Source organism: Micromys minutus (genome assembly GCF_963924665.1).
Source record: "Micromys minutus genome assembly, chromosome: 22".
NCBI lineage: Eukaryota > Metazoa > Chordata > Mammalia > Rodentia > Muridae > Micromys > Micromys minutus.
Genome location: NC_137957.1, coordinates 24,790,425 through 24,915,624, shown reverse-complemented (window position 1 = coordinate 24,915,624; position 125,200 = coordinate 24,790,425). Strand labels below are relative to the sequence as shown.

At 43.7% G+C, this 125,200-nt stretch overlaps 1 protein-coding gene and 1 long non-coding RNA gene across 2 annotated transcripts; one reads left to right on the top strand and one right to left on the bottom strand.

The window, feature by feature from the left end:
- Nucleotides 1-30,116: 30,116 nt before the first annotated feature.
- On the top strand, nt 30,117-107,119 carry PAWR (pro-apoptotic WT1 regulator). The gene is made up of 7 exons (XM_080935651.1): nt 30,117-30,236; nt 30,667-31,284; nt 78,139-78,270; nt 86,716-86,750; nt 102,319-102,466; nt 104,466-104,570; nt 106,001-107,119. The coding sequence occupies exons 2-7, from the start codon at nt 30,793-30,795 to the stop codon at nt 106,085-106,087; spliced, it is 999 nt and encodes a 332-aa protein (XP_080791777.1). The 5' UTR covers nt 30,117-30,236; nt 30,667-30,792; the 3' UTR covers nt 106,088-107,119.
- A 10,383-nt stretch (nt 107,120-117,502) lies between these two features.
- On the bottom strand, nt 117,503-120,702 carry LOC308434694. The gene is made up of 3 exons (XR_013975490.1): nt 120,488-120,702; nt 119,763-119,874; nt 117,503-118,067 (listed from the first exon to the last, which is right to left on the bottom strand). It is a non-coding gene; the product is annotated as an uncharacterized lncRNA (long non-coding RNA).
- Nucleotides 120,703-125,200: the final 4,498 nt, after the last annotated feature.

Genomic DNA, 125,200 nt, shown 5'->3' with positions numbered 1-125,200 from the left:
TCAGAAGAAAACATAGCAGGAGGAAGGGAAATGGGGCTGGATCCTGGAAGAACAGGAAACATACACACAGACAAAAACAGAGCCAGCAAGTTGGATTTGTGTGTGTGTGTGTGTGTGTATTTATGTATACATATATATGTAACATTCATTAAAAGAACCCACCAACATGGGAGGGGTTGGAGGGAGAAAAAGAGGGAAGTCTTATAATTATATTTTAGTTTAAAATATATATATTTTTAAAAATTAGGTACTATAGAGATGGCTCGGCAGCTAAGAGCACTGGCTGCTCCTTCAAGGACCCACAAGATTAGTGGCTCACAATCATCTGTTAACACCAGTTCCAAAAAATCTAATGCCCTCTTCTTCTGGTTCCTATCAACAATGGGCACACGTACGTTACACAGACATACATGTATGCTGAACCCTCATACACACAAACACACACAGAACATTTTTAATTAAAATAAATAAATATTAAAATAAAACAGGAAGGAAAAAATTGGTGCTCACTGAAAGTATCTGGAAAATATATTTCAAATATGAAACAAAGAGCAAATTACAACCATATCAATAATAATAGTAATTTAGAGACCAGTGAAACAGAAGCTCACTGAAAGTTCCTGGAGTCCTTCATGTTTGAGTCTGTGGCACTGTCTTAGGGCTTAAGCCCTTTCCGACTTTTCTTGAGCAATTCCAGGACACAGTGACTAGTATATTTCTATAAACCACGTAGACATGGGCCAGAACCCAGACCCTCTGGGCGATTTTGATTTTGTAGTTAAACTTTTTATTTTCAAAAATGTCTACAGTCACATGTTAGACAGAGAGAGAGAGAGAGACAGAGACAAAGACAGAGACAGTGGAGGGGGGCAGAGGCAGAGACAGACAGACAGAGACAGAGGGAGACAGAAACAGAGACAGACAGACAGAGAGACAGAGGGAGACAGAAAGGAACACAGTGGAATCCCAAGTGCCGTGCACAGAGTTTGCCGCAGAGGTAGCATGCAGCCCAGGCAGGATGACTACAATGGAGACACAGACATCCCCACCCCCGCCCCTTTCCACTCCATGCTTTCTGCATTCGCTTCTCCACTCCCCACTCCCGGGCTCCCTCATTTGCTACATTTCAGGAATGTCATCTCAGGAATGTGATATAAAGGGAATCATACAATATGTGCTCTTAGGATTTTTTTTTTTCCTGTGTATAGGCTGAGGATCAAACCCAGGACTTCAGGCTGACTGCCAGGCAAGCAGCATGCTACCGAGCCAACTGATATGGATTTACATTTTATACATATACACATACACGTATACATCATATATATATATACATCACACACATTTTGATGATATATATATATATATCATGATATATATACATCACACACATATATTACACATGCATATACATACAACTTTCAGGAATTGGTTCTCTGCTCCCACTATGTGCTTTCTGGGGTACACAGGTTTGCTGATTTACTGAACTAGCAATATTTGAGTCTTTCCTGTTTATTGTCTGCTGTTCATTCTTCTAGTGAGGCTTATTGTGTAATTTGTTTGTTTGTTTGTTGAGACAGGCCTCACTGTGTATGTAGCCATGGCAGGCCTGAAACTGAAACTCCCTATGTAGACCAGGTTGGCCTCCAACTCCTAGAGCTCCTCCTGCCTCTGCTTCCCAGTGCTGAGATTAAAGGCTCACACTGCCACATCTGGCTCTTTGGGTTTTCTCTGTTCTTGTGTTTGAGTCATGTACATATTTTTAGCTCTACCACATGAAGTTTTAAATATCTTCATCTTCATGAATAGTTATTTTCTTTCTGGGCTTAAAATCCATGACTCCATGCCATCCTGTGTCCTTGCAGTGATGTTATTTCTGTTATGGTAAGGCCCTTGTAAGTAACCAGGTACCTCTCTGGTGCAGCCAGCTTCAGCTCGGCACTCCGGGCATCATATGGTGGGTGGAGGTGATTTCTCTGGTCACGTCTGTCCTGTGCTCTAACTGCCTCTCGCCACTTGACTGTCCTTTAGTTTTTCTTTAGAGCTGAGAAATTAGGAACTGTAACTGTATTGAGTATATTTTCCAGGCTTATAGTCTGTATGTGAGTTTCCTTTTCGGGAACAGGAATTTGCATTTGTAGGTTTGGTCTCTTAAGTGCGGTCCTGAATGTTATGAGCATAATTTTTTGAACCTTGTCTTCATTCTTCCACGTTATTTCTTCTACCAGTTGAAGTTTCTGTTTATTGAACTTTCCATTTCAAGTGTGTGTGGGGGGGAGAGGGGGGCTCTTCTATCTGTTTTTCTGCTAAATTTCTCGTCCAAGTCTTGAATTGATCTCTTTATTTGATTCAACAGTTTCTCTGAATCATCTTTAGTAAGGTCAAGGTCAGCAATCATTTTAAAACTTGGCTCTTGGGCTGGAGAGATGGCTCAGTGGTTAAGAGCACTAACTGACTGCTCTTCCAGAGGTCCTGAGTTCAAATCCCAGCAACCACATTGTGGCTCACAACCATCTGTAATGAGATCTGATGCCCTCTTCTGGTGTGTCTGAAGACAGAAACAGTGTGTGTACATTATATATATATATATATATATATATATATATATATATATATATATATATATAGATAGATAGATAAAGATATATATATAATATATATTTATAAAATAAAGATATATATATATATATTTTAAAAACCTTGGCTCTTAAAAGTCTTGTGTCTATAATTTGATAGTTCTTGGATGAACAATTGAAAGGTTATGTTGATTTAACGTTTCCTATTTGTTATCCCTACGTTGTGATTTGTGCTTCTGTTGTTATAGATGCCTTTCTTAGATGTATGCAGGTATCTTCCGAATGACTTGATTTTTCTTGAAGTCGTAATTCCAGTTCTACCAAAGAGGCACTAGTACCAAGACAAAATCATATCTGGAGAAGGAAAAAAAAAAATAAGTAGAAATAAAAATAAAACCAACGGGTTGTTAAGAGCATGGCACACAACACAAAAATAAGTAAAATAGAACACAAAGTGAAGAAGAAAACAGCAAGTCAGGACCTGAGTTGAGGAAGGGGTGGAACAGCCATGTCTGCCTTCTGTCGCCGGGTGTCTCTCATTGGTTGCTGCTGTGTGCTGTGTGGCCAATTGCACATTGCCAGGACCCAGACTGGAACCGCGTTCACTTTAGAAGCGTCTGTTCTTTGAGTACTAACACTGACCGTTCAAGTCAGGTCTGTAGCCTGGGACTTAGGCATGTTCACTTTTACTAGAGAGACCCCAGCGTGTGTACCTAAGGAAATCACACAACCAACTGGAAAAGAATGGCGTGCCCTCCGATTGTGCGTCCAAGGATAGGGCTGTCAGCACCAAAGAGTACTGCTGGGGTAGACCCACAGGGCTTGGCTCTGCACCAATGAGATTCGCTGCTTTCAGACCCTTCCGGGCAGTAAAGCCTGCTGTGGAACAGAAAGTTAGATATCTGTCAACCCTGGTCGCTATGTTCATGGTCCTGGAACACGTCCAGGAAACTGCTCTGAAACCCGAGGAATAGTTCAGCGCTCAGTCTCCACATTAGCCCGCAGATGGGTCCCTAGCATCCTTCAGTCCTCCTCTCCGGTGCTTACATTTCTCACTAGTCCACTCTAACCCTTGCTCTCTCCAGGGCTGTGTCTTGTGACTGTCTTCCAGGGGCTTCGATCACCATCCCATCCCACTGGGGAATGACGCTCAGCCTGTGTGCTCTTCTGTCCTGCACTGCCTTTCTGCTTCTCTGCTTTTTATGTGCTGGGTTGGGTTGGGTTGGGTTGGGTTGGGTTGGGCTGGGTTGGGTTTTAGGTTTGGGTTTTGAAAACAGGTTTTTGTTTTTTGTTGTTGTTTGCTTTTTGTCTTGGGGTTTGTTTGTTGATTTGTTTGTTTTTTTACCTTGCTTACCCTGAAATTAGCTCTGTAGACCAGGCTGACCAGTTACTCACAGAAATCTATCTTCCTGCCTCTGCCTTCAAAAGCCTAGGACGCCCAACCACCACCAGGCTCTCTCTCCTTCCCTCCCTCCCTCTTCCCTCCCCCCCTTCCCCTCCCTCCCTCCCTCCCCCCCGCACCTGTCCTGCTACCTTCCATTTTTAATTGCCAAAATGATGCTCTTCCTGTCTCTCCCCGGCTCCCCAGACTTTTCTCTTGTAGCCCAGGTTTGCCTTTACTCTAAGAATTCTACTGTCAACCTGATCTCTTGACGCTCTCCTTCCAATTCTGTAGGTACGTGTTTGTTTGTTTATTTGTTTTTAACCACCATAGCCAGGAATAGATGTGCTATGCCATTTGGTTTTGAGATTCTTTTTCACTGTATTCCATTTTTAGAAATTTAGTTTACTATGCTATATCCTGTTGGCTCCTTACATTATATTAATTCTTAGAATCTTTAGGTTTCTGACTTTTATAACATTTAGGAATGTTATAACTTAGTTTTCTTTCTTTCTTGCCTTTCACCTCTCTTTCTTCCCAGATATACGGGATTCTTTTATTTTTAAGTTTTTTGTTTTGTTTTGTTTTGCTTATATGCGTACACGGTCGCTGTCTTCAGACACACCAGAAGAGGGCATCGGATCCCATTACAGATGGTTGTGAGCCACCGTGTGGTTGCTGGGAATTGAACTCAGGAAGAGAGTCAGTGCTGAGCCACCTCTCCAGCCTGGATACGGGATTCTGCTTCCTCCCAATTCTCGTGTTTTCTCCTCTGTCACTGTACGCTCCCTGTAGCTTTGGTCACACCTTCGGGTTTACCGTCCCACCTCTGTATCCTTGGGGCGAGTGTGAGGTCCGGCTGCCTCGGCATCGCGCAAGCTCCTCGGCTCTGTCTGGGCTTTAGTCAGTCCTGCGACCGTGATTCCAGGCTGGTGGATTTCGTCCTACAGCAGAGTTTTGAACAGAACATAGAGAACTTAGATGTTTTGTAGAGGGCTTGGCCTCTCTCCTCACCGCCCCACCTCCTCGCCCTCCATCCTCCCAGCCCCCACCCACCCCCCGCTTAGTTTGTCCACAATCCTCCATTTTCCGACTGAAGCATTTACTTCATCTAACTTTGACATTTTAAAATCTAGTTTAGATTTCTCTTTTCCAGATAGTATCTCCTACCGGTAGGATCACCTCATGGAAAACCCAGTGAAATTTCCAGAAATACCCGGGGTTTTCTTTGAGTGTTTGTCTTTGCACATCTCCACAGGAGAGGGCACTAGCTGCTTCACTCTGGTTTCTTGGGGTCGCCTTTAACCCTCTAGCTGCAAGAGAGGCACTTGTGCAGAAAACTTTTAGCTTAGCTTTTGGTTGTTTGTTCGTTTTTAATGTTCTTCTTCTGGAAATCAGAAGGTATCAATGTTGAATCTTTTGCTTTAGTTGCTTGGGTTACTAAGGCCATGTCCATATTTCTTTGGGGTGCTTTTCCTGCTGTTTAGATTGGACAATTTCTATTGATCTAATTTCCAGTTCCGTCTTCTACATTCAACTGTTAGGAAATGAGTTTGTTTAAGTTACTCTATTTGACATTGCTCAAAAATTTTCATTTAATTCTTTTTCATGTCTTCTCATTTTTTTTCATCAAAACGCTTAGCATTTTGTTGTTTCTGTCTTTTGAATATGTTTGTAATGGCTCATTGAGGTGGTTGGCACAACCCATCTTTCCTTTCGAGTGTAGTGCCGATGGAACTAGCTAGAACAAAACTCCAGATGCAGAGCCCTGTAACCCAAATAGTCCTCGTTCCAACAACAACAATTATCAGTCACACTAAGAACCAGGAAAACCTGAATCCCAATTAAAAAGAGAAAGAGTCAACAGCTGCCAACTGACAAACATTTTAAAGCAGTTACTTCTCATAGGCTTTGGTGCTCTTGACACTAAAGAACATCTTGCTCGGCCCTACTAGGTCTCCTCAGATGCCACCATAGTGGGGAGGGGCAGACGGCTCTGTGCTCTGTCTTTTCGCAGGTAGACAAAGCCCAGATCCTCGTGGAGCCTTGGGGCTACGGAGCTCATTGCTGCCTAATGGGGGCACGAGTCCTAACCCCAGCCTAGATCTATCTTACTTACTCTATGCAACTGAGAGCTGCGAGGTGCTCAGCTTCCGCCTGAAGAAGATGGAATTCCCGTCTTCCCGGCTGTCTTTTCCTTGTTTGGATAAGAGTGGGGCCATTTTTACCCTGTGGTGTCTGCACAGTCTCCAATGGGTCTTCCTTTCCAGGCTGTTTGTCTCCTGGTCTTTCAGTTAGACAGAGCAGTCTTCTTGAGATAGCCTTGTATTTTGGTCTGTGCCAATGGAGTTAGTGTGTACTGGGCTTCTCTACAATTTGAAATGAATGAAGCAGAAAGAGAACGTATGGGCTTGGCCGCTATTATGATAATCCTTGACGCCCACAGTCTGTCTTTCCTCTTTCTCAGTCCAGTTAGATTTATTTATAAATGGCACTGGTTTTTGGTAAGAAGTTAGTAGGATGGGTGAAGAAATATGCCTTGCTTATGTTCTTTGTAATCCCTTCTTTGAGATAATAGCCTCTTCCTACCAAAGAGGACAAACTGAAGCGATCAGTTAAGATCAGCTTGAGAAGCGATCTTTCCTTGTGGCCTCATCCCAAGTCATCAATGTTATCCCTCCAGCCTGAAACTCCACAACCATTGTTAAATATGGTTTTGTCTTTTACCACATGGCAGTCGCTTTCTGGGGAACAGATGTGGTAAGTGGTTAAATATTATGCTTATTTTACAAGGGAGACTTGACGTACGATAAAGTGGGTTCTCTATAAGACCAAATAATGAAAGTATAACTCTCCCGCGGGGCTGCATTCCTTTGTCACGGAAGCCAATGCTTGTAGAAGGGGACCTCCGGGTACCAGGCACTTGCCTCCGTGTTCCTCCTCGTCTCTGATGTATGGAAACAGGCCCTGTTCTTTAATTGCCTGTGATGTAAACTGTGCCAGCACTCGGAATCACAAGACAATGAAATGTTTCATGTGGCTTCGGAGCCTCAGAGCTCTTGAGCCTCAGGGCAAATGCATTCCTGCCCAGTGAGGTGTTACAAGGTGGTGTATCGATTTCTACCATTTCAAGTGATATAAAGGCCCTTTTCCATTAATCAAACGGACAGCCTTGATATCATCCTTCAATGCGTTCTTCTTCCTTCTGACCACACAGATCTCTAGCAGTGTCTTTCTAGATAAACACTTCTCGTATGTTGAAAGACATGCAGGTCTGGTCTTTTGTAGTTCACAGTCTGTTTATATGTCTTCTCAAATTTCCAGGCGTATCTTAGCAAATATGCTGGGTCTTTCCTTACTATTTAAAAGACATCCCATAAGAGCATCTTGGTTGAAAGCTGATCAGGTTAGAGTTGGAATGTAAGTCAAGCTGGAGTGGTGCATGCCTTTAATCTCAGCACTTAAAAGGCAGAGGTAGGTTGTGAGTTCAAGGCCAACCTGGTTGACAAAATGAGTCCAGGATTGCCAGGGCTACACAGGGAAACCCTGTCTCAAATAAAATAAAATAAAGAAAATAAAAACTTTAATGTACATTTTTTTCAGCAATTTTAAATTAGTGTATACTAAGTACCCACAAGATGCTGGCCCTCTATGAGATGCTAGGGTACAGTAATATGAAAAATGAAGAAAAAGAAGATCTATGTTGGATCAGAAGAATTAAAAGAACAAGTAACTGATCCCTCCTTGCACTAGAGCCTTGCACTATTAAACTTTACACTGTGGACTATGGAACATAAGAGAGACCAAGGCTATCCTTTGGCCGGGACTTGTTCTTCCAAGTTTAAGTGATGTACATTTCCTAACCTTTCTATCTCTTATATTTATTAAGGGTGGTTCTTTCTCATATCCCCATGACTTGCTTATATGCTCGGCAAACATTTGCTAAGGGCCTTCTTGTGTATAAAGTCCTTATTTAGTGCTGTGCAGTGCTGTATAGTTACGGGGAATGGCAGTGTGTAGAATCTATTGGGCTGGAGTGGTTCCCGGTGCAGACATGTTGGCAGTTATAAACCATGATGAAGGCCAAGTACAGAGGGACACAAGGTCCCTGGACATGAGGAGCATCAGAGAAAAGTCGTATTTGGAGAAGCAATATCTGAGTTGTGTCTGAAAGTTAATGTGGTGTATTCAGGGCCCCAAAGGGAGAAGGGGGAGCCACTACTGAAAGCTCTTTTGTCATTGTCACCCAACACTAGATGAAAAGGAAATGAAGACGAGGTTGCAAAATAAGGTTAAATGATGAAGAGGAGATTAGAGTTTATTCGGAAGCAAACCAGGGAAAACATTTTACTTCTAGTGGTATGATCATCAGATGGATATTTTGTAATATGATTTTTGTTAGTTTTTGATAATGTCACATGCTCATTCCCTACCCTCTCCCATTGCCCCGCTCCCCCTACCCCCTCCCTTCTTCCCTAGAAATCTCTGTCTCACAGAGTTTAACCAGGGCCACCCCTATGAACGTGGGTTGAGAGTTACATATGGCAGACTAAGAATCAGTAGAGGGGACATAACTGGAGAGAAAGAGCACCCGTCTCTCAGAAACTGTCACTAGTCAATATTTTAGTAGTTATGGGAATGGCCCTCTGTCTTAGTTACGGTATCCATTGCTGTAAAGAGACACCATGACAAAGGTCACTCTTGTAAAGAACAACCTTTAATTGGGGCTGGCTTACACTTTCAGAGGTTCAGTCCATTCTCTCTGTGGAGAGAAGCAGAGCAGCATCCAGGCAGGCATGGCGCTAGAGGAACTGAGAGTTCTACATCTCATTCCAAAGGCCAAGAGGAGAAGACTGAATCTCTCAGGCAGTGAGGAGGAGGGTCTCAAAGTCCACCCCCACAGTGACAGACGGCCATACCCACTGCAACAAGGCCACACCTCCTCCAACAAGGCCACACCTCCTCCAACAAGGCCACACCTCCTCCACCAAGGCCACACCTCCTCCACCAAGGCCACACCTCCTCCAACAAGGCCACACCTCCTCCACCAAGGCCACACCTCCTCCACCAAGGCCACACCTCCTAATAGCGCCACTCTCCCAGCCAAGCACATTCAAACCACCACACCCTCCAAGCCCAACCCCTTCCATGACTGTTGGCAGGGCCTGTCCTGTGCAGGTCCATTGCAAGTAACCAGCTATCAGTTCATGATTGCAATGGTTTTATGAAGACCAGAAGATAGTGTTTCATCTTGCTTTTGGCTAAGTATTGGGCTATCTCTGATTCTTAGAACCCTGCACATCCCCGAGTCTGTAACTAAAGTCTTCTCCGCAGGAAGCTGGGAATACCGTTTGTCTCTGGGTATGAACGTACATATTTTGACAGTACTTGACACTGTACACATTTACAAAACAGTTTGATGTTGTATCTATTTAGTTACTCCATTTGGGTCTCTAACCTCCTCAGTGTTGGGCATGGGTTCCCTTCCATTGGCCTCACACCCAATCAGAGGGACTTATTTTCCATTAACAGTTATGTCACGATTATATACATTTATTATTCCAGTAGTTTGCCTTTTCTTTTTATTGTGGTTCACAGAGTACACAGATAGGTAAGACCCATGACATCTTTTACCCTCCAGACGTCTCTATGGCACCCTCTTTGGCTTTGGCAGCTAGCCAACAGGAAGCTTCCAGCTCAGTTCCAGGTTGCTTTCTCTGCATCCTGCAAACCTGCATGCTGTCTTCAGTCAGAGGATATTTTCTCTCATTCTGGTGGACAGCTAAGAGCCTGTATTGTTTTGGGGGCTATCTGGGGCTACCCTAACCAACTCCTGCAGAGATATCCCACACCAAGGTCTTTATTAACACACTTGGTTTTAAAAAAACAAGGGTTTTATTAACACACTGTTTCTGGGATCTACACTATATGGCTACATAGGATTACTCTGTTCAACCCCTCTTTTGTAATACAGCACTCACAGACACCAGGAAATTAGAAAGGGCCATTGCAGAGAGAGTGAATAGTGGAACATAGAAAAAAGAAAAATAAAGAAGAAATGTACTGTACAGGAAAAGGTTTAAATGGGGGAAGAACAAGAAGAGTGTAGAGATGAGGGTATGTGGGACTACTAAAGACTCAACCCTGATTTTTTTATTTTTGTGTGGAAGGTCACTTACTCATCAATGGAGTTACCCTGGCTAAAACAGATAAGAATTTTCAAAATGGGGACCCCATGAAGGTGCTATAAAAGAAGGACCGAAAGAGCTGAAAGGGCCAACCTCCTGGGAAGAACAATATTATCAACTAACCCAAACCTCCACAACTCCCATGGACTAAAACACCAACTATTGAGCACACATTGAGAGACCTATGGCTTCAGTTGCATATGTAGCTGAAGATAGCAGTGTCTGGTATCAATGAGAGAAGAGGCCTTTGGTCCAGGGAGGGCACATTTTCCCAATGTAGGGAAATGCCAAGGCACTGAGGTGGAGAGGGTGATCAAGAGGAAATGCACCTTCATAAAGACAAGTGGAGGGGGAGGGGGATGAAAGTAGGGTGGGGGAAGTGAATAACATTTCAAGTGTAAGTAAGAGTATCGAATTAAAAAAAAAAAAAAGAATTTTCAAAATGAAAGATAAGGCTCCAGTAGGTAAGATGTGAGAGTTTCAAGGTGTTGGGGAGAGCAGCCTATTGTTACCTCTGGGATTCTAACAAGATACACAGAGATCTCAATACACACTTCATGGATTTTTTTCATGGTCTGAATACATGCCTAAACTTGAGTGCATGGTGTGTTTGATGGCTTGTATCCTTCATTGCCAGTATTAATTTTCCTTTCTCTGTAGGTACAACATTCACATGAAATACCTCTCATACAGCATAATTTTGGAGAGATGAACAATTTTCAGAGAAGGTAATCAGATTTGGACAAGATGGAGAAAGTCATCAACTGGGAGAGACAGGGAGGGGTAGAGGTTTCATTGTTGCTGTTTGTTTTATGTTGGGGATTGAAGGCAAGGCCTTGTGTTTGTTCAACTCTGCTTTACCTGGGAGATGCTTCAGCCTAGACTTTGCATATTAAACAAGATCTCGAGGGTATTTGCAATCATATTAAAGCCTGGGAGATACCATCGAGTGTTTCACAATTCAGAGAGTTAGCAAATCCATTTGGCACGTTGCTGCTGTCAATTTTGTAAATGTGTATGGTGGAACGGGAGAGGATCAGATTGATTAGTAACAGTAATATTATAATATCATAATATAACAGTAAATATTATAGTACACAGGGTAAGCATGATCTAAATTGGTGTTAAATAAAATAACTTATTTATTAACTGCATATTATGGTCAAGATTTGTGACACCTCTGACCCATAGAGTAGCTGGAACTGGAGTTAAGGGTCACCCTCTGGAGGAAAATGATACTGAATTGTGACTGTGAAGCCAGTCAGATCCTTCTTCTGACATTTTAGTGCAATGCAGACCATGGGACATGAACCTGGAAGAAGAGAGAGAGAGAGAGAAGGAAGGAGGTGGTAAGTCTGAACCGGCCGGTCACTGAATCCTTGGATGTGGGCCTTTAAGCTGAGCCTTGTAATCACTGCTGTGGCTTCCTTTCTCCCTTGCGTTCCCGTTTCCTTTTACTAAATCTTCACCACTGACAGATGCTGAGTATAAAGTTCTCCCTGGCAACCAGCAAGAACCCAGAACACTGGCCATTGCCTTATAAAATGGTAGAAAGCGGCCTCAGATGGCTTCTAGATGGCTAGAGGCACACACACACACACACACACACACACACACATTTACACACACACATGCACACACAAACAGACACTCACATAGAGACACACACACTCAACCAAACACATACAGACACACATGAATACACACTCGAATAAACACACACATATATGCACACATGCACACATACTCACACAAATACACACAAACACTCACATAGAGACACACACACTCAGCCAAACATATACACACATGCATCCACACTCACACACAGACACACACACATGCACGAACACACAATATATATATGAGACCTGTTGCAAGATGTAGACTGGAAGTCATATTTCTTTAAGCACCGTGGGCCTTATCACTGGACTAGAATTTATTTCTAAAATGACTGTAGGAATCAAGTCTGTAGGGGAAAGTATTTGCAGCAGCTGGGTGAAAAACCTAGCAGATAAAAGAGTTTAGGGACCGACCTATAGAACTATCAATTGCTTGATCCCTGAGAAGGACTCAGACTGTTAATGCAAAGCAGAGCCAGAAGTCTGGGTTCAGGGGATGATGGCTCGGCTGGTAAAGTACTTGCCACACAAGTATGAGGACCTGTCAGAACCTATGCACTCAAGCAAAAGCTAGATGTAGTGACACACACTTGGAATCTCAGCATTGGGAAAACAAAAACTGCAGGCTCCCTGGGGACCGGTGACCAGTCTAGTCAAATTAGCCAGCTCCTGGTTTCCCTATTACAGTGAGCAGCAGGAAGACAGCAGAAGTTGGTTCTGGCCTTTGTATATATACATTCATATGCACACACTCACACGTTGACATAGACAAACATCCTCCAGGTGTGTATTGTGTGTACATACACACACACCTACACACCAAAATAATAACACCAATATGCCAGTCAAGATAAAGCTTGAAACTTGTTTGCCATTGATTATGTAAGTCCTGTGTTAGGTAAGTCCTGTGTTCCTTCAGTCTTTTCCACCTAAGGGAGAAGTTAGGCGTTTTCCTTAAGTGACTGTTAATGACCAGCCATCACCAATGTGATGCGTCACTCATAAAACTCTATTGTGTTTTGTCATCTTATTTCTGGATGGTGTTGGGAATCCCCTAAATCACTGAAGATGTTAAGAAAGCAAATATGAAAGCTTTCTTGTTTTAAGGGGACATGTCAGGTGTTGAGAAATAGTTCTTTTTAGTCAGGTGTTACCAACAGTTGAAACCTACAAGTTCAGCTTCATAGGTAGTGGTGGGTAAGGCAGAACTCTAAACCGGGGTGTTCCCTCTGCTTATCCATTTACGGTCAATTATTAAGTGTTGGCCAGTTGAATTGAGGACTCACTATTTACTGTTTGTGTTTGTAGAATAAAGCTTGAACCCCTTTTCTTTGGGATGGGTCAGATACCATGAACAGCCAACGTGTTGGAGACTCAAACTAAAGGGACTGTTTTGAACAATCGTTCCTAGCCCATTAAGCTTTTCTATGTTTTCTGTTTGTCACGTGTAAAGCATATAATGTCACATGCTTTCGGTTCTTTACCCCTCCACTGAAACTTCAAAGAAGAGTCAAACAGAGACCCAAACATCCAAAAGTCAGCAATTTGGGGCATTAGAAATGTCCTTAGTTCAGCATGTCTGCTGTTAATAAATAACAGATTTAGAGACTTGCATTGCCTTTGCGATGTTTTAAAAGGGGAAAAAAAACTGCAGAGGCTAGAATAAATTTTAACCACAGTGGTTGATAGGGTTTCAGTATAAATCCAATTTTTTTAGCAATTTATAAACATGATATTTCGGTAGTAATAGGGTATTTTGAAACTGTCCACATTCATAAAGTTAAAAAAAAAAAAAGAAAAAAAGAAAAAAGATGTGCGTGCCAGACTGACGAAAACCTATCATTACTCTGCAGACGTTGCGACATTTCACTGATAGAAAACCACACCGGGCATGCTAATTACCTAACAATCACTCACTCAACAGATTGTCTTAACATCTATTATTTTTAAGGCACTGGTGGGGAGAAAAATGAAAGTCTTTGCACAATTTCAGGGCCATTTTTCTCTACAGTCTGAGCCCGTTAAGGGCTGATAAGTTAGTGTGCTACTGGGTAACATGGTACCAAATCCCACCCATGCTTGGTGGTTGACAACTATATTATGGATGTGAGTGTCGGCCATTAATCAATGGGCTCTTTTGGAGCAATAAAGTGAAATCTTTTTCAGTGAAATTCCCCTGACACCGTATACTTGTCTACGTATTTCATGGGTTATCCATTGTCTTCTTTGCACCCCTCTCCTGGAACGTAAGCTTGGTGCAAGCGGACATTTTGTGGATTTTATCCAACACTCCATCCGTAGTGCCTGTCAGTATCTGGTGTGTGGTTGCACTACACCGGGACGTATCAAATGAGTGTGAAATGAATCTAGATGAAAGAGCACCAAAAATCTCCATTACAGTGAAGAGAGCAAGGTTCAGTGGTAATCTATTTGTGTATAAACGCATGTGCAAAGTGCATACGCACACACATGAAGTCTGGATGTGTGCACATGGGGCCATCCAGAGACTCTCCGAGAGGACACTCAGGAAAGTTGTCCAAGGGTTATCTCACGTGAAGCAACGCAACAGTATACCTGGCCATCAGGAGTGAAAGTCCCTTGCCCCCACTCTCTCCCTGTAGCTTTGAGTATTAGACTGTATAAGACACTAAAAGAAATGAAACACATTGAAAGCTAACTGTAAAAACCTGTTTTAAGGGGCCAGAGGGAGGGCTCAGCAGTTAGGAACACTGGCTCTTTTTCTAGAGGACCTGAGTTCAATTCCCAGCAACCATGTGGCACACACTATTCTTTGTCTCTCCAGCACCAGGGTATCTGGCATTATTACACAGACACACAAGGAGGCAAAACCCCAATGCACTTAAAAGAAAAATAAATCACTTTTTAAAACTTTGTGATTTAGTATGGCACGGTGGCATACATCTTTAATCCCCATACATGGGGTGGGGCAGAGGCAAGCAGATCTCTGTGAGTTCAAGGTCAGCCTGGTCTACAGAGTGAGTCCAAAACAACCAGGGCTACACAGAGAAACCCTGTCTCAAAAAACAAAAACAAAACAGCAAGAACAAACTAACAAAACAAAACAAAACTCCCCCTGGATCAGAGACTGAATCGGAGAATATAGAAGCTTCAGAGGCAGAATTAATGGGCACCAAAGGCCCAAGAGGTAAACCTTCAGAATCAAGTGTTTCAGGGAGGGGAGAAAAGTCTCCCACGACTTGTGCTGGACCCTGATTGCTTGTGGTCTCACCCCGTCCTCAGTGCCAGCTTTCAGAGGGCACCACTGTCCCCTCTCTCTGTAGACACTGGGCTACTCTGTGTCGGTGTAGGTCTACTTGAAGTTTCTTCATTCCTGGTGAATAGTCTCTTTCCTTGTTCTGAGTCCCCCCACCCCCACCCCCCCGCAGTGAGTTTTTACCTCTGTATAGAGTTGGCTACTACCCTGTCTTCTTCTTCTTCTTCTTCTTCTTCTTCTTCTTCTTATTATTATTATTATTATTATTATTATTATTATTATTATTATTATTATTATTGGATACTCTGTATTTACATTTCAAACGTTATCCCCTTTCCCTGTCTTTCAACTCAGATTGTTTTAGACACCTGCTTTTGGTCACCCATTCATTTCCACAACTGCAGTCCTCCAAAGGTGGGGCTGTCGCTTCTGTGTCTACTTGCTTATAGCAACTTGGCTTGACTGAAAATGCTGAGGACAGTGTTTTGAGCAGAGGTCCTGCTATGGGTTTTAACAGATCACACCAAATCAAAGTGACATCATTCACTGTAACTGCCTCCAAAAAATCGCACCAAGACTTTGAGGAAGCAGATCCCAAGACAGACCAGTTTTTCCTGAAGTCTCCCTGAAGAGACAGAGTGGCCTGAGTCAGTGACAGGTCCTTGCCTTAATCCTTACAGAACAGCAGCTGATGGTAACTGTCATTTCTCTATTGTTCTGGTTCCCTGTCCCCACCTCAGGGAACCCAGGCGCTGTGTTACTTAGTGGAAACGCCATTCTATTGTGTCTGACTAACTAGTCCGATTTATAACTAAGTTTGCAGCAATATTTTGACAATTTGTAAAAAAAAAAAAAACCACTTCTTTGCTTTATGTGGCCTACATATTATCTTAAAAGTAGGTGTGATTTCTGTTAGAAGATGAAGGAGTCAGACCTCTTTCTAGGGACACTGAAAATACTAGTTTCTAATACTCTGACGTCATAGTAGAGTGGTCACTGATAAAAACATCCTGGAAGGGAGCTGAGGCGGTGGCTTAGCGGGTGAGGTACTTTCTGTGCAAACAAGAAGACCTGAGTTCAAATCCCCAATACTCAAGTAAAACCCAAAAATGGCAATGTATACCCATAACCACACACTCAGGGCCTGTGGCTTGCTGAGCAGATCAGCTGAAGCAGCTAGCTCCAGGTGCAGTAAGGGAACCTGTGTCAAAAACAAAGACAAGGTAGAGAAAGGCACCAAATATCAATTTCTGGTGTTTAGTTAGGTGTAAGTGCACATAGACACACACAAACTCACACACACACACACACACACACACACACACACACGTAAATTAAAACTTAAAAACCGTTCAATCTCTTCCCTCTAGGTTCAGGGATCTCTGTTGAATTTAAGGCAGAATTTAAGATAAGAGCCAGAGCCAGGGAAACTTTTCCAGACACGAACAACAAGAACTAATGGACATGTGAACACAACAGAGACTGGGGCGGCATGCACAGACCCTGCGCAGGTCCAACCCAAAGTCCCAGCACCAAGAAAGGAAGTGGACATAAAGTCCTGCCCCAACCATGAAGCTATTTCCGACTAATACCTGCATCAGCTTTATCCAATGGAGTGTCTCTAGTTATGCCGACCACACTGCAGGCCCAGCATTAAGTAGTTGGCCAACCGAAAATGGGCTCTGTATTTGTGCGCTCTATATATTGTGTATGTGTGTCTTTTGTTTTGTTTTGTCTTGTTCGTTTTCTTCTCTATCTTATTTTGTTCTGATTGTGATTTTTTTGTTGGTTTCCTTTTTTTTTCCCTTTTTTTTAGGGAGAGAGAGAGAGAGAGAGAGAGAGAGAGAGAGAGAGAGAGAGAGCAAGAGCATGAAGTTGGGCAGACCGGGAAGTAAGGTTCTGGGAGGGGGTTGGTGGAAAGAAAGGAATCTGCTCAAGATTTATTGTATAAAAAAATGTAAATAAAAAAATTAAAGTTCAAAACATTTGACCTTTTTAGAAATGAGAAAACATCACCTGAAGGATCTCCGATCCAAAATAACCAGACTATGTGTGAAGGATGAATATGTCCATGAATAGCAAGGGCCTTGTTAGCTTAGTGGCCGTACAATCACAGAATAGTCTCCAAAGCGGGTCTGTTCTCATTTCCCAAGGAAAGTCCCAGAAAACAGTGAGCTTCTGCCTGACAAATATTGTCTCATATAACACCTGCTAGATGTCACATGGTCGAGCAATGACAGAGTCTTAGATGAGCCAAAATAATGTGGTTTGACTTAATCAAAAGAATAGTGATGCTTCTTTCCTGAGACTCCTTAAAGAGTGAAATTAGGCACTGTATGTAAAATGAATACCAAGGTGCTCAACTTGTAGTAAACAATTAATTCCTGCTCAGTTTTAAGTGGCTGGCCACCAGGTGTTTGGCCATGCTCCACAGAGTATATGGGCAACATGAATTGAATGCTTCTTCCTCTTCCTTCTCCTCCTCCTCCTTTTCTTCTTCTCCTTCTCCTTTCCTCCTTCTCTTCTTCCTCCTCCTCTTCCTCCTCCCTTATTCTTTTTTGAGGGAGCTCCTAAGGGTGAACCTGGGAGGACTGAGCAATGAGTGTTCGTGATCTATAAAATAATCTATAAAATATTATGAAAAATACTACCCTTAGCAACTTTAGTCCAAGCATATTAAAAAGTAAAAGCCAACTTTAAATTTTGCTCAGAGGTCCATCAACAGTGGTGACAGATGCATCTGCCCACATGTGTTATGTTTTTAGTGCTATCTAGTTGACATCAGAACATGGTAAAAAACTTTGATTTGTGTAAGTCAATAAATACAGTGTCCACACAATTTGAAATGACTTCATAGCTGCTTCACTCTTGTGAGTGTGCCTTGGTGAAGTATATAGCTTTGAAGTATTTTGTTTTTTGTTTATTTAGGTTTTTTTTTTGTTTTTGTTTTTTTTTTTTTTTTGGTTAAAGATGATGAATCGATTCTTTAATTTTAAATTGAGCTGGGTAGAAGAAACACTGGACTGAAATCAATGGTGTTTTGGTTTTTTGTTTGTTTGTTTTTGTTTTAGGTGGTGAAAATTTCTGCTAGTGAGAATCCCCCTTGGATTGGGCCAGAGAAGGTACTTCCTGAAAGGAAGTTTTATATGTCTCCTATGCTTTTGAAGTGTTGATTGATCCACAGAAACACTATGGAGTCCTTCAGTAGCATCCTTAATACTCTGAATAGGACCCAGGATGAGAAGATTTACACTAGTTATCAGGAGCAAAATTGATTCACAGTCTAGCAAACAGGGATGTGTCCCAAACTGTCCTGAACAGGTTTTCCTGATACTGAGGGTCTATCAAAGATTTGAGGTTCTATCCATGGAAAGGCTGGCTGGACACTGTACGTTTTTCTATTCTGACATTTTCCCCCTAGGCAAAATTTCTCTTAAAAGCTGAATTCGGGACTGGGCTCTTATGAAGCTCATGACTCCTCAGTAGCAGAACTTGGAGATGGGACCCGGAGGTGCTGCACAGTCCAACCTCTGTCTGTGGAACAGGAGAAAGAGCCACAGTGCCATGAGCTGCACCCTCAGCTCATCCAGTTTCTAGCAGCTCCATCTGTGTGGACAACATCTGCACAGTTTTGCCTGATGGAGACGGTCATGTACAAAGGGAAACATCGTGACCCAAAGGCATCAGAACACCAATAAAGGAAGGGGGTTCGTCTGCTAAAACGACACAGGAAGTGGCGTCTAACTCTGCCTGTCCAGGCACAGGCCCAAGAAGCAGTTCCGAGATCTGTTTCTAGATATTAGTAGCAAGATCAGTCACATTGGCGGGGGGGTGGGGGGGGGGTCAGTGATGCTAAAGGGGACAAGGGACTTTGAACTGGCCTGGCTTCTGTTTCCTTGTTTTGCTCCAAGCCACAAACCATTTTAAACATTTCCAGGGCACATGGTTTCACTCCGTTCCTTCCAACTCTGCAGAGATTTTACTTGTGAAGGATAGGGGGGTGGCGTGGGGGTAAAGCCACCTCATGACAACTTGGGGCATATCCAAGTTGGTTAAAGTTGTAGTCATTTTGAAATCAAGCTTTACTTATAGGAAGATATTTTCCTTCAAACTTTATTGTAGATTCTAGGCTATTTCTAACACACACACATACACACACAGACACACACACACACACCACAAAAAGTTATCACACAAACCAAAGTTATCACACAAATCAAAGTAATGATTTCTTTTACCGAAAATCCAACTTGGATAACCAGTGAGGTTTTTATTGGAGCTGAGGATGGAGCCATGACAGAGCCTTTGCTCAGCCTGTGCAAGGCCCAACGTTTGCTCCCCAGCATAGCACTCAGGAAGAACTCACATCAGGAACTGTGTGACACTTATTCTCCTCCCCCCTCCATCGCTTCTGAGAAGTAATTGATACATTTACCAGAGTGCATGTTGGCCAACAGTCTATGTTATTGTTTGGGGTGTTTTCGGTAGGCGAATACTTCAGATCTCCATCAGTTTTCATTGTGTGTCTGTGTGGGAATAAGTGAATTGAATACAGGTGCCCTCAGGGAGCAGAAGCAGATGTCAGGTGCTCTAGAATTAGAGTTGTAGGTAGTTGTGAGCCTACTGTGAGATGTGAGCCTACTGTGAGATGTAGACAGTAGGAACCAAAGGACAGCTCTCTGCAAGAGCTGTGTCTTACCTGCTGAGCCATCACTCCAGCATGTAAAAACTGTTTTGTTTGGGTTTTCCGGGCAGAGTCTTACTGTCTAGCTCTAGCTGTGTGTAGACCAGGTTGGTCTTGAACTTTAGATATCTATTTGCTGCTGTCTATAGAATGGTGAGATCAGGACCCCTACTCCCAGCCTGGGAATGGTTTTGTTTGTTTGTTGTTTGTTTTTGTTAACTTTGAGGTTCTATAAAATACCCTATTATGTTAAAGAGAAACTATAACTTCTTATACTTGTAATTTGCAATTTTGAGACAGGATATTGCTATGTGATCATGGTTCACCCTCAAACTTACCACCCCCCTGTCTTAGTCTGCTGAGGCTGGGAGAAAAAAAATACTGTCAACTAGAAGTCTACTTGACTATGAATTTGAGATGGTTTCCCCACAATTTCAGTTACTGTTAGTATTAGAAAGCACACCTAGGAGTCGGGATGTCTCTAGGATAGATGCCTAGAAACAAATACAGTGGTGTGGGAAGTCACATCTTCACTAGATATGGCCAAACTTCCTCAAAACTATTGGGTCAGGTACAACTCTGCACTAACTATTCCTCTCTGACTTCACAGCACCTTTTGCGTTTTCAGATCTGAACTGTACCATTCTGCTGGATTTGGCCATTTCTTTTTGGTCATCTTTTCCTGTTGATTTGAATGCTTTGAATGAAATATTCATATTTATGGTTATCTTTTTTCTTACTATGTTGTTATAATTCTGGTATTCTGGATAATTTTCTTTATACAATATGCCACTGAATTCTTAGCTGCTTCTCAGCTATCTTTTCATGTTATCATGATTGACTTCTTTGGCTGAAGTATGTCTTAGGATACTGAATCTTTTTTCAGCTGTCTCTTAGTCACCTATATTTTCTTATTTAGGCTGAACAGTTACAAGGTGGAAGGTACTCTTTTATCTTTATTGAAATTTGTTTTTTACTGGTAAGAATACACACACACACACACACACACACACGTGTGTGTGTGTTCAGTGGCTACTTCAATAACACAATCTAGAGGCTGAATCTCATTTAATATTTTCAATGATCCCTTGGGGTAAATGACTTGACCAAGAACTTAAGCACACTCTCCAAGGACTTGATGTGAAGGAATATGTTTAAGTTCTTTTTCTTGACTACAACCCTACTTGCCTCACAGTTCCCTCTTATCTTTAACATTATGTGGAGATAGGGTACTTTCTATTATCATAACAGCTGTTTGTGTTCAATATCTAACAATATGTGGATAACACAATATAAAAATTGTATGCTACTTAAAATCCATTGTAAAAGTAGAGAATTTTCTGTGCCTGCCTTTGTTCCCTGATAACTACTCGGAGGCTTTTACATTTGTTTAGAAGCTTTGGGCACTATAGCTGGACAGGTTCTGAACTATGCTAATGCCACAATGCTGCCCTTAGACTATTTCCCAACCTACTTCCCAGCCACATGACCTGTAATCTGTCATCCTAGTCTCACTTTGGCATGTCCTTTTTCATTCTTGTCCTGATGGTGACACACCTGCTCTCCAACTCAGACCCTCTCTCATCCTTTCTGGGCCAGGAAGTCCTGCCTTTTCCTCTCCTGCCAAGCTATAGGCTATTTGGCTCTTTATTGCGCCAATCAGCGGTGATGGAGAACAGTATTCTATAAAATACTGAGTCAGGAGACGCTTCATAGTAATGAAAATACCAAAATTCAGACTGCAACCTGATCTCTGGGTACAGAAATCAGCACTGGAATACACAGAACACAAATACATCCTCCATCACCCCATAACACCATAACTGGACATTTTAAATAATTTTCTTTGCATGTATACAAATTCTTTGCTAACCAGTGGGGTATATTTTGTTCAGTTTGTAGAGCTTTCCAAATCTCCCAGAGAACTTAGATTTGATATCTAATATTTACTCTCTAGTGAATAATTAGTATTTTTTAGAAATTGCTGTTGTTTGGGAATAAAAAGTTGACATCAACAGGCAAGATGTCTGTTTCAGATATTTATATTGGAATAGAAGAGACACAATAAACACATATGGATGATCCCCAATAGTGGTAACATAACGAACTATAAAACAATATTGGTTTATGTTTATGATGTAGCATTTGGCTTATTTCAGACTGAGCGATCAGGGAAAGCCTTTGTAGAGGAAATGAGAGTTGAGCTGAGATCTCGATGACCAGAAAAATGTAGCCATATCTAGGTAATGAGACAGGAATGAGGTTAGGATAGTTTAAGAATAGTTCTAAAAGGTGAATTTAATGCAAATGGGAGTCACCTGAAGCAAAGGCACCAGTGGTGAAGGCAGGAAGTAAATGAACTGGGGTCTGTATTTGTGAGGTTTTCATTACTAGAGTGAAATACCCGAGGCAAGGTAACTTTATAAAGATTTATTTTGCTTAAAATTGTGGAAATTCAAGTGCACTGCACTGGCACTAGTTTAGCTGAGGGGGATCTCATTGTACACAGTTGGAGCGTGTAGAAAACAGAGAGATAATCATTGTCTTAATTCGGGTTTGATTGCTGTGAAGAGACACCATGATCAAGGAAACTCTTATAAAAGAAAACATTTCTCTGTGGCTAGTCGCCCTGGTGCTGTTGGTATTCTGATATTAATTCTGCTTCCTCAAGAGGAGTTGCCCTGATAGAGTTGAGCACTCAGGTGATTTCATGTGAACCCTTTCCCCATTCTAACTGGTCAAATAAAGGCTAGAGCCTGTGATTGGACAGTGGAAGGGGAAAGTGGGATTGGAGGTCTTAGAGAGGAGAGGAAGAGAAGGGGGAAGATGGAGGAATCAGAGGGGGAGGAAGATGGACCAAAACCACATGGCCTGGAGAAGCTACAAGTAGCAAGGGATCTCATAGCCGGGAGATTAGTGTAGTGGTCGGTCTGCCCAATCTAGACGTGCAGCTTATAAATATTATAATTGGATTGTGTGTGTGTGTGTGTGTGTGTGTGTGTGTGTGTGTTTAACATGGGCTTATTGGGGTTGGAGATTTACTGCAACAGCTTACAGTTTCAGAAGTTGGTCTGTTATCATCATAGGAGGTAATATGCAGAATGCAGGTAGACGTGGTGCTGGAGAAGGTACTAAGAGTTCTACATCTTGATCCAAAGGCAGGCAGGAGGATACTGCCTTCCCACAGGCAGGCAGGAGAGACTTTCTTCCGAATTAGGTGGGGCTTGAGCCTAGAAGCCCTCAAAGCTCACCTACTTTGTAGGACACTTACTCTAACAAAGCCACACCTATTCCAACAAGTCCACACCTCTTAATAGTTCCAGTTCCCATGGGCCAAGCATATTCAAACCACCACAATCTTCAAGCCAAACAGGAAGCCAAAGAGTCTGCAGTCTCACAGTCATGTGCAAGGGTATGCCTTCAATGTCTTAATGATCTCTCATTAAAACAGAAGTTTGAATGAGAATGGCCTCCTTCAGGTCATATATTGAACACTTAGTCATGAATTGGTGGAACTGTTTGGGATCAGGGGATGTAAATCAGCCTGGGCATCAGGATGTAAAGCCCTTATCCACTGCTCTAGCTCCATGCCTGACTAAACCACGACAGCTGTAAGCAAGCCTCCAATGAAAGAGTTTATAAGAGTTTCCTTGGTCATGGCATCTCTTCACAGCAATAGAACAGTAACTATAACAATAACACCAAAACCCAGCGAGGCAGACAACACATACTCGTAGCTCAATCCTGTGCACAGTACATGTAAATGGTAGCTCCAAACATTGCAGGCTTTGATCCTGTGGCTCTGCTAGTTGATGTCCACATGACTGCTCTCTCACACTGATGTGGGCAGCTCTCCATAACAGCCTACCATTTGGGGTCCCCTTTATATCGCAGTTTCCCAAGGCATTCATCGCCCATCAGGTGCTGTCTGCTGGGGTTCCGGCTCAGCAGCACATTTCTGCCTTGCCTCCTAGGCTCTGACGTCTCAGTGGAAGCTTCCATGGCTCCATTGCTTTGCTTTCTGCATGTCTGCAGAACAAGTACCCCATAGATGCTGACGAGGGATGTTACAGGCATGAGCCACAACTGACAACATAAGGTGTTTGTGGGAGTAAATACGAGGGAAGAAATCTTGAGGGGCGCATCCATCTGGTTATATTTGGAGATCATTCTGGTTGCTCTAAGGATTGAATTTTGAAATGGTGGCCGAAAGGATGATGTAATGGATTTAGGTGGTAAGGGAAACACAAGAAGCAAGGAAGCCTTTGGGGCTTTTGGCTGAACCACTGGATTGACAACAACTCTATTTATCAAAACTGGGAAAGAAAGGGAGAGGACCGGAGTTGGATCAGATAGAGACGTGGATGGAGAGTTTTGCCGAGCCAAAGTTTCACTTTGGGAGGATGCTTAGACAGCTACTTGAAAATGTCACCCAGGGAAATAGATCACAAAAGTCTAGAATTTAGGGAGGAAAAGGTTACTTTAAGGCATCAATTTGGCAGTGATTTCTAAAACCACGAGATTCCATGGAATCGTCTAGGGAGAATATTGCCGGAGGAAAATAGGAACAAGAATAATAACTATGTTCTGGGTTGACCGGGGCTTCCTGAGGCTAAGCAGAAGAGGACTGGGTAGAAAAGATGAAGAAGATGCCTTGGTGAAGTTGGTGGAGAAAACAAACATTCCTCTGGTGACTAAATTCCAAAAGGGAAAAGTGAAAGAACGAAAGAGTCATTATTGCCAAACAATGAAGGGAGGCTCGGTAGGGATTTTTAAACGATGGAAGTGCTGGGTTTGTCAACATGAAGCTTGCTGATAACTCTGACAACTGGTGAGTCCATAAGTGGAGTAGGAGGAAGCAACTACCATTGGGAAATTATGAGAAAAATGTCAAGAGTGGATGTAACCATAGTGACAGCAGTGACAGGGGACAATCCTTTCAGGGCTGCTGACGGTGAACGTGGGAACTCAGAAACACAACCCTGACAAGATTGGATCTTGGAGTCTAGGGAACTTTATTCTTTAAAAAGGTAGGGTAGGGTATAGTACGCAAAGATTTTCTGCCTCTTATTCATGGAGCTTGTGGTCATATGAAATAGCACGGAAAAGGGAGATTAACATTGATAGTCAACTGATGCTAAGATGGACAGAGTTGTGGAAGGCAGAGTTTCTGGGACTGTTGAGCTACCAAATGCTATGCAGAAAGTTCCAGGGACACAACTTTTGTGAGTCTCCACTCACATTTGGATGAGCTTTTTGGTGATGTAGCCCCGTTTCCGAGTTATCTCTGCCCCTGTAACTATCCTGGCTCATATTCCAGCTGTCCATCTCCCCCAAAAATTCATTGGCTATTCAAGTTGGACATTGTATAAAATCATTACTTTTGTCTATGTGATAACATTCTGTGGTGAGTAGGTGTGTGTGCGTGTATGTGTGTGTAAGGAACTAAAACATTTGTAAAGATCTTTGTTTTAGTGTTAATTATCACTAGTCAGTATGGGCTTTTGATGTAGTTCAATGAGTAAGAAAACAGATTGAGCTAGACTCAATACAGAGATTTCTAAGTATCTGGAAATCTGTGAAGTAGATGAACCAGATTTCCTATTCAACATAGCAGATTAAACACACACATTCACCTTTACTTCCTCAAATCTCATCTATCAAACCAAAGTAAAATGCTGGAACAGTCAAGGCAAACAGGGTGGACTTAAGAACAAAGTGTTGGCCAATGAGAGATGGAAACAGACAGGCAGGCTGAGAACGGTGAATCCTAACGCTGGGCAGGAGACAAGGGCAACAGGATTGATGCTCGTTGTGTTGTCTTGCTGTTCACTGAAGAGAGGTTCAGAAATTGAGAACACGGGTTGGAAAAATGGCTCAGTGGGTAATACACCAAAGAGACATGAGAGTCTACGTTGGAAAACCCTGTGAACACATATAAAGCCAGATGCAGTAGCTGTAAAATCAGTACTCCTGCATCAAGGTGGGTGACAGAGAAATGAGGCTCCCTGAAAGATCGAGGGCTAGTGAGAGAGGGTCCAAGCGACTGGAGGGCGGTTCTGTGCACTGTATATTTAGATTCTGATTTCTATGCCCAGACATCTGGTTGCAGTTGGAGTGATGGTGTGGTCGGTTGACCACCTCTGGTCTCTATGTTACGGAAAAATTGTTTTCTATCAACTCTGGTTGGTTAATAAGAGAGTTGATCAGCCAACTAGCTGGGCAGAAGAGAAGGGAATAGGATGGGATTCCTGGTGGTGGTGATCCCAAAGGAGATCAGAGAGTAGAGACGCACCACAAGGAGAGGAAAATGTGGAGAGACCATGAGGACTTGTCACAAGCAGGTTGTCAACGAAGTCTCCATGAGAACACACGGGGACCAGAGGGAGCCAGAGAAGACTCAGATTGAAGGTAAATGACCATGTGGCTGGGAAATCAGCAGCCTTAGAGGGTCAGAATAGCTCAGAACAGGCCCAGCCTAGGCTTATGATAATATACGTGGTCTGTGTCTTTATTCAGGAGCAAATATATGGGCTAAAACAAGTGTGGAAATGTCCAGCAGTTATCTGATAGAACAAGGCAGTTGCAGAAAACCCACCCCAAGACATAGTTTTACACCGAGTGGTAAATAATGAAGAGACCCTGTCTAAAACAAGGTGTGAGGTAGGCCCAGAAACCCAAGGATCTTTTCTGACTTCCGCATGTGAGCTACACAAGGGCCCACATTCAAACACGTGAATGCATGTGTGAGAATACACACATACATACAGAGATAAAATTAGAAACAATGTAAGTCTCTGTGAGGAACCCTGGGTTAGTTGAGAATCAAATGGTGGTGTATGCCTATAATCCCTGCACATAGGAGGCAGATCTCTGAGTTCAAGGCCAGCTACCTCTATCAAGTGAGTTCCAGGACAACCAGAGCCACACAGAGAAACCGTCTGAAAAATTACAAAAATAAAAACAAAAACAACAACAACAAAACCCAATAACAAACAAAAAAGAAAAAGAAAGTAAAACCAAGAGACTTCTATAGGGCTTGTCTCAAGGAGGCTGTCTTCCCAGACTCTCTGAGTCTTCTGAAGATGCCTAGTCCACAGAAGTTGAATCATGAGTGTCCCGGACTTCAGGACTAGAGCCACACTGAGACCGAGGAGTCACATCTCCCAGGAGAAAGCAAAACACAGCCACTGTTCTAAACTATATGGGGAAGAGGAGAATTTGGGCGTCAACTTATAAGCAGCATATGAAAAAATACACCAGTAATTGAGAAAGAAAATGAAATTGAGCTCTCACTGCAAGGGAATTGCTTTATAACAAGGAAGTGAAGTTGTAAAAAAGAAAGAAATGATATTCCAGCACAGCCCAGTGTGGCACAGCCCAGTGGCACAGCATGTGGTCATAACTCTACAAACACTGGATAGGTATTCAGTAAGACTCATGATCTAAATACAGTTGCTGGTTTAAGAGTGAGAAAAGAATGTATACATGGGCAGCCTGAGAGAACTCAATTCCCTCAAAAAACAAAACAAAACAAAACAACCCCCCCCAAAAAAAAACAGGGGAAAACCAAAAAGTAGAAGACAAGGTAAGCATACTTAAACAAAGGGCACAAAGCTTACATTGTCAGAAACAATGAGGAGTTTACTGTCCTTTCAGTATGTGTGGTGGGGAAGGTGAGGGGACTTGCTGTTACTTGTTACAATCCTTGTGGAACTGAAGGATTCAGCTTTTACACTTTATCTATTATTTTGATTAGGGGATGGACTATATGCTCTAGAGATGTTTGCACTGAAGTAAAAAAAAAAAGTATCATTTTCTCAATATACTATTCATTATTTTGACACATACAAATAGGCTAGTTCACAATAAGGTTAGTCTGCTGTCTGCAAAATATAAGTGAGGGTTAGTATTTGTAATTTTGTTTTTCACTTTGACACTTTCAAGTAAAGATGTTGCTTCTTTGGTTAGCATCAACATATATAACCTCCTCTCTTACAAGAAGGAGTGGCTCATTAGAATGAGTTATGTTAGGGCCAACTCAGAGGGTTTTACTGTTGACTGCGAGCATTTGGTGATGCCCCAGAGGGGGTGGTGGATGCTTCTGGCATCTGGAAGGCCAAAGTCCAAGCTGATGCTAAGCCTACTACAAAGAATGAAGCAAACCGCAGAACAAAGATCCACCCAGCCCCAAATGTCAATAGTGTGGAGGCTGAAAAAGCGCTCCCAGCCTCTGAGGATTATTTCACCGGGAGTCTATACATAAAGATGATATGCAAACATCTTGCAGTTGAGGCTTGACTCAGCTAAATACCTTGCTCTAATGTTGGAAGAAGGCTGGTTGTGCAATGTAACTCTGGGAACACTGCGAATGCTAAGGTCGAGACAAAGGGTATAATAAGCGATAACAATGAGAAAATGAAGTGCTTTGTACCTTAATAATCTCTTTCATCCACGATTCCCTGGGCACTTTATAGACTAGCAACTGCTCTGGTTCCCACATATTACCTTTTATCTAGGGACCTGAGGCACTTTCACAATGCCCTGACGATGGAGGAAGTATCATTATCCCATTTTATATGCAGGTAAACAGAGGCACAGCAGTTAAGCAACTTACCCAAAGCCAAGCAAGCCAGCACTCGTGACTCAGAGACGATTAATTCAGAGATAAATTTGTATTTATAAGTGTCGCACCTTGTTCATTCAAGGTATATTGTTTTCAAGTCAATATATATTCCTTACCTTGTCTTTTTCTCCTTTCTTTTACTTCCCAGACAGAAACCCAGGATTGTTTGAAATCTGATTATCAGAAGTAGTCCTTGAATCAAGCAGGCCACAGTCAGAGTCAACTCGTAAAACAGCTTTCAAATATGTGCTACTATTTTTCATAGGGAAGAAAGCTACTGAATTCAGAGAATTGAAACATACCCTAAAGATCTGTGTGGTAATTTACATATTGTATCCAGGCTGAGTCTGTCCTCTCTCCAGCTGGGAAGAGGATTCTCAGGTTAGTAACAGGAATGTGAACATTCATAGTCAGGCACCACCTTGCCTCAGAAAACAAAACAAGGCAGAGAAACCTACACAACTTACCTAAGTTGATACCAGCTAGGCTGGTAGTCGGTCTGTTTTTGTCTGTCTGCCTATGTATGCATGTATGTATGTATGTATGTATGCATGCATGCATGCATGTATCTATCTATCTATCTATCTATCTATCTATCTATCTATCTATCTATCTATCTATCTATCTATCTATCTATCTATCTATCTAGGATAGATCTTCTCTCAGGATGCCTTTTACCAAGCAACTTTCCAAGTTAACTGTCTGTCCAGTCCAACAGGCAGACAGACTGAAGACCAGAATTGCTTCTGAGAAATCAAGACCTTGAGTCATTATAGTCTGTGCCCATTGCTGTGGCATGTTACCTGCTGCCTCCTTACCTAAACTGTGCGACCTGAGCAAAACGATGTCGATGATGATGATGATGATGATGATTTGTTAGGTCAGCCCGTGTGCCTCCGGACTCTTGCTGCTTGGGAAATGAAGGCATGGTTTCATAGCCCCTGAAAATGATGCACTCTATTGTTACATGGATATGACAGATAAGTCCCCTCTGCCCTGATCGCGGTGAGAGGGAACTCATCCTTGGACCTAGTCAAGATAGTAAAAATAGAGACTATCCACCTTTACGACGTTGGTGGGGAGCTTTGCTGTTAAATCCGTCTATACGCTTTGGAGAGAGCATGAAGAAGCGATGAATCGCCAATAAGAGCCTGAAAGACTAACAACCTCTTGATAATTCATCGATCACTTCCGCCTCTCCTTTTAGCTAACTCCTTTTTTACCAGGACACTCCGCTGTTTTTGAAGGGGCTTGCTAGGCTTCTCAGTCTCCTACCTGCCACCCCGTTGCATCTGAAAAGGGGGAGAGGCGGCGAGGGGAAGGAACGGTGAGGGTATTTCCCCACCCTGGCGAGCCAGGTCCTGAATCATCCCTAGCTGGTAGCACTTTTCCCTCGGCGGCAAGTCACAACTTTCCCTAGAATAAGACGGTCTTGTACTTAAAAGGAAGAGTGGTGGGAGACAAGAGAGGCGGGGAAGAGGAGTGAGGAGAGGGGCGTGGATCGTCCGTTCCCGCCCCAGGAGCGGACGAGTTGGGAGGCCGCCCACCGCGAGGTTGCGAGCCTAGGAAGGCGGTGTCCCGGCGGCGGGCGCCCCAGCCGCGCCCCGAGAGGGAGGAGGCAGGGCGGCTGGAGGGGCGGGGCGTCGCGCACCTGAGCGCGGGGGGCGGAGCTTCGCCGGCCCTCCCTCCCTCCCCCTCCCTCTTTCTGGCCGCAGAGACTCGGCCCTTTCCGCCCCGCTTCGGCCCCGCTCGGCTCCCGCCCCCCTCCGCCTCTCGCTCGCTCCCTCCCTCCAGCCAGCCAGGGACAGCCCCCGAACTCCGGCCGGCGAGCCTGCGGCTGCTGGTCGAGCGCGTCCCGGGCTCTGAGGCTCACCTGGACAACCCCGATCCCCGCCCCGCGCCTCTTCCCACCCAGAACTTCTCGGAGGTAAGGGGCTCCCCGGGCCGCCCGCGCCGGACTTGCGAACGGGTTCCCCTCTCCGCTGGACACGCGTCCCCTCCGGTTCCAGCCGGCTGGGGGCTCCACGTCCCGTCTCGGAATGGAGGAGTCCGCGGCGCGGAGCTCAGGCCCACGCGAGCCGAGTGGGAGTCGCGCGGACCCGTGCACACAGGTGGCAGCGGCGCGGGTGTCCCGGTGCCGGGTCGCGGACCTGGGTGGGACGGGGAGGGCGGCGAGGGTGGGGCCCGCCTCTCTCTTCCTCCCCCGGGGTCGGAGTTCTCTGGGGTGCACCGCGGAGGTGCGCCGGGCGAACTTTGCGGCTGGGACGCGCCGGCACGCCGAAGGCGCGGCGATCGCTGTCCCGCGGCCGCCCCAGGACCTGACGCCGCCCCCCTGCCCCCCGTGTGCTTCTTTGCAGAGCGTCTCTCGGGCAGCGCGCTCGCCCCGCGCGGTCCCCATCACAATCCCGCTTCCCCGGCAGGCGGCGGCGGCGGGAGTCGGGAGTCGCGGCGTGAGGGGCGCCCCCGCCGGCCCCTCTGGGAACATGGCGACCGGCGGCTATCGGAGCGGCGGCAGCACCACGGACTTCCTGGAGGAGTGGAAGGCGAAGCGCGAGAAGATGCGCGCCAAGCAGAACCCCGGCGGCCCGGGTTCGAGCGGCGGGGATCCAGCCGCCAAGTCCCCGGCCGGACCGCTGGCCCCGACCACGGCCGCCGGGACCTCGGAGCTCAACCACGGCTCGGCCGGCGCGGCCGCACCTGCCGGCCCCGGGCCCGGCGCCCTGAACTGCGCTCACGGCTCGTCCGCGCTGCCCCGCGCGGCTCCCGGCTCCCGGCGGCCGGAGGACGAGTGTCCCAGCGCCGCTGCGGCCGCGGGAGCGCCTGCGTCCCGGGGCGACGAGGAGGAGCCGGATAGCGCCCCGGAGAAGGGCCGCAGCTCCGGGCCCAGCGCCAGGAAAGGCAAGGGGCAGATCGAGAAGAGGAAGCTGCGGGAGAAGCGCCGCTCCACCGGCGTGGTCAACATCCCCGCGGCGGAGGTGAGCCGGGCGGGGCGGGCCGGTGCGGGGCTCGGGGCCGCCTCCTGTGTCTTCCACCAGGGAGCTCCCTCGGTCCGGAGCCCGGAGTTTCCTTCCTCTCTTTGCGGCGGGGATGAAGTTTTACTTGGAGCAAATGATTGTTGGGAAGTTCCCCCGACCCACATTAGGTGGACACGTGCTCTTTTTCCGCCCCCGGACCCGGTTTATTGCTTTAGAGTGATAGGCAGTTGGTATTCCTGGTGATTTGGCAGCCTAGACTTTGTCTCTGTGTGTCTGTGTGTCTGTGTGTCTGTCTGTCTGTCTCTCTCTCTCTCTCTCTCTCTCTCTCTCTCTCTCTCTCTCTCTCTCTCTCTGTGTGTGTGTGTGTGTGTGTGTGTGTGTGTATGTGGGGGGGGGGGGGGAGAAGGGAAATCGATTCGTGGAGCTGATGACGTCTTCTGGTTTCCCACGTGTCCATCTCCTGCTATCAGGTTGTTTTATCTCCAGGGAAAGCACTGGTAAAGAAAGCGTAGCCTTAGCAATATCCAAGACAGTGTTGTCTCGCATGAAACCCAAGTAAAAGTCTGTACTGGAGCATTATACATCACCCCTCCCCAGTGATATTTTGGACAGTAGAGATGCTGTAGCAACTACGTTCTTGAGGTTCTGGAGCTAATTTGCGGTCTTGAACAATGGCAGGAGGACATTTGTGGGAGGTGTGTGCTCTTTTGTTTGGGGGGCGGTATTTTTGTTATGTCACCAGACATTTCTTCAGGCAACAGGAGCGTTCTATTAGAGATTTTAAACCAAGTGTATCATCACACCTCCATCTACCTGAAAGGAAGCAATCCCAAAACCGGGGGAAGTGGTTTAACCGCTGTGTTTCACCCGAGGAAGCCACATCTTTTACTCCGCCCACAACTTTTTTATTCTTGGCCTTGTTATCCATTAAAGGACTGTTAAAATATTTACTAACTTTGGGCTGGGACTGTAGCTCAATGCTATAGAGCATGTGCTTAGCATGAATTGGGGCCCAGTGTTTGATCCCAAGCACTGCTTAAACAAAACAAAACATAAAAGCACATAAAAAGCCAGGTATCGAGGCCCACACCTGTAATTGCAGTCCTTTGAGGCTGAGACAGGAAGACAGGGAGTTGACACCAGTCCGGGCTATGTGTTGGGGAGTCTGTCTCCATCCCTACCCCCCACCAACTTACTCACTTTAATTGTAGTTTAGGTGATTTGTGGTAATGAGTATATTACAATCATAATTTAAAGTATTAATATGCTTTTCATACCTAGGGAAGCAGTGCGTCTCTGTGGGATATATTTTTGTACTTTTATGTGAATGTCTCCAAGATTTTTATCAGCCAGAACAACTATCCTGGTGGCTTACCATTTAATCAAGATATCTGTTACTCATTAAAGCTGCTTTCAAAGGAATTCATAAGAATGGTAATCAAATTTCCAGGTTTCTTCTCCTTTTTTTTTTTTAATGTAAAATATGAAGATTAGGGGGGATTGAAGACAAAGCTTTGGAAAGACTGCATTCCTCAGCTGTATTTTTAAAAGCAGCTTATGGTCCAAATAAAAGAACTTGTCATTTCCACTCTTCTTTCTTTCAGGGTTCATCTGACAGGGGTCTTATTTTGGGAAATATGTTGGCAGATGTTAAACTTCTTTTTTTTTTTTTATGTCTGGCTGCTTGTGCTAAAATTATATATTTTTAATTACTTTGGGGAAAAAAAACAGGAAAAATAAGTAGGGTGTATCTTGTGGGATTGTAAGAAACATCTTTTGTTAATGGGTCCTCCTCCGCGTGAAGGAGCCTAGTTCTGGGAATGCAGATGGCTCCCCACTGTAATTGAGCCTAATACTCTGGAATGTTTTTCGTTTGGGTGTTGGCAACTCCTAAATTTAATCTTCCTTAAAAACAAACAACCCAGGGTACCTTTTTTTTTTTTTTTTTTTTTGTCTGTGGAATTTGAACCTTTTTTATTGAATAGGGAATTGGGGATTGCTTTCTTTGACTGGTAACCATGGCTCCAGTTCAAGTTGTAGGACCCAACAAAACAAAGTCATATTTTAGCACAGTATCTAATTAGCAGGCATACTTCTCCACTGTTTCCTTCCCTTAGTTTTAGAACTTTAGAAGTTTTTACCCCCCCCCCAAATTGTTTTAAAAGTTGCAGGATATATATTGCAGATCTTGGAAACCGAACCATTTTTTCTGTCTTTCAGGTCATTGCTGACTTACAATTGTAGGTCATTTCTTCTAGTTGGACAGTGAAATCCACTTGCTGAAGTATTTCTGTGGGCTGTATGGTTTAGCACTCCTGTTCTAGTAAGCTGGATTTTAGAAACTTTTTAGGCCCCACCAACCTGTCAATTGTGAAACAAAGCTATATCTTGTCTACTGTTGAGTGACACTTACATCCATTCACAAAATATTCCCAGCCAAGTTTATCCCATATTCCCCTGGAGCGTGAGTGGAGGACCTTTTTCACTGGTTGCAAAGCATTGTTTCTTTAAGAAGCCCATATTTGGCTGTGGTGGTCTATGTCTTCAATCTCAACACAGAGGCAGACACAGGCAGATCTCTCTGTGGTTGGGGTCCAGCCTGGAATACTAAGTGAACCCAGGCTGGCTGCTCCCCATCTTCCAACCTGTGTTCATCATGTATCCTCGTGATGAGTGCAGTCGGGCTTCTGCCGGCTCACTTCATTATTATAGCAAAGATGACAGCCAAACATCCCAGCGTCACCTAGGAGACAGTTCAGTGAGGAAACCAGTTAACAGCCAAAACCACCCGATGAGGGATAGACCACAGGGCAGGTACAGTGTGAGTGGAGTGTAAGTCCAAACTTCCAGATAACCTTAATAGTTTTCATTAGTTTGAAATTTCCTCCGACTCTCACCGTTCACTCCCTTTCCAGTGTGTGGTAGTAACTGGCTGCAAGTTGGATAATCAGGACATGGTCTGTTACTAGTGTTACTAAGTCACACAGATGATGATAACGGGCCCGTGTTCATTGCGTTGTCTAAGGACACTGGGCACAACAAGAACACAGTGGTGCAGATTTGGAGCGAGTAAGGCTGGAATCTAGGAAGGAGGATAAGACTCAATACTGGCTTACCAGTATGAAAGCATAGGAACACAGCCCGCTGTTGGCGTTTATTGGCATGCTGTACGTCTAGAGGGAAGAGATGATTGAGCTGGGACCAATGTGAGGACGAGGCTCTCTTGGGTTGAGTCACGCTTACTGCCGTGCGTCCGTATCTATCCACACACTCCCATGGACGTTTGCACACACATGCAGCATTTTAAGTGCCCAAGAGTTGTGGGTTCTTAACTTTGGCAGCCTGTTGCTATCAAGTGCGGAACTTAAAAATAAAATGCTCCCCCTGCTGATTCTTGGCCCTTCCTGCCCTCCTCCCACTCCCATGTGATTTAATGGGTTTGGGAATGGAGCCCAGGCCTTAATATTTTTGTAAACTCCCCATGTAGTTCTAATGTGAGTCAGGGTTAAGAACCATCGGGTCGCAGTCTGGGGGTACAGAAGTAGCCAGAACACAGGCATTGTCCACTGATAATCCCAAGTATAATAAGGAAACATGGGAAGAAAGATAAACGTCGCTTCACCCCTAAGCGGTATTCGTACTTCTGAAGACACAGCAGGACCGAGGGCTTCTCAGACAGTTGTCTATCTGCTCTGTTTACAGAGGTACTCCCTGAAGACAGTTACCACAGGAAACAGGATTCTTTCCTAGGTAGGGAGAGCGCAGAAGGCTTTATGTGAAAAGCCAGCAGTCTATTTGAACCTTTTACCTGCATAGTGCCGGGCTGAAGTGCTTTACAGGTCAGGGCAGCATTGTTAGGTCGCTATTCCCTACCCCACTGCCAGAGTAGATGGGAGAGGCTCAGACTTTAAGTGACTCAAGATTATATGGATATAAATGTGACAGTTATGATTAAAAAGGGATGCACACTGTAAGTGATAGGGCAGTAGTTTAATATGTGTCCTTGTGGGGAAGAAAAATGGATTTTTAAGGAATTAGCCTTGCATAATTTAGCATATTTCCTTATCTTTTTCTCGTTGGTGTTGGTGTTTCATTAAAGTTACCGTTGATAGTTAGGCATTTTAAAGAGAGAGAGCCTGTGAAGTTTGGAGTTGAATAGGAAGTAAGCCAGAACTGTAGGTTCAGAGATGGCTTTCGGAGCCTCTCTGGTTTGCTTCAGAAGGTGTTTAACACCAGGGCACTATCAAAATGAAAAGATGCAGAATTGTTTTTTTTTTGTTTTGTTTGTTTGTTTGTTAGCAATTAAAATGTATACTTTAATACTACACAAGTGATTTTTCCCCTGACAGGATTGTGTTGCTGCAGCAGCATTTGAACTCAGGCCTTGGGAGGTGAGGCTGAGGATCATCTAATGGAGACAGTGCACTTTCGCAGGAGAACTCAGTATATCTGCTGAGCCCTGCATGGGGCATGTTCTACCCAGTAAACCTTATAAATCCCGGTAGATTAGGAAATGTTCTTAGTTCACAGTAAGCCCAGCGTCCTACATGGCTTCAGTGTTGGTTCTGTCCCCTTCACATGTCAGATTTTCTCCATCTGAGTCACTGGTATGTCTGATTCATCTCACAGAAAGGTAGACAGTCTGGGACACGATGGTCCCAAAAGGCTTTTCTTAATCTTCCTGGAGGCTTTGGTAAGAATACTGACACAGGCTGGAGTGATGGCTCAGTGGCTAAGCACTCTGACTGCTCTTCCAGAGGACCCAGGTTCAATTTGCAGCACCCACATGGCAGCTCACAAGTGTCCGTCACGGCAGGATTCAACACCCTTACACAGACATTAGTGCAGGCAAAACACCGATGCACAGAAAATGAAAATAAAGAAACTGAAACAAAAGAAAATACAAAATACGGATACAAAATGCTTTGGAAGTTCAAAATCATTGGTAAATGAGGGTCCCTTTTTTCCTCCTTTAAAAACGGAGAGATCCCCATACCATAAAATCCATCCTTTGAGCAGTGTATACTGTAGGGCTGGGGACCTATTGTTCATTGCTCGGGCTCTTGTTAACATGCCCTCGATGTGACTCCCAGCAAGCAAGAAATTAACGGGTACTTCTGTTCCTTCACTGTATGCACAGGCTAGGCTCTATAAACACGCTCATATTTTTGTCTGGAGTTTTCTTTATGTTCTGGAACCTGTAGTTGCCTAGGCTTTAGTCTTCCATTCAGTAAAGTACAATAGTATTCAAATGGCTGGTAATAATTTTAAGTAATTTAATAGCAATCTTTCCCGCCTTTCTCAGAAAAGAACTTCTGATGGCGTTCCTTCCTTCATTTTTACATTGTTTTAAAACTTGGGCACCTGCCGCCGACAGTTTCTACTGGGAATTGGCGCTAGGGGTACTTAAGGGGATGTAAACTTATGCATGTGTTTAGGGTTTTTCATGGAGGCCTGAAAACCTTCGGGTGTTGGTGCATAGGGAGGAAACAGGGGAGCTTTACGTTTCGTGAAAGTTGAACCGTGTTGGCTAAAAGCAGTATCTTTTGTGACTTGGGTGGGGGACAAGCCACCTGTGTGACACCTGTTATTTTTAGCAGGTTTCCCAGACCCACCTGGGTAAAGGGAGACTGTGTTTTGACATCTTCTTGAAGGGTGTGTGTGTGTGTGTGTGTGTGTGTGTGTGTGTGTGTGTGTCTGTACTCTAAGTTTGAGAAGACCCAACTTGAATAGCCTTTAGTTCACTGGTTTATCCAGTGAAACGAATCCTACTTACTTAGCAGAATTGTTATGTGATACTAACAAACTGGTGTGGGTAAGACAGACAGACAGACACATTTAGGGAGACATAGGCAGGAAGATGAGGATCTGGGACCTGCCTGACTTCTACAGGGAGACTTTGTTTATGTAAAAAAAGAGGGTTGTAAAAATGTTCAAATGGTAGTTATATGCATTACATTGATAACTGCTTGTTGTGTAGTGAACTTGATACAAGGATGCAATCTTTTTTTTTTTACTTACAAAATGTTAAACTTATAGTTTAACAGAAATAACTGGTTATCTTTGGAAGTTTATATCACTTTAAGTACTTATATAATGTCATGTATTTAATGCAAAATGCTTCTTGTCCCGAGTTTGTCAACAGCCCAAACCGTGGAGAAATATATGTAATGTTTATATGTAACTGGAACTTAACTGTCACCATGTTTTACATAGGAAAAGGGGAGAGGACACGATACATTCACGGATACCTTTGATAGCCAACACTACTAACTCTGGAACGGTTTTCTGGCCTTCTTATCTAAGCGTGTATTAGATGCAGATGTATTAGATTAGATTAGTTTGTCTTTGCTTCCTACTGTAACTTGTCAGACTGTTGACTTCCTGGACTAGCAGTTGATTCTTTACCGACTTGGGGAAGAGGGAACTTCCTGTTTGTTTTAGCCAACTGTACTAGAGCCTGGACACCGACACCGGCTGTTAGAGGATCAGCCTTAGCTATACGCTGGCACCTCAGCACACGTGATCTATAAGAACACTAAGATTCTAAACGTGGCAGAACAGCACGTTTCAAAGGTAGAAATAAGATTTGCTGCTAGTTGATCAGGCTTTGATGTTGTCAGAAATACTCATCTAATTCTCCCACCCCCTTTCCCCTTCCTACTCTTCACCTTCTTCTTCCCCTCCCTTCTTCCCTCCCTTCCTTTCTTCTCCCCTCCTCTCCTCCCTCCCTTCCTTTTTTTTTTTTAAGATTTATTTATTTTAGTTATATGAATACACTGCAGCTGTCTTCAGACACACCAGAAGAGGGCAGCAGATCCCACTACAGATGGTTGTGAGCCACCATATGGTTGCTGGGAATTGAACTCAGGACCTCTGGAAGATCAGTCAGTGCTCTTAACCACTGAGACATCTCTCCAGTCCTCCCTCCTCCTTCCTTTCCCTACTTTGCTCCCTCCCTCCCTTGCTTCTTCCTTTCCTCCCTTTTCCTGAAACAACAAGGTCTCATTGTAGACCATGTTGGACTTGAAGTCACAGATATCCTCCTGCCTCTGCCTACAAAAGGGCAAGGATCATAGGCGAGCACTATAAGCCCATATGTTTGTATGAAACAAATGCTTGAAACATGTTTCAGTCAGCATTGTTTTGTGTTGAATATTAAGAAAGATGGACAGTTGGGTCTTGAAAGCCATTATTTAGTTAGGGTTCTGTTGTAATGGTTGGATATGAAAGTCTATGCTGCAGATCAGTTTGTTTATAGATCTGTAATCAACACGTTGGCTGATTATATAGGGTTGCCAAAGATAGAATAAAGTTAAAGCCAATCTAATTCAAGACTAAGCTGATCTATCGGCATGCAAACTAGTATTTCTCTGAGAAATTGCTGTATGATGACTGACTTTTTTATTATTGTTTTTGGAGTTGCAGAGTAGTTTTAGTATTAGAAAAGATGGTAAATCTTCTTTGTGAAGGACAGAATTGTTCAGAAGATGATGCTCGAGATGTAAAAGACTCATACAGTTTATCCCTTTAGGGTGCACAGTTGGGGGCTGGACAGATGACCCTGCGGGTTAGAAGGCATAACTCTCTTCCAGAGGACCCTAGCTCAAAACCACTACTGTAACTCTAGTTCCAAGGAATACTACACTCATGGGTGTGCATGTACATATGTGTGTGTGTGCAATTGAAAATAAAAATAGATCGTTTAAGATAGTGGTTGAAAGTGTAGCTCAGTGGTAGAACCCTGAGTTTCTGGGTTTGGTCTCTGAGCAGAAAGAAAGAGCGAGCCAGGGTGGTTCAGTCATTTTAATAGATGTAGTGGGGTTGTGTTCACCAAAACAGGTACAGAAGCTGTTTTGAGGATTTAAGTTCTTAACAAACTTCTTCATATTCTACAACATCCAGTCAGACCCTGACCAACGTTGAAGCAGGAGTATAGATCGGAACTAGGAGATAATTGATTTTGCATATGTAAATTATTGTCTGTGCATTTCAGAGCAGGGGGTTCCTCAAATTGTGTCTTCATATTTATTCACAAGGTGGGGTTCTTTTCCATCCTTGTACAAGAGAAAGAATTTGAGCCTCAAAGAATCCGTGTCTTGCCCAAAGGCTGTTGTGGCAGAACATGGCCTTGACTTCCAGGGCTCACACACTGGGTTGTCATTGTTGGAAACACCTTGAGTCTCTTCCATCAGAAGTAACATTGATGTACAGAGAATCTAAGTCAGGGAGGGAGTAGAGAACAATTAATGAGGAATGTTCAGCTTGGTTTGGGATGGATCTCAGTGGCAAGCCATGGGATCTAATTGATTCTGTTGCTCTTTGAGTATTTTGTCAGGGCTCTTCCTTCCTTCCTCTGTCCACACCTGTTTATATAATAACTCTCATTAGTTTCTGGAAAGGAAAAGGTTACCTGCCTAATGTGAAATCCTCGCTAAGAGGACTTTTTGTTCTGGAACAAATAAATTTCCTGAAGAGGAATGAACTGTGTAAAATGATGTCTAACAACAGATGCATAGTAAAAGAAAGAGCTTCAAATTCCTGAGTTAGAAAGTAACCTGTGGCTGGCTGGCGGTGGTATTGTATGCTTTTAATCCCAGCACTGGAGAGGCAGAGGCAGGCAGATCTCTTGAGTTCAAGGCCAACCTGGTTTACCCAGTGAGTTCTAGGAACATTAGGGCTACACAAAGAAACTCAGTCTCAAAGGAAAGAAAAGTAAGTAAGTAAGTCAGTGATAGAATGTAACTTTATTACAGATACATTGTGCATGACTTGGTTGGTGGACAGAAGGAAATGAGGTGATAGGGAAATCCCACTGATAGCAAACATCCTGAATCTGGGCCAGAGAGAGGGATCAGCCGGTAAAGACCCTTCAGCCAAGTCTGAAAACCTGAGTTTGCTCCCTAGGACCATGTGATAAGGGAGAGAACAGATTCTTGCAGCTTGTCTTTTGACACCCATGTATACATCATGGCAGACCCTCTACTCTCCCACCCACAAATAACTGAATAAATGAAAACATGCAATACTTTTTGTTTTTAATTGCCAGACTATGACCTGGGTGTAGGTCTCTCAGAATTTTACAGCTTGCTATTGTTTCTTGAGTTTGGACGGTGAAAGGCAGGTAATCTGTTGCCTTCTTAGTTGCTTCTCATCCTTTGAATATGACTCCTTAGAGGATAGGACAGGCATGATCTTGGAAACAGTCTCACTCCTCCTGCAGCTTCTCCCTGTGTTCCTTTGTTTCCCACTTGTGATGTTTGAGGAACTCGGTGATTTTCCCAGTCATGGTTTTAGGGATGATACTTGTTTTGTCTCATGTGTGCAAGTGCGTGTTGTATAAGTGATTGTGTGTATAGCGTGCATGCACTGAGACCAGAGAGGATATCAGATATCCTGCTCTATACTGTCCTACCCCATTTCTGAAGACACAGTCTCTCACTGAACCTGGAGCTCCCAGGGTTTTGGCTAGGCTAGCTGGCCAGCCAGACCCCAGGATCTGCCTGTTTCTTCTGCCCCAACACTGAGGTGTATGTGGCCATGTTGTTTGCTGTGCAGGTGCTAGTGATTCAAACTCACGTCCTGTGTGTCTTTGGGTTTTATTGCGGTAAAGGGACACCATGGCCAACAGTTCATATAAAGGCAAACATATAATGAGGGCTGGCTTACAGTTTGAGAGGCTCAGTCTATTACCATCAGGGCAGGAAGCATGGAAGCATGCAGGCAGACTTGGTTCTACATCTTGGTCCAAAGACATCCAGGAGGAGGCTCTTCCACCACTGGGCAGAGCTTGAGTACTAGAGGACCTCAGAGCCCACCCCCACAATGACACACTTCCTCCAACAAGGCCACACCTCCTAATAGTGCCACTCCCTACAGCGTAAGCATTTTCAAGCCTCCACATTCTGCTTGCTTACCAAGCACTCTTTTATTTCCTGAGCCATCTCCCATCTTCTCCGTTTCTTTTATCTTTTAAAATAATCTCTCACTGACCTGGGGGGGGGGGCAAAGGCTATGAGGAACTGAGGAGGCTTAGCTGGCGCTCAAGCTTTTAAATCTGCTTTCTTCCCACGCCCAGTGCTAGGGTCACAGATTTGCATTAGCAAACCCAGTTTTTAGTTGGTTACTGCGGATCTAAACTCAGCCCCCCCGCATGCATAGCAAGTACTTGTGTCTATAACAAGTTTTATGCATATAGTTAATAAGCTTCCTCTAAGTTTGACGTTATATTGTGAATTTTTACCATATTTTAACATTTAAAAATGTTTTAGATTTACATATTTTGTCTGTATGCGTGTTTAGCCCTCATGTATGCATGTGTGTCATGTGTGCGTGCCTAAGATGATTCTGAAACACTAGAAGGTGTGCACAGACCAGGCGTGGTATTCCATATCTTTAATATGGCAGAGGCAGGCCGACTTCTGAGATCAAGGGCATCCTGATCTACAGAGTGAGTTCCCGGACAGCTGGGGTTACACTTAAGACCCTGTCTCAACAAAAGGAAACAAAAGATAAAGGATGTATGTAATAAATGTAAACTGTCAGGCTTTGTTGCTAATACAGAAACATAGCGTAGGAGACCCTTCAGGACTGGCTATCCCAGGAAGTTCTGTGGTGGGAACATGTAATTTGACACATTTCTTTTTTTTTCTCTTTCTTTTTTTTTCTTAAGGTTTTATATTTTAGTATTGAACAAAGCAATTAGCTGAGGTGCAGCAGATAATAGCAAATCAGAACCCCCAATTTAAACATGACCTAGTCTCCAGGGGTTGAAAGCATCCCATGTCCTTTGGTCAGATTGATGGCTACCGTTTCAGCATAAGCTGTCAGACATGCTGTTGTGTGTGAACCCTTCCTTATAGACTTCCCTTTGAGAATACAGCTTCCGGTGTCTTCTCTTAGAGGTGTACCCAAGTCTGTGTCACCAGGTCTGGGTCCAGTGGGGGATGGGATGAGTTTGCATTTGCTTCTTAGCCAACAATCACTGGACTCGGAGTTCTGAGGGAAGATGTGGTAAGAAGCTGAGTCAGGCAGATGGTGTCCCATGGCAGGGGGAGGCAGAAAAGCGAGGCCTTTCTGAAGAACTGATGAGAAATACTTCAGTGAAGAAGAGAGTTTTAGTGCTGGAGCGCAGAATGGCTGGAGGGACAAAACTGTTGTTAGGATTCCAGGGCTGCCAGAGCCCTGGACTGAGGCGTGTCCCCTTAGATTGTTTGAGCTCAGCTGCCGCTCTTTGGTGACCAGAGCAGAGAGGAGGGACATGAGGGGATTGTCCCAGAAGTTGTTGCCAGACTCTAGCTGGGGGACACTGTGAAACCTCAGCACACCGTGGTTGAGTGCAGTTTACTGCTGTGTTCTGAGTCTGTGTCTAACTCTGCCAATGTTCTCAACTGGACGGAGTCCGTAGGGAAGATTAGAAGTCTTTTTTTAACTAAGTATAGTATTATTGGGTATCTTTGGTAACCTTAAATACAACAGTTAAAATAAATAATTCACACACCAGGCGATAGTGGCATGTGACTCTAACCCTAGCACTTGGGAGGCAGAAGCAGGCGGATCTTTGTAGTTTGAGGCCAGCCTGGTCTACAGAGTGAGTCCCAGGATAGCCATAGCTACACAGAGGAAACCCTGTGTTGAAAATCAAAAGCAAAGACAAATAAGCAAAATCACTCACACTACAGCAAGACCCAGAAAAAAGAAGCTATTCGAAATTCTGATTTGAGAAATTCTTCCACAGCTATGGCCTGTCTTCTCTGTTAGGTTTTCCTAAGCGTCTGGCTTCACCTCAGGATGACAGTCACCTCAGGATGACAGTCACCTCTTACAATTAACTCGAGCAAATGGGACACTGTCATATTGCCCATGCTCTCAGGCTTTTAATGGCATTACTCGTTCACTTGAAGTCTCAGTTGATTTCTTTCTTTTCCCTTCTTTTTCTTTTTGCATGTTGGGGATGTACCAGAGGCCTCACAAAGGTGAGGCCTGTGCTCTCCAGATGAGCTACAACCCCACACCCCAGGTTTTGGAAGTTCTAATTGCTGAGCGGCTTGTCTGAAAACCCAGAATACGAATACACAGTATTCCGTTTATTCTTGGCCCTTATTTTCAACAGTCCCCGATCGAAGTGTAGATCAGCGATTGTTTAGCTTTCTATTAATATAGCTTTACTAATGAGCTAGGGGATAGTCTCAGCTTTAGTCTCCAGGTGTGTGAGAGAGCTCTCCCCTGTTACTAAGAGAGGATTTAATTTCGAGAATCGTTAATGATGTGCCAAGAGAAATGGCCCGCATATTACTGCAACCAGAGGACACAGTTTCTGCTTCTAGTAGAGCAAACCACAATTAAAAAGTTCTGCACCTTAACTGGGGACAGGGTTAAAGTGGTATAAACATTTAGAGGCTTGTTCAGAGGCCTGTGGGCCGAAATGCAGACCTCTGAGAAGAGGGTGCTGTTTGGCTTGGCAAAGAGGTGCCGGTGCTCAGATTCTTGTGTGGTGCCTCCAGCCGACTGCTGCTGGGGTCCCTGAGGGACAGGGGCACTGGAAGGCTGAGCTCTGAAGCTACCTGAAGAGACAGCTGTCAGCAATGGACACACTGGCCGGCCTAGGAAGCAGAGGCAAAGAGGCAGATCCCTTTTTCAGCTTTTCCCCTCCAACTCTGTGTGGACAGAGATGGGCAGAAACAGGGTTAAACTGACTCATTTAGCATTGGCTAAAGTGAGAAAATTATCCTTTAACTGTGTGTGTTTTAAAGACTTACTTATTTTAGGTGTTTGGCTCACATGTATGTCTACACGACATGTCTGCATTGTTCTCAGAGGCCAGAATCTCTTGTTACTGGAGTTACATATGGTTGTGAAGCTCCATGTGGGTACTGGGAATGAAACCCAGGCTTTCTGGAAGAACAGCCAGTCCTCTTAGCCACTGCTCCCTGTCTCCAGCTCCTAAGTGGGTATTTCACAGTGCTGGGGAAGTACTGATCCCATTTCTAGTTGTGATAATGATTCACAACTAAAGATGAACTATGGTCTGCAAGTTGAGTGTGTAAATGACAGTTACAATTAAAGCTAGTGACAGACAAATGACACATGGACAAATATTATCTTCTTTGCTGCCTATGTGTTTTCAGTTTTATAGAGAAAAATTAGGTGTGTATGTGTGTGTGCGCGCGCATGCATGTGTGTGACATGTAAGTTAACCGGTTCTGATAGAAGGGTATGTGTATGATCAAAGGCGATGGTAAAGTCTGGCGAAAGCCCTGTGGAGAGGCTTAAACGAGGCGACACTAGGAGAGAGGCTACAGAGGGTGGCCGTACTTCAAAGCTGTCAGGGAAGGGTCTGTGAAACCAGGCTTTTACATTGAGATTGGGGGTGAACCAGTTGTGTACGCATTAAGGGAAGGAGCTGAAGGGCAGATTCTGGTACAAAATACAGAACTGGCTCCAGGGGAATGGTCTTGCAGTGCACATTGTATTAGAAAGGTCGCAGATCTGGACTGTTGCCTGTGTGCAGGGAGGAAGGCCGGGGTCTTGACAGGTAAAGTGCAGCAGGGAGCTGCTTTATAGTCAGTGACTGGAAGTGGCCCCCACCCTGGTTTTCATGGGGTAGGACTGCAGTTGAGCCAGGGTACCCTAGGTGAGTGCTCTACCAGACAAGTTACTTCCTTTCATTACATCACCTGTCACTCTTCATTTGTTGAATGACAGTTTAGCAGTGTGATCACAAAAACGTTTCCTTTGTAGGCTGGCTAACTATGAGTATGGAAGGTAATTATTGTTAGGTTTCTGTTAGTTTCCTGTGAGGATCAACAACACATTTGTTTGTCATGTAAGATTGTAATGGAATCTTGTATTCTTCTGCTAATTGTCACCCGTGAGGCTTAGTGCCTGTTAACCTAGGCCTAGCCATGGAAGTTTCTAGCCTCCGTACAATCTATTCTAGGCCTAATTATTGAATTATTGTTGAACAAGCTCACTCCTTCCTAATTCTTTCTTAACTCTGACTGGCTGATTCACTTCAGCTGTTCTGGCTTAAACTGTTCTGCAAGCTGACTAACTCAGTATGGCTTCTGTCTCCTTGCCTCTGCTTAATTGCTCTGCTTGATCTCAAACTAGCTCTAGCAATGTGTTCTAATCTTCTGGCTCCCTTCTCATTCTCTCTCTGCAACTGCCCCAGAAAAGTGCCTCCTTCTCTCTGTGTTGGTCTCTTAAGAAGCTTCCCTTTCCTCTCTTTTCTCGTGAGAGTTGGGCCTATCCTATTCTGTCAAATCTTCTCTGATTCTTCACTTTGGCAGCCCCTCAATTAGCTAACACTTTCAAACATGACTGCTTCCTTCTACAAACTAATTTTACCTTCATTGTTTGGGATTAAAGATGTGTCCTAAGAGCATGTCTGTGTTCTAGCCAGAGGGATTAAATGTGATTGTTAAGGCTAAGCCACACCACAACTAGAAACAGCTTTTTCCAGTAAATACAATGTAATCTCAGGGTTCACAGTGTGATCGAAGAATAGTATATTCAGATGGTGTAATGATTTTATTTAATTTTTTTCTCCTAGAGTTCTCTAAAAATCACAAATATTGTGAAATACACTTAAGACTTGTAGCAAAACTTATTTTGATATCCAGTTTTGTAAACTTCAAGCTACAGCTTTCACATTGAATATTATGAAATACCTGCTAACAATCTGTGATGTAACTGAGGAATTGAATATACATCTGACACCAAACTTTACTTGTGAGGATCCATTCATGTTCTTAAAGATTCCCGAGCGCTCTCAGATTTTTTTTTGGAGGGGGGTGTCTGTGTTTAAATATTACTGTATATACAGATGTTTATCTTATTAGGTACTTAAGATGGATAAATAAACTTTAGAAATTGCTGTTGTTTAGAAATAACAGGAGTAAAATGTCTTGTGTGTGTACACAAACAGCATCTTTGTGAAGACTGCTTCATAAGGCAGAAGCTTAGGGGACTGATGCTCTGCGTTTCTGTGTCTTCGCTCCCCAGCTGCAGAGCACAGCTGGATTCTCATCATCACTACATCATTGCCTACTCTGCTTGTGAAATCGTGTGTCATGGGGCCTTGCGGCGTGATGTGCATTCCTGAGAGTGAGAGAGAGGGCCAGAGGGCCAGGTACATAGTGGTGTTGTGGAAACTGTTTTGATGTTACAGATTCTGACAAGCCTTTGGGATCCACATGATTCCTAGACTATGCTTCTGGAGCTCTTAGTGTTCAGTCCATTTTTATTTCATCCATCCGTCTGTCTGTCCATCTGTCCTCCCATCCATCCATCCATCCATCCATCCATCCATCCATCCATCCTCCCACCCACCCACCTATCCATCCATCCATCCATCCATCCATCCATCCATCCATCCATCCATCCTCCCACCCACCCACCTATCCATCCATCCATCCATCCATCCATCCATCCATCCATCCATCCATCCATCCATATTTATGGTTTTATAAGACAAGGTTTCTCTTTGTAGTCTGGCTGTCCTGAAACTCACTCTGTAAGACCAAGCTGGCCTTGAACTTGAAGATCTGCCTGCCTTTCCTTCCCAAGGGGTAACAAAATGGAGCTGTTTTGATTTGGGTGTTTTTTCCTTTTCTTTCATTTTCATTTTTTTTTCCTTGTACACCGGTGATCTCCTTATTAGCCATTTAGTTATGGAGATGTGGTTTGCAAAGTTAAGGTCCTTTCTAAGGGAGCTAGAATGAAGAGGTTTGTTTGACCATGTGAGAAGTGCAGGGGCGGAGGGAGGGGATTAAAACATACACTTCAGGGTGCTCTCCAGGCAGAGAAAGGCTCCGGATCCATTTGCTTTGCTCTCTTGAATTATTAAGATGGAGTTGCAGCTCACAGGCTGTGTGTTTTAGTACTGTATCAAATAACATTATAATCTAAGAAGCTTGCTTGAAGACTCTGAAAAGGAAGTTATCTTCACAGTTAAATGCTGTCAGCTCTCGGCTTCCTTATAGAAATGTGGTAAAAGTTCAACGAGGTAACGTCTGTGCATAGTTTAAAGAGCTTGTTTATTATAGGACAGATTACTGTTAACTCCGTAGGAGGGAAAAAAATACGGACTCTGTTTCAGGATGTAGAGTTTTGCTCCAGTTTGGTCTTAAAAAATCTGAGCTGTTTAATCTGCTTCCAGAATTACTTCCCAGCTTTGAGTACTCCTGAGTAAAGACAGGAAGTTGTAAGAAGGCATACATGATAAATCTCAGACACTAAAATGTGGGACGGAATAAAGAGAGGGAGGGGCGAGTCAGAACAGTGTAAGCAGTAGATCAATTAGGCATAATAAAAATTCAGTTCTTGTTCTTAGCCACGAATGCGAAGGGGTCATGTTAATTGCTTACTTGTGTATACTTGGGAGAAAATGTGAAATCAGTTTTCCTGTACTTAAAAACTGGTACTTTAATTGACTTCTGGAATTTTTATGACAAAGTTGAGAAGACGAGTTTATTGAGCTAATTATATATAGATCTAAAGCTGTTTGGCAGTTTAAATAGGTATTTAGTGTGGGTTAGCAGTGGGAAGTATGTGAGTTGGAAGATGGGAGGAAGCTAGGCCAAGGAGAATAATCTGTCAGCAAAATAAATCTTTCCCAGTTAGCCTTGCTTTCTGTTGTTTTTGGACCCGATGAAAAGTTGTTTGAGAGATAAGAAGTTAGCATGGTTAAGGGGAGAAGAATGTTCCAAGCTGGATATTTGTAGACTATGAGCAAATTTAAAAAAAAAAAAAAAAACTGAAACAGATTTTCTATTTATAAAATTTCCTTGAAAAAAAAAGAATCTGGTTTGTGGTAGTTTATGTCTGCGATCTCAGCACTCTGAAGCTGAGGCAGGAGGGTGGCCTCAGGGTCACATTTCGAGACCTTGTTTCAAACAAACAGAGTTTTCTGAGAAGCCTATGGCATAATCACTCTGTGGAAACACGTCTTAAATTGGAGAAGACACGAAATCTTTTCCTTCATTGTTTGTAGTCTGTTTCGTATTTATTAGGGTACAGAGCAAATATTACCAAAGTATAAATTTTCATGACTTCTGAACTGCTCCTCCTTCCGCATTGGAAACTGAAAGGTGTAACTGATGAAGGCAGTGACCAGGTTCAACAGTGCATGGGGTTGACATGTTATTGTGAGTACCACCCTTTAGGTCCTCCCTCTCTGTCTGTCTCTGTCTCTGTCTCTGTCTCTCTCTTTCCCTTTGGAGCTTTTGGTACCCTGGAACCAGAGATACTATAGTGGGTAGTATTTATAGTTGGTAGTATTTATTTGTCTAACATGCGGGAAACATGGTTCAGCACTCAACGCTGCACAACCCAAGTTTTGTGGAGTATGCTGGTACTCAGGAGGTGGGAGAAGAGAATTAGTAGTTTAAGTTCAGGATGGAGACATGGCTCAGTGGTTACGAGCACTGACTGCTCTTCCCGAGGTCCTGAGTTCAAATCCCAGCAACCACGTGGTGGTTTACAACCATCTGTAATGGGGTCCTATGCACTCTGGTGTGTGTCTGAAGACAGCTACAGTGTACTCACATACATCAAGATAAACAAATCTTTTTTTTTTTTTCAAAAAGAGAAGTTTAAGTTCATTCTCATCTGTAATTAGTTTTATGCCAGCCAAGGATATATGAGACTCGGCTCCAAAAAATAGATACTCTGACCTTGAATCACATTTATGACTTTATTTATAGTATTACATTAAAAATGTTGATGATCTAAAATATTTTTCCAAAATAATTGTGATCTCAAACATATCTACTCAAACATACCACTTCCTAACCGTTTTAAATACCTTTCAGAGAGATTTTCTACTTTATATTTTCCCTTTCTTTTTTTCTTTCTTTTCTAAATGAATTTGAAGTCTCTTGCAAGTTAAAATGACTATAGTTAAGGGTTAGAGAGATGGCTCAGCAGTTAAGGGCACTTACGCTCCCACAAAGGACCTGAGTTGGCCTCCCAGTACCATGTCTGTCACCATCCCTAACTCTACATTTTGTATTCCTGTTGGCAAATGTCAGACTTTTTATGAGTTGGTTTTTTTTTTTTTTTTTTTTTTTTGGAGGGGGCGGTAATGGCTAAGTGGTATTTTGTTGTGTATCTCTACTGTGTTTCTTTGGTCATTATCAGTTGACAGATACTTAAGGCTAATTCAGTTACTTGGTTTGGGATGTAGTGTGAGAGCTCATACTTACTATGCACAGTGTGTGAGCACATACTTACTATGCACAGTGTGAGAGCTCATACTTACTATGCACAGTGTGTGAGCACATACTATGCACAAGGGCAGGTATGTGTGAACAGTAGAGAGAGAGAGAACTGTGGTTCTACCATTTGGAAGTCTGTCGTGAGCATGTCACTCTAAATCAGTGGGTTACACTGATGGTGATATTTAACTGTATGACATTTACCTTTTTATGTTTTTATTTGCTTGTTTTTGTTAAGTAACACATGATATTGGCTGTACTGTGCAGCCTGAATCCTCCTCTGGTGTGGTCCGAGTGGTCATATTCCTTTTAGATGACACAGGAGCTTTCCAATGATGCCTCTTGAAAAGTCAGGGATGAGAGGAGCAGAGGGGAAGGAGGGGCTTTACGTGTGTGTGTGTGTGTGTGTGTGTGTGTGTAACAATGCATTGTAATGCCTGCAAGCTTCAAAGTTACCCTGCTTTTCTACTTTTAAAAGAGCTCTGTGTGAGTATGCATGTTTGTGTGTGTGTGTGTGTGCGTGAGTGTGTGTGGGTGTATGCATGTTTGTGTGGGGGTTGGAGGAGTGTTTGTGTATGTGTCTGCGGAGGCCAAAAGAATTGGAAGATCTCCTGGAGTTGGAGTGGTTGTGAGCTACCTGGTGTGGGTGCTGGGAACCAAACTCTAGTTGGCTGCAAGAACAGCAAGTCTTCTAAACTCCTGAGCAATTTCTCCAGCCTATAATGGAGCTTTAAAAGTTACATTTTAAATGGCCTTTTAGATCCGTTTTTTAACTTTACCAATATTCCCAGAGAGTATTGTGATCATATAAGATAATGGATTTGAAATCTGCAGTTAGAAACAGTATATGTGTTTAAGAGGTTGATAGGACAGCTCAGTGGTTAAGAACACTTGCTGCCCTTACAGAGGGCATGTGCTTGGTTTCCAGCTCCCCTGTCTGTACCTTTATTAGGGCTGTAAAGGATCCACACCCTCTTCTGACTTCTGAGCGACTGTTCGCTGATGTACACGTTCCTATACGCAGACACACATACGTAGACATACTAAAATTATTTTTGAAATCTTAAAATTATACTTAAAAATGGAACTGTAAGATATTGCATTTTATTTTATGTAAGACTTTTTCTTTTTGCCTGTATTTTTATTCTTCATATTAATAGTGTTGTCTGTATGGTCCCATCCTCTTAAAAAATACAAGTAGATGTTTTGGGCCATCCTACTAGATCTACCTAGTTTAGCGGAGAGAAGAGAGGGCTGACATGGAGATAGTGCTTTAAGTTCAGCTGGTGGCTGTAGATCTCATGGCGCTCACACATCAGTTTCACTTAGAGCTGTGGGTACATCTCAAAGCGCTCCCCATTCAGTAAGCATTGATGTGCACAGACAATGTGCATATCTGACTTGTTCCCCAGTAATACAGTTGTTACTCCACGATGTCCTTGGAGAACTAAATACATTATTTAAACCACCTGAGACGTAGAGAGATCCCTAGGGAGGAAGCTTAGATACAAAAGCTAAGGCAGAAGCCCTGACCTGGAGGAGCAGTTCACTCAGGTGTACTGAAGGGTCTGAGAACCCAACGAAGGAAAAGCAAAGCTTTAAAGGAAAATCAGGTTCTAGCTGCCCAGGAAGCAGCAAGAAGGGTTTGTAGCCAGCACACGGTTCCCCTCCGAGGTTGGCTTGGAGAGGTGGGGGATGACAGGTGGTACTGGCCAAAGGAATATCCTCTGGATTCGTGACCAAAGGAACCTGTTAGCAACACAAAGTTTCTAGCGGTTGCCCAGGCCTGCAGCTAGTGTGCTCATGTTTGAATTTGAGTCCTCAGGAGTTGCTGCCTGAAAGAGGCTGTTAGTGCTTTTTATGAATGAATGTTAGACACTAGGTACTCCATTAATACATTTTACCAGATAACCTCAACTAGTAAAGGTTAATTCCTTTGATGGTACATTTTGATTTTGCTAATACAGTCAGTGTCACAGTTTTGCTCGGATACAGGACCAAAGAGGAGGTGAAGAAAGGCCTTCTGTCTGTCCTAATTGCCTAGCAGATTAGCTAGGCACGGATGCCAGGAATTTGGAGCCTGCAGTGCACTGCAGCCTTTGTTCCTCTCTTTTGCCATTGATTCCTGAGCAACTTGTAGCCTTGAGCACCTGAAACAGGGTCCGGAGCAGAGCCCCACCGTAACCGTAAAGTAAGCACCCGTTTTCTATGAAATAATAGAAATAATAGTAATAAAGAATTAGTATTTAACGTTTCAAAATGCTACTAATGCTTGACAAATTATACACCGAAATATTTTATATAGAGAGTTAAATCAAACATGTTAAGGGTAATTTTACTTTTTCTTTCACTTCTTCTGTTTGTTTATTGTTGAGATAGTCTTATTGTGTAGCCGAATGGCCTGGCTTTGACATTGCTGTGTAGACCAGGCTGACCCCCGACTCATAGAGATCTGCCCACTTCTGCCTCCCGAGTGCTTGGATTAAAGGCACTATAGTCACTACGCTGCTGCTGCTGCTGTTGATTCTTCTTCTCCTTCCTCCTCTTCTTCCTTCTCCCTCCTCCTCCTCCTCCTTTTCCTCCTTCTCTTCTTTCTTCTCGTCTTCCTCTTCCTCCCTGCCTCCCCTTCTCTTGGGCATGCAGAAGCATGGGCAATGGAGAAGATACCCTGTACCCCATACCCCGCCCCCACCTCTCTCCACCTGTGGCTGGTAGGAGAGCTGGCCCCAGGGCACGAGAGCAGGAGAGTTGGTTCTTTCTGCCTCTTGCTGGCTGACGCACTCAGGAGAGGGTGCCCTGAACCTTGCCTGGGTAGCACAGTAGGCCTGGCTCTGGTGGTATGGGTGTGGGTGAGCCGGCGATGGTGTGATCATGGGAGAGCTGGCTCTGCCCCTTGCCAGTTGGCAGCACTGAGTGAGCTAGCAGGGGCAGTGTTGGAGAGCTCACCCTGGTGGTGCAGGCAGAGGAGAGCTGGTCCCACCCCAACATCTACTCCATCTGGGAACTGCTAGAGAGTGTCTTACAGAGCCAAGGCTGCAGGATCTCCATGACACAGGGCAACAACCGGATATCCGAGAAGAGTCCCAGTGAGGATCATTGCCCTCCCAGCTCTGGGATTACAAATGTTTCTAGCTGTTGTTAATTGTAACTTTTGGAAATGTGTGTTCTGGAGATCAAACACAGGTCTCTCTTCTACAGCCATCTTTTCCTGGAAGTGTCTTTTTAAGGTAGAACGTTCTTCTTTTACTTCCTGCTTCTGACCTAGGATCTCCCTTTGACATAGTATCCAGTTAGTGCTTTGTTCCTTCAGACTTAAAGGGCATGGGGGAGCTGGAGAGATGGCTCAGCGATTAAGATGGCTGACTGCTCTTTCAAAGGACCACAGCTCAATTCCCAGCACCCACAGGGCGGCCTACAGTTGTCTGGAACTCCAGTTCCAGGGGTTCCATCACCCTCACATAGTCCTATGTGCAGGAAACCCACTAATGCAAATACAGTAAAGACAAATAAATTATTCTTAAAAGGCTTGAGTGGTTCCTGGTATAAACACTCATACATTTTACATCACCTCTTCTCCAGCACCCTTGTGTTTTTCTGAGTCTTTCTTCTGCTCACCTTCCACATGTTTCGCCATGTTTTTTATTCAGTAAATGTTTGCATACCTGTGCTTCAGTCCATACAGTGGTATATGTAATCGATCCCTCCTCTCTGAGAAGACAGACATTAGTCAGTGGTCATGAGCTGGATGCGGGATAAGAAGGGTAAATATAGAGCTGAACCTCAGTGCGCTGCTCCTGACGTACCATCAGCTAAGAACTCAGTAGACTTGCAAATTCCCTTGGCCATACCTCAAAACCACTTCTTTTAGCAAACTTTCCAGGCACTGTTGATGCATGTTGTAGTTAAGAACCGGAGCAGGCTTTTACGCAAGTCTGTAGCAGAGGGGAGGATTCTGTTGGTGGTGATGGTTGCATGTGTGTGTGATGTCATCGTGAAGTTCTGCGTCCATTGTTCCTCCGGTGTTCATTTCCTTCCCCACATGCTGCCTGTGAGTATGTCCATCCCTTGTTTCTGTCTTGAGACCGTCAATGTGTAACCTCGGGATTCCTTTCGTTCACCACTTAGTGTAATGATTTATCTGGGAAGGGTCATACCAACCCATGTCTGTGCATCTGTGGGGCGTACACGTGGACAAAGCATCGAGTGTCTTCTCTTAGCTGTTTCCTTCATTTCATTTTTCCTGGAGTAAACCAAACCGGTCAGAGTTGCGTCAGTCATGACTCTAAATAATACCTTTTTGAAAGCTCTGTTTGGGGTATGTTTTAGTGGCTGTTGTGTGTCCCAAACTGTTCACGTGGAGCCCAGCACTAAATATAGCAGGCAGTGTGTTGTTCTCTGTGTTTTCTTTTTATTATAATTTCTTTCAGCCTTGTGTAATAAAATAATGACAACCAGTGAAGCTTCCGGCCCACAGCTTACTTCCTACTCTCCTGGCCTTTCCTCTCCTTTTGAACAATTTTTAAAACTGCTTTAGGGGAGTGTGTGGTCTTTTAAACACAAATATTTTTCTTTTGTTAAGTAGCCAGGGGGGAAATGTGAACAGGATGGACCACAGACCAATCTTCTCTGAATACAACAAAATAATTTTTCAAAAAGTTACTGCACATTTAATCACGGATACATTTTTTATTAGTGTGACCCCTAAGCAATGTAGTTCTCTTTTTGGTTGCATAAGAGCGCAATAAATATTCTGAGGAATGGCAGATAAAAATTTGCACAGTTGTGAAACAGGCCTGCTGTGAATACTTTTTGTTAACATTGAAATCTGATTCAGTGATTATTGGCTGTTTGGGACACTGTGTGCACTGGTAGCCTTTCTCCTATGTTACCTCTGCACACTTGGAGGTTTAGTAACTCACATGGGGACAGTCATGGGGACATGACAAAGGCAGTGTTTTTAAGGACACGAGTAAGTACAGCCAGTCTTTGTGACTATATATGTTTATATTTTTGCCTTCCATATTTGGTTACATTATTTAATGCCTCATGATATATGGCTTTGAAATTTTTCATTAGATATTATTTTATTTACTTTTCAAATGTTATTCCCTTTCCCAGTTTCCCCTTCAGAAGCCCTTTATCCCATCCCCCCTCCCCTGCTTCTATAAGGGTGCTGCCCCCCACTCCTTTGTGCCTCCCCACCCTGGCATTCCCCTACAAAGGCCTCTCCTCCCATCCATGCCTGACAAGGCCATCCTCTGCTACATATGTAATTGGAGCCATGGGTCCCTTTATGTGTACTCTTTGGTTGGTGGTTGAGTCCCTGGGAGCTCTGGGGGGGGGGGGGAGGGTGAGGGTCTGGTTGGTTGATATTGTTGTTCTTCCTATTGAGTTGCAAACCCCTTCAGCTCCTTCGATTCTCTCTTTAACTCCTCCAGTGGGGACCCTGCTCTCAGCCCAATGGTTGGTTGGGAGCATCCGTCTCTGTATTTGTCATGTTTTGGCAGAGCCTCTCAGGAGACAGCTATACCAGGCTCCTGTCAGCATGCACTTCTTGGTGTCAGCGATATTGTCTGGGTTTGGTGGCTGTATATGGGCTGGATCCCCAGGTGGAGCAGTCTCTGGATGGTCCTTCCTTCAGTCTCTGCTTCAAACTTTGTCTCTATATTTTCTCCTGTGAATATTTTTGTTTCCCCTTCTGAGAAGGACTGAAAGCATCTGCACTTTGGCCTTTCTCATGTTTGAGCTTCATGTGGTCTGTCAATTGTATGTTTGGTAATATGAGCTTTTGGGCTAATATCCACTTCTCAGTGAGTGCATACCATGGGTGTTTTTTTTGTGATTGGGTTGCCTCACTCAGGATGATATTTTCTAGTTTCATTAATTTGCCTAAGAATTTTATGACATCATTGTTTTTAATAGCTGAGTAGTACTCCATTACATTGTGTAAATGTACCACATTTTCTGTATACATTACTCTGTTGAAGGACACCGGGGTTCTTTGCAGCTTCTGGCTATTATAAATAAGGCTGCTATGAACATGGTAGAGCATGTGTCCTTGTTATATGTTGAACATCTTTTGGGTATATGCCCAGTAGTGGTATAGCTGGGTCTCAGGTAGTACTATGTCCAACTTTCTGAGGAACTGCCAGACTGATTTCCAGAGTGGTTGTACCAGTTGTAACAACCTCACCAACAGTGGAGGAGTGTTCCTCTTTCTCTGCATCCTCACCAGCATCTGCTGTCACCTGGTTTTTGATCTTAGCCATTCTGAATGGTGTGAGGTGGAATCTCGGGGTTGTTTTGATTTGCATTTCCCTGATGACTAAGGATGTTGAACATTTCTTTAGGTGCTTCTCAGCCATTCAATATTCCTCAGTTGAGAATTCTTTGTTTAGCTCTGTCCCCCATTTTTAATAGGATTATTTGATTCTCTAGATTCTAATTTCTTGAATTCTTTGTGTATATTGGGTATTAGCCCTCTATCAGATGTAGGACTGGTAAAGATCTTTTCTCAATCTGTTGGTTGCCATTTTGTCCTCTTGACACTGTCCTTTGCCTTACAGAAGCTTTGCAATTTTATGAGGTCCCACTTGTCTATTGTTGATCGTTAGCCATTGGTGTTCTGTTCAAGAAAATTTCCCCTGTGCCCATGTGTTAAAGGCTTTCCCCCACTTTCTCTTCTATTAGTTTCATTGTATTTGGTTTTAGTGAAGGTCCTTGATCCACTTGGACTTGAGCTTTGTACAGGGAGATAAGAATGGATCAATTTGCATTCTTCTACGTGCTGACTGCCAGTTGGACCAGCACCATTTGTTGAAAATGCTGTCTTTTTTCCACTGGATGGTTTTAGCTCCTTTGTCAAAAATCAAGTGACCATAGGTGTGTGGGTTTGTTTCTGGGTCTTCAATTCTATTCCATTGATTTACCTGCTTGTTTTTGTACCAATACTATGCAGTTTTTAATCAGGATTGCTCTGTAATACAGCTTGAGGTTAGGGATTGTGATTTCCCCTAGAAGTTTTTTTATTGTTGAGAATGACTTTTTAAGTTTAAGTTTTTTGTAAGTGATGGCAGAGAGTCAGGAGACTACATATAAATCTATTCCCTTTGAGATACTTAGTTAATTGTACATGAAAAAAACTAGGTATTGGACATATCCACGTTCCCACATCTCCTTCATGGAATGACCAGCCTGTGCTCTTAGTTTATACGTTTTACAGCTGGAGTCTGCATGTGTTTTGAGACATTGCTTGTCCCATGTAGTGTGTGGAGATAGAATAACCGGTAAGGGTGATCATCTACATGTAAACAGGCTTTTACTATAGCAGATGGAGTTTTTAAAAAAAAAAAAAAACATTTTTGTCTTTGGTTGTCTAATAGGAAAATAAATATCCCTGTTACTCATTTAAAAAGAACCACTGGAAGGATTTCAAGTATTTAGTTTCCTATTCCATTTAGATGAAAAGATAGCTCTCCAGATTGAACTTTTCCTCATACTTAATGAGTGTATGCATTAATAACTCTGCTAAATTCTGATTTAATTTCTTTTAAAGACTCAATTAAGGACAATTAATTCTTGTTTATGTAGAATATATCATGAAGGTTAGAAGACCAATGCAGGAAGCTTTTGGTATCTGGGAGTTCTAGGTTTTCTTCACTGCAGACTAAAAATTCCTCCGTGGGGCTGGAGATGTGGCTTGGCAGGAGAGCGTTCTCGGCAGAGGCAAGATGCTGGGTTTCATTGCGCAACCCCCAATCACGATGGTTTCTTATGTATTTAGGAAAAGTGCCAAATAATTAGATAAAGGATGAGAATTGTTTGTTGAATGCCCATTTTCCTGCCTCATCCCTGCCTCTTCCTCTCTCCTTCTTATACTTTGAACTTGGCCCTCACCTTATGTTTGACACTGGATAGTTCTTTCTTCCCCCTGCCCCCCACATACTCCCAAACCGCCTTTATTTTGAAGATACCAGTCTCTGCAAGGATCAATTCTGAGGTTCCTGCCTAATCTCTGTATCTGTTTCTTTTTTAAACCGTCCTGTTCTGGTCCCTCTGATTCAAGCTGCATAGTATTTCTCGGGATTTTAACCACCTCCATAGCTGCAGTTAACTATACGTATGCCGATAAGTGTCTTCAGGTTTTCATCAAGGTCCAATTAGCACCCAGTAGCCTGCACTCATTGGGAGTGCACTTTGACTGGTTTTAGCACATAAATTAAACTATAAAGCTATCAGCACAGTTGAGGTATTTAAGAGACAGTTCCCCCTAAGATTTTCCTGCATTCTTTTGCAACATCTCCTTACCCCACCCCCCAACCTTCTGATTGGCTACAACAGCTTATGTCATAGTTTCCAATTTTTTACATGAATGCAGTCATGCATTTCCTTATGTTTACAGCCTCCATCCCCAAGCTTGGCTTCACTTAACACATTTGAGATTAATCTGTGTTGCCCATATGAAGGAAGTAGCTATCCCCTGGCCTCTGGGTTCTAGGATAATTATTAATACCAGCTACATAAAATTTTGTAACCTGACATAAAATTGAAACAGCGTGAGGGTGCATTTGTGTGTTTGCTACGTGATCACACAATCTAGGAAATGGACTTTGTAGACATTGCGATGTTAAACACTTGGGCATGCCTGCAGGCTTGCAGGTGGTTTTCCTCTCGGCCTTGGAGTACGTCCTCATGATGCATATGCTGGTCGGTACCGTTGGCTGTGGAGAGACTCTAGCCTGCCCCACAGACTCTGCTGAATGCCTGGGGCTCAGATCCTGAGCTGTTTTCTCGTGCCCATTGGTGGTGAGAGGCAAGCGTAGGCCTGAAGTCGGACGGCATTGAGGGCTGCCAGGAAGAACTACCGCAGTTCGGGGTCTGCTTTAAATTGCAGACTTCTAATGGCATTTTTCCTCAACTGGAGTTTCTTTAAAGATCTGATTCTTATTTTATCAAACTTCTGGACAACTAAGTGGAAAACTAAGAAAAGGCACCGCGACTTCGATATCAAATTATTTCAGCTTTTCCCTCAGAGTCTATCACCGGGCACTGCAGCAAGCTGAAAGGGATTTCCTTGAACAGAAGGTAGTGCGACCCCCATTGGGAATTGAAGCGCGCACTTTTGGAGCTGTTGTCCAAGAAGGAAAGCCAGCTCAACAGACCTTTGTGTGACCACGTGGTAAAGAGTAACACATGGCTTTTGTATAGGGGACAAAAGAGCTGTCCCTTGAACCATTGTCTTAGAATTGATGTGGAGCTTGCCTCTACAGAAGCATACCCCCACTCTCTTAAAAGCATGCTTGTTAGATTTCTGCTCACTTAGCAGCAGCAGCAGTCACATAACTTTGGGTTGCTTAGTCCATCTTCTCTTTTTCCTTTGGTGAGATAGTATTTGTACATAAGATAAATACTAAGTGTAGTCATATATGGTCAGACATTTGTGTTAAGCACATGGGTGCCAGCCCGCATTGCTAGATCGACACCTATTTGGGATGCTATATCTCTTAATGGAAGAACTGGAGGATTTGTGAGTTCCAGCCCAGCCTACAGCATGAAACTCTGTCTCAAAACAGCAAACAAAAATCCTCAAATGAAAAACATTTAAGGGGTTTGAAATTGCAGCAATTAAAAAAAAAAAAAAAAGAAAAACAAAAACAAAGCAAAAAGCCCAAACCTATCATGTGTTCTAGTAAAGAACTGGTCTCAAGAGCAGAGTGGTTAGGTTTCTAATGCATTCCATGACTAGATACGTGATCCAGTCCCTCCCCGCTCATCCCCACCCGCCTTCTTTGTATCTTTTGGCTGAAGGTAGAAAAGTGTCTCGGGAGACAGATGAGGCCAGCACAAGAAATGGTAGCCAACCATCAGTGCATGTTCTTAGTTCTAATTTTGTATGATTCATTGCTTTACTGCTGTGTGGAAAACCCAAAGTATGAAAACTCATGATGGAGTAGTGTATACTGATTGGAAGAAACCTCTTTGTTAAGTCCTAGATGCAAACCCGGTGTTTGTAAGCCAGGTTTCAGTCCCTCACAAACTAATTTAAATCCTCCCAGGAATACACAGTGTCCCTGCCAAAGGTCTTCAGATGGTGACTGATGGAAAGATCTGTGGCCAAACATGAATTCTTTTCAAATACATTTCAGGCATAGGTTAATACAGAGGTTGGAAAATTAAGTAACTTCATGATCCACTGCGTGTTTTGATCCATTGGATGATTGAACTCTTTCCAAGGATCTTTTGAAAAGACGTGTAACCCTCAGAGTCTGCTATCCGAAGCTTTTTCATAGAAACGCCTCACTGATTGCTGCTGAAAGCTTTTCATTAATGAGCTCAAGTTCTCACACTTACTTTGTAGTGCAAAGTACATTTAGCCAATGAGAATCTCTGAATTGGTAAATTAAATGCTACTGAAAGACTTCCTGGGTCTTCACAGTGGTTGTACGCTTAACTGCTTTCATGCTCCCTTTCATTTCGTTGATGCAAAGTACACATAGTGTAGAATTTGCCATTCCGAAGGGCATTAAGTGCATATTTGTGTTGTGGGGTCCCACTGTCTGTCTGCACAACCTCTTCAAACAGAAATTGGGGATCCATGAACTCAAGAACTTTGTGTTTTTCCGAGGCTCCCAACCCCACCCTCTGGTAGTCACCATTCCATTTTGTGTCTCTGCCCATGCGATTTCAAAGGCATTGCTCCACATGAGCAGGACTGTCTGATCTTCCATGACGGGCTTGTTTCATTTAGCACAGTGTCTTCTACGGTTATTCGTATGGTGACATGCCAGAATTTCCTTCTTCATTAAAGCTTTTTGTCTGCCATGTTTGGCGTGTTATGGATCACCCATGACATCCGTGGGTTGGTGAACACAGGGTTGCTTCCATTTCTTTCCTTTTATACCATAGATGTTAAATACTGGTCATGTTGTATCTACCCTGACCCTATAGGAGGTGCCAAGGAATTGGATGGCAAGAATGGTACCATTCTTTGTTGGTGTTTGCAGCATCATTGTTGTGATGCCTGGCCTATATACGGGAATAGTTTGATCTTCTGGCCTGATGAGGTAGTTCCGTTCACAGAGTCTGAACTAAAACGTAGAAGATGATATTATCTGGTGCCAGGTCCGGGCTTAACAAGGTAAAGCTTCAAGTCCAAGCTTTGTACCATTGTTCCTTTGGCAGGTTTTCTCTCTTTGGATGACAGTTTGCATTTCTTTTGGACTGTGGACAGTATTTGTATGGTGGCATTAGCACTTTGTATTGGGCCTCACAAATTGTTTTTCCTCCTTAGGACAAATGCATTGTAACTTGTAAGTGGAATATTTGCATAATCAGAATGAATGCGTGCAATGTACTCCTGGCTTCTGGAGTGCGCAATTAGAAGGGCTCGTTTTCTGAACATTTTGACTACTAGTTGAGTTCAACATGACCTGTCGGTATGGACTTAGGGGAAAATACAGTAGACAAGAGTGGATATGTTAAGACTGATCATTCTCAACATAATGGTTTAACCCATCACTGTTAGCCAGAGAAATAATTGAAGCAGTAAGGCTTCCCATTACTTTGTGGAACAAGGACATCTTTAAAGTTTAATTGATTGGCTCCCAGTTGAGAAAGAAGGTTCAGGGAGAGCAGGTAGTGTTTACCAACTGTGCCCATGAAAACATTCCTTTCTTCCCCAGATGGTCACTGAGCCTTCTGTTTCCCAAATGGCATTATTGGAACCCTTAGTGATAGGGAAATCAAAAGGACACTGAAAACACGAATAGCTGGGTCTCCTTTCAGTTTTACCAAATTCCTTCTTGCTAGGATAATGTGAATGTGGAGGGATTTCTTGAATTGTAGAGAATTGTCTTAGGGTTTTACTGCTGTGAACAGAGTAACCATGACCAGAGTAACTCTTCTCAGAACAACATTTAGTTGGGCTGGCTTGCAGGCTCAGAGGTTCAGTCCATTATTACGATCAAGGCAGGCATGGTGCAGGAGGAACTGAGTTCTACATCTTCATCTATGCGCCTCTAAGAGAAGACTGATTTCCAGGCAGTTTATGGTATTAAAGCCCATGCCCACAGTGGCACACCTACTCCAGCAAGACCACACATCCTAAAAGTGCCACTCCCTGGGCCAAGCATATACAAACCATCACAAGAATTTTAAGTTTAAAGTTGTCAAACATCCTTTGTCTTATAAGAACATAAACCAAAGAAATATAAAGTGTATAATCAAGAGGAGGGTGCGCATGTGCATATGCGTGGAAATGTGTATGCATGTGTAGGATAGAACATATAACCAGGAGATGGGTACATATGTGTGTGTGCATGTCAAATGAAAGCTTTGGGTTTTCTGACCTGGGCACAGTAGTACCTCTTTGAGATGCCCAAACAGCAAACCTAACGTATCGGCCATTTGATTGCCTATGGATCTAAAGTCATTTTATATACCTTACGGATTTTATATAAGGAGTCGTAGAACTAGAAACGTTGCAAAGATATTTGGGGAATTGACTAGTTTCTCCTTTTCCACATTGAACTGTCTCCTCCCCCACCCTGTGACTACAGTAACAAATGAGGTACTTTAAATTAGCATAGCTCTAAGACTTCATTTTCCTAAGTGTTTACTCCTATTAGGGAAATGTTCGTGGCCAGCTATTGCTGTCATTATAAATCCAAAGGAATGCGCATCCTTATGTCTTTTTAAGGTTTCTAGAGCTCGGGGCTGGAGAGATGCTCAGAAGTTCAGAGAATTGGCCACTCTTTCAGAGGATCTGGTGTTTGATGTCCAGCACCCGAATCATGGCTCATCACCGTCTGATCTTCCAGTTCCAGGGGATCCAGGACCCTCTTCTGCACCAAGCACACATGTGGTGAACAGACATATATGCAGGCAGAACAGCTGTAGATATAACATCAAATAATAAAATGTGAAAGTCTCATAAGAAGTTTCTGGAATGACATGGGAAGGGATCATCCCCTTTGGTGGGCTTTGGATCTGTCTGGCTTTAACTTGACCACTCAGCCAGTATTTTCCCGGACACACACGTCTGGCTGCCGTTTGCGGAGCACCCGGTTGGTGTTCACTTACCATTTTCTAAATGTAGGCCTGACTAAGCCACAATGCCTGACATCACAGACTCAGGAGACTTTTTCCTAACACATAGCGGAACATCAATTTTGTTTCACTGTTAACCAAAGCTGTATTGAATTATCTCCGTGTTCATTAGTGTATCCTCCAGGTGGGCCCTCTAGTCTGTAAGTATAGGGCCTTCCCTTCTCTTCCCTGACGATGCAGTATGGCTTTGTGGCGGACAAGGACCATCATAGACACAAACTACTGAGTACGCTGTGGTGGGCGTGTTGGAAAGAGACCTGATTGTTTGAACTCTCTTTGTCAAGTTGGTATCCACGCAGGGAGGGGGCTGGGAAAGCCACTACTTGGTGCGTAGACTTGAACTCCTTGTTTCTTGGTGAACCCTCTTCTTTCCCCCTGTTCTGGGCAGGAGCTTGTGGCTCTGTCCAGCAGTCCTTTGGCTTGATAGTTGGGAAGACGAAACTGTTCCTATGAGGGTATAGTTGCTGGACTGAGAAGGGAACTTCTCATCGTTTCTCCAGCTGCTGACTCCTCTTCCCCGTGCCGTGGGGATTTGAGACGTTTTGTCTCCTCGTTCTTTTCTCTAATCTTGGACACAGTGTCCTCCGGTTTTAGCCGGTTCACACATGGACTTTGCTCTCCCTGCTGTGCCAGCCTAGCTGTCACCCGCTCCTTAGGTGCTTTGACATTACTCTGCCGTCTCATCCTGCTACGGTGTATGTCAACTTGTAATATGTTCTAAGATGTCTTCACTCTGATTATACTATTATTAAACCTGTTTATTTTCTGCACGTAACTCACAGGTTCATGCAGAGAGCTCCTTAGACCTTTTGTCCCCGTTGGCTAACAGCACCTCTTGGACACTTGAGAGGAGGATGTGGGCTTCAGGTTGTGGCCCTTTACAAATGGTTTTCATAATGACAACTCCATCTGAGTATCATCAAACCTTCAGTCATGTAAAATGGTTCTCCTGGTGTTGAAGAGGCAGGCTTAGGAGGCTGAAGGAGTTCTGTAAGGTTTATGGGGGACAGAACATGGATCCAGGTCAACCTTTTCTTTATTGAGATTTGGGGCATTGTTTGCTGAAGGCTGCCCAGTCATCAGATTGTATTGTGCTTGCATTGAGGGCCTTCACAGGGTGTAAAGAAATGGTGTAGTTGCCAGTCTTCTGGAAAAGTTCTATATAAAATGTTTCTATTGGTCATTATATATAATATAAATTATAATTATTTAATTTTATATAGCCCTCACATAGCTCTAAAAGCAGTTATGGTGTGTGTGTGTGCGTGCACTCGCGCGTGCATGTGTAGATGTAGTATTGTGTGGGCGAGTGCCCTTATGGTGTATGTGGGGGATGGGGAGGCATTTATGTATGTTATAGTAGCCTTCCCACAGTTTTAGCAGCATTTATGTACTGTGTGTGTGTGTGTGTGTAAGCCTGTGTCCTGTGGATGTGCACATGTGGGTGGAGTCCAGAGAAGAACTTCAGCTATCCTTGATTCTCAGGCACAGTCCTCCTTGTCGCTAGGCTAGAGTGGCTGGCCAGCAAGCCCCAGGGAGCCTCTTTGCACCATTCTAGTCTTACTATTACAAGTGAGTCCTGTGACACCTGGCTTTTCTATGTGGCTTCTATGGGAACCTCATCTTTGTGTGCAAACACTTTATAGCCTGGCTTACCTCCCCATCCACCTCTAAAATAAGACATACTAGTTGATGTTCCATTGAGCTTTGTTCGATTCCCAGTGGCATTTCAGTGTGCACCATGTCTGTCTAGTCCCAGTTTTTCATCACTTGTGGTCCAGACATCTTTCCACAGTTTCCTTGGGTGCACTGTTTACTGACAGCGATGTGTATCTCAGTAATGTATCTTTAGGTTTTCAATACTGTGAAATGCATTCTCACAAACCTGGATGATAGAGAGCAGCCAGTCAACATGACCTCTAGATGCAGTGGATTGTGTACACTGGATGAGCCTCCTGCTGACGTAACGGCACATGCTGTTTCTTTACAGTGAACTTAAGATAGAAGTAGAAGAACTTACTGATAAAAATCACATTGCAGGGACCTCATCAACTCATGGTTGCTGATTACCAGCATCTGGGTTTATCTCTTTTCTCCTTTTAGATTTGTTTTTTTTTTTTTTTTATTTTACATGGATGTGGTTTTTTGCATGCATTTATGTCCCTGTACCACATGCGTGCAGGGTCTGCAGAGGCCAGAAGACAGTTCTGGGTTTCCCGGAACTGGTTGTTAGAGCTGCCGCATGGATCCTGGGACCCCTAACCCAAGTCCACTGGAAGTGCAGCGGTCCTTTTAGTCACAGAACTGTGTCCAGCCCCTTCTGACACACATTCTGCATGCTTGTGAGTCTGGGCAATAATGTGAGACATGTGCTACAGTGTGTCTGTGACCGCTGTCCCACCACTGTGGGAGCTACAGTGTCATCATGGGAGATGGCACTTTGCTTTTACTAAAACTCATTTAAAAAAAAAATGTCTTGTATGATAACGTGAAAATTTAGAAACTCCATTTTTTAAAAAAAATTTTTTTGAGGCAAGGTTTCTAAGTTACCCAGGCTGATGTGGAGTGAACTTAAGTTCTAGGGATCCTCTTGCCTTAGCCTCTGAAATACCTAGGACTGGTGTGAGCCACCAGACGGAGCCAGAAGGTCATTATTTATTATATACATATGAGTACAGTGTGGCTGTCTTCAGACACACCAGAAGCAGGCATCGGATCACATTACAGATGGTTGTGAGCCACCAGGTGGTTGCTGGTATTTGAACTCAGGACCTGTGGAAGAGTAGACAGTGCTCTTAACCTCTGAGCCATCTCTCCAGCCCAAGTATCTGATCTCTTAAACAGAACTCTGCCATGAGTTGGTGTCTGAATTTGTTTCCCACAAAAAAATTGAATAGCCTATGAAACACCATTGGGCCCAGATTGAGAGCTTCAATCATTTATTTCAGAACTGGTAGCTCTAGGACACGTGGACTTGTCTGTTTATAATCTTAGGGAACTTTAGGTTTCATTTTGAGACCACACACAATTTTCTTTCATTTTAAAAATTATATGTGTGTGTACATGTAAATTTTAAAGAAAAAATGTTTAAAGTGAGATGAAAACAATACACGTATCTTTGTTTATAACTGTCTCCCCTCCTTCCTTCCCTCTCTCCCTCCATCTGCCTCTCCCTTCCCACCCCTCCTCTGCTGTCTTTAACATTAAGTAATAGGTTTTTTTTTTTTTTTTTAAGTGTCTGAGGGAAGGAATTATTTAACTGCTGGTTATTTGATAAAGGCAACAGGAAAGCAAGTGAGGTAGGGAGATATGCAGTATGTTCCCAGTGTCCCCGTTAAGTCTCCCATTGAGGGACCTTAAATGGAAGGGAACACTACTGAACACACAAGGAAGGTATGTAAATGAATACTTCATGGTTGTAATTGTTAGGCATATAATTTGATCCGAACTGTGTAATGTGAAAGGCATATTATTATCATTCTTTTAAAGGTTTTGCAAAGAATGCTATGCAAGTATTTTCCAAGAAATGTTAAAATTAAGACAGAATTAACTTACTCTCTGAAGACAGTCTGTTACTCTCTCTCTCTCTTTTATTGAAAAAGTCTTATTTTGTTCTTTTGACATGACATGGGGAACTCTGGGTCCTTTGAAGACAAACTAAAACCCAACGATAATGGGAGTCCGGCAATTCACACAAATCTTAAATTTCAGTTACAAAAAGGAGAATACACATAATAAGCATGTTTGTGTCAAAGGAATGTTTCCCGTCCAAATGACTGTTGTGTTTTAATGTCTGACTTGACATGTGCCAGTTGGTGAGCAGTGGTGTGGCCTCCTCTTTGCTTCAGACTGACTGAGTGAGGGAGAAGGAAGGACCGACTGTGATCTGCTGCTCAGCCCAGGGCCAGTAAATGTTTTCTGATGGTTGGGTACCTGATGTCAGTGTTTGGCTACCTGCTGTGATGGTTGGGTACCTGCTGTGATGGTTGGGTACCTGCTGTGATGGTTGGGTACCTGCTGTGATGGTTGGGTACCTGCTGTGATGATTGGGTACCTGCTGTGATGGTTGGGTACCTGCTGTGATGGTTGGGTACCTGCTGTGATGGTTGGGTACCCACTGTGATGGTTGAATACCTGCTGTTAATGGTTGAGTACCTGCTATCGATGGGTACCTGCTGGCTGTGTAGGCACTGCTTTTCTTTTACTATGACAAAGGACAGTTTTCCCTGATGGTTGAGCACCACAGGAAAGCACCTGTCACTGTCTCTTACTTCCTCTGCCTCTCTCCTTGTCTTTTGCCTTTGTAGATTTGACGCACAAATGTAGATGAATCTTGCATTGAGCATACACAGGATGGTTCTTGGATGCCTAGGGTTTAGAAATAGATATGATATGTAAATGCTGTGTTTTATGACAGCCTTTTGTGGGGAGATGCATTTTTATATAATTGGCTTGCTCAAACAGCAGAATTAGCTACCTCCAGACCATATTCTAGGGCTGGGTATGTGGCTTATAGACCTGGGTTTCATCCCTAGTATCAAAACCCTGAAAAAAATTCTAGTGGACTCCTGCCAATTGTAGCCTCTGTGAACAGGGAAAGGCTTTTAAACTGTTTTTCTTTTGAATGGCATTTGTTGGTGGATCATTTGGCCAGTGTGTGTGTGTGTGTGTGTGTGTGTGTGTGTGTGTGAATATTTGATTGATCAGAAGATTGTCTTATTCCCTAATGAGCTGTGGCACGGAGCCAAGAAACAATCAAGGTTTATGATATACCTTACATTTCTAGGTATTGTCATGACTTATGATATACATAATAATACAAGGCTATTATCATACCTTTTTTGAATATTGTTTTGTGTCAATCTGCAGAGTACCAAACCAAAATATCTAAGAATGAAGTATTGTACTGTAAAAAGATGACTATCTTTCTCCCTTTGCTCTGTCTTGCTTGCCTCTGTCTTTCTGCTCCTGGTTTTTATTGAGCAAGTGCTGCATGCAGATTCGTTACCAAGGCGTAAGTGGGCTAAACATAAACAATGGTCTTGTTCTTGATTATAGTAGAGAAGACCACTGTATAATGCAGACTGCAGATTGATTTTGGAATAATTTATTTAGCAAGAACTAACATTAAGAACATTTTCTAGGGCCCTGCAAAAATGTTAAGTACCCCATATAGTTACTAACATTAGTCTCAGATGAAGAACTACTCTTTTCCCCTTTTTCCCCCAGTGTGGAAATAACTTTACATCACTGTCAGGTCTGCAGTGGTTAATGAAAGATGAAATATTCATATTCTAGGGCAGGGCTCCAGTAACAGCCCTAGACTCAATTGTGTGATCCCAGATTTGTATGTCTTAAATCCTGAGGGGGCAGAGGGCAGAAAGAAAGAGGTCATGGATCCCAAAGATGCATACACTTAGTGGCACCCTGCCAGCCGGGAGAAGTCACACCTAGCACTTTCATTTCGAACTTGCAGCCTCCAGAGCTGCAGGAAACTAAATGTCTGTGGTTTGCTTCATACCTGTGGTATTTTGTTTTGGCGGTACTGGCAAACAATGGCGTATGTTCTGTTACGCTCATGGTCGGTAAAGCAGCGTCTCATATTAAAAATTTCTACAACCACAAAACCTCAGTTTAAAATAGTTCGAGAGGGTCTCACTGTACCCCAAGCTGCCATCTAACTCTCTGCTCTGCAGCCCAGACTGGCCTTGAACTCATGCATCTCCAGCTTTTTCTTCTGCGGTGTTCTGGTTACGGGTGTGGGACCCCATGCCTGTAGGTAGTTTTAGTTCCTGACTCTTTTTTTTTCCCATGCCATATATAGGTTTTGAGAATGACAGCAGATTTCAAGAGTCTTGCATTTTCGTTTAAGGTTTAAGTGATGGTTATCTTACACCACAGCTGCTGTGATTGTCTTCACACTTTACCTAATGGCACATTATGGAAAATGCAGTCGTGCTTGGGACCCTACCGGAGTTGGGAACAAGCCTGGTCTCCTAAAGCCGTAAATACAGTCTGGAAGTTAAGTATTGGTTCCAGCCAGGTGGCTTTGAGTCCCAGTCCCATTGCTTATTAGTGATGTGACTTGGCCTGCCGTGTAGATCCTTCCGAGTCTGTTCAGAAGAAGGGTAATCAATGCCTCCGCACAGGGCGGCTGTGGTTGAGAGGTACACCGCCAAAAGCCCTCTCGGACAGTGCGCTGTGCGCAGGCGGCAAAAGTGACTTGTTATCGCTTTTCCTGCATTTGAGCTGCTTTGAATAGTGTCCTCTAAACCCTTTCTCTTTCAGTGTCAGTTAATGCTTCCAAATACTCCTCTGCGTGCTCACTGATTGCGTAGTTCTCAACCCTCGTCAAAGACTCATCAGAGAAGTCGGACACACGAGGTTTAGGGTCGTGGAGGAAAGACTATGAACCAGGCAGCAGAGGGCATCTGCAAAACAGCTTTCCCAACGTGTCAGGACAGTTGCACACGTGACCTGACAGTGGCTGTGGCTGCATGCTCAAGGCCAGAACAGTTCAAGTCAGCCGTGATTTTAATGTGGATAAACAGGGGGCAGGGCTCACAAAGTCCCTCAAGGTGTTGGCAGCTGGCTGCTGAGGAAGGAGAGTACATTGTCTTCAGGAGTGGCCCTGACAGGCTTCCCCGTTCCCATGTATGACCAGACATGCATGAGCTTACTGACAGCCCTAGGAACCCAGGACACTGGACCAGAAAAGCATCGGTAGGAATATAGGAGGGGATGAAAGGGGATGGATTGGAGGTGGGTTGATCAAAGCCCATAATATTCCTTCATGAAACTGTTAAACAATAAAAAGATCTATCAGTTAATTGCCTCGCTTAAGAATGGAGGCCGCAGAGAAAGTTTAATGTTACACGGTGAGAGTAAACTGAATAATGGACGTGCTGTATCGGACTTGAGGGCATTGGACTGAAATTTTCAGTTCCTTTTTCACTTTCTTTGGGATCTGGTTCCCGACAGTGTAATAGGACACACAGCTTCTTTGTTTCTGACCGCGGACTCTTGCATGGCCCTGCAGACACAGCACTCACCAAAGATTCCCCACTGTAAACTCCTCTAGTGGTTCTCCGAACAGGTCAGCCTCCTCTAGCCTTCTCTCTCCTCTGTAGTCAGAAGGGTATGTATCCAAAGGAGTGCTAGCCAGAGGGGCAGATTCTCTGTGGTTATGTTTCTGGTCTCAGCATGGTTCCAAACCTGGGAGAAGATTGAACAAATGCAGTCCAGTCTTTGCATCTGCCAGAGGAGGGAAGGGGGAGAAGAGAGTTTAGAACTCATTTTTCCTCCCCGTGTTATGATAAAAGACTCTGAGAAAAGCATCTTCCAGAAGCAAGGGTTTATTTGGCTGACAGTTCCACCTTGGCTGGGAAGTCACAGTGACTGGAGCTTGATAGAACTGGCCATATTCCGTCCACAGTCAAGAGCGGAGAGCAGTGAATCAATGCATGCCGCTCAGCTATCTCCGCTCTGAAACAGTCCTGGATCTCCAGCACAGGGAATGGTGCCGCCCACAGTGTACAGGTCTTCCCACTTATAAAAATAACTCCCCAAGTCCAACCTAACCTCCAACTCCTTAATTCTAGATTGTGTGAAGTAGTTGGCAGTTTGAAATTATCAAGGAACTGTCTATGGAAATGAACAAGGGGACCTTTCCTTCATGGGGACAGGACAACTGTAAAGTATCAATAGGTTATTTTAACTGTGACATTGTTCCTTCATTTACTTCACAGTGCTGACTTTACCCGTTGGGTTGTAGCCTCTCTGCTAAATGTGGGTTTGCATTCTAAGTGAGGTGTGGTTTGTTTTAAACGAAGTAGGAGCATATTTATCATTTATTATTAGGATGAATAATTGTTTTAACAGGTCCTACTTATTTTCAGATGAGTGTGTCAGGAAACAGTGAGAAGAGAATTTAAACAAGAGTGAAGCTTCTCCTGAGTAAGGGGAGAAAGGCTGAGGACGGACAGCATCGGTACCAAACCAAAGAGCAGACACTGTGCTTGCCCACAGAGTCCCTTTCCTGTAGCGATCTCCTGAGTAATTCCTACCAAATGATGGTGTTCTCTTAAGAATTCTGCCCAAAGGAGTCAGAAGCTGTTTGGGTTTGTTTTCAGAAGCTTGCGTGTGATTGCTGGGTGATTGCTAAGCTCCCTCGGATTCTGAGCTGTCATTCCTTCTGCCCAAGTATGTATACAAATCATCCTGCCAGTGGGTTTTCAAATGTTTTTGAATCCTCAGCAAAACATACGGGCTTGGAGAAGTCTCAGCCTGCGGTCCTCGGGCTGAAGCTCAACCTTCTCTGTCTCCACCACACGGGCAGTCCTTAGCTCAGTCCTGAGGCACACTCACAGTCCCCGTGATGGTTTCAAACCGTCAGCTACTTCACACAATCTAGAATCAAGGAGTTGGAGATTAGGTTGGGCCTGGGGATGCATCTGTGAGGAGTTACTAGATGTATTTATTTATTTTATGTGAGTATTCTGTTGTTCTCCTCAGACACACCAGAAGAGGGCATCAGATCCCACCACAGATGGTTGTGAGCCACCGTGTGGTTGCTGGGAATTGAACTCAGGACCTCTGGAAGAGCAGTCAGAGCCCTTAAGCACTGAGCCATCTCTCCAGCCCCAGGTTCCTGTTTCTGTAGGTAGTGCTGAGTAGAGACTGAAGGGCCTTGGGTCGGTTCTCTCCCTTTGTGAAGATTAAATTCTCTTTGTCGGAGTGAAGTTAGAATCAGCAGAGGGAGGCCTGGCCGGGTGTGAAGACTGGAGCTGGGTCTGCGGCACGCTCTCTCACTCTTGGTCTGTTGGGGGATTTCATAGCCAGCCATGGGGATATAATGAGACCGGGTGAGAAAGGGTCAAACTGCTGAACACTAAGAGACAGAAACATGATGATACAGTTATATGTTCATGCACAGACAGTGTCTGTGTGCATGTGTGGAGGTCAGAACCCGCTGGAACGGAAGTCTTCTGCTGCTATCCTCAGTTTTTGAGACAGGCTTCAGGCTTTCTGGCTGAACCTAGAGGTCCTTGATTTTGGTTGGAGTGTCCAGAAACCTCAGAGGAAACTCCAACCTCCACTGCACCCTACACACACACACACTTTCTCTTTTGCACACAAACTCTTACACTCACAGACTTACACACACACATTCTCTCTCTTACACACACACACTCTCTTATACACACAGACACACACTCTCTTCCAGACACACAGACACTCTTTCTTACACTCTTTTTCCCTTTTACACACACAGACACATATACACTCTTTTTCCCCTTTACACACACAGACACATATACACTCTGTCTTACAGACACACACACATACTCTCTTACACATACACACAGACAAAGATTCACAAACACACACTTATACACTCTCTCTTACATACAGACACACACATTCTCTTACACAGACACACACTCACACCCTTTCTCTCTCTCTCTCTCTCTCTCTCTCTCTCTCTCACACACACACACACACACACCAGCACAGAGGGTGCAGGTGTGTGCCTGCACACAGGGACCTGAACTCAGGCTCTCATGCTTGTGCAGCGGGCAGTGACTGCTGAGTCATCACTCTTAGAGCCGAGTCTTACATTTTCCATTTGAAACCATAGGGCACGCTTTCATTGTGTGAACTAATAGGAAGTGTCTGCTCCGTGAAAAACTGGACATTCGTCAAGAGATTAACAGAGAAGTAAGGGGTGATTCCTGTTGAAATGCATCGAACACAGGTCCTAGAAGTGGAAAAACAGCAGCAGGATTGCTGGTAGCAAGCTTCCCTGGACATCAGCTGTCTTTGGTGGGAGTTACAGCACACGGCCGTGTGATGTTGATGGAGTGCTGTGGACCAGTCACGCTGTTCCCAGGGGCCGTTCCCTTCCATCCTTGGAGGTGTGTGGGGGGGTGGTAGCTGGTGCCGATTTCATTTAATAGATGAGAAGGACTGAAGCATCCATTGGTTAGGTGACGTGTTCCATCTACTAGAAGTTCAGAGGAACTGTTGAGTGTCTATCTTTCATTATCGGAATAGCCAGAGACAGGCTTTGTGTCCTGCCCTGTGGAGATTCGGTCGCGTGGAGAGCTGAATGCACTTGTCGCTCCTTTGCTCTCTGGGATGCTCTGAGCCCCCTGCTTTGGGAGTGCGTTCATCCTTTCTGGAGTCTGACGTTGACTTTCCACTGTGGGTGTTAAACGCTGTCAGAGATGCAGGTGAGGAGTGCTTCTGCCTGTTCCTGAGTTTCTCCTTAAGATGTCCCCTTCCTTAGTGCTTTCTTCTCTGCAGTGTGACTCATGTCGAGGAAATTTGGGGTTAAATGCCCAGGCTTACTTACCTCCAAACTGGAGAACACTGAGATAAGTCTGTTAGGTTGGAATGTTTGTCATGGGAGTTAGCGTGCAGCATATGAAGAATGTAACACTGAAGAAAGAGGTTTAACCTAAAATCAGCACTGTTCTAGCGTCACAACTGCATTTAATAACTTAGAAGTGCCAGAGGGGAAAAGTCAGATGTTGCTGGAAGACGCTGTTAACAAAAGCATGCTCGAATATAATTGCATACTTAATGTCCTGCCTGTTAAGACTTGCTTCCAAGTAACTTGTCTGAACAGTGGGAAGATATGCACTGACCTTCCTCCACATTCCAAAGCATAAGAAGGCACAAGGGCCTGATAGTGCATATCTGTGATACCAGCCCTCGGGAGGCTGAAGCAGGAAGCTTGATAATTCAAGGGCTAGCCTGGGCTACAAAGCAAGTTCCTGCCTCAAAAAATGATCAGACAAAACAAAACAAAACCAACTCCAAACAAATAAATAAGGAAACTTGCTGACAATATGAATATGAATCGTTTTCAAAAGAAAAGTCCATTCCTAGCACTAATATAACTTTAACTAGTAACAGCTTGAAAGCAACTGTGATTCCGAGCTGCTGGCTTGTCCCTCTGGAGTTTCGTTGCCACTTTATTCCACCAACACTCCATCCTGAGATCCATGCTATGGCCCCTCTCGGAAGAAAGCGTAAGGCCAGGCCGTGCCTATCAAGACTGCGGACAAGGCCCTGGTCACTGAACATTGTTCGAGCTGACTTGTCAACGGCTGATGCTGCTGCCCTGAGCCAGGCCCTGCATCTGGAGGCCCCAGAGCTACCTGTGCAAGTGAACCCGTCCAAGCCTGGACAACAGCCTTAAGAAGGGCCCTTCACGAACGCTCAAACTTCCTGAGCCTCAAGAGGTGGTTGAGGAATTGAAGAAGTACCTTTCATAAAAGAGCTTCCAGTCCCTGGGGAGGTTGAAGCATTTATGATGGTGTATGGCCAAACTTAAGCTTGTGACTGAAGCCACAGTTTCTTTTTCACCAGAAGTGATGAGTTGTGAAGCATTGTAAAAGTGTTTTGATTGGTTTAATAAAAGTTCAAGTATCTGAAAAAAAAAAAAAAACCAGCTTAAAAAAAAGTGTGTGTGTGTGTGTGTGTGTGTGTGTGTGTGTGTGTGTGTGTGTGTGTGTAAGAAATACTATAAATTAGTGCCATTGCAGGTGTTTCTGTCCCAGACCTTCAGGACTTGCTTGGAAATTCTTCCATATTTTTATTTAATTAGTCTTCATCTTCCTCCCAGGATTTATCCTAAGGGTCCCATGTATGTTAACCTTACTCCGTTTCTGTTTCTCGGAAGGGGGTGTCCCTGAGACAGTAGAGACCACTGCTACAGCCCCCTGCTTTATGTCCCTGTACTAAGTCAATCAGTTTGATTGGTCTCGGGAACTTTCAGATTCGCGTTTCTTACATCCCTCGGGTTCTTCTGCTTACATTGTGTCCCATCAGCATTGCCAGGCCTGTGTCCCCCTGTCATTCCCCATCACTGAAGCGTTCCAGCATGTTACTGAAGTGTAGGAACCGTGTCATTACTGTGCCCTCTTACTGTGTGGTTCTCAGCCTGCTTTTGCTGTAAGTCCACCCATGACCTAAACTTTGATTTTCTTAATTTCAATTCACTCCTAACCTCTAGAGCTATAAAACTATAAAACTAACCCTCTTTTGTAGGCACTGACACGGTCCCCATTTTACAAGGTTATACCCAGAATTTACAAGGTGCCATCCAGAATTTTCTCTGAATAATTTATACACGAATTGAAAGATACCCAGGTATCCAAGTGGTAAAGCACACTGGATGGGGAGGATATAGCAATGTGTGCTAAAGAATGGAAGTTAAACCAGGAGCAGATCTTAACCATACACAAGGATGCCTGCCTTTCCATCATATAAAGAGCCACTTTGATGCTCAGAGCACAAACAATAAACGTTAGAGGATATTGGCTAAGAAAACCAAGATGGGTAAAGAGCTTCCTAAAGCCAACAAAATTGTGAGAGAATTCTGCCCGACTGATTAAGACACTTCCCATTGGTGTTTAGAGAACGGTAAAATAGTACTTGATGTAGTAACAGTCATTCTGTGGGCATCAGGAAGCCCTCTGTAAGATTTGGGGGATGGAAATTGTTGACACATTTAAGAGCCATCAGAGTTACAGATATTGAATAGAGATGTGTAGCTTACAGTCACACACAGAGACAGGGGACAGCGTCTGCAGTCACAGTCTGTGCTGCACAGTGGCTAGGGTCTGTGCTGAAGATGATGAAGCCCGTAAGCACAGCGCCAAGCAGGCTCCCATTGCCTGCCTGGAGAGAATCCTGTAGGAAGATTAGAACAATAGAAGGGTAAGCAGAGGAGTTTTCCGTCCCTGTTGCTAAGGCTTTTTATAACGCGGCTGATTGATTTAATGATTAGGGGAAATGCCATCTTGTTGTTTAAAAGCTACCCAGCTCAAGTTTATCATTTCTGTTGAGACATGTGATAGCGCTTTCTTATCACAGAATATAGTTGTTTAGAGGACTTGCTATAGTTTTGCTCTGAGATCTGGTGACAGGGCACCCTGACCATGGCGGAAGTACTTGTCATAGCATCATGAGACTTCAAAGCTAGGCTGGCAGCCACCAAGCCTGTAATGTAAGGTGCGTTCTCCTACAGAGATGGCACGGGTGATGGGTGGGTCAGGTGCCCAGGCAGCAGGTAAAAGATGGTCATGGGGAGAATGTGAAGAGTTTCAGTGTGGGGTACATTGTCTTCTCAATACGTCTCATCTTGGGTGACTCGGTGACAAGCGTGTAATGGATTCTTCACTTTTGTTTTGAATTTGCTGGCTGGGTGGGGGTGGGATTGGTCTTCAGTTATTAAGGGAGGGGGTGGTACAAAGGAGAAGGTAGCTGAGGTACTGGTGTCAGAAGAGGGAAGTAAGCACAGACAAAAGCACATCCAGTGTTCAGAGAGCTCACGGCAACCTGCCTTTGCCTCAGCCTTGGCTTTCTATCTGTGCACAGTGTGACTTAGGATTCTGACTCTGAGCTGGATGCTCTGTGATAGATCAATGCTCAGGTACTGTGGCTGCTTCGATCTAGGAATGAGCCAAGTGGATGCTAACAGAGCAGAAACCACAGTGAGACTAGTCATTCTCCCTGAATTTCTCCTCCTCCTCCTCCTCTTTTCCTTCTTCTCCTCCCCCTTCTTCCTCCTCCTCCTGTTCTTCCTCTTTTCTTTCTTCTCCTCCTCCTTCTCCTCCTTCTTCTTCCTCCTCCTGCTCCTCCCCCTCCCCCTCTTTTCCTTCTTCTACTTTTTGTTTTTGTTTTTCAAGCCATGGTTTCTCTGTGTAGCCCTGACTGTCCTGGACCTTGCTTTGTAGAGCAGGCTGGCCTCAAGCTCACAGAGATCCTTGTGCCTCTGCCTCCTGAGTGCTGGGTTTTGTGGGCCAACACTGCTCAGCCCTCTCCCTGGATCTCTGCCTCTTGCTTCTTAGCCTCATCTGTGCATCGAAGGATTGACAGTGCTTCAAAGTATGTTGCTCTTGTATTGGGCAAGTATTCGTTCCTCGTGTTTAACGAAAGGAAGTATTAAGGATCTTTAATGATAAATATTTTAATTTGCAGTTTAAAAAATAACCATGAATAAAAAGGTGGAAGCTGTTCCCTGTCTCACAGAGGAGCCCTGTAGTCTTCTGAGCTGGTTTGTTACCCAGCACTTCCAGAACAACCGTGATTTTACTCTCAAATTGTGTTGGTTTTCACTAAATGTGATAGTCTCTGTTGGTTTAGGGAAAGTTTTTAACCCTTAAACTCCTAAGAGTCCTTTTCCCATTAGGATTAATGGGCAGTTTTGTGCCACTTACTGGGTTTCTTTTGTTGATGGTGTTTTTTTCTTTACCTATGATTTATGTTTGATTTTCTGAACTCAAATAATCGATTTGTTTCTTAGTCTTTCCATTTTTATTCTGTTACTGTAGTTAATTGCTATTCCTGCACTCCCCACTCCCTTCCCAAATTTCAGTTGTTACTGATGTACCAAGTCCTAAAACGCCTTTCTGTTCGGACTTCTCAGCTTATTTATTGTCCGTATTTTTTGGCGTTCAGAGTGTGTCTGCCTTTCCAGTCCTCGCCTCACGAGCCATGGGGCTGAAATTTTACCTGGCTTACAGGGTAACCTGTGGGTTCCAGCAGAACCCACTGGTCTCCAGGCTTAGAGTCAAGAGCAGTTTACTACATTCACTGCTGTTACAGAATCATCCTTTCTCTCACCCAAGTTCCCGCCGACTGGTCCACTGAGCCTCCGCTACGTGTGCATTCTCCTGCTTCCTCAGAAGGGGCTTAGCAGGCTCTGCCATCTCAGCTGCCTGCTCCTTTTGTTTGTCCTCCTCTGTTGCCAGACTTTCCTTCCCAAGTCTCTCATGGCCCACTTTACCCTTGTGACAAGGTCACTGTGCCCTCCTTTGGATCTCACGGAGAGCCTGACGTGGTCAGCATATGGCTTAGATGTGTTGCTATGAGGAGCTCATAGCCAGCGCCGCAATGGCATAATAGGTTGTTGGGATTTGTTTCGGTTTGTTTTGGAGATAGATCATTGCCAATGTTGAGTCAGCTCTTGAGCAACCCTGCAGTGTCTTCAGTGTGCGGTTCTCACCCTGTGAGACTAACCTTTGTCCAGATCAGTGCTTCCAAATTATACCCATCTTTAAATTGCTAGTTGTTCCAGAGCCTTCCTTAACTAACATGTGAAAATATTCTTTATATTCTCATAGGCAGTATGGAGGTAGATGACCTTATCACTAACACACACATACACACCCCTTCCTTACTGAACTATAAATTCTGTGCTTATAGCGTTGCCCCTGTCTAAGGCAACACTGGGTTTCCACATGGAATGAATGGTAGGGAATGAGTGAGCCACATCATTGGGACGTGTCATTTGTAATTAGACCTTTGAGAGGAGATAGGTTGCTCTGGATGAGAATATAAAGGTGTTGGATTTTAGCAGAGATTTTAACTTTTAGCAGTGAAATATGTGCATTGCTGAGAGCAGTTTATGACCACACGCAGCTTTTCTTTAATGGATACGTTTTTACATACAGTTAAAGCATTCTTTCACTTACATGAGGAATGACATGGAGCCTGTTCTTTCTCTCAGTGCTTAGATGAGTACGAAGATGATGAAGCCGGACAGAAGGAACGGAAGCGAGAAGATGCTATCACACAGCAGAACACCATCCAGAACGAAGCTGCGAGCCTCCCGGATCCAGGAACGTCCTACCTGCCCCAGGTGAGCACTGGGAACAGGAAGGGCCAGGCTGATCCTTTCTTTCAGCCTCATTTTGGGAGCATCAGGCCGACTCAGTCATTTCCTGTAGTTAACCAGTGACCTCCTGCTATCCAAGTCCTTACTGACTTGATCATTGTCTGCTCTGCATCCCTGAGGAAAGACCGGCTGAGGGTTAGTTAGAAACATATCCAAGAAAAATGGTAACTTTCTTGTTACTAAAAAGCAAGAATTCAGTGGCTGAGCTGAGTGTCCTGTCCTGTCCTAGGATGACTTTGGGATCATAACTGCATAGAGAGTAAAAGAGGTGACCTGGTTTCTCCAGTCAGCTGTTGAGATGTGATACAGTATTATACATGATGCAGTGCTGTGAACAATGTCAGGCTAAGAGTTTCCAGAAATACTCGCATGTCTGTGTAGTTTAAATGACTCTGGGAAGGCTGGAGAAATGGCTCAGTGGTCAAGAGCATTGGCTGCTCTCTCTGAGGACCCAGGTTCAATTCTCAGCAAAACTCTCTGTACCTCCAGTTCTAGGGGTTCTGACACCCTCACACAGACATACATGCAGACAAAACAACAATGCATGTAAAATTAAAATATCACAAATATAAATACTTTCTACAAGGTACTTCTGGAAGTAAAACCTAACTCTGTTTTACTTGAGTTGCTCACTTTGACTATGAAACTCACTCTATAGAATATTTTTGACATGTTTCTGAGGACAGGATCCACTGTCCTGATGTGTCTTCTGATTCTGGAATCAGTTAAGTGTGTTGTGAAATATTATTGGTATAATTTGTCCCAGTCTTGATATTTTTGTGACATTTTAAGTCTGCCTGTCTTCCGTTTCCCCATTTTCCCTACCTTCCCTCGTTCTCCCTCTCCTCCACTTTCCCCGACCCCCATTTCTCTGTCCACACTTGTGTGTGTGTTCCTGCACAGGGCAGAAGATATGTAGTTCACCTCAGATGCCATTCCCCAGATAATGTCCTCTTCTGCTTGAGACCGGCCTTTTCAGCGTTCTGGTATTTGCCAAGTAGACTAGGCTGGTTGCTGTGAGCCTCAGGGGCCTGTCTCTGCCTCCCTAGAACCAGGATTATGAGCATGCACCATCACACCCAGGTTTTTCATTTTTGAGAACAGGGTCTTGCTGTGCAGCCTAGGCTGGCCTTGAACTTGCTGCATACCTCCAGGTTGGCCTCAAATTGGTGATGCTCCGGTTTCTGCCTTTCTAGCGCTGTCTTCACAGACTATATCCCAGGATCATCATGTCCTTTCAGAGTTCCAGTTTCTTTCCCTTTACTTTCCTTCCCTCCTTCCCCCTCCCCTCCCTCCCCCCTCCTTCCTCCCTCCTTCCCCCTCCCCTCCTTTTCCCCTCTTTCTCCCTCCTTCCCCCCTCCTTCCCCCTCCCCTCCCTCCCTCCTCCTTCCCCCCTCCTTCCCCCCTCCTTCCCTTCTCCCCTCTTTCCCCCTCCTTCCCCCTCCTTCCCCCTCCCCTCCTTCCCCCTCCCCTCCTTCCCTTCTCCCCTCTTTCCCCCTCCTTCCCCCTCCCCTCCTTCCCCTCCCCTCCCTTCCCCCTCCCTCCCCTCCCTTCCCCCTTCCTCCCCTCCCTTCCCCCTCCCTCCCCTCCCTCCCCCTTACCTCCTTCCTCACAGCTGAGGCTAGGACTGCAGCTGTGCATCTCTATGCCCAGCTTCTGCTGTGCTGGTAAATGAACCTAGGCCTGTAGGCTTCATAGGCAAGCAGTCTACCAGTTGAGTCACATCTCCAGCTCCTAGGCTTGATTTTGTAAATGAATTTTATTATTACATGACTTTATAAGGCATTCCAGAGGACGGCACATGGTCTTAACTGACGCAAAGATTAAATACACACTGTCCTAGATAGAGTTCTATTGCTGTGAAGGGACACCGTGGCCCCAGCAGCTCTTATAAAGGCAAACATCTCATTGGGGCTGGCTTACAGCTTCAGAGGCTTAGTTCTTTATCAACTTGGCAGAAATCACGGTAGTGTGCAGGCAGACATGGTGCTGAAGAAGGATGTGAGAGTTCTACATCTTGGTCCTAAGGCAGCAGGAGACCATGTGCTGCACTGGATGTAGCTTGGGCATAGGAGACTCAACAACCGTCCCCACAGTGGCACACTTCAGTACCTCCGCATAGTACCACATAGTACCACAACCTATGAGTCTATGGGAGCCACTCCTATTTAGACACACGGCTGTTTGCTCTTTCCCATCATTACAGAGACATTTGACAGAAGGAGGCAGACTATTTTGAGGTGGTTAGGACACACAGATGTGACCTTCTCTCTACCCAAAGCTTCAAGTTACGGACACAGAGATTCATAGAGTGACGGGGTTCACCTTTCCCCCTCAGTCGTCCGAGCTGCTGTTACTGTGAGTGATGACCGTCATGTGGAAAACAGAGCCCTGTTATAATACTAACCGCACTGCTGCTCTCAACTGTCTGTGACTTCTGTACTTTGTGTTTCATCAAATTGAAATTAAACCTGCTCCTTGTTCGGCGATGACTTCCCACACAAAGTTTGGGAAGGTTTAACTTACTGTGGTGTGATGGAGAAAATCTGCCATTTTAATTGAAAGTCTAGACCTGGTTTCAGTCCTTGGGCTTCTGCTCTGGACAGTTGAAGAAGGAAGGCATACCAGCATAACCTCAGACAGTGTCTCTGGACAGAGGCTGATTTCCTTCTGTAGGAGAAGGCTCTGTCTGCTGCAGGCTGGCTGTTTTCAGCGTACACACCAACATGAACTTCTAGCTGAGCTGGCCCTCGAAGAGCTTGCTGCCCTGACACATCTGTCTTCATTTAACTATTCTGAGCTCTTCCCAGGCATGCTCTTTGTTTCTTCAGTTTCTGCCTGTTTGTTTTGTTAGTAATTGGGATTAAAGGTTGGTCGCTTGCTGGTGACCTTGGCTTCAAATGTATTTTTCCAGGCTGTTTGCTTAGCATGAGAGTGAAACTGTCCTCTCCACAGGCCTCCCTAATCACCTCATCAGAGGTGCCAGTGGGAACTGAAATGCCCTGTCCCCATAGTTGACATCTCTCTGAGCTACATTCTTAATCTGCTATCCCTGTTATTCCTAAACGACAGTTAGTTACCTCATCAACATCTACAGGAATGATGTAGGGGAGGAAGGAGCAAGAAGGCAGCCGACTCTCAGTATCATTGGTTGTTTTATTTTAATAGACTGAGAGGCCACAGCTTAGCATTGTCTACGGATCTGAGCCACTCAGAGAAATGGGTCATTTGAAACAAAGACTGCAAATGCAGTCTGGGTTTGACTTGGCAGTGCTTTGTGAGTGGTTAGAATATTTCATTTCTGGTTTAAATTTTTTAATGTAATTCATATGGTGGTGATAGAAAATGAAGATTTAAGTTCTTTCTTATTTTTAGATAATGGCTTCGTACAGCTTTTAAAGGTGATCAAGCTTGCTTTTTTAAGTAGACATTTTCTGATTAAATCAGATTTAGAAAATGATAAAACATTAAAAAGGTGCAAGATGTTGTTGAATTCCTTTATGGTCTGCTGTCTTCTATGAACTGTTAGATCTTACTCTTCATTTTTGAAGGCATATGATTACGTGGCACAAAATTTAAAAGGCATAACCATGTGCGGTTTAAAATTTGTCATATTACCAAATTGCTCCTTCCTAGAGCAATTAGTATTTATTTTCTACATGTAGCTTCAGAACTAACCTACAAATGAAAGCTGTCTCTGTCTGTTCATCCATCCATCCATCCATCCATCCATCCATCCATCCATCCATTCATCCATCCACCCACCCATCAGCCTCTTTTTGAGATGAAATGTTCTTCAAAAAACGGCCATGCACATTGGAGGCTCGGTCCCACAGTACTGTTCAGCTGTGACTCTGACATCAAAAGATTGTTCTGTTGGTAGATACATGATTTGGTGGCAATTGTGGGATATAGTCCAAGAGGAGCCATGTCTTGGGCAACTATGAAGTAATCAGCTATGCCCTCTTCCCATGAAGCTCTGCTTCACCACAGGCCGATGGCAATGGAGCCCACCCACCTGGGGCCCGAACTTCCACAAGGGTATGAGTTTAAGTTGACTGCCTCTCGAGTTGTAAGGTATTTGACACATTAATCAAAGGCCACTTAATACCGTTGTCCCTGAAGTATTCCATCTGAGCTGTCTGTCTCACACTTTGTCAACTGATACTGTAGACAGACTTCTGCAGAGTCCACAAAGGAGTCTGTAGTATATTTTACGGAGGCAGAGTATTTCATTTTTGAATATTGTAAGGTTGTAAGGCTTATCTCTCTTTTGACAAACTTTGAAACATTGAATACACTACTTGCACAAATGTGATAAAATCCTAGCACTGGAATTGCTCAGGTGTTTGGACTTTTCTCCCTCCCTCCCTCCCTCCCTTCCTTCCTTCCTTCCTTCCTTCCTTCCTTCCTTTCTTTCCTTCTTTCTTTTTCTTTTCTTTCCATTCTTTCTTTTTTTGAGACAGACCTTCTCTGTGTAGCCCTGGCTGTCCTGGGACTGACTCTGTAGATTTGTCTGGCCCCAAACTCAGAGATCCACCTGCCTCTGCCTCCCAAGTGCTGGGATTAAAGGTGTGGGCCAGCACCACCCAGCTAGTATTTGCAGTTTTCATATTTCTGAAATAACCTTTGCAGATGTTGTAGTGTGAACTTTTTTTTGATATTCAAAAATTTCAAGTCAAGTGTGGTTGCACATGTTGGTAATCTTGGCACACTAGAGATTGAGGGCCAGACCGTCTGTTAGAAGTTAGCCTAGAAAGCACTGGATATGCCTTAAAGCAAGCAAACAAAGAGTACAGCAAACCTGTTGTCAGTAGCAGAGAATTTTCTTTCTAAACATTTAATTAACACAAATTATCCGTTAATGCTGATCATCAGTGGTTCAAATCTTTTACTCTCCTAAGTAACAGTAATGACAACCGGATGTGTGTATTAAACCATTTGTCTTGAATTCTTTTCTTTGAATTGATTCAGAGAAAAGCTTTTGGGTTGAAAAATGCACACAGCATTTCCAAGATTAAAAAGGGAAAAAATAAAAGTACCCTGCTGCATACCACCTAAGTCAGGATTTACCTGTTTCTCCTCAGTGTCATCTCCTGAGTGGACATTAGTCATTTTTACCCCCCAACAGTCTCAGCTCACTGAAAAGTCATAAGGACATACAGAAAACGTTCTTCCACGGCTATTCCTTGCATACTTTGCTGTTTCTCTAAGAACAAGGTCCTCTGAAAGACCACTTTGCCCACATTCAGACCTCGTTCAAGTTATTTCATCTGCCTCAGTTGGGTGTCCCAAGGCAGAGCAGAGGGATCTAACTCAGTCTCAGGCCACTGGGACTGCCTATGAAAGCGCTCCGTTAGCCTCCTAACCTTTACCATTCCTAACCCGTCTGAAGAGTTTTAAAGACTACACATGAATGGATGACCGATGAATTGGCCAGCGTTGTGGGTTGCGCCCTGTTTACTGATGGGAAGCTCCAGTGTGTAAAAAGGCAGAGAAAGTCTCCATGGAAACTGCTGGTAGCAAGTAGGGTTGAACTTGATCCTGGCTTTGGGAGATCCAGGGACTGTGTACCGAGATCCTTTGAAAACCCAGGTCTCTTACACAACAGATTTCAAGTCTACATTTCCTGACGTACTCTTCCTTGTAAGGGTATAGTGTATGCTGCTTTGGGGAGGGAGGGGATACCTGTGTAGAGCTGCGAAGATGTTGGCAAAGCACAAACTGGTTTGTGTAAGTTTAAATGAAGCTCTTGCTTTGTTGAAACAGGATGGCCAGACCAATAAGGAAATCTCGAGAACATGGTCCTCACAAGCAGTTGAGGTCTGGTGTGTAAACAGATGGGAATAAATTAGAAATAAGATTAGAGAAATACAAGCCCAGGAAGGTTAGATCACATACAGAGTGCACTTGTCAAGTTTAGCAACAGTCACTAGTAGTTATTAACGGAGGTCCCTCATTATAGTCCTCTGCTTGGGACTTTTGTGGCCATGGCAAAGAACTTTCTAGCTAGAAATTCTAAGGAAGTTTGTGTTTATGTAGAGTTCCAATCATATGTGGAGGAGCTGTGAACACTCCCCTCCTCCATTATAAAAGAATCATGTTACGCGTACACAGGGAGCTGGAGTTTTCAAATTTGTTCTTTTCCTGTTTTTTTTTTCCCTCAGGGGATAAGCATGCTTTTATAAATACAGAATCTGTTTTACTTAATTACTGCATAAAAGCAAAGAGTGGCCTTCTTCATTTCAGAAGATGCCTTTTTAATAACAGAGGAAGAAGGAATGTCTTGACCATTTGTGGGCCAAGGTTTTGCTGCTCTCGGGGTAAACACCAGCCAGCAGCAGGCTAAGGAAGATCGCTACCGCAAGGGGTGCCTGCTCAAGTAGCTCTGAGTTCGGTCCTGGGGTCAGGCCCACCCAGGCATTCCAAGATCGAGTCACCTGCTTATTTTAGCCCTAGTAACTTATAAGGGCTTGGCGCTTTACTGTTACACTTGGTTTTCTTTTTCTTTCCTATATCATCAGGTTCCTAGGAAAGTGATTTCTCTGGATTCGGGGGTGGGGGTGGAGGCAGGTTCAAGCTTCCAACGCTCACCTTTTACTTAAGAAACAAAGAATAAAAACATGAGACAGTGAGATGCGGCCATTACCCTTTGGTCTACGTGGTTTTCGTGAGAACGCATTGGGACGAGTTAGTACATGTGGAAGCCGTTGGTAAAGAGTTTACATCCCACCAGCTTTACATCGCCTGGTGTGCCCTTCACTCTGCTCTCTTCTGTCCTTCCCATAATGCCAAGAGCATTGCTGCTGCTTCCTGTGAACTTAGAGCCTCAGCTGCCCAGTGCTTGTCCGGTTGGAAGGTTGGAAGGTGACTTAGTTCTTCCTGACGCTTTGCTGGACTGTTGCCAGGTTGCTGTGCCCATGCTGGGTCATTAGCCGTACTCAGTCTTCAGTGTTCACTGCAGAACTGACTGCTCTTCCTGAGGTCCTGAGTTCAATTCCCAGCAACCACACGGTGGCTCACAGCCATCTGTAATGGGATCCGATGTCCTCTTCTGGTGTGTCTGACAGCCACAGTGTACTCATATAAATAAAGTAAATAAATCTTTAAAAGAAGAGACGTGTGTAAAGTAAGCTCATTCTTTCATTTTAACTGAAATTATTGAATTTGTATAATCTCCCTTAGACTTAACACTATTAGCAGTTGTTTTTTATTATTATCAGGTTTAAAAGGGCTCATCACTTAAGCTTGATGTATTTGCAGTCCAAGGTAATCACAGTTACTGCCTACTTATTTGCACGGTAATCGTCCGTCCTAATAGTTAATATTAACGTTCAGAAGCCTGTCATTTCTTTTTTATTTTTGTAGCTTAGGGTCACTGCAGTTTGCTCTTTTCTTATGTCATATTTTTAGATATACTCTTTAAAAATTGTTAGCTTTTGTGTGTACGTTGTACATTATAGGTGCTTTTAAAATTTATCTATGTGTATGTGTGCATTTAAGTGCCAACAGAGGCCAGAAAAGGGCGTCTATTCCCCTGGAACTGGGATTATGGATGGTTATGAGCCGCCATTTGGGGGCTGAGATTTGGACTCAAGATCATCAGGAAGCTCTGAACTGAGCCACCTCTCCAGCCCCACTGTTAGTTTGTTTTTGTTTTTTGAAGCAGTGTCTCTCCATGTATTCCTGCCTGGTTTCAAACTCACAAAGATCCTCCTGACTAGCCTTCTGATACTGGGGTTACAGGTGTACACCACCAGGCCAATTCAGTTTGGGGGAGGAGGGGTTGATGTTTTTGTTTTTTGTTCTGTTCTGTTCTGTTTTGTTTTGTTTTAATGAGAACATAATAAAAGACAGGGAAATAGTGTTAAGCCTATAATGATGGTCAGGTTGGAGAGGTACCTAAGAAGCTGACATAGTGCTTACCCAGCATCCTCCAGTCTGTGGGATTGATCCCCTGCCGGAATCAGGGTATGTGTGGTGGTGCACATAGTTAGTCCCGACACTCAGAGGTGGACACAGAAAGACCAGGTGGTCAAGGCCTTGGGCGTGCAAGGCATCCCTAGCTAATTCCACGCCAGCCTTGTAGATGTAAAACCCTAACTAGAAAAGAAAGGAAGGAAGGTAGGTAGGTAATGTGTTTTTGGATGCTTAAGCTTTTAAGATATTTCTGGCTGGAGGGATGACTCAGCAATTAAGGGCTAAGCTCATAACCAAAATATTTCAGTATTAAACTTTGAAACATGGTTGGGTTGGGCTGAAAAACCGGACCCAGGTTCTTTTTATTTGAACTGTGTCAAGCGCAGTTGCTCGCCGTAGTTTCTGGACAGGCACTGTTCTGTCTTCCTGCAGGCTGTTGTTGTGTGCTGACATGCATGCACAGCTGATCTCTCATATTTTGCTTTACAGGACCCGTCGAGAACAGTTCCAGGCAGATACAAAAGGTAAGAATCTCTGTGTTGTAACGTGAAGGTTCAAGGATAGTGCCTGTCCCAAGCAGACTTAACTATCTAGAGCTGCTTCGAATAACTTGTCAAAAGCAAAAAACTCAAAACTTTGATTACATTCTTAAAAGGGAAATTTCTGGGGCTGGAGCGATGGCTCAGCAGTTAGCAACTCTGGCTGCTTTTTCAGAGGTCCTGAGTTCAATTCCCACCAACCACATGGGGGCTCACAACAGTCTCTGACTGTAGGCCCATTTGACTCGACTCTTGTGAGATCTTCTGGTGTATACATTATAGACAGAACATGCACATGTATAAAATACATACTTAAATAAATCTTAAAAAAGAAAGGAAGAAAGAAATTCCCTCAGAGAGTTGCAGCACCTGTCAGCCAGTTTGCTCCTGAACTGCGGTGACCAAAATGTAATGACAAAATGCTATTAATGATTTGTCTTAAGCAAGTCTATAGAGGCCTGAAGCTGAACACTAGAACCAGCCCGTCTGAGGCGGGGGTGGGGATGATGGTGGTGGAGGTGGCATTGGTGGCAGCACTGATGGGGACAGGAGTTGTCTTAAGACCTGGGTTACAGATGCTCATCTTGCTGTGTTCTTTGTTGGAGTTGGAGTCAGGTTCTCTGTCCATCTTGTTAGGGCACTAACCCCCATGTCGTGAGGGCGTCCACCACTATGACTCCACGAGAACCTAATTAACAGCTGAAAGACATTTACTGTTAAGAACTCTGAGCTTTAGTACCAAGGAAGCACAAGTAAAATGCAATCGTATTTTTATTTTTGGTGGGATCTGTGATAAGGGGAAGGACGGGAGGGTCCGTGTGGGAGGAGTTGAACTACACCTAAGCATTCTGACCCAAAGTAAGCACCCCGTTGGCTGGAGCTTATATGTGTCTGTCTTTATGTGTGGATGATAGAGCACTTCTTTACTACAGCACTGAGTGACTTCTGTGTACCATGAGTTAACTCAAACAGAACAAATTTTCTTTTGCGAGGCCATGGCCAAATTAGCTTTGACTTGACTTTTTGTTTTTATTTTTAGTTTTTCTCCAGATAGGCTGTCCTGGAACTGTCGACCAGGTTTATCTCGAATTCACAGAGATCTGCCTGCCTCTGCCTCCCAAGTTCTGGGATTAAGGTCCTGTGCCACCATAGCCCTATGAAATACTTCCAAATTGCTGTCTTTGTTGTTGTTTGGAAAACAAAGATAACGTTTGATAATCTATCAACTATGTTATACAAACTTAATTCTAGTTCAAATTTAACTATAAGCAGCACTTTTATATTTGTGGTTTTGACGTGAATTAAATGAGGGAATACTTAGGGTTTGTTAGTTTTTTATGGGGGTGGGGATAGCCCAGCAGTTTAGAATGAGGATTGCTCTTACAGAGGGTTAGAGTTTGATTCCTAGCACCACATTAGGCAGCTCACAACTGCTGGTGTCTCCACCACCTTCTTCTGGCCTCTGTGAACCCTGCACCTAGGCCTGTGCACACACACAGCACAAGTACATGCACACAGCAGTAACAAAAATAAACAGTCCTCCCCACAGCGGTTACAAAGTTGCCATTTTGTTAAATTAGTAAGAAGTTGGTTCACATAGTGTGTGTGTGTGTGTTTTAAGGTTTAAAAATCATTGTTTTCTTTGTGACTTGTTCAATCAGGAGGCTTGTTACTTTTCAGCTTTCAAAGCTTTAGCCCCGTTTATTATTACTAAGCGTGCTTTGAAATAGCCAAAGCACCCAGGAGGACCAAGGAAATGGCGAGTTTGAGGCTAGCCTGAGCTAATAGTGAGATGCTTGTAGTAGTTCTTTTTATTGAGTTGTAATGACTATTTTAATGTAGTCTAAGAAGCTCCACACAGAGCTGGACTCATATCTAAGATTATCTATTCTTTATCTCCCAGGGTTATCTTACACAGCCTGTCAACAGTTCATTACTCTCCCTAATCTGTCAGCAAGTCACAGCAGTGATCAGAGAAAGGGTGTTCCTTGACGAGAGCGTCCCTTGACAAATGGGGATGACAGAAATGAGGAATGACAGAAAAGAGAGAAAACATGGGAATCACATGTTAGACACGGTTTCCTATAAACTAAATGACTTGTGCAGACACACCACACAGATGGCAATGACTCTGAAAAGCCTCTCGGGGTTTCACGTCACTGGCCCCGAGTTCACGTCTCTCTCACTAACCACACTGTTTTCTCTTACAACTGTCAAGAATACAGACGTGTAGGGGACCCTTGTTGTCTAGAAAGTCCCATACATTGCTGTTTTTCCATTTTTCATTTCAACTGTCCGGAGATGAGCATCGTGACATTTCTGACACTGGGCTTAGGAAAGTCGGACCCGAGGCAGGCATTTCGGTTTTCTTCTTCCACTGTGTAATTCTGCCAGTGTTAATGGGTGAGGTTTCTAGTACATTGCTTAAGCTTTGGAGAAAGAGAAGGACTTGTCGAGGGTGGAAGAGTGGACTATCCTTCCATCTTTAATTAGGTTGCAGGGGTTGGAGAAAGGTGGCCAAGCCTGTGCAGCACCACAGTAGGAACTACTTTGCAGAATGATTTCCCTCCACCTTTCCATGGGACGGTCAGATGAGACTCCTCATGCAGGCGTGTATGGTAAGAGGATCTGCCCACTGAGCCATCCTACAGATCCTGTTTTCTGTCTCTTAAAGCAATGTGTGTGCATTTCTGCATGAAAACGTGGTAAGTATGGGGCATTGGTATTATTAAAGCATAATCCTGTCATCTAAACTAAACACCACTGCTAGTATTTTTTTTTTATTGGTGATTTATATTTTGTAAGTGGCTTTCCATCCCCTACAGATGGCAGTGAATCTGCAGTCACACGTCCTCTCTGTTCCTCGGGGTAACATGGGTGTCTGCAACTTAATTTCAATCCGATAAACTATGGCTGCTCTCAGCTGCATCATCTCTGTCTCTTCAACATACACAGCACAGGAGTACACACAGAACCCCACTGCCTCTGGTTTGGGAAGCCACAGTTGCTTTTTAACCCGAGGCTCAGGCCCTCTGATGGAAGTTAAAGCCTGGTTTGGAGAGGCAGTTGGTCTTATTGATCCATTAGGGGACAGACTTACCTTTCCACATAAAATACCACCCACTCTCCGTTCCGTGGGAACATACGTAGCACACCCGGTGCATGCTGCCTTCCTCTGGCAGCCAGCTCAGTGTGAACAGCAGCCTGCTTGCCCAGTGGGTGACAACTCCCCTCCCTCCTCTCTTCCCCTCCTCACACTCCACAGTGAATCAGGAGCTACACGTAATTCTTGCCCTGCCTGCTTCCTTAAACATCCGTCATTGCTTTATAATAAAATGCCATATTGATGTACTTCTCGAATCTTTAACATGTTTAGTGCCGTGGTGGGTGACATTTCTCTCCAGTTCTTTCCCCCACATTTAATGTGTCACTGGAAGTAGTTTTTGAGATTATGTCCAGAGCTCCATTTTCTCTATAATCCTTCTGTTTGTGTTGAATGGTTTTGTATCATGCACTGGTTTCGGAAAGCATACACCGAAGTCCAGGAGGCTCACCTCTGAGCACATGCCTTAATAAACTAAATCTATGCCTTTCTTTGTGTGGGAAGACTTCTCCTATGTAAGAAGAACGTGTTTGAGTTCAGATATTCTGAACAAACTCTTTCCTTTGTTTTAGATTTAAAATTTTTATTCTGCATATGTCCATGTATGTGCACCAGCACATGCATGTCTGGTGCCAGCAAAGGTCAGCTGAGGGCAGGAGACCCCGTAGAATTAGACTTAGATGGTTGTGAGCCACCAAGTGGATGCTGGGAACCAAATCTGGGTCCTCTGCAAGAACAACAAATGCTCTTAACCACTGAGCCTGGTTCTAAGAGCCCCTGAACAAATACTCTTTATTATTATTATTATTATTATTATTATTATTATTATTATTATTATTATTATTATTATTATTATTATCTTTTTGACATTGTCGAAAGGACAAAACAGCAACGAATACTCTTAAATGTATACATCTTAGAGAATAGAAGAGATGCTGGGATACATTGGTTTTATTGGCATCCTGTTAGCTCACCTTGTCTTCTCTGCACCAGCAGTCACCATGTAAGCACGGGGTAAAAGATGCTAGACAGGAGGGATGAGCTAAGAAAACCTTTGAATTAAAAATATATATATATATATATATATATATATATATATGGAAAAACAGTCAGTCCTTTGAGATAGGGCTGTGGTCCTTGAGAGAAAAGTGATTCCTTTTTAAGATCTTACATGCAGGGACTGGAGAGATGGCTCAGTGGTTGGGAGCACGGACTGCTCTTCCAGAGGACCTGGGCTCGATTCCCAGCACCTAAGTGTCTGTAACTGCAGTTTCAGGGGATCCAACACCCTCACATAGACACAGAAGCAGGCAAAACACCAATGCTTACAAAATAAAAATAAATTGTTAGAAAAATCTTCCCTGTTTTTTTACTGTAAGTATGCGCCCCAGTTTGAGTAAAGAGCCGGGCACTCGTTTTGAATTTCAGTTGTGCGTGCTTGTAGTTAGAGGAGAGAGGAGAGTCTATACAGCGGGTTGTGGGACACAGAGGGTGGTGAAGGCTAGGAATGTGGAGGCCATTGGTGCACTTCCTGGTTACTTAGGAAGGTCACGATTCGTCTAACACCTCTGCATGTTTGATGCCCATTGTTCCCTAGGATTTTACCCATGAGTCTTGTATTTCATCTCATGGCTGAGCTTTGAAATGTCTGCGTTAGTGGGAAATTCCTCTGACTGTAATCTCTTAATGCTGCCAATCCCATTCTCATGAGAGCTTTAGGATAAGTCTCCTTCTGAACACAGCAGCGTCCTCTCCCCTTAATGCAGAAGACACAAAAGTTCCCAGAGTGGGAGAATCTTCCAGTAAAGGGTGACATTTGTCTGCGATAATGTCACTTACTATTTCTCTTTACTGTACTTAATAATATCTCCGTGGCTGGGAGCGGACTGTTTTCTCATGGGATCTTAGGTTGGTGTTAACATTCCTAACTGGAACATCACAAACCTTTTGGAGTTCACGAAACGGTTTTTTATTCTGAATATTTTCCATTGTGCATATCTGGCCTACGGAATAGGTTGAAAACAATTCTGTTTTAGGATAAAGAGCTAAATTTGGCAACAAAATCAAGTAAAGGGGCCCTGCACGATTGTGGCAGTCTCTTCCTGATCTGTGTGTATGGGGGCAAAGGACTGATTTAATTTTCAGCAAGCACTCTATCTTTTACTCATCCATAGGGTTTTATTTATGTTATCATTCAAGGGTCTTACAGCTAATGAGTGAAACTTGTTGGTTTTGTCATTTTTAATTGATGTTTACTTGTTCATATTTATGGAGCCACGTAATAATTTACTGCATGTGTATTGTAATGACCAAATTAGAGCCATTAATATATCCATCCCTTATGTGTATCATCTGCTTACTTAGGAATGTCCGTACTCATTCTAAAGCATATCATACACTACTGTGAGCTAAATTCCCATACTGTAGTCAGGAACAGCATAGCAAATACTTCTGTGTAACTATATGTTATACATTATGTAACTAACCTTCAGTTCCTTCCCCTTCACTATGATCCCTGAGATCAACCTTTGTACCAGCTTACTGTGCCTTTTACCTAATGTCCCTTTCATTTCGCCACAAAGGACACAAGTTTGTTCTTACACTGAGTAGTACACTTTAAAAAATTATTTACTATTTATTTAATGTATATGAGTACACTGCGGCCGTCTTCAGACATACCAGAAGAGGGCATCAGATCCCTTTACAGGTGGTTGTGAGCCACCATGTGGTTGCTGGGAACTGAACTCAGAACCTCTAGAAGAGCAGTCAGTGCTCTTAACTGCTGAGCCGTCTCTCTAACCCTAGGTAGTACACTCTTGTGTGCCTATGATGCATTTTCTTTCACATATAGCCATAAAATTATTTTGTTGCTACTCAGAAACTATAATTTGCTACTGTTCTGAAGCATAATGTAAATATCTGACACGCAGGGTATCTGATGTACAACTCCTGTAAAAGAGTCATTGGACCTCAAGGGTTATGACCCACAGGTTGAGAACTGCTGCTCTAGAGTTATTCAGTTGTTCTGATTTATGTTCCCTTGGAACATAGAGGCTTTTCAACCCAGCTTCTTTGCTCTCCAAAATAACACTGAATTTCTTCCTGAGTAAATGCCTAGTCCCTAAGCTTGGGCTTGTTCCCTGGCTAGCTCATAACCTAATCCATTCTATCCTATGAGTGCCACACGGCTGGTTTCCTCTTCTCAGTTTCAAGTGACTGTGTCCATCAGCATTTGGGGGAAATCGTTCCACACCCCACTCTATCCCAGAATCCTCTCTCCCTGCTGGGACTTCCACCTCCTTCTTCCTGCTTAAGCCAGTAGCCTGGCAGCTTTTTGTTGACAGGTGAAGCTTCCACGTAGTGCACAGGAGATTCCCTCCGCTTGCTTAGGCGTCCGTGCCTTCCTTGTTCCTATGTTCCATGTTCCTGTGCAGCTGCTGTGCTGCCTCCTTTCTGTTTTATGTATAGGTTTCCAGAAGATGCTTTCCTTTGTATGAATTTAGATGTCATTGTAGATAACTGCCATGGTTTGGTTATCAGTGTAGCCTGCATATGTGCTTTTTTCTGTTACAGTCATCTGTGCCTGGGCTGTCTAAACCTTAGGTATTTGTGGAGGCAGTCGTGGTGGATATGGGCAAGGACTCGTGCAAGGTGAGGATGCTGTTTGGAGAGGGGCATGCAAAAGTGAGTGTTGGCAGTAGTGGCGGTAGTCATGATGCTAAGGAAAATGGTCACAGAGGCGCCCATCCCTCTGTCACTGCAGAAGTAAATGCTGAAGGCACCAAGCTCTAGGTCCCTGTAATATGTAATGCTTCAGGATGCTGAGCAGCAATGATCAAAAGTAATGATGATACCCCTCGAAGTGGGCAAAGAGACACTTCGGTGGTGGTGGTATCTTCTTATATTCAGAGGCAGAGCAGTTGGCAGTCATTTGTTCTTTCTGGCTCGAGGCCTGGCTTGGTGGCCAAAGCTACCTTATGCAAGGCACATAAAAATCAAATCCAGGCAGTGCAGCCGGGGAGGAGAAAGAGAGACAGAGACTAAATTCTGGCATTTCACGTGGTGTGGACACTAACAGACTTGGCCTCCACCCCTCAGCTCAGGGTGGAGCCGCCTACCCAACAGTACAGCACAGGAAGAGGAATGCCTGCCTTCTGATGCACTCCACAGTGCTGTAGGCACCTACCTGTCAGACAGTGTCACCCAGACGCCTGTCCACCATGTGGTCAGCCTGCAGCAGGGGCCACCACAACATGAGTGTGTGGTGGTCAGATGGCAGAGGAGAAGAAGAGGAACAGCTAAAGCATCAAGAAGGGAGATGGGCTCAAGGGTGGTGAGAAGGAGGAGTCATCGTGGGTGGCCAGCTTTGCCACCTGGTGATGTCCTTGTAGTAGCCAAATTGTAGTACAAACAAATTAAACTTATCCTCAGTTACTTTACAAATGAATGCAACTAAGGTTATGTTATTTGGCTGACAATGATGGTGGGGTTAGGGGGAGGAAGGGTCACCCCTATTCTACTCTTTTAACTGCATGCCTGGCTACCTCCCAGCAGTGTACCTCCATACTTCATGCCTCTCCTGGCCATGTGCTCATGGTCCATCTCCAGCTTCTCCATTTTCCTTTAGCCTCTCTCTCTGGTCTCTCCTCCCACCGGCTCACTCTAAATCCACCTTCCCCTAATCCCTCCAGTAATTGGCTGTAGCCAATTTTATTTAGCCAGTAGTTTTAAGTCAGGGGACAAGGTTTGCACAGCAAAAGCTTGTAAACAGAAGAAGTCACTCCTTCTAAACCTTGGGGTTTAGAATTTAGCATTACAATACATAGCAATAGACCAAACCTCAACTAGTCCCAGTTCAAGCTTCTACTGAGGGCTATGTCTGGGTGGCAGCAGCAGGGGTCAGCGTGACTCATAATTACTTCAAAAATGGTAGAAGACCACAGAAGTTACTCCTGGCGTGGGGCAGGAGTCACATGGATAATGTACTCTATATGTTATATGATGCCATCCCAGGTCTCCATCTTGTCTCTCACTCAGTTCCTGCCCTGTCACTCTCTCTGAGCTATTGATGTCCCTGTGAGGCGGACAGTGCTAGCCGCCTTTGTCCAAGGATCTCCCTTCTCTTTCCAACACATTCTTTGAAGCTTGTTCTTTGAGCAAATGGAACCACTAAGAGGCATCCATTGCTTAGGGTTTTAAGTTTTCGTTTCTCCCTGATGTCTGTGGTTGCTACAGAGAATGAGGACTTTTAAAGTGAAGGACACTGCGTTTCTGGACCGTGACGAGACTTCGTTGACACAGCCCTGCCTTGGCTTTCTTCCTGTCTCCGAGTGCTTTGCCCTTCCTTCTCTGTGTTCAGCACGTTGATTAGTAATCGACTCTCTTAGAATTTATTTACTTTCTCTTCTATCTCTTGTACTAGAAAAAAAGTAACCAGCCACAGTTAGATGTTAGATACCAGAGAAGCATGCTAAGCTCAGCACGTTCAAAAGTAAGTGTTAAACAGTAGCCGTCAGAAGTAAACATGCATGTTTACTCTTGCTGAAGCCAGAGTTTGCGCTCTGCACCTAGGCCTCGGGCTACAACTGCTTTATTATTCATTTTTCATCTCATTATCTCACCTGGCTTTGCAACCCTTACTGAGTCTGTTCAGTGCATCACCACCACCACCTCCTCCACTTCCTTCTCCACCACCACCACCTCCTTCACCACCACTTCCGCTACCACCACCTCTTCCTCCATCACCTCCACCTCCACCACCACCTCCAACACCACCTCCACCACCATCACCACCTCTTCCACCATCACCTCCACCTCCACCACCATCACCACCTCTACCACCACCTCCACCTCCTCCACGACCATCACCACTTCTACCACCGCCTCCAACACCAGCACCTTTACCACCAGCACTACCTCCACAACCACAACTACCTCTACCACCACCACCTCCACCACCTCCACTACCACTACCTCCACCACTACCACCATCACCACCACCACCTCCAACACCAGCACCTCTACCACCACTACCTCCACCACCACCACCATGACCACCACCTCCAACACCAGCACCTCTACCACCTCCATGTCCACCATCTCCACCACCACCTCCACCACATCCTCCTTGGATAATTACAGTCGCCTAACCTAACTGCTGGCCACTGTGCTATCTTTGCGGATCTATAGTATGTTCTGTGAAAGAAATTCTATACCCTCTTCTGCTTTTATGGCTTTCCGTTTCCTTTACTTGTTTTCAATGCTAGATGTCGAACTGAGGGCTGCACACGGGTGAGGCAAAGACTCAATATTCCCAGTTCCCATTAGCTTCAGTTAGTTTTTTCCTTCCTAGAAATGGTTTCTGTCTATAGCCCTGGCCGTCCTGGAGCTTGCTCTGCAGACCAGGCTGGCCTCTCCTCCTGAGTGCTGGGATTAATGATGTGTGCCACCAGTTTCGGTCTTCCTATTTTACCTGAGTCTAAGTCAGTGATTTCCTAAGTGAAGGCTTGTGTATAAGATTATCTGTCTGGGTGTCGGTCTTCATTATCACAGTCTCCCGTTTACTTTCAACAATTTATTTGTTTATTGCTTTGAGATGATGTTCCACGATGCTGGTTAGGCAGGCTTCAAACTCCAGGGCCCAAGTAGCCAGGATTACAAGCGCTCGTCCAGATCTTGCTAATGGTCTGTGGGTGGGGGTGGGGAGCAGACACAGCTGTTGAACAGCCATCCCTGTGAATGCTTATTCAGACATTCCTTCTTGAACGCCTTATCCAGTGGCCACTTGACACTGAAGATGTCCAGAAAGCAACATTCTTTGTCTACTTTGTCCCTGCCACACAGCATTGAAATTAAGACTGTTTAATGAGTTTATAAATTATCTAGTTTAACTAACAATCACAAAATAGGTGAAGTCCGTGGTTAGGAACTTTACCAGGAAAACATGGCCAAATTCGTAAGTGGAAAACTGACTGTGTGGTTGTTCATCAAGTAAGATACACAAAGGCAAATCTGTTCTCATAAACTAAACAGGATTTTGAGATTTTAAGTAAGCTTCTTAGCTATCTTCCAGATTTCACATCTCTGTGATAGCCACTAAAAGCAAATATACAAATAGATCCTTCTCCAAATTTCTGTATCCTGGGTTATTAAAATAGATCTTCAGAAAGAATAAAGCATTTGTAAGATTCTTAAAGATCTTAAAAATTTAAGTAGTCATTTCCTGTAAGAATGAATAGTGTAGCATCAATAAATAAAACAATTTGAGAGCTTTTTAAATTCTTTGTAGACTATATTTTGGCAACACAGTTAATACTTACTACCTTATATGATCATCATAAATCCCACAAAATCGTGAGTAAACAAACACGCATTCCAAGTTGAGTTTGCTGTTAAAGCACTGGAGACTTTTGAATTTGGATTAGTTTGAATTCTTCTATAAAATAGCTTTCAGGCTTCCCGCTTGCTTTCCTACCCTCTTACCTTCTCTGTTTACGTTTCTGTTTTGGCCTTGTTGGGCTGCCTGCTTCTCAGCTGCTCTCTGCACTTTGATTCCTGAACGAAGTTAAAACAATGTAGCTCAGTGCTGCTGGGGGCGTGGCCCTTGGACAGTTTTTTGCCAACCCTGAGAACCTAAGTGAAGAATTCTAGAGCGAGTCTTTAGCATTCCCAGGATGCATTTTCTGTGGTCACGTTTGTGTCTAAGTTCATGGCTAGTGGACAGATCTGTGGGTGGGGTGTAGACAGGCCACATCTGCACGGTGTATCTCTCTGTACGAGGACAGTGGAGAGCTGCATGCTAGTCAGGCACAGGGAGCCATGTGGCCTGTTTGTGTTGGTCATTCCGGACTCCGAAGATGTGCAAGTTCAGTATCCTAAGTTTCTGCTTTTTAAAATGTTTCCTAAATCTTAGAGAATTTATATTTATCTTGAATTCTAATTTACACAGCAGGTTTTACTGGATGTCTTAAACTATGGACATGCTTTTTCTAATTGTGACACCAGCAGATAATTGAGTGGTGACAGTCATTCCAGGGACGTCCTGGCTGCGTCTACACCAGAGTAGTTGAGAATGTTATTTCTCAGTGTAGCTGAGTTCAGGATTTAGCCATAATGATAAAGAAGGGTGAAGTTGATAGTACGTCGTTCTCGAAGAAGCACTGGCTAATGGAATAGAGTGAACGTTAAAATTTATGTGGGATCTGAATGCATGACAAAAATAGGCCTCAGCATAAAGCAGATTTTAGGATTATCATAATCATTAATTAGTACTTTGCGTCTCCTACCAGGTTTCACTTCAAATTGCTGTTAAAACAGGACAGGGCTGGAGGAGATGGCCCTGCCCTAAATTTCAAGGACCTGAGTTTGATCCTCAGAGCCCACGTAAAAAATTGAGCCATGGTAACCTGAACCTGCCTTTGTAATCCCTGTGCAGAGAAAGCAGAGCCAGGGAGATCCTGCAGATGACTGGCAAATTCAGCATGGTCTATCCAGTGAGACTGTCTGAGGGTGGATAGATGGTAGAGAATGAATGGATGGATGGATGATGAATGGATGGATGATGGATGGATGATGACTGGATGGATGGATGAATGGATGGATGGATGGATGGATGGATGGGTGGGTGGATGGATGGATGGGTGGATGGATGGATGGATGGATGGATGGGTGGGTGGATGGATACGTGGGTGGGTGGGTGGATGGATGGATGATGAATAGATGGATGGATGGATGGGTGGGTGGATGAATGGATGATGAATGGATAGATGGATGATGGATGGATGGGTGGGTGGATGGATGGATGAATGATGGATGAATGGGTGGATGATGGATGGATGGGTGGGTAGGTGTGTGGATGAATGGATGGATGATGGATGGGTGGGTGGGTGGGTGGATGGGACAACACTTGAGGAATGACACTTAAGCTTGTCATCTGACCCCTATACTTGACATTCATCACCCTAGCCCCATCTGTGCCTAGGGTATAAACTGTTCAGATCTGCATAGTGTATAGGTTGGTCCAAGAACCGTGGGAAGACTGTTTAAGAACGTCAGCTTTCAGACGGGTAAGGACTTCCACAGACTGGGGAACACATGGATTACTGACACAAGGAACACGTTTTTCGGCTTCATTGCAGATAAACACAACTTGCTGTAAAATTCATGAATTTTAAAGGGCTACGTGCAGTTTGTACTTCCGCCTCCCTTTCACGATAACGCACTCTGATAATGACCACACTTGAGAGATAGACGCTTACATCAGAATGTGTTGGGAAGAGCCTTGCGCCATGCTGTGTCAGCTGAACTCCATCTACTGAAGTCTCGGTAGTTCACTGGAGGCTTAGAGGACTAAACACTAATGCTTTAAGTTTGAAATTCCTGGGGGGAAAAAAGGTTAGCTTGGTTTGATCTTATCAGTCTGGCTAATCGACTCTTGTATGCTAAGTGGTTATATGTTGGCTTTCCAAGGGAAATTTTCAGTCAGAAGTATTTGAACTTCAGGTGAACTTTGGGTATTTTTGCAAGATAAGAAAGTAGTTTGGTGGCCAGCTCTATAAATATGTGCCTTAGATTTACTTGGCTGTTAGCTGGCACCCACACACACACACCATCCCCCATTTCTTTTTTCCTTTTTTTTTTTTTTTTTAATCATCTTAACCTTTTGTGCAAGAAAAGAATGTCAGATGTTTTTCAATGGCAGATAAAATCAAAGAAGAACAACAACAAAAAGGTAGTAATTATATGGTGAAGTTCCTATAGCTCGCCTTTGTGGGCTCCTCATAAAGTGAGACTAGTCGATGAACTAGGTGGTTGCCATGGTATTGCGTGTTTGAAAATTGCCATCAGATCCCATAGGATGAAAAGATCTGACTGCAGACTTCATAAATCAGGGGTCCATTTTTTTTTCTCTAAAAGCTACTGTCTTTATTTAGGGTTTTATTGCTGTGAAGGAACCACTGTGACCAGAACTCTTAAAACATTTATCTGGGGGTTGGTTACAGTTACCAAGGTCTAGCCCATTGGTGGGAAGCATGGAAGGCAGACATGGTGCTGGAGAGAAGGAGCTGAGAGCTCTACATCCTGGTCCACAGGCAGCAGAAATGCACTGTCACTGGGCCTGGCTTGAGAATATGAGACCTCAGAGCCCGCCTCCACAGCGACACACTTCCTCTAACAAGGCCACACCTCCTAATAGTTGTTGGGATAGAAGAAATCTGTCATCTGGGCAAATGTTTATGAAACAGTAAGGCCTGGGTCAGGTAGAGAGAGAGAGAGAGAGAGGGAGAGGGAGAGGGAGAGGGAGAGGGAGAGGGAGAGAGGGAGAGAGGGAGAGAAGGGGAGGGTGGGGTCAGTTTTTTTTATGTTACTTGCTCCCAGGTGTAGGTGGGCATCTGAACCAGTGTATGCTGGGAATGTTTGGCTGTTTCCATGGCAGTGGATGTGCAGGTCCCTGTCACCTGTGCTGAGAGGAGCTGTCCGGGGTTTCAGCACCAAAGTTAGGAAAAAGATAAGGAGGGGGTATGTTCTATGGAGGTGTGGTGAAGTATGTCGGGGGGGGGGAGGGGGTACCTCTGGTGGGCCCATGTTGGGAATCCCTTTTCCCTGAGGGACCTGCCACATGATGGTATAGTACAGAATAGAGTACTCAGGGCGTGGGGAGGGGAGTTAAGAGGGTAGCAGGTGTGGGGGAGGGGTAGAGTAGAGGCTGGCCATGAGAGAAGGGGGGAAGGGAATGGGAGTGGAGGGACAAAGGGGTAAGACCAAGAGGGCAAGAGAGTGGGGAGGGGTATATAAAATACACCCTTTATAGTGCCAGGTAACTAACTGTGTGGTGGAGTTTGGATAGAATCCTAGGTTTTACAGTTATTTTGCATATAAAATATTTCAAGTGTCTAGTAATGAAAGATTACAAGTTTGTTTTGTTTTGCTTTTTGAGACAGGGTTTCTCTGTGTAGCCCCAGCTGTCCTGGAACTGACTATGTAGACCAGGCTGGCCTCGAACTCATCTGCCTCACATATGCTGGGATTGAAGGCATGCGCCATCGATGCCTCGCTCCATTTTTAAAAATGAGCGAGGTTTTTAAAAAATGAGTATCCTGAACTTCCTGAGGTTGCTTTATTTTTTTTTCGGCCTGCTTCTATGAGACTAGTTTTAAAGTGATGTCAAAACAGATTGTTTCACTGTAGATGCACTAGTGCAATTTACTATAGATGATCCCCAAGTGCTTCCCATGAGCCCTTCCTCCTGGTTACTTAAGCCTTCTGTAATCTCCTCCCAGGCCGATCGATCGGTCGAATGTATAGCAAAAGGACTCACTTCATCTTGAGACGGGGGTGTGGCAAACCCTACAGCCTCTGGCCTGGTTCCAAAATTTTGATCTCTCCGGAAACCTGCTGCCACAGATTACACAGCCCACCGGAAGGATCCACATATTATGAGGAATTGAGGCCTCTGGCTTACAGCAGGGAGGCACTGCGTGTTTCTGCTCACAAGAGACCCACGGTCTTAATTACCCCCTAAGCTGCCTCTAAATTCCCGAACAACAGCAACTTTGAGTCAATAAGTGTGTGTTATCTGAAGCCACAAAGTTTGGGGGTAATTTTATTATAGTAGAAGATGTTCAGAGAGCAGAGCAACACCTGTTACATTAAACACTTTAAATATTGACAATGCTGTTAATCAGCTGTAAGGTAGTGTTTAGTTTCAAGAAAGTGCTGGCTAAAAAGTTCCCAGAGTGGAAGAAGTTGCCTGTATGCAGACTTTCAGTTGGAAATATGAAACCTTATGCATATCTCCTTACTTTTCTCCCTTCAAATTACATTTTTGATGTTTTTATGTTTTGGAATTCGATGAGACGTTGAACTCTGGAAGTAAAAGGCTATTTCATTTTCATGTTTGCTTCTTTGAAAACAAGGTTTCTCTGTGTAGCCCTGGTTGTCCTGGAACTCACTCTGTAGACCATACTGGCCTCAAACTTCGATATCTGCCTGCTTCTGCCTCCCTAGTGCTGGGCTTAGAGGTGTGTGCTGCCATAGCCCAACTATTAAAAAAAAGAAGGAAAAATAAAGAGAAGTAAATTCCCCCACCGATGTCTACAAGGTCCATTCTGTTCCAGTCCCTCCTGTGCCTAGCCTTGGTGGCCTTGTTACTGATTCACCTTGGTGGCATCCCCTGTTGAAAGTTTGTGGTTGCTATCAGCATCTTCAGGACCCAGAACAGTGCCTGACTCTAACAGCCACTTGGGAATTAGCTGAAAGAATTAATGTGCTTTTATACCCCTACCCCCGTTTTGTGTTAGACTGAGGATTAAATTCTGCAGCTGTAAACAAATTCCCTGTGTCCTCAGGGAGTGTTAGCAGTTCAGACTAAAGAGAAAAATAGCCTTGACATTTTTTTTTTCTTCAAGGGTGCTAGGAATGTTTATATAATATTCACTTTTATTTCCACAGCACAACCAGTGCTCCCGAAGATGAAATCTCAAATAGATATCCCCGGACAGACAGAAGTGGTCTCAGTAGACACAACAGAGATACAAATGTGCCAGGCAACTTCGCTTCAAGTAGCGCCTTGGAAACGAGAATTGAAGACCTGGAGAAGGTATGACTTATGAATTATTTAAAAATAAAATTAGCGGAAGTTAGCATTCTTCTCTCGTTTCTAGGCATCATGCTTTAAAAGGGAGGTGGGGCACCCAGGCGGGAGGCATCGGTTCTCCAGGAGCAGCTTGGACTCCTTATCTTGTGTGTTAGGGCCCCCGCTGACACTTCCTTAGTGCTTTTCTGTCCACTTAGGGTGGCAGAACTTCAGGACGGAGCCAAGTTCTCGAACTCCTTGATTCAGTAGCCATGCCTGCTCCATCAGGTCGTACTTGTAGTCTGAGGAGCAGTGTTTTCGAGTGCTTAGACCTTTGCAGTCTGCCTGTGCTGAGCAATGTGTGTTCGGAACATACTGTTGGTTCAGACCTTACAGCCATTCCCAGGTAGGCCAGTGTTTGGTATTTGAACAGTTTTTCTGTAGGAATAGGATAGAAACACTTACTTACAGATGTTTGGACAACAACTCACATGAACATTGCTGTAAACTCAGGAGCCACAGAGCGGAGGTGTGTCCCATGGACATGCGTCTGAAACTGGCAATGGTGCTAACGTATTTGGTTGGAACCTGTTCAGTTTCACAGAATGGAAGTCACTCCCTAGGACACAAAGGTTATTTTGAGATTTAACATTTTGACTTGCTGCTTACACAGCAGTGATATTTGGGTTGATTTTCAGCTTTAAGCCCGTTTCTGATCGGAATCATTATTTAAATTTGAAGGCTTAGAGAATACACATTATTAGTTTCCAACAGGTTCCTTCAAAAGACATTCCAGAGGAGCTGAAAGGCAGCCTTTGATGGCTTTGCTGGCCTGCTGCTTTCTCTGAGGGCTGGGAAAGAAGTGAGTCGTACTACAGAGCTTGCCTGCTCTCCCAGTAGGCCCTGGAGTCTTGTCTGTTTTGGGTTTATTGAGACAGTACTAAGTCTCATACAGTCCAGTTAACTGAAAATGCCTGTGGATCTCTCCTGTCTGTCAGCCTCCACCTCCCAAGAGCTAGGATGGTGGGTGTGTAAAACAACAAGCTAGACACCGTGGATTCAAAACTTCTAAATATTTTTTTAATTAAAAAGCATTTTTATTAATTTATAAGTATTATGTCTCATTATGGCATTTTGCAACAAAAATTTCTTTTTTCTTTTCTCAAGCCTGTGCTTCCGAACTCTCTTTCTTTCTTTCTTTCTTTCTTTCTTTCTTTCTTTCTTTCTTTCTTTCTTTCTTTCTTCTTTTTTGGTTCCATATAAATATGTTAAGGGGTGTGCTTTATTCATCTCCTAGGAGGTTCCTTTTATTAGAATATATTAATTATATATACTAACGGGCCTCATGACACTTCATATATGTACATACATGTTTCATTCGTATTCATCATCCCCTCACCACTTCCATACATCGTCTTCCCAACCACCCCACTTCCGGACTGTCTGCGTGAGTTTCACTGTGGCTGTTCACAGGCTCATGGGCCTGTGACTATAGCACTAGAGAAAATGCCTCTTCCTCCTGCTCCACCATTCACTGAATTGTTGTTTCGGCAGGATCTTGTTAATGGTGCTCCGCTCCTGTTAGCTTTAACCTCCCAAGTTCAAGGGACCCTCTTGCCTCAGACTCCCAACTTTGACACTGTATGGTCCACCATACCCAGTACCTAATGTCTCTTTTAGAGGAAACCCACAACAGCAGAAAAATTACAGCATTTCCTTTATAATTCACGAAAAGTTTGTAATTTTGCTATTTAAAAAATAGTGTGTTCTCCTCTTCTTCCTTTACAAAGTTGGTGTGTGTGTGTGTCTGTCTGTCTGTCTGTCTCATCATCACCGTCATGTCTTCAGTGTCAGATACGGCTGAAAGAGGCTTTGCTTATGTCTGGGGCCTTGCTCTGTTATTGACGGGTGATTGACATTTTCAAATACTGTAGTCAGCCTTGTGTTTTACCAGATTGTATTTACAGCCTTGTGGTGAACTGTAATCGGGGTCCCTGTTGATGCCTTGCTATTTATCCACTAGGAAGTCGTGAGAGAAAGGCAAGAAAACCTTCGCCTTGTGAGGCTGATGCAAGATAAGGAAGAAATGATTGGAAAACTCAAGGAAGAGATCGATTTGTTAAATAGAGTAAGTGTTTCTGTATGTCACTTCTCTTTGGTGATTGGATGAAAGCCCGTAAGGGTGAAGAACTTGGTCGCCGCCTGTTTGGTTTGCTCCTTGCTTACTAAGGCAGTCATTAATGGCGAACCCTATGGTGCCATTCCATAAGCTTTGCGTTTTTGACACTTCTTCAAACGATACTTGGATGTCCCCAGCCCCGGGTTGCAGTCCCCAGTGTTCGCTTTGGAGCCTTTCCTTTCTCAGTTCACCCCTAGAATTACTTCCTGCCTGAAGCCGGAAGCGTCTGCAAAGGAGCCTGTGGTGAGAAAAGATCCCGTCTGCTTTTTACAAGATTTTGTCTAAAGTAGAGGAAAGAAAAGGCACAATCCCCTTACCCAGTCTTAACTCCAAACCACAGACTAATTAAACGGACGTGCCATGGGTTAATCCCACATGCCACACCGAAGGAGGGGCTTCATTGCATTCCAGCCTCTTTTAATGCAGCTCGAAGGCAACAAGTGTGTGTGACGGATGAGGATGGGGTGCCCCGTTTAACCTGCTCGAGGTGGCGCATAGTCGTTGGCTGAGCCAGTGTTTGACTTGGGTCTTTTGTAGACTTTCATCTTGATCCTAGTATAAGCAAGTCTCTGTTTGTGCTGGAATTCAGTTTAAGAGGCTGGGCAAATATTTGTGATGCTCAGGATGTGTTTGTGCTGTCTCAGACGGCGGGCGCATTAAAAAGAACCAGAAAACCTCTTCCTAAGTTTGTAGTTTAGTCATGATTCATGACGGTCTCAACACTTCCGAATTTTATGAATCTTTATCAAGTATGTAGTTTGCTAATGATATGAGATTATGTTTTATCATTTGATTTAAATTAATAGTTTGAACATATTGGTTTCTTAGCATCATTCATTCTTTGAATAAATACCAGTTCTGACGTTGCTAAAGTGTTAATCATCTGCCTGATAGTCCAACTTCAAAGTGTAAGTTCAGGACAGTGCTGCACTTGAGGGAGACTTTGTCAAGTTTTAATAGTATTAACTGCAAAGACAAGTCTATACACGTCTGCTTTTCTCTTCAAGTGATAGTTCTCATAAGGAAAACTCACTTTGGTTTTAGTACTAACTATATGGCTATATATTTTGATGCTAGAAATGTAATGCAAGGCACACACACCTGTGTGTGCATGTGTGTGTGCATATGTGTGTGTGCATGTGTGTGTTCACAATGTTAAAACCTTCCTTGATTATTTATTTATATATTTATTCATTTATTTAGGAAAAGAATCAGGAGAGTTGACCCATTCAAGTAATGCTAGGGCATATTCCATGTAGTTTTTAGAACGTGCCACTTCAGAGTTAGTTGAATAAGTGAGGCATCCTCTTGCGTTATTTTTATGTCGACTTTGCAGTATTTCCCGTACTTTAACCTGTTGTTTTCTCCATACCCCCCAGGACCTAGATGACATGGAAGATGAAAACGAGCAACTAAAGCAGGAAAATAAAACTCTTTTGAAAGTTGTTGGGCAGCTGACAAGGTAGAAGACGCAAGGCTTCGGTGTGGGAAACCCTGCTACTAAACTACTGATGAATGTCATGGCTAAGGCTAGGCTAAGGCTCCTGGGATTCAATTCATTCAGAGAACTGTATATTTATTTCTAGGAAACACATGGATTTGTTTTTTTCAAAATTTACTCTCTTTCATTACTAGTTTTTAAAACGTATAAGCCCTGAATTTCACATAGAAGTAACGTTTTTAGTTATTAAAATGATAGGAAATGCCTCTTGGATTTGTGGGACATTCAGATAACATGTGTTTCAGAGTAACAGTCATCTGCACTTACGTTTTCTATGTTAGCATATGTTCTCCCTAAAGGAATATGCATAGTCTTTGTTTACATGAATCAAATACTGGGGGAGGTGCCTACAGATGCCTTATTACTAATTTGTGCGCCTTCGGTGTGTTAGTACTGACTCAGAAAGACACGCCTCCTGTTGTCTCTTCCCACATGCTGTAATGATTTCGAGCAGTAATAGATACACTATTTTGTAAAGCAGTAATCGTTCAGAGAAAAGCTATTTTCCAGAGTTACTTCGTATGTTCTAGTTGGCTAAATATAAACTTAAGAGAATACTTGAACTGTGTGTTATAGTAAGTGAAAAATTACTATTTTGTGTTTGAATATTGAAAAGAATTTCAATAACTTCTGAAAAAAGACAGTTAATGTATAGTTTCTTATGTAGGTACTATTGTTCTTTCCTTTTTTTTTTTTTATAATTGCTTTAGGGTTTACTAGTAAATAGTGGGATATTTAAAAAGTTGTTTATTCTTCAGGCCTTGAGTTGGGTACAATTTCAGTGTTGAAGGGGAAAACTAATGCTGTTGTTAGCGTGTGCTTCAAAATCAGAACCAAAATATTTTTCTACAGCTAAAATATGTACACATGTGTCAACATGTGTAAACAGAGATACCACAGAATAATCTCAACTGATTCCTGAGTGGGAGGCACCCTGGGACACCTTTTTGTTAAGAGAGAATAGTCTCATAAATCCTAACACTGAAGATTTGAAAGCAACCATATTTGAAGATTTATTAAATAAAGTTGTCTTCTATTAAGTTTCGTTGGTATTTCGGGTTGTCTTGTGTCCTATTTTTATATAAGAATTCACCTCCTCCTCCCCCCTTAACATATGGATGACCTGTCATCGAACCTCTTTCCTTTTTCATTTCTCTTTAATGATGCTGGGGACTGAACCCAGCAAGTAAGTACTCTACCACGGAGAGACCTGATAGCTGATCTCTAGTCCGGGTAGGTGAATCTCTGGCAGACATACTGACAGCCTGTCCATCGGCATTCAGAACATGAACATGGTGAAGCCCTATCGGGAGCCCTCCCAGCCTGTTTACCCCACTCTCAAACCCATTCATTGATCCACTGTTGGAAAACCAGGGAAGAAAAGACAGTCGGGGGAAGTGTGGAGTAGTGACACACATTGACAACTTCTTCCAGAAGTGTGTACATTGTCCACGTGTCTTCCCCGCTCCTCTCGTCAGAAGTTCGGGATTGACCATTCATCAGAATCACTTGAGGAAAAATCAGGATTCCAGCTGTAGCTCCTGGAGAGGCGTGGTTTAGACCTTGCTTCTCAGCGCTGCGCTGCCACAGGCCCTCAGCTGTTGACTCTTAAGTCACATTAGCTTTTGAGTCAGCAGCTGCTGTGTTTGATGTCACTGGAGCTCGACCTCACTTTCCTGAATTTCCCCTTTAATTTAGTCGTTCACCCAGTCTACCCAACAGTGATCTGCTGCCCACACATCAAGGCTCCGCCAACTCTTGGCTATGAGGTACTCATCTCTTTGGTCATCATTGCTGTATGGCAGAAGTATCCCCATTGCCTTATTCCTTGCTTACATATAGAGGATCAACAGACAACCCTAGTGTGATAGTTTGTATATAATTGGCCTAGGGAGTGGCACAATTTGGAGGTGTGGCCTTGGAGTGCGTGTGGCCTTGTTGAAGGAAGTGTGTCACTGTGGGTGTGGGCTTTAAGACCCTCACCCTAGCTGCCTGGGAGCCAGTATTCTGCTATTAGCCTTCAGATGAAGATGTAGAACTCTCTGCTCCTCCTGCACCATACCTTCCTGGATGCTGTCACATTCCCACCTTGATGATAATGGACTGAACCTCTGAACCCGTAAGTTAAATGTGGTCCTTATAAAACTTACCTTGGTCATGGTGTCTCTTCACAGTAGTGAAACCCTAACTAAGACACTAGAATATGTTAGTATATTTTTCAATGATACAGTTTGATTTTTTTTTTAAATTTTTACATAAAGGCACATTTAGCTTCACTTTTAAAAAATTATATCAGCTATGAAAGTTTAAAAACTGAGCTGGTTTAACATTTGTGCAAGTCAGTTAATGAGCATTTTCAACATATTTTTTTCCTTTGTAACACAATACTAGCAGGTGGACTTACTTAGGCCGACTACCTGACAGGTAGGTGGAGCATTTCCTTGAAGCCCTTCCTCCAACTCCTTAAAATATGTGCTTATCTAACATACAGATTTTTACACACAGCTGAAAAAGACATGTGGCCTACTACAATTCTCTAAGTTCATTCTTAAATTAAACTTTATAAAGACTTTAAACAATGCTAATAGCAGTTTTCACTCATCAGTTGGGATTTCGAGCCAGGCCCAGGTTCATACCTGTAATGCCATAACTCAGAATGCAGGCAGTAAGATTGTAAGTTTTGAGCTAGCCCACGCTAGAGCTCCCAGTTCCAAATATTGAAAACACAATAAACGCTCGGGGGAGTTTTTCACAGATACAGTCTGTGTGTAGAGATCCAGACGTGTTGACTGGTGTCTCTAAAGTACAGAGATTTGTGAAATTTCATTCTGTTAACATTTCTTGTATCTTCTGGTAGTCTGCGACATAATAAAATGTCCCCAATAGGTCCTGATAGGTTTGTGACACTTCTAAAACAATAACTTTGTTACCCACAAATGAGCACAGTGTGCCCTCCGGATGCTGAAAAGAATTAACTGAAAATTGCTATATTGATTTCATTCCAGATTTCCTGGTAGTTCTGTTGTAATATGCTTGCATTAGGAAGGAAGGAAAGGAGCTGGGCTGCGTGTTCGAGTAATCTGAGAGACATTGAATAATAGATTAACACTGCCTCACTTGATCAAGTAGTTTCAGATGTGGGAATCCAATGCCGGCCAGATAGTGAAGCAATCTAGTCTTGTTACCCTGTTATTTTTAAAAATTTAATAGTTTTGGAATGCACTCTTAAGATTTCAAAGCAACAACAACAACAAAAGACAACCTCAGTTGCATCGGTCTGTTTTCTGGACTTTTCAAATTAGAAATTAAGATGTGAACATCTGAGTCCGTTTTTTTCGTGTGTTGAGAATTCGCCAATCAGCATAGTCAGAGCGTCGGCCTGTTGAACACACCGTAACAGACCGTAAACTGAGTCCCTGGACCGGATGGCTGATCTGATAACCCGAACAACTTGCATGTGTAGGGTGGCAGGTCCCCTTCCTCACTCTCCCAAGCAGACTTTTAGCCAGTAATACTTGGTAAGTTACAGCGATGGCAAATGAAGTGGCACTTACTTAATAACTATTCGTGGCTTTCATTAATTTCCTCTAGGATTTAGCCACGTGCTTTCCTTACAATATATGAACCCAGGTGCACCAACTTTACATTAGAGGGAACATGTAAAATGGGAAAGAACCAGTATTTAAAGATCCAAGTGTTAAGATAAAAATTAGCAGCTGCAGCGGAACCCTGGTGTGTGCCTGCTTTTGTGCTGGACCTAAGCCTCCGGTTCTAATCTTATATTAGAATTATGGTTACTCCTTGGGGTAACTGAGAATGTCACAGGTTCTGAGCCACCACTGAGCTCTGCTGCTTCCACAGGAGAATGTTAACGTAAGACACCTACCTGAAAACCACCGTGTGGTTCTGTTTTGTTCCACTAAACTGAAAACAGAACCTTAATGAACAGCTAAGTTTGCTGGTCAGTCCCTGCCAGAGGGGCTCTCCCACCCTTCACGACACGCACTGTCTGTTGTGGAGGTGGTGGTGGGTTTGTCTTATGCTTAAAGACTTGAAGCAGCGCTTGCTTCAGCCCACCTGGTTAGACGCACTTCCTCCTGAGACTGACCCTAGATGTCAAACTCCAGAAGCCTGTCCCTGACTTAAACATGAGTAATGGGTGCGCTCACTCACACACACACACACACACACACACACACACACACACAGAGCGTAAAAATACTAAGACTTGAACCATTATTTGAGAATACTTGAGCCTGTTTTGTTTTGTTTTGATTTTTTTTTTTTAAGATACTTATAACCCAACCTGGCTTGAGACGCTGTCATCCAGGCCAACTTCAAAGTCATCATCCTCCTGCCTCAGCTTTGCGGAATTTTGGTTTGCTTTAGTTTGGTGTTTTGCTTAGCTATGTTTCCTAACACGTTCATCTTTACCCTGACTGAAACATGAATAGTGACATGAGTCTACTTGCTCTGAATTCCCGCACCTCTTTCAAGCAGACATTTAAGTGGACATCTGCTAGCTTGTCCGCTTAGCACAGTTTATAGCCCACTGGGTGTGAACCAGTCAGTAGTGTGAAGTTCAGCTCTAGCTGGTCTGTTGGAATGGCAGACTGCAGAATAGGTTTTGCCATTGTCTGGCCCTTGCCTCTTAGGCCCAGTTACGAGCTACTGTTTCATTTGTGACAGTTCCTGAGCAGCAAGGGGAACGAACTGTTAGATACTGGAAAGTATCTTGCTGTGTGTTTATGTAATCATGCATTAAGAAATGCAGTAAAGCCCAGGAGATGCCTTTAATCCAGCACTGAGGAGGCAGACAGGCCGATCTCTGAGTTCCAGGCCAGCCTGGTCTACATGGTGAGTTCCAGTACAGCCGGGTTACACAGAGAAACCCTGTCTTTAAAAAGAAAAAAAAGGAAAAAGAATAAAATCAGAAGAATTCAGTGCACGTCACATATACAGTTGTTGGTTATATTCACATGAAATTGTTGGTTGTATTCAGATTAGCATTTTTGTAAGCAGTACTAATTACTGGTTGGATTTTGAGTGGTCCATCCTGTGTCTAACCTCCAGGTCACCTGTTGGCAGTCACTCTGGTAATTAAAATGTTAATGACTGTCATTTGGTGGACATTGATTGATTGCCCCATTTTGTTTTGTTTCTTCTCTGCATATTAAATTAGGTGGTTTTTGTTTTGGTCAACTCACTCTTAAAAAAAAAAAATTGGCTTCACCATGTAGGGGTTTTTATTCTCATGTTATTTTTTTCCCTCTAAATTTAAGAAGCAATTGGTATTTGCTCCGGGCAGAAATCACAGGACATCTATGACTTACTGTTTGATTATGGTCACATAGTTCTGAACGCAAAATATTAGTGAAATTGTCTGGATTAAGTAATCGAACACAGTGTTGTGTAAACAGCTTTGGTCCTTCCCATCGTGTGGGATTTCCACCATGAGTCAACTCTATAACATTCAGCTTTATAATGGACTCTGCATATAAAAGTATGAATCCTCAATAAAAAGTGTGTCTCCTATTCCACACGGGTTAATTGCTTCTTTCCCCTTCCTTACCCCTCATGGGAATCTTTTCTTGCAGTGGTGTTTGTTTTTTAAGTTAAGGGATATTCTGATGGCAATGCTTCAGAAACCTTTATTCAGTATATTATTTAAGAAGAAATGATGCTTTCAGAAATAAAAACACAGCGTTAAGATGAGGATACAGCTGGACAGTGGTGAATGCCTTTAATCCTTGGAAGACAGGGTCAGGGGAGTCTCTAAGCCTGGTCTACAGCATGAGTTCCAGGACAATGAGGGCTACACAGAGAAACCCTGTCTTGGGGAGAAAAAAAATCAGGATCCATTAATGGTAGGTTTGGGGGTGGGGTAGAGGAGTATTTTGTTTTGTTGACTGTGGAGAGCTGGGCTTTCTGTTTTGTTTTAATTAAAGGTGTTTGTAGGTTCAGTGTGGCTGGAAAACATCTTTGTGTTTTAAAACTACTAAAAAATGATTTCTTAATTTGGAACTGTTACCAGCCGGATCTAATGGTGTTCAAAGAGTTTCAGATCTCAGGTAGCTTGAAACAGATCATAGGGTTGGGGATGTAAAAACCGTGCCCTTGTTTTTTCCAGCAAGTGGTTTACATAACCTTTTAGCTAGGGTGTCGTCGTCATTCTTGGTACACCTGCTCATCAGCCTCCTCCTGGAGGACTCACTGCTCATCAGCCTCCTCCTGGAGGACTCTCATCAGCCTCCTCCTGGAGGACTCACTCTCATCAGCCTCCTCCTGGAGGACTCACTGCTCATCAGCCTCCTCCTGGAGGACTCACTGTTCATCAGCCTCCTCCTGGAGGACTCACTCTCATCAGCCTCCACCTGGAGGACTCACTGTTCATCAGCCTCCTCCTGGAGGACTCACTCTCATCAGCCTCCTCCTGGAGGACTCTCATCAGCCTTCTCCTGGAGGACTCACTGCTCATCAGCCTCCTCCTGGAGGACTCACTCTCATCAGCCTCCTCCTGGAGGACTCACTGTTCATCAGCCTCCTCCTGGAGGACTCACTCTCATCAGCCTCCTCCTGGAGGACTCTCATCAGCCTCCTCCTGGAGGACTCACTCTCATCAGCCTCCTCCTGGAGGACTCACTGCTCATCAGCCTCCTCCTGGAGGACTCACTCTCATCAGCCTCCTCCTGGAGGACTCACTGTTCATCAGCCTCCTCCTGGAGGACTCACTCTACCTGGTCTCAGTAACACTGTAGCAACATCTCTAGCAAGTGCACTGGCATCCTTACTAGTGTCTTCTGCTAATTTCTCATCCCTGTGTTCCTCTAAACAGCAAGCCCAATGAAGATGTTTTGCAAGATATCAATCTTTTTTTTTTGAGATTATAATTATGAAATTTCTCCCTTCTCTTCCCTTCTCTTTGCCCAAACTCTCCCATATTCCCCTCTGCCTTCCTCCAAATTCAAAGCTCTCATAATCTTAATTGAAATGAAAACCTTTGTCTTAAGTTTCACCAAAACTCCAGGCCTTTTAGTTAGAGAGTTTGTGTGTGTGTGTGTGTGTGTGTGTGTGTGTGTGTACATGTACATGTGCACACATGGGCCTCACACATGCTAGGTGAGTACTTAGCCTGCAAGCTGACCCCACAGTTGTTAATCATGCCTTTAAGCAAAGGGAAAGGCACTCTCTCTGGTACAGCTTGAAAAATATATAAGCTGGTAAAAACGGAAAATTGAGCTTTTATTTTATAGCCATAAAAAGTTATGATGCCGGCTTTCATGTTAAAATACACTTTTGCTTGCTGTATTAATCTCCTTAGTCCAGAGCTTTTCTTACTTAGACATACTGCGGGACATAAACAGCACACATTTATGTTACAGGCTTCTAGCCAAAGCTGTGTTTGTCTTCCTTTAAAATCTGAACTGCATGCTGTGGTTAACCAAAGGTAGAAGTTGTTGTCGGTGGGTGTTTTAACTTTATAGAAGGAAATTGTTGAGAAAAATGAATAGGGCAGTATCAGGTTTTTCTCCACACTGTTTTTGTAGTGGAAGTTCGTCAACAAAGCTGTCTGTCAGAGGTAAAGGAATCCTCACAGAAGAATCAGAAAATCGCCTTTCATAAGAAAACACTTATTAGCTGCTATTAGAGAGAACAGGAAAGCTTAGCCTTGGGGGGCGGGGAGGGGGGCGGGCATTGAGGGTTCTGTGAACAGATGTCTAAGGACAGTGAACAGCATTAGTAATAGAAAGTATGGTAATGTTCATGGGTTCAGACTCACCAAACTGAAATCAGTGGGGTCAGCGGGTATCTTTATGAAATGAATAAAAGAGACCTTAAAAGATGCTGATGGCTCACAGTCCGCCTTGGAATGCCTCTGCTTGTAGCCCTGTTCAGACCACTACACCTCAGTTTCTGATGACTCTGGAGAGGGGTGTGCCCCCCACAGTGTGTTGTTCCAGGCTTTAGAGATGGTTTTGTTTGGTTCTTCAGAAAACCTGGAGCACGCTCACTGGGAGGGCAGGTCCCAGACCCCATGCAGCTCCTGCATGTGACTCTGAGACTGTAATCACCGGTGGCCTGTTTTCTCAGTGTTTCTCACAGGACACAGAGCATTGATTTCACTGAGGAACCTAATAGGAATTCAAAAAGTCATGGGCCCCAGTTAACACCTAAGTTAGAAACTCGGAGGGTATTTGTCTAACAAAGCCTTCAGATAATCCTGGAGGGTGAAAGCTTTGAATCACTGAACTTTGCTGCTGTTTTCTAATCAGTGCATAGATTTTCCTATCTCTTTTTGGTGTAGGCACATCACTAAAGAGTACAATGTGAGTGTTGGTCTTTGCTGCTTTCACTGGTAAAGACAGTATCAGCAGACCCTGTCTACGGGCACTTAACACACCCCATACCTGGAGTATTATTATCTCTGGAGCTCAGCTGAATCTACAAGTCCAAGAAATCGGGCAACAGAATCTTGGTTACTCTCTTTCTTAAGGGTTATTTCCTGAAAGGTGGCTTAGGAACAATCACACATTTGTATGAGATTTTAAAGCTTGATTGGAACAAAGAAATATGTGTTTTGTGGGTGCTGGGTTTTGGTTTTGGATCTTCACCGTAGGGGTTCTCAGGGAGTCTACAGTTTTCAGGTTTTCTTGGGAGCTCAGAAAATGAAGTAGCACTTTCTAGTGACTGGCTTATTGCTGACACCAGTTGGCGTTCCAGTGAGTACAGGCAAACACTTCATTTGGACCATTAGTTTCTTAAGCATGGTAGCTTTAAATAAGCTTTTAATTTTTCTTTTAAAATTCTACTTACTTAATATTTCCAGAGTGTCTTACTATGTTTAATCACTGACTAGCCTGAAACTCGTGTTGATGGGGGTGGCATTGAACTCACAGAGATCCACCTGCCTCAGGGATTAAGCATTCACTCATTAAGCACCAACAAATAAGATTTAAAAACACAGCAAAAACAAACAAACAAAAAACACAGCTTTAAGACATGTTTAGCTTCACAGAATTAAAGTATGACAGAGAATTCCTAAATGCCCCATCTCTCCCATGTTGCACCTTAACATTTAGTATTTCCATTGTTCGAAATCAATTTTAATAAGTTACTCAGCTCCTGTTTCTTCATTGTTTCTCTGGAATGTGCAGGAGCTCGTTCCAAGAGCTAATCCAGGCTGTAAATTACACTCAGTTCTTTATGTCTCAGGCTCCTCCTGGCTGTGACCGTTTCTCAGATGCCCCTTCATGTACACGTCCGGAGCAGTTTTCAAGAGCGGTCACCCCCTCCTCTAGGCACGGCGCGCACAAGAGTACAAGAAATCTCAATACCTCACTCGTTTTGACAGTCTGACCACTTTTCCTGTGGTGTTTTAAAGTCTTATTTAGCTACAGACAGTTCCTGATGGCTCTCCTATAGTGATCACTTTGAAAAATTATAACCTGGTATTGTCATGGCACTACGTATGTAGTTTAGTACACATTTTGGTGGGGTTCTCAGAGAAACATTAGATCTACTAGAAGAAAACTCTCCTCCCAGAATGAGGAGGGAGCTAGAGAAGGTGGAGGAAGCTGTCAGAGGCTAACTGCTGAAGGGGAGAGGGACCATGGTAGGAAGAGTAAAAGCTGATGAAGTCCTCCAGCTATTGGTAATTGCTGTTGAGCCCGGAGCCTTGTGCGGTGACCTGCTGTTGACTACTGCTCTGTGAGAAACCTGCTCTCAGCCGAAGTCCATACTGAATTCCTTCCCTCAGTCACACTCCTCAAAGCTGGTGTCTGACAACCTCCCTGTCACGGGCTGCCCCACAACCAAAAACCATGTGTTCAGATATCCTCTGGATACTGAAGGGCGTTATTCTGGTGAGGGTCTGTTTTGAGAAACCTCCACGGCATGTGGCATAGCTAAGTCTTCTGTAACCTGTTCAATAGTCCTACATCTTATGTAATGGCGGTTATTGACTAAAAGAGGTTGGAGAATTTGCTTCATAGAATTCCCCACAGTTAGGATGTGACTGTTTGGATCTTTATGGTACTCTTTTAACATAGCTCTCTGTCACCCTATTTTCTGTAAACTGATGGATGTAGTCTCTATTAGACTGAGGAGACATGCAATTCCCGTTGAGTCTCACGAGAAGCCATAATGTCTGCTTATCTTTCCATGATATAAAGACTGTTTATTCAAATGCTACTAGTCTGGTTGTTCTGTTTTGAATTCTTCATTAATTTACCCTCTCTCCCTCCCACCCATTCTCTCTCCCTTCCTTCTTGCCTTTCTTGGAACTGAACCTGAGGCCTCACATATGTGAGGCTACATAAGCAAGTTGCATGGGATGGCCTGGAAATCCCAGGCAAGCTTTTAAGTGGCAAGTCTTCCTCAGCCTACCCAGATGACAGGACTCACCCTTAGGCCCAGCCTAAATTTCCAATGTTTGCAGGAAACTGGTGGTTATTACGTTTTGTGAAGATATTATTTCCCAATTCTGTCTTTCTATTTACTTTAGCTTGTTGCCTTTTTAAGGAGTGGGTGTGGGGGACACACGACATAGCTCTCACTGACTTGGAACTCAGTGATTCCCCCGTCCTCTGCCTTCTGGGTGCTGGCATCTCATTTCCTTCTCTGACTATAGTTAGAACTCTTTTAAAAAGAAAGTTCTCAGCCCAACCTCATGGCATATGTTCATAATCAGAATACTGAAGAGAGAGGGTGGGGGATATTGGTCTTGAGGCTAGCCTGGGCTACATAGTGAGACTGTCACCAAGCAAACAAAAAACAAAAGAAAAAAAAGCAAAAAAAAAAAAAAAAAATGTGTGTGTTTGTACGCGATTTGATTTCCCAAAACACAAGATAAGCTCTTGTCACATTTTTTATTTAGATTTTTTTTTTTATGTATATGGGTGTTTTGTCTACATGTATGCCCACACACCAGTTGTGTGCCAAGTGATCTTGGATGCCAGGGGAGGGCATCTGATCCCTGTAATTAGTTAACAGATGGTTGCAAGGCTTTGTGAGGGTGCTGGGAATCAAACCCTGGTCCTTTGGGAAAAAGCAGTCAATGCTCTTAAACACAGAGCCATCTCTCCCAGCCCCATTATTTATCAATTTTATAATCATGGACCGGAATCTTGGCAACCCTTGAAGGTTAAGTCACGAGCCTGTTTTATATGGTTTTGTGCTTTAACCAGCTGTGGTCATTTTTATGTCCAAAGGTCTGATGCCGAGCCAGTGGCCGCTTTCAAGTGGACTCCACCAGTTCTAGCCGGTATTTTCTGGCATGGGCTGGCCCATTTTCATCCTGCACATTTCCACTTCAGGATGTGGCGACAAGCTTTTTATTCCTTTTGTAGAGAGTAAAGCCTTGCTGACCATCTCAGGGGTCGTGTGTAAATATCATATGACGTTAATGTTCGTCACTATGAAATCTACAAGATACTGAAACATTTTCTAACTTGGACTTTTACTATAAATTTCAAAAATTAAGGTAAATATGTTTTTTGTCTGTTTGAGGCAGTTTTGCTTTATTTTCTCATTCTTAGACTCAGCTTGGTTTTTCTTTGAAAATGGGTATCTATCCTGGTGTATTGCAAATGTCAAGAGACTGGTCATGAACGTCGGGGATTTTTTTTTTTTTTTTGTTTTGTTTTGGTTTGTTTGTTGGTTGTGAATAGTTAAAAGCACTTTATAAAGTCGTGTGCAACTTAGGTTGTAGCCACATAACGATGTAAATGTGGAGATAACCAAGCTACATATGAAAAGACATCGAGGCATATAAAAGAAACTATTGTTTAAAGAAAAAGTGAACACAGAACCCTGTCTGGTGGTGTTGGTGGTGTTGGTGGTGGTGACGGCGCCATTGGTGGTGTTGACGGCTGCTGCCCCGCAGCAGTGGCAGTGGTGATGGTGGTGGTAGGGGAATCGCCAGCCGGACAGCATGCGATGCATACCTGGGGAAGCAGGAGGAGGAGGAGGTTTGAGGCAGGTCGGCCCAGCTCAACCACTGATCTCCAAGGACAGTGAGAGAACTGACTGGAAAATATGCAGAGAAGGATCGTGGAAGACGCTTCATGTCCACCTCAGGACTACATATGAACAGCAGTGCACGCACACACGCAGACAGAATTCCCAGCTTGTGCTTTCCCCGTTCCTCATTAAAACTTGACCCGAGCTCATAGATGCTACTAGAGATTCAACATGTCATCTTAAGGTCTCATCTCAGTGTGTGATAAGTTTTCACTGATCCTTGTGAGGCAGGAGTGTCTGCTGATCGTCAGGGGGCAGGTCATGCAGTGGGCTGTGATGAGCCAAGGGTCTCCTAGGTGACTGGAATAAAGCCTAGTTGCTGGTAGCTTTCATGTGTGGGGGAGGGGCACGTGGTAATGAAAACCGGCAAGTCCAACTCTACTACTAAGGACCTCTCCATCAAAAAAGGGCCCACCCCCACCCACCTCCACCCCGCCAGATATGAAAACCAGCTCTAGTCTAGAATTCTTGCATTTTTTGTCTGAGTTTGGTTCACAGATAGACATTGTCGTGCCTCCTTTGTGGTAGGCTCAGTTCAAGTACTTGGGTCCTAGCTCATGCCGTTTTATAATTTACTGACCCAGTGAGAGAGTCCTAACCTGGGGAGAAGGAGAGCTTGTTCCTCAAAAGGAATCCTTTGGGCCTTTTGAGCACTGAACTCATTACTGAGCCTCCTTTAATACTTGTTCTGGGCTGTGATTTGTGCTATAAGAATCGTGCTGATGGTCTTAATGTAGGGAAATAACATGGACTCCCCCCCCCCCTCCCGCACTATCCTGAGGAACTAGGAGTGAGCAGGGATTTGGGAAACAAAGTCATGTTTCCAACTAATTTAGTTTGTGACATGACTTTTTACTTTTGCCCAGATGTCTGTCTGTCTGTCTGTCTGTCTCTCTCTCTCTCTCTCTCTCTCTCTCTCTCTCTCTCTCTCTCTCTTTTAACGGCTGTTGCTTTCAAAGCCTCAGTAGAGGTCAGAATCCCACAGTTTCTAGTACATTCTGATCGTCTCAAGAGCTGGGATAGTTTCAGGACATTCTTAGTTTTGTAATGAGCTTCCAAATATCTATGTTCATATAGTTCACAAAATTCCCACAGCCACTATGGTAAAGGAAAGGCATTTCTGGTGCTTTTCCTTTCTGTTTGCGCTTTGTGTAACTGAAGTAGGACCCAGGACGACCGAGAAGCTTTCTGTATCTGGCCACTTCCAAAATCTTCTGACCGAGGCAGAAACTGGCCCTTTGCTCCCTTCTTTTTGTAACTGAGCACGGCGGACACTTTATTATGTTGACATTATTGTCTAAGGGTTCTTTGGGGGTGGGGGGGGGAGCCATATTTGAAAACTTCAGATGAAGTTCTCAGGATTTACTTACAAACTTGGAATCTTTTGAGAACAGCCTAAAATCTTAACTGTTTCCTTTTCTTGGGAGACTTAACCAGAATTCTCTTCCTGGTTTTAAAGGAATTCAGTTAGAACATCTTCAAAACTAAAGTTGTGACTCTCTTTAAAGACAAGGAATGAAAGCTAAGGGCAGAGGTGTGTGTGTGGGGGGGGTTGTTCACCTTCAAAAGTCATGTGAAAATAAAACCAAATCTTGTTTTCTGCCAGGTTCAGAAAATACCTTTAATCCCAGCAGTCTGGTGGCAGAGGCTTGTGCATCTCTGTGAGTTCCAGACCATCCTGGTGTATGTAGTGAGTTCTAGAGCAGCCAGGGTTATGTAGAAAGACCCTGCCTTGAAAACAAAATAAAGGAAAAGGAAGAATACAGATTAGTGTGTAGTATAGCCTGTTTAAAAAGGGAATCAAAGATTTAACAACATTTATACATATTATAAAAATACTTACTTGTATAAATATTATAAAACACTTAATACTTAAATATATTAAAGTATTTTGCTAGGCAATGGAAATTTGCTTTTATCCATTTTACCCACTACCTTTTCAGAAACTGGCTTACATTTGTTACCACTGGAAACAGTGTGTAAGTATGAAAAAGTCCCTCCCTTCCTTGTATCAATATGCCAGTCCCCTGGAACTGACAGGTAAATGCAAGGAAATTGGACTCCCATGTCAGACTAACGACACCTGAGGTTATCCTCTCTGTCTCCCCCTACCCCCATCTTTTCTCTCTCACATGCATGCACATGCAACACTGAAAGAGAATTCTTAAGGATCTAGCTTTTGAGGAAGTACTGAAAAAGCTCATCTAGGATCTGTGTTAGACAGGAAGACCGAGAAAAAGACAGTTTCTAATGAGCCACTGTGCTGCACCTGAGTGCCACGTCTCTGAGTCTCCAGTAATTCACTACTAGTAAAGAAGGGGTGGTCCTAGTTTACAGCACTCACCTTGGGTACCAACTTGAATCCAAATCCACTTCAGCTGGGTGACTTTATATTTGGTCCCTTGCAGTTTCATCTTCAATGGGAAGGATGAAATTAAGATGTCCCTATGACATCATTGCGTGGGTCTTACCGATAGAGAAGTTGAAGACAGTTCAATGTTTCTTTCTCCAGAGATGAAAATGATTATGAGGAGGCATCCGAATCAAATAAATGGCCGTTTGGCCTTGTGTTTCTGCTTTGCTAGGAAGAGTCAGTCCTTAGAAACTCAGCAGAAGCCAAAGGGTGATGGCACAAGCCTTTAATCCCAGCACTCTAGAGACAGAGGCAAGCCAACTCTGTGAGTTTGAGACCAGCCTGATGTACAGAATGAGCCCAGGATAGCCAGGGCTACACAGAGAAACTCTGTTTCAAAAGAAAGAAACACCACCCCCCCCAAAAAAAAAAAAAAAAAAAAACAAACCCAAAACCTCAACTGAAATAAATCAGAACTTGGCTAAGAAAAAACACAGTATACGTTGGTCCAGCCGTATCCACCACCACTGGTGAACTGTAGCTACTCTGTAGAGACTCTGAAGCACATCTGGTGTAAAGGAAAATCATTCTTAAAAAGAAAAAAACCCCAGCTAATTTACTTGCCCATCTCCCTCCACCTCCTTTTACCTTACATTCTCCTCTTGAGAGGTCTCTCTGCTCCATCGGTGGAGCAAATATATTCCAGGGCTGTGTCATTAGCCAAGAGGCTGTGAGGTTAACCTGGATCCATGAAGGCAGCAAGACAGTTGCTTTCCCTTCTTGCAGCACTCTTGTTGGTTTGTCTAATTCTCACTAGTGACCAGTGTGCCCTGATAGCAGATCAAAGCAAGGCAGGTTTCTCAACCAGAGGCTTCCTCCTGTGTATAGCCGGACGCTATTTTATTGTTTTATGGGCAAGAACAAGAAAACAATGGCAGAAGTTTGGCACAAGGAAAGATCTGTCCTCGAAGAAGGCCACACAATGCATAAAGAAGTCCAGAACAAAATGTATTTCCTGTTCTATTAGACAAGCTGGAAAGTAGTGTTTGCCCTGTGACCTAGAGCAAGAATCCAAGCGGTGTGGAGACTGTGCACTATTGAAATTAGACCCAGGCTAAGTCCTCTGTGCTGTGTTTTTCTCTGAAGCACCCTGGATTCCAGTGGCTCTCTTCACACTCGCTCTACACAGATAATGAATATAGTTGTGTTACACACTAACCCTGTTCACCTCGAGCGTGATGGCCTTACTTGCGATTTTTGTTGAGACATAATAAAATTTAATCTTCTTTTAATTCATGAATAATCGGGCTTCCTCCACCCTTGGTGAGTGAAATTAACAGGAAAGCAGGTGTGCGGTAGCTTTAGCTAAAACTATTCAGGGCTCCAATCAGAATGGAAAGGGACTGTCAAATAACGGAGTTTTAATGTGGCAGCTAGCTGAACAACTGGACAGATTTAAGGGGCCCACTGAGCCCCTGCCACAGAAAAGCTTCGTCGGTTGGAATGTATGTATGAAGACCTGGGTCTAAATCCCTTTAGACCCTACACCACACAAACCAGGAATCCTAGCTCCCGTCCACCTGTAATCCCAGCTGTCAGCAGGGAGAAGTAGAAAAAACATGAGTTCAAGGTCATCCTCAGCTGAAAAAGGAGTCTCAGTCCAACCTCTCTAGGTTATATTTGTGTGTGTGTGTGTATGTGTGTGTGTTTATGTGCTTTCTATAGGAAATACTGTTATGTGTATTTCCTATTTAAAAACAACTAAATATTGAAGCTGGAGAGAGACTCAGCAGCTAAGAGTACTGGATGCTCTTCCCAAGGACACAGGTTCAATTCCCTGTCCCCACCTGACCGCTTACAACTGTCTATAACTCTAGTTCTAGGGCACCTGACACAGTCACACAGACATAGATGCAGGCAAAACACCACTGCATGCATAAAACACATTAATTTTCTTTTTAAAAAAAGAAAAGGAAATGTCCAATCAGCTGGCCGTGGTGGGTACAGGCTTTAAATGCCTGCACTCAGGAGGCAGAGGCTCATGGACCTCTGAGTTCAAGGCCAGCCTGAAACTAGGGAGTTCCAGACCAGTCATGGTCACTTAGTAAGACCCTGTCTCAGGGTGGGGAAGAAAGGAGGAAGAGAGTGGGGGGGGCATGCTTTCTAGAAATAAAAGCAGAACATCGTTTTCTCAAGTTCTACCTTTTCTATGGACTCCAGAACTACTGGGCGGGGGAAGGGCAGGGCAGGATGGCCAGGGAGCAATGGGAATAACTATATCATGTCTGCAGCATTTTCACTAGAAAACAACGCAGTGCCCGTTAGTAATTTTGCAATACTACTTTTACATACCCATGGCTCTTATTTCTTTATCTACAAAGGGGCATTAGATACCTGTAAGGTTCTTAATAAATGTTCATTAGCCACTTAAATTAGTCACTCTGATACACCAACTAACATTTTCTGGAGTGAAGGGACCAAGAGTCTTGTCCTTTTAACAAAACCTGGTAATGCCTTCTGCACCTAGAGTTTGAAAAAAATCAGTCATTAAAACTCTGCTGTCTTGGGGAAGGACACTGTGTTAAGATATCCAAAGTTTAAATGAATGCCTACACCTGGGTACAATAAGTTTAAATAATTAGTGATAGGCCCAATGGGAGCAAGCCCAGAGCTCCAAGAAGACTTAAGGGTCAGTCAGGGCTAAGAGACCATAGACTTTTGAACGACTGGACCGTGTCTGTGATGCGGGAGGTGGAGATTTACCTTGTGCTTTCTTAGTGTACTCTGACCATGGGACCTCACCCACACCAATCAAGTGCCAAGTACTGTTGCTCTGGGTACACCCCTAATCCTCCAGGGTGCCTTTGGTACCTTTCTTCCTAATGTGGAAGGACCGTGTCTATATCTTCTCTAGCAAGCCAATTCTTCCTTTAAGTGACCACACTTTCCCTTTTAATGTGTGTGTGTGTGCATGCGTGCTCATGCAAGTCTGTGCTGCTGTGTCACCATGCTTTGTCCTGCGAATGGAGTTCCCTTCCCCACCTCTTCCCTGTTTATAAGTCAACTGATGCCTTTTCCTTATTTCCGTTTTGTCCTGCCGGCTATAAACATATTTTACAAAGATGAGAAATTATTCAAAATTCATCTTGTCCCTTGCACTCACATCCGGAAACCCTCAAGAGCGACAGGCGCTCACTTTCTAAGCCAGTTTCATCGTTAACACTCTCTGAATCAGGTTTGTGTAGTTGGGGGTTATCCAGATATTGCTTTTTTTATTTTTTTATTTTTTATAGTAGTTCCCACCCCCACCCCCATCTTACCCCCCTTAAAAAACAAAAAAACAAAACAAAAAAAAACTGTCTTGTTTCTCAAGCATGAACAAAGTGTGAGCATCCAGAAACCAAAGGATGCTTGAATGAGGTCCAGTTGTGAGAACTGTATTGATCCCCAGTGCCGGTGTGGAAGGAGATCCTGTCAGCCAGAGCTGCGTACGCTAATGACCTGGTGCGGTTAAGATAGCCATCAGAGATTTGCCCTCTCTTATTCTCACTGATACACTGGGAAACTTGTGCAAGACAATCGATTTATTGTGTAACAGGTAAAATGACTAACCTAATTTGGATGCGCGGTTCAGAGGGATGCCAGTAAAGGAATGTAAGGAATTCACTGAATGCGGACACAATGTTCTAAACACTAAACAAGGAAGTTTTAAAGGAGGGGGGAGGGGAGAGCAGCAGGGCCTTGTCTAGTAAGATATTAATCAGACGGACCTAGAATTTTGGTTCTTTTTCTTCCCCTTCTTCCAAATTCTTACACCATCAATGAAAGGTAAGTGGTATTTGAAATAGTTTATAACTAATGAGTTCTTATTATTTACAGAGCTTGGACACAAGTTTCTGCCAATGTAACAGTAATATGTAAAAGAGACACAAAATCTGTGAAAGGAAGAGAAGCTCAGGAAATAATGCTAAAATAGGATTAGCATGGTTCTTTTTCCAATCCCCTTTGCCTACTGATGTGGTCAAGTGGCTGATTCTGCACTGTCTAGAGTCTGTAGAGCTCTGATGTGCATATATGTGCTCAGGTTTATGTGCTTTAAAGTTTGCTTTTAAGTCAAAAGAAACAGGACTGTTTACAAAAGCAAAACCAGAGATTAAGACGGAATGGAAATGTTTTAAATTTTAAGGAAGAATTCTGTCACGGTATAGCATAGCAATCTTAAACCCTGGCAAAAAAGAACACAAAGGCTTAATTTTATCTCTTGTGTGTGTGTGTGTGTGTGTGTGTGTGTGTGTGTGTGTGTGTGTGTGTTAGTGTGTGTATGTTAGTGTGTGTGTGTTAGTGTGTGTGTGTTAGTGTGTGTGTGTGTTAGTGTGTGCTAGTGTGTGTTAGTGTGTTACCCACGTGCCTTAGCGTGTCTGTGGAGGTCAGAGGACAACTCTGAGGCTATTCTTCAGTGTCACCTCTAGGGCCTGGGAATGGAAGTGAGGTCACTAAGCCCTGTGAGCCAAGCCAGTACCTCTAACCATAGAGCCCTATTGCTGGCCCAAAAGCTTAAATCTTAAACCACGGCTACCACACTGAATAAATTTAAGATTTGACCCATGGTTAAGTGACTGTCATTTCCATTTCTTGTACCTCTACTTAATGTAAAAATGGTCATAATAGTATCTCCCTCATATTTTATAATATTTGTGATATAAA

Bases quoted from the DNA above. Each gene is read 5' to 3' on its own strand.
- PAWR (XM_080935651.1), top strand. From the start codon at position 30,793: ATGGCGACCGGCGGCTATCGGAGCGGCGGCAGCACCACGGACTTCCTG. The intron at 78,271-86,715 runs GTGAGCACTGGG...TTTGCTTTACAG, and splicing joins GAACGTCCTACCTGCCCCAG to GACCCGTCGAGAACAGTTCC. The intron at 86,751-102,318 runs GTAAGAATCTCT...TTATTTCCACAG, and splicing joins GTTCCAGGCAGATACAAAAG to CACAACCAGTGCTCCCGAAG.